Source organism: Herpailurus yagouaroundi, unplaced genomic scaffold (genome assembly GCF_014898765.1).
Source record: "Herpailurus yagouaroundi ecotype Mexico unplaced genomic scaffold, PumYag 187, whole genome shotgun sequence".
Taxonomy (NCBI): domain Eukaryota; kingdom Metazoa; phylum Chordata; class Mammalia; order Carnivora; family Felidae; genus Herpailurus; species Herpailurus yagouaroundi.
In genome coordinates, this window is record NW_024412418.1 from 18153446 (window position 1) to 18282103 (window position 128658).

General features: G+C 42.6%; 2 protein-coding genes and 2 long non-coding RNA genes across 5 annotated transcripts; 3 read left to right on the forward strand and 1 right to left on the reverse strand.

Moving 5' to 3' along the window:
• Positions 1-10501: 10501 nt before the first annotated feature.
• Positions 10502-21272, reverse strand: LOC121043574 (uncharacterized). Its single transcript, XR_005796922.1, has 3 exons — positions 21041-21272; positions 14901-15058; positions 10502-11346 (listed from the first exon to the last, which is right to left on the reverse strand). It is a non-coding gene; the product is annotated as an uncharacterized LOC121043574 (long non-coding RNA).
• Positions 21273-27965: 6693 nt separating this feature from the next.
• Positions 27966-34063, forward strand: LOC121043575 (uncharacterized). The gene is made up of 3 exons (XR_005796923.1): positions 27966-28280; positions 29865-30062; positions 30726-34063. It is a non-coding gene; the product is annotated as an uncharacterized LOC121043575 (long non-coding RNA).
• Positions 34064-41922: 7859 nt separating this feature from the next.
• FBXO3 (F-box protein 3) lies at positions 41923-97602 on the forward strand. The gene is made up of 14 exons (XM_040495484.1): positions 41923-41928; positions 47675-47688; positions 60223-60225; positions 65307-65415; positions 69873-69962; positions 71826-71989; positions 81208-81322; positions 83101-83305; positions 84428-84473; positions 87540-87624; positions 88464-88586; positions 90117-90232; positions 90983-91173; positions 96395-97602. The coding sequence occupies exons 4-14, from the start codon at positions 65312-65314 to the stop codon at positions 96566-96568; spliced, it is 1413 nt and encodes a 470-aa protein (XP_040351418.1). The 5' UTR covers positions 41923-41928; positions 47675-47688; positions 60223-60225; positions 65307-65311; the 3' UTR covers positions 96569-97602.
• A 2960-nt stretch (positions 97603-100562) lies between these two features.
• Positions 100563-121679, forward strand: CD59 (CD59 molecule (CD59 blood group)). Of its 2 annotated transcripts, none has more exons than XM_040495486.1 (4): positions 100563-100695; positions 111751-111832; positions 113366-113470; positions 120152-121679. In XM_040495486.1, exons 2-4 carry the CDS (start codon positions 111760-111762, stop codon positions 120352-120354), a joined length of 381 nt encoding a protein of 126 aa, XP_040351420.1. In that variant the 5' UTR covers positions 100563-100695; positions 111751-111759; the 3' UTR covers positions 120355-121679. The 2 variants fall into 2 exon arrangements, with proteins under 2 accessions (XP_040351420.1, XP_040351421.1); XM_040495487.1 differs by lacking the exon at positions 100563-100695 and adding an exon at positions 103792-103959.
• The last annotated feature ends 6979 nt before the right edge of the window (positions 121680-128658 follow it).

Here is a 128658-nt window from a genome sequence, read left to right on the forward strand (position 1 = left end):
AGGGACAAGACTTAACTATGATAGGATGATCAGCCTTTAGGGAGAGCTTATGGACAGTGGCCACCGCCTATGCATAGTCACTGATAAGATTAGTAAAGGAAAGGAGTGTTGGGCAGGCAGGCGCGTGCCATCATCCTGGAACTTCACACTTACGGAGAGGGACGTGTACAAAGGACCTTGACCCTTGACAATTAGAGATGTGCAATTGATTTCTTTTCTTCCTGGCTTTTATGACAGCCCTGCTCCAATCACTGTCCTCCACACAAGGGAAGGACAGAGAGGAGAGTGGCCATCCTTTCTTCTTGGCCACCTTCCCAAGGCCTTAAGCTTTGGACCCAAGGGAAACTGTGTGGAGACACATTTCAGTTGAGAATGGAAACTGCAACTTTTAACCAAACAATTATTTAAAGCAATGCTAATGAATCACCGTTTTTAGACACCCTGGTTTTGAGGTGAGGAGTTCCACAGATTGTTTCTATACGAATGTAAATCTAAAAACAAAAGTTGTTCAACTATTTTATTATCTTAGATTATATCAAACTATTTGCTGTGTGTAGTTAAAAAAAGAACTCTGCAGACAATAAAAATGACAGACTAAAATGAAGTGTTGTTTACTTGATTATGACTTAGAATTTGGGTTGGCAGGAAAATGACTTTTTATACTGTAAAGGAGAAGTAAATAAGCAATTTACTTTTAGGTCAGATAAAAACTTCCCATTTATTGCTAGGGTTTATATGAGGCAGGCACGTTTCTGTATTACTAGCAATTATATAACAGGTCATCATGTAGCTCAGAGGGATGTAGAATAATTAAATTGTTATTGTAAAATGAGCATTTCACTTCAGCATTGTATAGAATGAACGGAAGGCAAGATCATTGCCTTTGGGAAACCTGTAACCTAGAAAGGACACAAATACATAAAACAGATTCCCTTTGGGAGAGAAGGTAATTACCTAGCTTGAAATGTGGCAAAGATGCTGAGCTTGACACTTCGATTTTCCAAGACGTGTGTCTCAGGGTATTTTATGACAAGTGGTTAAGAGGACCCTTACTTTGAGGATTTAAAGCAGGCCATCTTGCCTTCTGCCTTTGCCTTCCACCCTCCGCAGGCCGCCACGAACTGACTCAGAGCGCCACCTGCTGGCCATCACCTCTCTGCTCACTAGTTCAAATCCATCCTAGTGAGAGACAAACCTAGGTGGATATACTTCTCGGTTGTTTCATAAAAATATTGGCAAGCACCAAGAAGTCTTAATGTGTTTAATTATCAAGACATCAGAAATCTGCATCTAATGCTATAGTTAATTAACTGTGGCATTCCTGTTAAGGTTTGTTTGTTTTTTCTTCTAGAGGAGAAATAAGTAATGGCTCTTGGTATATAAAATGCTAAAGCAGTTAGGAAATTTGACTGCTTTAAGGTGGCCTATTTAAAGGAAGTCTAATTAGGGGCATCTGGGTGGCCCAGTCGGTTAAGTAGCCAACTTTGGCTCAGGTCATGATCTCACAGTTTTGGGTTCGAGTCCCCTATCAGGCTCTGTGCTGATAGCTCAGAGGCTGGAGCCTGCTTCTGTTTCCTGTGTCTCCCTCCCTCTCCGCCCCTTCCCTGCTCACACACTCTCTTTTTCTCTCAAAAATAAACATTAAAAAAATTTTTTTTAATAAAAAAAGGAAGTCTGATTATATTGCATTGCAACTCAGGTGGGGATAACTTGCTGCCAGTGAAGGGAATGTTTGTTCTAAATCGATAGAAGGAATGTAGTTCTTGAATTGTGGTCCCTGAACCAGCAGTATCAGCATCGCTTGAAATGAAGTGATTTGCTAAAAAAATTTTTAATTAAAAGATTAAACTTCACTAAAATTTATTAAAAATGGAGGTTCATGGGTTCTACCCCAGACAGAGTGAATCAGAAACTCGAAATGGGGTTAAGCAATCTGTGCTTTAACAAGCCCTGAAGATGATTTTGACTCACGCTCAGGTTTGAAAATGACTATTCTCAAACATTCCAGAGTTAGGCAGATCATGTGCTCTTAGGTTGTTAATAGTTAATATTTGACATAAAGGTTAAACAGTAGCTTTCCCACATGTGGACAAGCACTGTCTACTCATGGCCCCTAACCTGAAAAGTTATGCATAATTTTGTCACTCGGCTAACAGTTGTGATCTATCAGATCAATCACAATGCAATCTACCATTTTTAACCATATCAACATTAATTATAATGATTATATATATAATATATATACTAGCTATGTAACTATCTTGTGGGTGGCATTAGGGCAAAGTAAAAATGATTCTTGCTTTGAAGTATGAGCTTTATTCTTAATCCCCATTGTAGGACAACACAAGTTTCAAAAACTCAGCCAATAGCTTTGCCATCCTCAATAAAGCAATCATGAATATTTTCCATGTGTCAATGGTTCCATCTTGCACAATGGTGAATGCACAGGTAGAGTCTTTGTGGCAAGTTACCCCAAGGGACCAAATGTCTAACCCACAATGGACTTAAGAGAAAAAAAAAACACATAAAGGGACTTCATGAGGGACCAGCTTCTACCTGTGGTCCTTGCCTGAGTGTGTCGCCTGTGTGCCCTAGACCCAGACTTAGGAGAAAGAGACACCTGCTCCCTTCCCTGGTCTATGACTTAATTCGGCAGTTTGCTGGAACATTTTGCTTCCTTTTATCTCATTAATGTCTTGTGTCCTGAACCAGCTTCATTTTATTGTTGTCTCTAATAGAACCACTGCTTCTCAGGAGTATTGGATTCCTGCAAAGTTAAAATAGAGCCGTGGCTAGGAACTCTAGCATAGGAAGACTTGGATTTGAATTGCAGAGACATGACTTTATTTACTTAACAAACACTTACATACCACTTACCATGTGCCAGGCACTATTCTAGGCGCTTTACAAATATTAACTCTTAATCCACATAACAGCCCTATGTGGCAGTTTCTATTTATTATCATCCACATTTTACTGCCAGGGAAACTGAAGCACAGACAAGTGTAGTAACTTGCCTACAGTCCTACCGGTAATAAATGACATAAGTAAGCTGTCACTGAGGACTTTCGCCCTGTGTTCCGCTGCCTCTTTCTCAGGCTCACCTCTCTGAACCTCAAGTTTCTCATCTGCAAAATAAGGAAAATTAATACCTTTCTCCCCAGGCTATTCAAAAATATTTGAATTCGGTCTGGCCAGAAATGTAACCAAAGCATAATAGCACAAGATTAGCACCATAATAAAGATATGTAAAAAGTGCTATGGAAACATAGATAAGGAAACAATTAAATTGGCCCAGAGGTGGCTACCTGGAGTAAAGAGGAAATCACATTTGAAATGACCTTGGACCAGGAAGGGGGTGACAAGGCAAGAGCAAAGACTCAGAAACCTTGACCTTGCAGAGCAAGTAGTCAGGTAAGCCCAGAGTTTTCATGGTGGTGGTGGGGTTTGGGCTGGAGAGGAGCTGAAGCTGGTGAGAAAATAAATAGAGCAGATAAGTTTTCTGCAATTTGGGGACCAAATGGCAAATCAAAATCAAAACCAAGGAATCTGAGGGTAGGGGTGGGAGGGAGGGAGCAAGATGGGCTTGGAATATCTCATTAGGCCAGTAAGGAAGGAAGTACTAAAAAGGGGGGGGGTGGTAGAGGGGGATATAGGAATGTCACAAGAACAAAGAAGCCAGCTTGAAAGGGCTATCAATGGCCAAATCTGGGACAATTTGACTAACAAAATAATTAAGTACAGTAATGAGTTGTAAACCATGGGTGGGGGGGGGCGGATAAGAGTCTGTGAGTTCACAGGACTAGTAAGTAAATGGAGAAAAGGGGAGACTCTTGCTCACAGCAGAATCTTGAGTATCAGCTGGCAAATGTGAAGACAACAGGGGAGTTGGAAGACCAATTGCAACTATCACAGTAAGATGACTGAATCAAACGAGAATCATCAATAGTTGCTAAATTTCAACAGAAAAGAGCAGGATATTTGGATGGTCTTAAAGTGCCTTCCCATATATCGCTTATTAGTTGCGAGGAGAGAAACCAGTAATTACACCGTGGAGAAATTGGATAACCCCTTGACCAGGTGATCAATGAAGGGAGGACGGACACTGTGTGCCTCCAGATGTGATACTCTGTAAGGGACACAACATCATTCATTTTAGTATTCTGGCCAAGAAGGTATAACCTCAATTTAGTTATGAGACAAATTTTCAGACAAACTCAAAATGACGAACATTGTATTTTTTAAAAAGACAGGGAAGATGGACTCTATCCTCAAAAGTGCCAATGTCATACGAGAAAGGGTGTGGAAATGTCCCAGATGAAAGAAGTCTAAGGACACTTGACAACTAAATCCAATACATGGCCCTTCACTGAATCCAATCCTGGAGGAGAAAAAAATACTATGAAGGACATCATTAGGTCAATTGATAAAACCGGAATATGAAAGAGTAGATTAGTTCAAAGTATTACACAAATACTAAATTTACTGAGGTGACAACTATACTACGGTTATATAAAAGAATATCCCTATTATTAGGAAATACACACTGAAATGTTTAGGAGCAGAGGGTCATGATATATGTAACTTAATCTCAAATGATTGAGAAAAATAGGTGTGTGTGTATGGGAGGGTGTGAATAAATGGTAAAGCAAAGGGGGTAAAATGTTAACAGGCAAATCTAGATAAAAGATATACAAGTATAGTATTTTTATTCTTGCAACTTTTATATAAGTTTGATACTATTTACAAATAGTGTTTTTAAAACTCAGGAATTTAACCTTTATTTGTTTTGGACTTTGGGTTCAACTAGGAGACAAATAGGAGAGAGAAAAAATATAGGTTAAAAGTCAGTGATACACTACTATCCATTTGTCACAATTTTAATGTACTTTTGATCTTAGAAACAAAGGTCATGTGTCTCAAGCAAGCAATCCCCCCCCCCCACACACACACACATAATGTGAATGATGTGCTTAGGAGGATTCACTTAGTGCCCCTTTTTGAAGCAGGTTATTTCTTAACCTTATAAAATGAGCTGACTGCAAATTCTGCATTTCCTTTGTAATTAGGATCAAGATTTAATCATCTGGCTCTGAAGTGTGTGTATTATAGGACTAGGAATCTGAGCTATAATGTTTTGTACATAGATCTAAGCAAGGAGTTAAAACAAGTTTCAAAGCAGTAAGGTCACTTCCGTTCTCTACCAGTGGCTACGCATTAATTCTCCCATAAAATCATCATTTCTCTGAGTTAATAGAATCTTTGAAGCTAAATCAAGTCAATTTCCATTGTCACATTATGAAGCTTTTGAACTGCACTCACTGAATTATCCTATTTGATGGCTACCTTGAAGATGGCTTTGTGGTGATCCTAAGAAAACCCCCAGCAGCAGCTTCTGTGTGCCCAGCCTTTCCGCCCCACCCCATTTATTCTCATTACTTAATGGCAACTTAAGGCAAATGCCCACCTCCTTAGATATATGGTAGGTAAAATAGATAACGAGGCAACATAATGTGATAGAAAGCACACTGGAATGGAAATTAAGAGTCTGATTTTGCCTCAAAGTAAGGGTACATCCTTAAGTAGACCTCAGTTTCCTCATCTGCACAAGGAGGAACTTATTGTAGACGATCTCCAGGAAGTTGCTCCTCTAAATGTGATTTACAGACTGTTAAGGATGGACATCGGGATTAAGGATTTGTAAGAGCCAGTCTCCAAAATGCCCCCCAATGATTCTTGCGTTTGTAATCTCTTTCCATATCAAGTAGGGCTAAACTGCCTAGCCAATAGGATATTGCATAAGTGACAGTGTGACTTCTGAGGTTAGGTCACAAAACACTTTGTGGCTTCCACCATGCAGTCTCTTGGATCAGTTGCTGTGGAGAAAATCAGCTGCCATGACATGAAGATGTTCCAACAGCTGCACAGGAAGGTCCATGTGGTAAAAGGCTGAATATTTTCAATTTACATTTGGGAACAAGTCAAGGATGTCCTACTATCAAACTTCTATTCAACACTGTACTGGAGCTTTTAACCAATGATATAAGGTAAGAGAAAAGAAATAGAAGGGATATGCATCAGAAAAGAAGTAAAACTGTCTTTCATACACAAAACGGTTATGTAGGAAATCTGAAGGAGTCTCCAGAAAAAAAGAAAAAGAAGAAAAGGAAGAAGGAGAAGGAGAAGAGGAAGAAAAAACCAACTAGAACTAGTAAGTTTAGCAAGGTACATAACATAAAATTTAGTTGTATTTACATATACTAGCAAAGAGCAATGAGAAATTGAAAAAAAAAATTTTTATAATAATCCATAGAACTTCAGCTCCACAGTTGTGTTTAAAAATTTTTTTTCAACATTTTTTTATTTATTTTTGGGACAGAGAGAGACAGAGCATGAACGGGGGAGGGGCAGAGAGAGAGACACACACACAGAATCGGAAACAGGCTCCAGGCTCCGAGCCATCAGCCCAGAGCCTGACGCGGGGCTCGAACTCACGGACCGTGAGATCTTGACCTGGCTGAAGCCGGACGCTTAACCGACTGCGCCACCCAGGTGCCCCGAAATTGAAAAAATTTTTAAATGCCATTTAAAATAGTGTAATAATATTAAATACTTAGGGATTGATTTAACAAAATGACGAAAACCTATACTCTGAAAACTGCAAAATACTGCTGAGAATAAGTAAGGGAGACATTAGAAAAATGTAGAGCAGGGGCGCCTGGGTGGCTCAGTCAGTTAAGTGGCTGACTTTAGCTCAGGTCATGATCTCACAGTTTGTGAGTTCGAGCCCTGCGTCAGGCTCTGTGCTGACAACTCAGAACCTAGAGCCTGCTTCGGATTTGGTGTCTCCTTCTCTCTCTGTCCCTCCCTGCTCACACTCTGTCTCTCTCTCTCTCTCTTAAAAATAAATAAACATTAAAAAAAAATGAAGAGCAAAACCATGTTCATGGATCTGAAGATTTAATCCTGTTAAGATGTCAATTCTCCCCAAATTGATCTATAAATTCAACACAATCTACAGGAAGCTTTTTAGAGGATAGAAATTCCAAAGTAATTCTAAAATTTGCATAAAATGCAAAGAATCTAAATGGAAAAACAATTCTGAAAAAAAAAAAAAAAAACTTGGGGACTCACCTACTACCTAATCAAGACAGTGTGATATTGGTGTAAGGATAGACAATGGAATAAAGTAGATAGTCCAGAAATAAACACACATATATGGTCAATTGATTTTTGACAAAATGCTAAGGTGATTCAATAGGGTAATTTTAACGGTGTTGTAATAATTGGAAATCTATACACACAGAGAGAGAGAGATGTCTTGATCCTTCATGCTATGCAAACTCAAAATCAATCATAGACCAAATGTAACCCATAAAAACATACAACTTCTAAAGACAATATAAGAGAAAATGTTGCCATCTTGGGGTAGGCAACAATTTCTTAGGTACAAAATAAACAGCATAAATTGTAAAATAAAAAATTGATAAGGGGCACCTGGATGGTTCAGTCGATTAAGCGTCTGACTCTTCATTTCAGTCCAGGTCATGATCTCACAGTTTGTGGGTTCAAGACCTGCAGTGTAGGGCTCTGTGCTGACAGCACAGAGCCTTCTTGGGATCCTCTGTCTCCCTCTCTCTCTGCTCCTCCCCCACGAGCTCTCTCTATCTCTCTGTCTCTCAAAAATAAATTTTTTTTTAGATTTTTTTTTTTGTTTATTTATTTTTGACAGAGAGAGAGACAGAGACAGAGCATGAGAGGGGGGAGGGGCAGAGAGAGAGGGAGACACAGAATCCAAAGCAGGATCCAGGCTCTGAGCTGTCAGCACAGAGCCCCACGCGGGGCTGGAACTCACAGACCGCGAGATCATGACCTGAGCAGGAGTCCCACACTCAACTGACTGAGCCACCCAGGCACCCCTCAAAAATATTTTTTTAATTGATAAAATGAACTTTGTAAACATTTTAGCATTTTGTTCTTCAAAAATACCATTAAGAGAATGAAAAGGTGGGGCGCCTGGGTAGCTCATTTGGTTAAGCATCCGACTTTGGCTGAGGTCATGATCTCCCAGATGGTTCAAGCCCCACATCAGGCTCTATGCTGACAGCTCAGAGCCTGGAACTACCTTCATATTCTATGTCTCCCCCTCTCTCTCTCTGCCCCTTCCTGGTTCATGCTCGCTCTCTCTCTCTCTCTCTCTCTCAAAAATAAACATTAAAAAATAAAATGAAGGGGCGCCTGAGTGCCTCAGTCGGTTGAGCGTCCGACTTCAGCTCAGGTCATGATCTCACAGTTCGTGGGTTCGAGCCCTGTGTTGGGCTCCGTGCTGACAGCTCAGAGCCTGGAGCCTGTTTCAGATTCTGTGTCTCCCTCTCTCTCTGCCCCTCTCCCATTCGTGCTCTGTCTCTCTCGCTCTCTCTGTCAATAATAAAATTTTTTTTTATAAATAAATAAATAAAATGAAAAGGCAAGGTACAAACTGGGAGAAAATACTTACAAGACATGTATCTGATAAAGGACTTGTATCCTGAATATATAAAGAATTCTCACCACTCAAAAATACAGGACAACTCAACTAAAATGGGAAAAAGATTTGAATAGACACTAGCTAAAGAAGATATATAATGGGAGACAACTCAGCAATAAGTAGTTACTGATATATGCGGTGTAAATGGATCTCAAAAGCATTGCTTTATTTATTTTTTCAAAAACATTGCTTTAAGTGAGAGAAGCCAAACACAACATATTGATAAATTTTTATCCATTCATTATTCCTTTCTGACTGTCTGATGTACTTCTATAGCAGAAACAAGATATATTTAAAATTATTTCTTACAATTATAAAATTGGAATAATTCCCACATACCTACATCACAGGATTTGTTGTAAAAATAAAACAGAACAGTACCTGTCGCATAGTAAATGCTATGTAAATGGTCACAATTATTATTTACATGTTCATATTCTAAGAACTAATTATTGGATTAACAAAAAGTCAAAATGTTCAATTTGCCAAATTTATCTTAAAGGAGTGTGATTTTTGTTTGTTTAAAAAAAATTTTTTTTAATGTTTATTTTTGAGAGAGAGAGAAAGAGCACAAGCAAAGGAGGGGCAGAGAGAGAGGGAGACACAGAATCCAAAGCAGGCTGTTAGCACAGAGTCCAATGCAGGGCTCTAACTCACAAGCCATGAGATCATGAGCCGAGCGGAAGTCAGAGGCTCAAACGACGGAGCCACCCAGGCACCCCTTAAAGGAGTGTGATTTTTGTAGCAAATGTGGAGTCAAGATATCTGGGAACTATCAATCCTACTATTAGTAATAAGTAGTCAAATGAGATAGCAGAATCAGGGAACTGGGGACATGGAAGGAAAGACTTTTCTAGATGGATGAAAGGAAATCCAGAGAAAGAAAGCCACAATGGCAAACCAGAAATCATGACCCATAGCTCACAGTCCCTGTCCGGGGTTCTTTTCCAGAATGCTATGCCATGGATAAAAAGGCTTTTTTTTTTTTTTTAAGTGCTTCAGAAAAGCCAAACACTTTACACACAAGAGGTAGTGTGAGCGCTATATTTGGGCAAATAAAGTCCAAAACTGCTTATCATTTCCCCTGATGGAAATGACAACTGGCAAAAGCCAGATGCCTTGTGATCTGAAAGGTAATGGGACCCGGCTCACTAGATCTCCTGTTATTTCTGATGGAATCCTCCCAGCTATTACACCTTGGAAAAATATTAACGTGTTCAGCCAACAAAGACAAATTCAGAAGAAGCAGCAGCAAGTTCTGCTATACGTTGTACTGCCACCTGATATTCAAATGCGCTCTTCTGAGCTGTGTCTAATGTCAGCATCATTTTTTTAAAGAGACATATCAGTTTCAGTGAAGGTTTTTATTTCACGTTCCCCATTCTTCACTGCCTGGACTAGGGAAAGGAAAAAAAAAGGATTACCAGCTACATTACTTTTTAATTTAATGCCCTTGAGTCAGGGCAATAGCAACAGCAACGAGGCATGATAGAGATTTCAGGGAGGACGGCAAATGGAGAACAGTTGTTAGTACAGCATCTTCCATGAATATTGGTCGCAGCGGCTGTCTCGGCCATCATTCTCTCAAGGTAATGCCTTGCTTCCCATTGTCATTGTATCTCAGAATCAAATTATTTGAATTCCAGACACATCGACAGCACACTGAAGGGCCCCTGCCAATTTTTGCAGCTCGCTTGGAAAAGAGCATCATGAAGCATCACTCATTTATACGACTCCCAGGCTCCTGTTGTAAATTCCGTGCGCAGGACTGCCTCCAGGTGCGGCCCTTCGGCTTAGCTCTCTAATCCTGTAACCCTTTACCACCAACTCCCTCCCATAAACATGTGCGAAAAAATCCCCAGGCCAGGTCTTCTCCCTCTTTGAGCTTCTGTTCCTGCAGATGGGAGTCCGGGCTGCCAGGGCTGGCCTGGACACAGAAGCCAGCTCTGTCACCTCAGTCAGGCCTGGGGGTGAGAGCCCCGAATCACAGCACACTGAACCGTCCCCCACAGCCGCCTTGCCTACATTTTCATACAGAGAAAGTCTGGCTAAAATTAACAACTGTCCTACAATGGCGAAGCAGCCGATGACGGCTCATCTCTTGTTGGAAGATGAGAAAGCCATTAGCAAGGGTGTTTTTGAAGATCTTCTTGTGTGTGTGACTTAGGAAAAATCTTACATCATAAATTTAAAGGAATATAATGTGTATCATTCTAAATCTTGTACATGTTTCATGTATGCATGTAGGTATGCATATATACATGCATATTTAACTCGAAGAAAATACACCAAAATTAAGTGATCATTTTAATTTTTTTCCTCTCCATATTTTCCTTAATTTTCTAAAACAAACAGGTATTGCTTTTATGTTCAGGAAAACAAATGGTGTTTATAGAGGAAATTTTGATCAAGAGTGTTTTTTTAAACAAAAGGACTATTTCCAAAAGGTTCACTACCCAGTCCGCCCATAAGCCTCCTTCATCGGAGAGCGGCCACAAGGGGGCTCTCTAAGCACAAATCTGGGGTTCTAGTTAAGCAGTGCCGCAGGGCCAACAGTGGCCATATTAGTCCAGTCAGATTCTCTCCCCGAATTGACCCATACAGGAAAAAATAGCAAAAGCAGAAGAGAAAGAGGAAGGAGAGAGGGAAAGGATGAGTTACTTGCCTAGCAGAAGTGTGATCTGCTGAAAAGGCAATCAAGAACTTGGTAGGTGGAGCTGCCTTAGGCCCTGGACTAGTTTTGCATTCCAGCGTTCTGCCTTGGAGACTCACAATTTTTGTTTTCCCATGAGATCTTGGTCGTCAGTCTTCCTGGGTATCTGGGAGACAGGCTCATGGTCAAGAATCCTGTTTTCCTAAGTACCTTGGGTTATCCTTATAACAATCTACGTGGGAGCCAGATTATATTTTGATTCTTTTTTTTTTTTTTTTCAACGTTTATTTATTTCTGGGACAGAGAGAGACACAGCATGAACGGGGGAGGGGCAGAGAGAGAGGGAGACACAGAATCGGAAACAGGCTCCAGGCTCTGAGCCATCAGCCCAGAGCCCGACGCGGGGCTCGAACTCACGGACCGTGAGATCGTGACCTGGCTGAAGTCGGACGCTTAACCGACTGCGCCACCCAGGCGCCCCTATTTTGATTCTTTTAATCTCACAAAACAGGAATCTCAGGCTACCAAAACCGTGACACCAAGCAAATGTGTTTCACAGGTCATTTTATTCCTTATTAAGTACACTCTCCAAAGCAGGGCCACCACCAGCTCATACAGCATTTTACACAAATTTGAAAAAGCTACCCCTTCTTCAAGTTAAGAAAAGTTATATTAAGGGGCGCCTGATCAGCTTAGTCGGTAGAGCATGCGACTCTTGCAACTCTTTTTTTTTTTTAAGTTTATTTACTTATTTTTGTGAGAGAGAGTGAGAGAGAGAATCCGAGCAGGCTCCACACTGTCATCGAGGAGCCTGATGCAAGGCTCTATCTCAAGAATAGTGAGATCATGACCTGAGCCAAAACGAAGAGTTGGCCGTTGAGGTGGCCAACTGAGCCACCTGGGCACCCCAAGCAAGTGACTCTTGATCTCAGGGTTGTGAGTTCGAGTCCCATGTTGGGGGTAGAGTTTACGTTTTCTTTTTAAAAAAAATTTTTTTTAATGTTTATTTTATTTTTGACAGAGAGAGACAGAGCATGAGCAGGGGAGGGGCAGAGAGAGAGGGGGACACAGAATCTGAAGCAGGCTCCAGGCTCTGAGCTGTCAGCACAGAGCCCGACACGGGGCTCGAACTCACGGACCGCAAGATCATGACCTGAGCCAAAGTCAGACACAACCGACTGAGCCACCCAGGCGCCCCTAGAGTTTACTTTTTCTAAAAAAGTTATATATTAATTGCTTCTCAACAATAACAATTACTAAAGAAAAAGTTATTCTATATAAATTATACAAGTAAATGATTCATCTTAAAATAATAGAAAATTCAAATGTTTATAATATTAGAAGCGTAAAGTCATTTGGGTCCAATAATTTGTCATGAAATAGACATCTCTCCTTGGTAGAAATAATTGTTCTTGACAGTTTCAATGATTACTTTTTGTATAGCTCATATTTTATAGAAATGATCGTCAGATTGGTAGTTTTTCTTACTGCATTGTGAACTTTACATTGGTTCTAACATACTTAATTTTGAGATGCCACATTATTCACCAATATTGATATTTGGCAAAATTAATTGTACCTTGAAAATTTCACTTATTTGGAAATGGATCAAGTAAGTTATTGCCACAAAAACATTGCAATAGTTTACTGGGAGATAGTAGTTTTTTTTAATGTGTATTTATTTATTTTGAGAGAGAGAGCACGAGCGGGCAGGGGCAGAGAGAGAAGAGAGAGAGAATCCTAGGCAGATTCCACGCTCAGTACAGAGCCTATAGCAAGGCTTGATCTCATGACCCTGAGATCATGACCTGAGCCAAAATAAAGAGTTGGACACTCAACTGACTGAGCCACCCAGAAGCCCCAAAGAGACTGTGTTAAGAGCACAATTTTATTTTATTTATTTTCTTTTTTCTTTTTTTTATTAAAAAATTTTAATTTAAATCCAAGTTTAGTTAACATACAGTATAATAATGTTTTCAGGAATAGAATCTAGTGATTCATCTCTTACATATAACACCCAGTGCTCATCCCAACAAGTGTCCTCCTTAATGCCCATCACCCATTTAGCCCATCCCCCCACAGAACCCCCTGCCAGCAACCCTCAGTTTGTTTTCTGTATTTAAGAGTCTCTTATGGTTTGTCTCCCTCTCTGTTTTTATCTTATTTTTGCTTCCCTTCCCCTGTGTTGATCTGTTTTGTTTCTTATGAGTAAAATCATATGATATTTGTCTTTCTCTGACTTATTTCGTTTAGCATAGTACACTCTAGTTCCATCCACATTGTTGCAAATGGCAAGATGTCATTCTTTTTGATCGCCGAGTAATACTCCATTGTGTATATATACCACATCTTCTTTATCCATTCATCAGTCAATGGACATTTGGGCTCTTTCCATACTTTGGCTATTGTCAGTAGTGCTTCTATAAACGTTGGAGTGCATGTGCCCCTTTGAATCAGCATTTTTGTATCCTTTGGATAAATACCTAGTAGTACAATTGCTGAGTCATAGGGCAGTTCTATTTTTAATTTTTTGAGGAACCTCCACACTGTTTTCTAGAGTGACTGCACCAGTTTGCATTCTAGAAGGACAGTTTTAGATTGCTAGTTCTTCATATGTTGATGAGGAATGTCTAAAATTCCTTAATATGTTCATCAGTCAATTTCAGTTGTACATGTTCACCCAGCTTTGGTACTTCATATTGATAGTAATTCTTCAAATCATATACGATATGTAGAACCTTGCTGCTCTAAACACCCAAGATCAGGGCATCAGGAGCTTGTCGGAAATGCAGAATCTCAGGTCTTACCCCAAAATTACTGAATCAGAATTTGTATGTTCATAAGATCCCCAGGTGCTCTGTATGCACATAAAAATTTGAGAAGTACTAATCTAGCATCCTGAAAAAAAATGACATTCTTCAGCAGTATACGCCTTTCTTTTTAATGTTATTGTTACCAATATAGGAAACAAAAGAGGGGCACCTGGGTGGCTCAGTCAGTTAAGCGTCCAACTTTGGGTCAGGTCATTATCTCACAGTTTGTGGGTTCAAGCCCCGCGTCAGGCTCTGTGCTGACAGCTCAGAGCCTGGAGCCTGCTTTGGATTCAGTGTCTCCTTCTCTCTCTGCCCCTCCCCCGCTCATGTTCTGTCTCTCCCTCTCTCTCAAAAATAAGTAAACATAAAAAAATTAAAAAGAAAAAAAAAGAAACAGATTTTGGACTATAGGTGGATTGATTATGGAAATAACATTTGAAATGAATCTTCCTCCCTTCTCTGATATTTTTACATTGGAGAAATTGGGGTCATTGTGAAGAAACTGCCATCTATTTAACATCAATATCTTTCTGTAATTATCATAAATTAACTTTTCTTGAATGTCCTCTTAGCTTATTATCTGCTTTCAAGGGATTGATATTCACTGACTTTGGGTTCCTGGCTAATTTTGCTTATGTAATAAGTAGTTCCTATTATCCCCAGGGGGATGTGTTCCAAGACCTTCCAGTGGATGCCTGAAGCCACGACAATACTGAACCCTGTATACACTATGTTTTTTCCTTACATACATACTTAAAATAAAGTTTAATTTATTAATTAGGCACAATTAAGAGATTAATAACAATAACTAACAATAAAATAGAACGATTGTAACGATATTCTATACTAAAAGTTATGTGGCTGGTCTCTCTCTCTCTCAATATCTTACTGAATTAACTGTACTTACCCTTCCTTTTGTGATAATATGAGGTGATAAATGCCTAGTGATGAGATTAAGTGAGGTGAATGACGTAGGCGTTGTGATGCAGTGTGAAGCTACTGTTGACCTCATGATGAGTTGGAAGGAGGGTCATATGCTTCCAGGTCACAGCTGACTGTAGGGAACTGAAACACAGAAAGTAAAACCAAGGATAAGGAGGGATTACTGTAACATTAATTTGATCTTCACTCTAAATTAGTCCTGAGTAATGCATCTTAAAGAGGATATTTTCAAAAGTACATTTCTGATTTGTATTTTTAGAATCTACGCTTTTATGCATATCATCAATACGCACTGCATACTCCCCCTAATTAAGTTTTAGTAGCAAGATGGCGTCTACTCAATTTCCCCATCTCCTTTTCAACAATGATTTTAAGTTTTGTGTTCCATAAATGCATTTTCAATATACTCCAACATTTGGTTGAAGCAGAAAGAGTAATTATACGATATCTTGGATGATATAAAAAATCGTGCTGTCAAAATAAATTTTTGCTGCATCATTCAATACCAAATGTAAAGAAGATGCAGAACAAACAATATACAATGCCCTAGAAAATACTGAGGACCTTCTGTAGGAGCCATTATGTTCTCTCTGCATACTTGCGGCATTGCTATATCCAATTTCTCTTTGGAATCAGGCTTTATAAATAGTCTTTGGAAAATACATATATGCTTTCTTTTGTTTTGTCATCTACTGGATAACCCCTTTGTCCAAATATTCGTATATTTACTTTTTGGAAATCCACAAATCTAGCAATATTATCTGTTCTACACAGCTTTTACCAGTTGTACCTAAAATAATCAAGCAATATTTGCATTTCATGCCTTTTTCAAAAGTAACATATTCATTGCATCTACAATAATTTTAATAGTTTAGTTTTATGTTTCCTGCCCTAAAAAACGTGTAACATTATTTGCTTTTTAAAAAATGTTTGTTTATTTCTTTTTGAGAGAGAGCGCAAGCAGGGGAAGGGCAGAGAGAGAGGGGGAGGCAGAGAATCCCAAGCGGGCTCCGCACCGACAAGGCAGAGCCTGACCTGGGGCTCACACTCATGAACCATGTGATCATGACCTGAGCTGAAATCAAGAATCATACCCTTAACCAACTGAGCCACACAGGTGCCCCACGTTATTTGTTAATCAATGTGCCATTGTGTTATGAAATTTTGTATCATTTCTGCCAAAGAAAGACAATTCTCATCAAAGTACTTGTAGTTACCTGGATGATCTCTCTAGATGTTGCCTTACCAAAAGTATGTGCTCCCAGTATGGCTTCTCATTTGAATAGTATCTTTGCTTGCATCTCTCTCAATATACTATCCCTCAAACCATATTTCAACTTTGAATTCTTAGCACTATTGTTGAAATGCATTTTATCTTCCGTTTATTAGTTATATGGGATATGTACCTGCCAATCCTTGTGCACACTTTCATTACTCAGTTGATATTTTTTTCCATCTCTGAAGAATTTGTAATATAAATAAAACACGGAAATCACTGAGATAGAATAATATGGAGTTTTTGATCCTTAGTTAGAATTTATAAGTACATAATTTCCAAAAACTTCCTACCAGTGCTAATTTGTTAAATTTGACAAAATCTGATGAAAACTTGATGAAATTTAATGAAAATAAACAATGAAAAATTAAATTCCTTATGTAAGATAAATTGTAACTACATTATTGTTAATATTCAAAGTTTTAAAATACTCAAATTACATAGCCATGTACCTGGATAGGCAATATCCAGTTTAATGTTTTCTTTTTCTCTTCCATTTTTCTTCAAAACTAACCAGTTAAGCTTGGCATAAATACCGATAGTAAATTCACATTCTAATCCATCAGTCTTTGTCCCCCCTCCCCCCAGTCCATCTTTTCCAAAAATGTATTCAATGATCTAAACTATTCTTTGTGATTTTCTTCTGTTTTCTGATTCCGGAATTAATTTTTAAAACTCTTTCATAGTATCTGAGCAAAAAATCAATAATGAGTTTTATTTTAGAACTTAAATGTATATAACATACAAAATACACAGCTATCAAGTTGCTAAATACTATCAAGTGAATATTCTTACTAACAGGATATCCATAACAATAAGCAATTGCTATTATGTAATTACCAGATCGTTAAATAGTAATCTCTATCTTATGTGTATATCATTTATTTTGTAGATTATTTGAGCATGTGTAGCTTGATGGTGATTCATATAGTTGTGAAAGTCCTCGTAGATTTACGTTGGGAACTCAGCAATGCCTTTTGAGTACAGCAAATAAAACAGCAGATGATGTGATACAAGGTGAAACATTAAATTAGCTGGTGCACTAATATCAATGGGATTTGTCTTTAAATACTCACCTATCAGCCTATCAATTAGAAAAGCAGTTTCTTGTTTAGAAGCAGAAATATTTTTAGATGACATTAGATCTGTTGTTGGTTTTGATTACTGACCCATTTTTTCCTTTGTGCGTGGAAGCTGAACAAAACACATGAACCCTCTTCAAACAAGACACTTGACTGCCATCTGCCGGCAAATTGTAATAAACATACAAGTCACCCATCTTTGCAATAAGCAATATTAATAAACGCACTAAATTTTGCAGAATAATAAAGACATCTGATGTGAATGGAGCCCTCTGGACGAGGAGTGTGGTGCCCAACCGTGGTAATCCTGGGTGGCTACTCCGAACCCAACTCTACCTAGATTTTGTGCTCTTTGCTTTCAAACTTCTGCCAAACGAGGAAAATTCCAATTGTAAAAACATTCTTGGGGCCCAATCTGGTGTTGCTCATTCATACTGCTGGTGGAAAAACACGGGAGGGGGATACAACCTACCATTCAACTTCTACAGAAAGGCCCCTCACTCCAGCAAGTCAGACAAGGAGTTCAGGATTTCCATCACTAGTCCCAGGACAGAGGGCAGAGTTGTACTTGGTCTCCTCACGACTAAGACCACTGGCGCTACAGGGGGGTGAAAGGCGGGGGTGGGAGTGAGGGAGGGGCTGGGCCCAGGCACAACATCAAAGGGGAAAGCCTCTCCCTAAAATTAGGGATGGGCCAGCAGATTCCGTGAACAAAAGAACTTTAAGTGGGGGTTGAGGATGGTGAGGGAGCTTTACAAGTCTTCAGTGCAGTTAAAAGCATCCTGCTAGAAAAGGGTAACAGGACCTCTGGTGTGCTTTGCTTAGAAACAACGGTCATAAATCCATTAATATTTTCTATTCACAGAAGAAGACAAATTGTTAAATGACAAGGTGGAAAGAAACTCCCATTACACAAGCCTATGTTCCTAAAGTAAAATACTGAGTGAGTCTATGTTCTTTGCTGCTCAAACAGAAAAACTAAATATTACCAATAATAAATATAGGGCAGAAAGTAGCCCCCGTACCTGGCTCATAGTGAGCATTTATTTGTTGAATGAGAAAAGTTCTACTCCAAAGTCACTCCCAAACAAGCCAAGTAAGTGCAGAGCATGCAGAATTGGGGAAAGTGGGGAAGGACTTCAGGAGGAGGTGTTCACTGAGCTAGGTCTTAACAAGGAGGCACAACGTTAGCTTAGCGGGCAGAGAAGGAAAGAAAGGACATTCCAGGTAGAGATAAGAGTCACAGCAAGACCCAAAAGCAGAGGAGAAGCAGGAACATCCAGGAGGGAATGTCAGGAGAGCACGGTGACAGTGTCTAGTGAAGAAGCAGGGTCTGGCAGGGACCACTGGACCTGGTGACCTTTGGGGGTGGGCAGGAAAGCCAAGTTGCAAGGGAGGATAATGAGTGAGTAGGAGAGGAGGGAGGGGAGGGAATAGAGGAGGAAGTTAATTAGGCTACCCTCTCTCTCTTTTGTTAACTTTTTACTGTACAAATATATATATGTACAATAAACATATATATACAATAAATATATATACTATATATATATTTATTGTGTGTGTGTATATATATATATACATATATATATACATATATATATATACACATATATATATGTATATATATATATAATATATAATCCCCCCAGCATTTAGGGGGACCTCGGCCTCCAGGGCTTCCCTGCAGTTTTGCACTCACTAGTGGGTGCCACTGGAGGGAGAAGACTACAGAACTCAGTTGGTCCAAAGATAGAACCTACCATCCACATTGAGATAACAAGAGCAGAACATGGCCAGCCGACATATGTTGCCAAACCTCCTTTCCAAGACCCACACTGACTTCTTCTTCCAGGGGTCCATGTTTCCCCACAGAGATAGGATTCGGGAAGGATATATTTGACTTCATTAAATAGTCCCTGAACTCTGACCTCCTGTTGGCCCCCATCTGGCCTGAGAACCTCTCTCCTGGGTGTTCTATGGCTAGGACCGACTCATAGATAAGGCTGGGCACACCTGGGGCTCCAATCCACAAAGAGAGAGAAAACACTGGATAGAAAGTGAATATAAGGAGCCATCTACAACAAAATCAAAGCCAGGCTCTCGACAGTGGGAACTGCAGGACAAACCTGGAGAGGGAAGGCCAGATTGGGAGCGGACCCTGGTGGCCACAGATTCGCCTTTTCTTTGGGTCCCAACCACTCACTGGTTTTCCTGCCACTGACATTCTGACTGCACAAGGGCACTGCCCAGCTTTCCTATTCTCTTAATTCCTTGGAAAGCATCTGAGACAAGACTGGAAAGTTCAAATAGGGGCTTCACAAATGCTAGAGTAAAATAAAAACTTGGGTTTTAACATGAGCAACATGGGTTAGAAATAACACCGTGAAGTTACAGAGACCACAGAATCCAAAGGGGAAGTGAAACTCACTTCAAGATCACTAGAATCCACATGAAGTTTCGGATGCCTTAGATCCAAAAGTGAAAAAAGAAACCCAGCAGAGAAACAGCAAGATGCCGTGGTTAAGGGACCAGACCCAGGAGCCAGATGGCCTGGGTTCATGCTCCAGCTCCAACAGTTGTGTGACTTTTGGCAAAGATCTAGTCCCTGGCAGCCTCAGTTCCCCCGTCTTAAAAACAAAGGTGATACCAGTGCTTACAGCATAGAGTTTGTATGGGGATTAATTAATCTATGTAAAGCATTTATGACAGTCTTTGTCTCACAGCAGGTGTTAAGTAAGCTTGGAATTTTGTTAGGGTGATTTTGGACATGCTCAATGTGACTAAGGGAAGAGAAGAAATGGAGCCCACCAGGGAGATAGGCAAGGAGGCAGGCATGAGATGGGGAGGCAGAAATGAGACACAGGAGACGGCAGCTACCAGGAAGGATGGAGGAATGAGAGAAAAAGGAAATATAGGGTGGGATGGGGGTGGGGCAGAGGAAACATTCAGGTAAGAAAGACTTGAGATGGGAAACCCAGCAAGAGACCCCCACTTTCCAGAGCCTGGCTGTCCACTGGACTCCCCATCCCTCCCACTGGGTAAGAAATCCTGGGACTAAGGGATGTGCTCCCCCACCCTGTGTCTCCCCACCCCACCCCACTTTGGCCGCTTAAGACCCTGGAATTCCCTGTCCAAACTGCAGGAACCCCACTGCCAGGCTCTGGGCTCTTCTAGCCACATCGACCCCGGCCCTCCATACAGACTGCCCCCAGGTAAGCACACCCCTAGGCTCACAGGTGGCCAAGGGGCAGCTATTTACAAGAGGGTGTGGACAGAGAGCTCTAACGCCGGGGCTGAGGTGACCGTAGGTGTGCTTGGGGGGGCCCTCACGGTGCCGGATGGGACTGGGGGCGGGGCGTCCCTGAGGAAGGGAGGGGTCTCCCATTACCGGGAGAATGTCCCTTCCCCTTCCTTTGAGGTCTGATAACCTACGCGCTGACGAAGAGATGATGCTCCTTCCCAGTCAGTGTTCAAGTCAGACCCGTCCTGAATCTCCCCAGTTAACCCAGTGGCGCCCCAAAACAGGGCCGGGGTCTGTGGTAGACTCGGGAAGCTAAGGGAAACGACAGCGGGGAAACCAGAATCCAGGTAACCTGCTTTCCAGGGCGCTGTTTCCCGCTGGGGCTCGGGTTTGCGCGCAGGTGTCCGCGGGCCCGGGCGTCAAGGCCGCCCCCGGTGGAGGCGCCGGGCCCCCGCTGCGGCACCCACCCCACCCCCGGCGCACAAGGCCAGGCTGCCCCCTCCCACCTCATAAAACTCCCGGCTTCGGCCTTTCAGGCGGTGAGCCGAGCTTTTCTGCGAGGACGCCGCGGAGGTAACGCAGCCCGGCTGTTAAACCGATGGGCGACTTTAAGCGCCCGGCTCCTGGGGGGTCGGGGTCGGGGGAGCTCCTGGCCGCGGCCCTGGCGCTGCAGGCTCCCGCCAGCGTGGCGCCGCAGGGGTCCGGGAGGCGCCGGCGCCCGGCGTCCAGGACCGCGGTTTCCCGGGCGGCACTGGGCGGACCGCAGCGCCGGGACGAGCCGAGACGGCGCTGGGTCTCCGAGCGCCGCCAGCGTCACCTGCTGGCCGGCGCCAATCCCTTGGTCCGGGAGAAGTAGGGAAACAAACCGGGACCGGAGGGCGCAGGGCTTTCAGCGACGCGGGAGCCTAGCTTGACATCTGAAAGGGCCCCGGCAGAGGGGTGATGATATCAAACAGTGCCTGGGAGCGGGGACTCAAGCCCGGGGAGAAGCTCATCCAATCTCCCTCTCTTTGCCGCCCGGGGGTTGGTGGGCGGGCGGCTCTCGTACTGCTTTTTAGGCACCTCTCCGGGACCTGGCGGGATCCCAGGGGCGGGGTTGGCCTGGCGGCTGTTTGGGGATCCTCCAACCACAGGGGAGCGCGCCACATCCAGCGAGCCCCGCTGCGCAGCAGGGTACTTGCCTTCCAGATCGAACTCGGGAGGGAGTAGTTCTCTGCAACAGGCAGCGTTTGGAGACCCGCTAAACCCCACCCCCTGCTCCAACCTGAGCCGGAGAACCTAGAAAGAGGCTTTCGGAGCTCTAGGTGCTGCAGGGTGCCCAGGAGCAGGTATCCACTGAGGGGGGGCGGGGCGGCCTCACTCCCTCTTTCTGCCAGAGAGGGGCCTCAGTGTTGAGGTTGTAGCTGGTCTCTGAGCAATAGTTATTAATACTGTTATATAGCAGCTCCACTTTACTGAGCACTTACTGTTAGCAAAGCTCAATGTTAAGCCCTTACCAAACACGGACACTAATTTTCTCACTGAACCCTTGAAATATCCCTGTAAGATTTATTCTGGGACGTTGAGGGTTTTTTATTATATATATAATATTTATATATAATATTACTTATTATAATATATGTATATATAATATATATAATATATATGGTATATATGTTATATATATACCATATATATGTATATTTCATTGGTATTTCATAATGTGTGTGGAAACCCCCTGCTTAGAGCTCAGCTTCCCGTTGTCCCACTCAGGGAGGCAGCAGGCAGCAGGGTAGAGCCGAGAGAACTTTGGAGCAAAGAGACCTAGTTAGTCCCTCTGAGACCAAGTTTCAACACCTATCAAATGTGGTGAGTGTGGCTCCAATCTGAATTGGGGAGCTATTTTTTTTTTAAGTTTATTTCTTTATTTTGAGGGAGAGAGAGAGAGCACGCACAAGCAGGGGAGGGGCAAAGAGAGAGGGGGAGAGAGAGAGAATCTCAACCAGGCTCCTCACTGTCAACGCAGAGCCTGATGCGGTGCTGGAACTCAATAACTGTGAGATCATAAACTGAAATCAAGAGTCCATTGCTGAACTGACTGAGCCACCCAGGCTCCCCGGGGAGCTTTTTTTTTTTTTTTAAACTTCCTTAAGAGTTTGGGTCCTGATGCCAAGAGCGCTCTGGTTAGTGTTTCCTGTCCTTCATCCTCTGGGCCGGACATGGGTACAGCCTCTGTCATCTTGCACGTCCTACTTACTAAACATAGGGCTAACCTACATCCCCTTCTTCCTTTGGCCTTTCCCCCAAATGAAATTATATCAGTTTGGGACCAACCAGGAGAAAGAAGCCACACGGTAATCTGAACAGAGGATGTTTAATGTAAAGAATCACTGACTATTACAGGGGATTAGAGTAACAGAAGATTGGCTAGTAAGAAGTAAAGGGAACTCTGAAATGAAAAATGCAGAGCAGATAGAGGGAGGAGCCACCACCTCTGGGGTTGAGATAGAATGCCCAAGGGCGTCCCCTCTCCCCCACTCCGCCACTGCCCAGGCATGGCGGTGGCTCACTGGATGGCAGAGAAATTGCTGGGGCACCAGGAGAAGCTGTTCATGGGGAGGTGTCTCGCTGGAGGCACTCTTCTATTGAACTGCGTTAAGCGGGTGCCAAGGGAAGCTGCAGGCCATTCCGCACTTCAGGAGCTTGGAATTAGAGATCCTCCGAGTGCCAGCGTAGGAGGCTCCTGCTGGAGAAACCATGCACACCCCAGGAGCCAGGCACCAGAAGAATATATATATATTCTATGGCAGGCTAATAGAGCTGGAATATTTGGAGTCGGCTGGGGAAGCAGAAGTCGTCTCAGGAGAAAAGTGACTGGGAAACAGGATGCTGCAGCAGAAGCTGCCTCCCTTTTGGGAGCGGAAGCCCCGGAGCTGCCTACTGGCCTCTTAGTTACAGACTGGTCTCTTGGCTTAGTCCTGGATGAGACATACCCAGGGACCGGTGGTGTTTGAAGCGTTCAGGAAGATTGGAAGCTGGGAGGAAGAAGATGCTTATATTTATCTTATCTTTTCTTACCTGTGCCTGCAAACCTCTAAGTGTGTGAGCAGCAGCCTCAGGTGACCATCCCCAAATGAGGGGCTATTGCAAGCTATTTTCATGATTTTTTTTTCTCCTGCAAGCATCAGAATAAACCTAGGAGGGACGCGGTGTTATACAGCAGGGGAACCAAAGCATTAGTGGAAAGTACCTTGCCCAAGGTCACCCAGCCTTCTGAGGTACAGCTGGCAAGTGATCCTGGCCTCGGGCTCCCACTCTGGCTGTGCACGGGGACCGGCTGGCTCTGAGTTCCAGCTGCGCCCAGCCCAGCTGCACCCCTTCTCCTGCACAGGGCACATGCTGTCTCACTTCCCCTGCCCTGACAAGGACAGTGACGAGGGGAAACATTAGCTGGCCATGGCAGAGACTGCAACAAATTATCATCTCTCACCCCCCCCTTTTTTTTAATGCTTATTTATTTTTGAGAGAGAGAGGGCGCACACCAGCAGATGCACGTGAGCAGGGGAGGGGCAGAGAGAGAGGGAGACTGAGGATCTGAAGCCAGCTCCATGCTGACAGCAGAGAGCCCGTGTGGGGCTCGAACTCAGGAACCATGAGATCAAAGTCAGACCTGAGCTGAAGTTGGAGGCTTAATGGACTGAGCTACCCAGGCACCCTGGTAGGTAACTTCTCTATTGTAGTTGTTTAAAAATAGTTTTCTTTAAATGGTGACTTATATCAAATAGAGAACAAACAAATAAAAAGTTGGATTTAACGAATGTTGACATTTTGAAATACTGGTGTCAGAATTCTTTCTCTCATAAATAAAGCATTGCAGAGACAGCTACAGCTATGTCTATTCTTTTTTTTTTTTTAATTTTTTTTCAACGTTTATTTATTTTTGGGACAGAGAGAGACAGAGCATGAACGGGGGAGGGGCAGAGAGAGAGGGAGACACAGAATCGGAAACAGGCTCCAGGCTCTGAGCCATCAGCCCAGAGCCCGACGCGGAGCTCAAACTCACGGACCGCGAGATCGTGACCTGGCTGAAGTCGGACGCTTAACTGACTGCGCCACCCAGGCGCCCCCAGCTATGTCTATTCTTAAGAACTATATCTGCTCTTAAGAGGAAACCACTTTAATGGAGTTGGTGACTGACTCCCATGTACTTTTCTATACACATGTGAAGCCAAGAGAAATACATCACATGGCTTTCTGTGTTTTAATTTTCACAAAGGACATCATACTGTACATATCCCCTTCAGAGGTTGTTCTTTTAAGTTTATTTATTTATTGAAAGAGAGAAAATGAGCAGGGGAGGGGTGCAGAGAGAGAGAGGGAGGGAGAGAGATTCCCAGGAAGGCTCCGCACTATTAGTGCAGAGTCCAAAGGAGGGTCTCGAACTCATGAACCACAAAATCATGATCTGAGCCAAAATCAAGAGTTGGACACGTAACCAACTGAACCTCCCAGATGCCCCTTCAGATTTCTTCTTAATGAGCCCTAGAGTCCTTTACTTGTCTGGATACCTATTCCCAAAGTTTTGCAAAGATGGGCATGAGGGAAGGGTACGCTAAATGACAGAGTTGGTGACTTAATGCAGCAAAAAAAAAAAAAATCTTTTTTCCATGATTTTTGCCCCCAAGTGCATTTTTTTGGTGTGTATGAAATTGTTCTTTTTTAAATAAATTTTATTTAAATCCAAGTGAGTTAACATATAGTATAATAGTGGTTTCAGGAGTAGAATTTAGTGATTCATCACTTGCGTGTAACACCCAGTGCTCATCCCAACAAGAGCCTCCTTAGTGCCCATCACCCATTTAGCCCATCCCCCACTCAACACCTCTCCAGCAGCTCTCAGTTTGTGCTCTGTATTTAAGAGTCTCTTATGGTTTGTCTCCCCAACTGCATTTTGAATGGCAGACACCTAGGATCAAACTCTCATTGTCCGTGTCTTTTGTCCACAGTCCAGGTGGATTTTGTGGGCTATGCTGTGCAACTGAGAACAGCCTAGAAGGAACAATCTCATTCTTTTATCAAGAAGGAGCATGCCCCAAGAAGAGAATTTTCTTGCTCAAAGTCACAGATCAGTCAATGGAAAGAAGAGGAACCCTCATCCAATCACTTATTAATTAATTTAACAAATATTTAGAGTGTCAACTGTGTGCCAGGAACACAGCTACCTGGAAAACCCCAGGGAATCAAAAGAAGGACATTCCTATCTTTTCGCACCTCTATTCTAGTGGACAGAAATATATAATAGACTAAAAGTATAAATCACTTAATATTAGAAGGGGTAAGTGTGAAGGAAAAAAGAAAAAGCAGGCCTGGACATGGAGGGGACAGGTTGCAGAATTCAGTAATATGCTCAAGGTAGGCCTTGCTGAGGTGATGAGATCTGAACAAAGACTAAAAGAAGTGAGGGAGAGAGTAGAATATTTCAGGCAGAAGGGGCTCCAGAGCAAAGGCCCAAAGACAGGAATTTGCTGGCAAGTTGTAGGGACAGCAAAGAGACCATTGTGGCTGGAGTGGAATACCTGAGGGACTGAGGGACTAGGAGGAGAAGGGGCCAAAATGTCAACGAGGGGCCAGAGTGTGTAGACCCTTGTAGGCCATGATGAAGACTTCAGGTTTTTTTATTTTGTCTTGTCTTGTAGGCTCCATACCCAGCATTGGAGCCCAATCTGGGGCTTGAACCCATTACCCTGAGATCAAGACCTGAGCTAAGATCAAGAGTTGGACGCTTAATCAACAAAGCCACCCAGGTACCTTGTAGATTTCAGTTTTTATTCTAAATGAAATGAAGAATCCTTATAGAGTTTAAATAGAGCAGTGACTTGTTCTCACTTAGGCTTTATGGCAGGTTTGTTGAGAAGAGACCACAGTAGGGTAAAGCACAAGCTGGAGGTACTTGAGAGGCTGATGTAGCAATTTAGGCCAGACATGAGGTAGCCTGTCCTGAGGATGAGTAAAGGAATGGTAAGAAGTGAGTGGGTACTGAGCCATCATATCTACTGTTCCCTTTGACTTGTGTGCTCTTCCTTGTATATCTGTTTTCTCATCTTCTTAAGGTCTCTGCTCAGAGAGCACTTGTTTAGAGAGGACTCCCTTGACCAACCTGTATAAAATATCAATATCCTGCCTATATATACCCTTCATTCCATCCTTACACTGGTTTTTCTCCATAGTGTTTATCACATTGGGCATATCTCTCTTCCCCCTTGCTATCTCCCTCCCCTGACCAGAGTAAAAGCTCTGTGATAGTAAAGACTTTGTCTACTTTGTTCACTGTTGTATTCCCAGTACTCAGAATAGTACCTGACCTGTAGTAGCAGCTCAAAAGTAATATGTTAAATGATGAAGTGAATGAATGGATCTCATTTCCTGTATTAGTTATCTACTGCTGTGTAACAAATGGCCCCCAGACCCAGGAGCTTACAATAACATTGATTATCTCACACAGTTTCTGAGAGCCAAAAGCTGAGAGCAGCCTAGGGAGTCATTCTGGCTCAGAGCGCCTCATGAGGCTGCAGTCAAGCAGTGCTGCAGTCATCTGGAGGCTCGACTGGGGCTGGAGGATTTGCTTCCAAGATGGATCACTCACAGAATGTGGCTTTTGGCAGAAGGCCTCATTTCCTTGCCTCATGGGTTGTCTGAGTGTCCTTACTTCGTCCAGAGCAAGTTATGAGATGAGATGAGGGAGCGAGCAAGAAGAGAGAGAAGGGAGTCCCAACGGCTTTTGTAACCCAACTTCGAAAGTGACATACCATCACTTCTGCCATATTCTCCAGTCACACAGACCAACCTTGAGACAGTGTGGAAGGAAACTACACAGAGGCATAGATACCAGAAGGCGGTGATTGTGGGGGCCATCTTGGAGGCTAACATAACACTCCTTTTTATCAAGACCTTTCTCCTCCCACCTCCAGCCAATCACCTGTAGCCTGCTGGTAGTAAACTGGTGACCCACAGCTATATCCAGGGCACGTGTGTTTTTTTGTTTGTTTTTAAAACCATTACCGGGGCGCCTGGGTGGCGCAGTCGGTTAAGCGTCCGACTTCAGCCAGGTCACGATCTCGCGGTCCGTGAGTTCGAGCCCCACGTCAGGCTCTGGGCTGATGGCTCAGAGCCTGGAGCCTGTTTCCGATTCTGTGTCTCCCTCTCTCTCTGCCCCTCCCCCATTCATGCTCTGTCTCTCTCTGTTCCCCCAAAAATAAATAAACGTTGAAAAAAAAATTAAAAAAAAAAACCATTGCCATGTTTTAGGTTATTAGAGGCAACATTAAAAAAAGGGAAGGGCAGGGGCACATGGTAAAGGTGGGGTGGGGTGGTGAAGGCCTGTTGCTGGATGACAGTTGGGCGGTTGGAATGAGAAGGCCGTGGAGAATCTGAGACAGTTGGAAGGCAGTCCTGACCAGGGCAGAGAGATGTGGGAGACAGAGGCAAGGGAAAAATTTCAGAGGTGGGAAGAAAGAATAAAGAATAGTTCCCTGCAGAGAGAGAGGGCAATCAGGGTAGGATATGATCTGAGAGAGAGTTTCATCTGCCTTCACTGTACTTGAGGCAGACAGAGGCACCATGAGGACAGGGTTCTGCCTTCTGGGAGCTCACGGCCCCATGAAGGAGGCAGGCACACTCACAAGAAACTAGGCTGCCAGGCTGAGTGAAAGGAATTTGCCAATAAAGCTGCAAAATCAGGTCACTGGATGCCAGAGGAGGGGGTTGAAAGTAAGTCCGGGACTCTCTGATCCTGAGATGAAGGCAGGCCATCCAGAGGAGGTGTCCCGCAAGCTCAGAGGTGGGGGGTAGGATGGGACTGAGATGCAAAGCTTTGTGAGTAAATGAATCAGGGAAAGGGGGCATTGGTCAAGGAGGAATGAGACATCCAGGACCCAGCCGAGACCACCTGGAGAACTGGACACAGAACGGCAGAGGGGTTTAAGCAAGGGGTCTGGAGCCAGACAGCTTGGATTTGAATACTGATTCTGCCCCTGGTTGGTTGTGTCTTCTTGGGTCTCTGTTGTCTTCTCTTTGCTTTAACACCCCCATCTGTTAAATGGGTACCTACGGTGAAAGCTACATGTACTGGTGAGGTTACATAGTAAGGGTTCAGTCGATGGTAGGCAGCCCTAAGGTGGTATAAAATCACTGAAGTTCTGGGGGTAGAAGGCTTTAAGGAGAATTGGGTCAGGACCCCAACAAGGAACATCTATTGAGCACCTGCGTGTGTTATTGCATTAATTTTCATGCAGCAACATATGAGGAACCGTTAATCAGCTCAAGTTTACAGATGAGGAAGTAGGCTCATAGATAGGAAGTGAGTGGCACAGGGTCACAGAGCAAGACAGATGTGGAGATGAGATGTGAAAGCATGTCTATGCAGCCCTACAGCCCACGTGCCCACATTGCCCTTCAGGAGCCCCCAGAAGAACAAGGAGATTGAAGATGTTGGAGGAGCTGCTGAGCATGAGGGGAGGGAGCAAGGTGTGTGGGGCTGCAGCCTGGTGGCATGAGAGGGTCATGTAGCACTGAGCAGGGACATAGGACTTGTCTTCAGGTTAGGAGGTACAGAAGAGGCTATGGGGTGTCACTGATGGAGAAAGGCCCCTCAGGGTGTGGGAAGGGCTGAAATCAGGGTCACAGCTGACGGAGCTTAGTTTTGGAAAAAAGGAAGAGAGGGAGTTGATTGACCAGAAGAGTCAAAGGTGGTGCTGTGCTTGCTCTGGGGGGGGGGGGGGGGGCAGGCAGATCAGCCCTGAGACATTGGTGAGCTGGTAGGACACACCCAACTGGAACCCTCAGCGTTTAGGCAAGGGCTCAGCAGGGCGGGGAGCGGGGAGGCCTGTGGGGAGAGAAAGCCAGCTGGGTGTCAGAGCAGCCTGCAGTCTGTCCATCTACATCCCCATCTGCGTAGGCTTTTTACAGATTGTTAGAATTTACTGGAAGGTCAAGATTTAACAAAACAACACATTCTGTCTTCACCCAGGCAGCTCACCTGTCAGGGGGGCCGACCGGGGGATGATGCTGTAATTGGTGAAGTGCAGGGTACTGTGGGCACCTCAGCAGAGGCCGCAGTGCTGACATGAGTTCTCAGCTAAGAGCCTAAGGAAGGGCGTGGGGAGGGGTGACGTAGGTGAGAGGCTGTAGACTGGGGCATCAGCTTCAGCAAATGTTGGAGGAGAAGACAACACATCGCAGAAACCGAAGTTCACAGCCGCTGGAGTATGTGGGTGTGGGGAGAAGCTTAAGGGCCCGGCAGCACCTTGCACTTTATTTTAATGAGGTTAATGGGGCTGTTAATGTCTTGAGCAGGGACAGCCATGATGGAATTTATCTTGAAAGCTGCCTCTGCTTCCTCTGTGGGATGTGAATTGAGCGCACGCATGACTGAAGGCAGGAAACCAGGAGACTGTGGTGGTCTTGCAGGGGACAGATGACCCGGCCGTGTCAGGAAGCAGAGCGGCACGCTGAAGCAGTCATCCAGGGAAGGACCCAGGAGTCTCAGCAATTGTGAGGACCATGTCTTACACCTCAGTGTGAGGGTCGTGTTGCGGGGAGGGATGGGGTTTGTGCGAGGGGCAGGGGTGGGGGGGAGAGTTCAGTTTTGAAGCTGGGTTTTGATGCACATGTGGGACATCTGTGTGGTCATGTCCAGCAGGAGCCACAGTTGGGGAGCGGTGCTTTACAAGGGCTCTGGAAAGGAGGTGGTGGCTGGGGAGCTGTCAGCACTAAAATGAAGCCCCGAGTCTGGGTACAGTGTGTGCGAATAGGAAGACGGCTCAGCCTGGGAGAAATGAGGTCAAGGTTTGGCTTTGTTTTTGAAGATGGACGAGATGTGAGCTAATTTAGACCTGGGTGGGAAGGAGCCAGTTGAGCAGGGGTGGTGGATCCCCAAAGAAGGGAGGGAACAGGAATGGACAGGTGTTGCTGAGAAGTTCAGAGTAGAGTGTCGAGTGCCAGGATCCACCCTGGGCAGGAGAGGGCAAGGGGCAGGGGCCAAAGGTCTGAGGGAAAGGGAGACAGGTTGATACGGCTGTTCTAAAGGCCAGGAGCGAGAATTGAGCAGAGACACTTGGGAGGAAGCCCCAGTCGGCACCGAGGGCTGCGCTGGGGTTGGAGACCAACACTCCACCTGGGCAGGAGAGGATGATCTTTGACCAATTTTGTCCACAGGACCCTGCGGCTTAGGCGCAGAGGAGGAAATGGACAGGAAACTGAGGTTTGGCTGGCCCCACACAAAGGACAGGCCACGGCCTCCACCCCGAATTCCAAAGGCATGGACAGAGAAGTATATGCTGCAGACATGATAGTGCAGCCAGCAGAGGTCTGCGCCTGGGGCTGAGAGGTTTGGGCAGCCCCCGCGTGGGGGTGTAAGGAGTCTCCTGGGAGAGACTTCTTCCCCCTGAGGGGCAACAAAGCCAGGTTCTGACCACTGGTCCTTCAACTAAAAGAGCGGGAAGCTACCTAGAGGATCCCCACAGGGCAGCAGCCAAGCTCAGCAAGAGAGGGGTTGTTTGTGAGGACATCTGAGATGCTCATGTCCAGGAGGAGGAGATGCTCATGTCCAGGTGCTTGGCTCAGCTTTCGCCCCCCAGCCGGTGCTGCCTGGGGGCTGCTCAGTCAATACCTGTGACCACAAACCGCCCTTCACACACCAGTCATACCCCTGAGCAATACCCACCCCATCCAGGGCTCCTTCCAGACGGGGAACACTTGCCCACAGAGCACATCACTTCACGCACACAACCTCGTGGAAGGGGTGCTTTGATACCGGTTTTGTGAGCGAGAAAAGAGCAGATCGGAGAAGTTGAGTGATTTTTTTTTTTTTTTCCCCTAAGATCGCCCAGCTTGTGTGTGATGGAATCCGATCGCAACACATCCTTTTGTCTTTTGACATCCAGCTGATGTTCCATGGTTGTTCGCTTCCCTGGGCCTATCTGGCAAGTGGCAACCCACCCCCTGGTCAAGGTCACCTCCTAGTTGTCTCCTGCCTGCTGGAACATAGCTGGGGGCAGCTGAGGAAAGCCTCCCCACCCTGATGATGGAGCTTATGATCTTTAACCTCAAGTAGGCATGGCTGGGGGTGCTGTCTAGCCCACTCTTCTGAATGACTATTTCATACCTTCTTCTTCTCTGACCTCACACCTTCTGGGAGCAGCCAAGGCCTTGGCGTGCTCCCTGGTTGACAGTGGGAGACTGAGGCAGGGGCTGTGCTCCAGAACCGTGGCTCCCTCCCACCCTGAGTAAGCGAAGGGCTGGGCCTTTACCTGCACTGCCCCCTCCTCTGCCCTGTCCACAGAGATCCACAAAACAAGCAGATTCCCCACGGTTTGGCAATAGCTACTATTGACCCCAATTAACATTTAATATGCTCTCGGGAGAGAAGGTGTTTTTGAATAGAGGTTCCGTTAATACTGCATTTTTCTCCGAATGTTCAGGGATGTGGGAACCATGACGGAACCAGTCTGTCTGTGTCCTCACAGGGGAGAAAATCTGGAACTGTATAGGCAGGCTCTCGCCTGGCTGCGTCTCACCTGGGAGGGCTGAGCTGACACGTGGAGAGATTCACTGAAACCCCAGCATCTCCCAGAACACACTGGGCCTCACGTACCACCTCTGCCTGAAGAGCACCAGGAACCAAGGAGAAATGTGTCTTTGGGGCAAGATAACCTCTCAGAGCCTCAGGGCTCTGGCCCAACTCTGTCACAGGTCACAGAGCAGAGAGAGTCTGATTAGGCTCTGGTCTGCCCCTGCCCCAGGGCCACAGTGTCTTTGGTTCACAAGCCTCTTTGAGCCAGTAATTACTTAGGGAGCTTTAAGAAACATATTGCAAAAAATTATTTAAAAGCATTCCGTTTCTAATCCTAATTCTAGCTTTGTAACTGTCTAAATGGCTGCTGGAAACAGGCATTTCCTTCTTGGGCTGGAAGTTGAGGTGACCTTCTTTAGTGGCCAATCCTGTCTTCTAAAACCACAAATCTCAGAGTTGACTCTGGCAGGTTGCGTGTCTACAGACACCTGGCCATGCAGATGATATGACTCCCAAAGAGGAGTCCCTTATGGGTAAGACACAACAGCAATCACAACTGAAGAAGTGGCAGAAGTCCATAAAGTCCCCTCAGTGGAGGAGTCAGTTCAAATGGCTGGAGTTGGCATTCTTCTAACAGGGAGACTAGGCTGGGGGTTTTGCTGGAAGTGGACCTGTCAGATTTCCTGGCTCCCCATAGGCTCGGTGGCCCTAGGCCACACAGGCGGGTGGGCAGGAAGGTTCTAGTGCAGGAGCTGGTAGGCCTGGGTGGGGGTGGGTAGAGAGGCAGAGATGTGCAGAAGGACTATGCCCTGAATTGTGTTTCTGAGAGCTAGGAAATAGTACCCAGGTTAGAGTGGGCACCCTCTGCAGAGTCATTGTTGAAGGTGCCAGGAAGAAAGGCCTAGAAGGAGCAGGGGGAGAGCCACGCCTTGGCACCAAGACTTCCCTGTTAGGTCCCAGGCCCTGGCAGCTTGACCTCCTGTCCTGTTCCTGTGAGCCTGATTTCCTGCCTCTTAGTTTCGGTCTCTTAGTTCTAGTCTTGGGGGGATCCTTGCACTTGCCCGTGGCCACTCCTCATCACTCCGTTCCCGGAAGCCTCTCTCTCGGGCTTCCCCAGCACCACCCCCAGGCTGCTTCCCCAGAGCTCCAGAGCTCTCTGGATGCTGTAAGCACTGTGCAGGAGGAGGGGGGTGGGGAGCACCCCCTGCAGACTCCCGGCCCCCTCCCACAAAGCATCATTCTGGCCGCCTGGCCTGGAGTTTCCATAATGATGGTAACGAATTTAAGATTCCAAGCCGAAATTCCACTCTTTCAAGTGGTTCAAATATGGCAATGATGGGGAAGAGGAATGTGGGAACGGAGTCTCAAGGTGAATGGGGTGGGCGTAGGGGTGGCAGGAAGGCCTGAGGTCCATTTTCTCTCTGAAATTTCTTCTATACCCTTTCGTTGCTCCCCATACCTCCAATGCCCCACCTTCCCTCCCTCTCAGCTGCTACACTGCTTCCCATTTAAGCCAGAAAACAGAGAACTACCCCGATTTTATCAGTAGCCAGCAATTCCACTTAAACACTGGACCCTACCCTACTTCCTAGTCAAGGACATCCCTCCTGGAATTGGCCTCCATCCACCTGCACCATTAGTTGTTCCCTCTGTGGGGGATCATTTTCAAGCAAATAAAATCATGCTGGGAGAGTCAACATTTCAAAATCTACTCTATTGAGGTATTATAATTTGGAGATAAAATGCACCCACTGTTAAGTGTGAAGTGAGGTGAATTTTGGCAAATATATATACCTGTGTAACCACCGCCACCACCGTCAAGTTCTAGAAGATTGCTATCAGCACGCCCCAAAAAGTATCCCCTTGCTGAGCACTATTCCCTTGTATGGACACAGTACAATTTGTTCATGTGTTAGCCTGTTGATGTGCAATTGGGCTGTTTCCACTTTTTGGCTATTATGAATAAAAAGTGCAGTGAACATTCACGTGTAAGTCTTTGCATGGAAACATGTTGTCACTTCTCTTGAGTAAATATCAAGTGAAATAGCCTGGCCATATGATAATGTATATTTAGTTTTATTAGAAGCTTCCAAACTGTTTTCTGCAATGGTTGTACCATTTGACATTCCCAAAGCAGTCCATGAAAGTTCCAGATGCTACACTTAGTTCTGCCGGGGAGGAGGGCGGGGGTTCCCCAAAATTTAGCCACTCATGTGTTTGTGTGTGTGTGTGTGTGTGTGTGTGTGTGTGTGTGTGTGTGTGTAGAGGTATGTCCATTTTGTTTGCAATGTGCTTTTCTCTGACAATTACTGATGTGGACCACCTTTTCATGTAACTGCTGGCTATTCACACATCTTTTGTGAAGGGTATGCTCACTTGCCTGATGTATTAGCCTTCTACATATCACCACAAATATGTCAGATAAAACTAGAAAAATAAAGCACATTTATTGTCTCACAGTTTCCGTGGGTCAGGTACAGCTGAGCTGAGTCTTCTGTTCCGGTCTTACGGGCTGCAGGGAAGGTGTTGGGCAGTGCTGGGGTCCCACCCCCGGCCCAGGTCTCCTTCCAAGCACACGTGTTTGTTGGCAGAATTCATTTCCCTGAAGCTATAGAACTCATGGTGCTTTGCTTCAAGGAAAAATTTGCTGCTGCCTCTCGAACCTCACTTAAACATTCACCTGATTAGCTCAGACCCACCCAGGATAATCTATCTCCCTTTTTAAATTTTAAATTTTTATTTTTGAAAGACAGAGAAGAGAGAGAGGAATGAATGGGGGAGGGGCAGAGAGAATCTCTCCTTTGATTAGCTTTAATTACATCTGTCAAAATGCCTTCATATAATATAACTTAATCATGGGAGTGACATCCATAATATTCACAGATCCCACTCATACTCAAGGAGAGATAATTATACAAGGGCATGGGTCGGTCATTGGGGTCATCATAGAATCCTTACCACACCCATTTTTAATTGGTTTGTCTCCTTTTTGAGTTATGTGAGTACTTTATAAATTTGGGGTATGAGTCTTATGTAGATATGTATATTGTAAATATTTTCTCCTAGCCCCTAAGTTTGCCTTCTCATTTTCTTAGTGTTTTTGGTAGAACAGGAATTTTTAATTTTGATGAAGTCCAACTGTCAACTTTTACAGTTCATGCTTTTTATCCCTCCACAAGGAATCTTTGCTTTCCCAAAAGCTGCAGTATTTTCTCCTATGTTTTAGAGCCTTGATGGCTTTAACCCTTACATTTAGTTCTGTGACTCCTCATGAGTCAACTTTTGTGTATGATGTGAGTTAAGAGTTGAGATTCACTTACTTTTCCAAGAAGATACACCATTTTGCCAGCAGTATCTGCTGAAAACACCATTTCCCCCATTAAATTACTTTAATTTTATTTTAATGGTATTTTAACTGAAAATCAATTTTGTGTGTGTATTACATGTATGATATGTATGTATTATATATACAATACAACTCTAGATGATTCTATTGATTTCTCTTTCTATACTTAAATGTACAGTAATCTCTTTGATTACTATGTATTTACAGTAAGTCCTAAAATTGGGCAGATTATGTCCCTCAGCTTTGTTCTTTTCCACAATTTTTTTGGCTATTCTATGACCTTTGAATTTGTAAGTTTCAGCTTGTCAACTTCTAAAAAAAAACAAAACAAAATAAAAATAGGCCTGCTAGGATTTTGATAGGGATTGTATCAAATGTGTAACTCAACTTGGGGAGAAATGCCATCTAACAATATTGAGCCTCCCATCCATAAACCTGGTATTTATCTCCATTTATATTCTTTCCGCATTTTTAGAGTTTTCCACGTACATGTTTTCCATATAATCAAAGATTTCCCTGAGTATATATCATATTGTAGGTTATTATAAATGGTATTTTTACATGTTCATTGCTAGTGTATAGAAGTTGAATTGATTTTTGTATATTGACCCTGTATGTTTTGACTTAGCTAAATTCACTTAATAATGTAGCTGATTTTTTGTTTCCTTAGGATTCTCTATATACATGATCATCTGCAAAAAAAGCTTTGGTCCTTCCTCTCCAGTCTGTGTGCCTCTTTGCACTAGCTGAGCTCTCTAGCACAATGTTAGATAAAGTTGGAGATGCCAGACGTCTTCACCTTGTTTCCATTACTGTGGAGGAGAGTCAGCCTTTCCTGAGGATTATTCAACAGTTGCCAAGTCTCAGCCATAAGTTCTTAATCATTTCCCCTCAGTGAGGCATGCACATGCATATAAAATTTTGTATAAGTTTCATTGGGTTGACCCCCCACCCTTGGAGGCCATATGTGTATTTACTTGATTCCACAGACCCATTTAACAAATCTTATAATAAGAGGAAGATAAAAGATTTTTAGCTGTTTGCAAGAGAAATGGAAAAGGAAGGAGATCCCTCAACAGCTGAAACTCTTTTTTTTTTTTTTTTTTCATTTAAATCCAAGTTCGTTAACATATGGTGTAGTAATGATTTCAGGAATAGAATTTAGTGACTCATCACTTACAACACCCAGTGCTCATCCCAACAAGTACCCTTCTTAATGCCATTGCCTATTTAACCCATACCCCACCCCGATACCCCTCCAGCAACTCTCAGTTTGTTCTCTGTATTTAAGAGTCTCTTATGGTTTGTCTCCCTCTCTGTTTTTTTCTTTTTTAATGTTTATTTATTTTTGAGAGAGAGAGAGCATGAGCAGGGGAGGGAGACACAGAAACTGAAGTAGGGTCCAGGTTCTGAGCTGTCAGCACAGAGCCCAATGAGGGACTCAAGCCCACAAACCATGAGATCATGACCCCAACTGAAGTCTGGCGCTTAACTGACTGAGCCACCCAGGTGCCCCAACTCCCTCTCTGATTTTATATTATTTTTGCTTCCCTTATCATCTGTTCATCTGTTTTGTTTCTTACATTCCACATATGAGTGAAATCATATATTTGTCTTTCTCTGACTGATTTCATTTAGCATGATACACTCTAGTTCCATCCACATCATTGCAAATGGCAAGATTTCGTTCTTTTTGATCACTGAGTAATGTTCCCTTGTATGTAAGTAATGGGGTGTGTGTGTATGTATATATATATGTGTGTGTGTATATATACATATATATATATACATATGTATATATACATATATATTTCATACATATATACATACATATATACATACATCACCTCTTTTAAACATTTTTTTAATGTTTTTATTTTATTTTCTTTTTTGGGAGAGAGAGAGACAGTGCGAGCAGGGAAGGGGCAGAGAGAGAGGGAGACAAAGAATCTGAAAGAGGCTCCAGGCTCCAAACTGTTGGCACAGAGCCTGACACAGGGTTCGAACTCACGGATGGTGAGATCATGACCTGAACCGAAGTTGGATGCTTAACCGACTGAGCCACCCAGGCGCCCCTATACCACATCTTCTTTATCCATTCATCAGTCAATAGACCTCTGGGCTCTTTCCAAACTTTGGCTATTGTCGATAATGTTACTATAAACATTGGGGTGCATGTGCCCCTTCGAAACAGCATACCTGTATCCTTTGGATAAATACCTATTAGTGCAATTTGGGGGTTGTAGGGTAGTTCTATCTTTAATTCTTTGGGGAACCTCCATATTGTTTACCAGAGTGGCTGCACCAGCTTGCATTCCCACCAACAATGCAAAAGAGATCCTCTTTCTCCACATCCTCACCAACATCTGTTGTTGCCTGAATTGTTAATTTTATCCATTCTGACAGGTGTGAGGTAGTATCTCACTGTGGTTTTGATTTGCATTTCCCTGATGATGAGTGATGTTGAGCATTTTTTCATGTGTCTGTTAGCCATCTGGATGTCTTCTTTGGCAAGGTCAACCACTGAGACTTCTCGCCAAACCCCTCGACTGCCGGCTAGCACAGGCAGATGTCCGTACCCATTTCTATGAAGATGGAAGCAATGGACCCCAAGCCAAGTGGAAGACACATATAATTTGGAAGACCAGGGGACCAAATCTTCCTTAAGGAAGGAGTAAGCAATGATGCCATCTTGAGAAGGTGATTTTTTCAACAGCTGCCAAATCTCCCTAATTAATAGAACAGTAGACACCAAAGGGAAATAATCTGGAATCTATGAATGCACAACTGATTATTTATTTACAGCATTCCAGAGTTTCCAAAGATGTCGGCATCAGTAAAGCCTTAAACCTATATAATTATTAAAACCCTTATTGGAATAAGGAACTATTTAATAGTTTTGGTGTTCCTGTCTCATACTGCTGTCCAGTCACAACATGAGGAAACAGCTTACCCTCTGGGCACTTCTTTAGAAAAAGGGACACCCTGCACCGGATTGGCTGAACGGTGCAGATGGGGTCATCCTGGGTAGCAGTTTCCTTAGGAAATGCTTTACTTTGGAAGGCTCCAGTGAACAGTGAAAGGGATGATGTCCTGAAAGGTTTGTCTTGCTTTGCAAATAGAAGATAGTATTATTTGATTCCTCTTCTCCCCCCTCCCCACCACCTCCAACCCCATATAAAAACATGGATGGCTGAGAAGCAAAATAGTACCCACCTATCCCTAAGGAGGCCAAATTGTACAAGGTCTCTTCCCAAAACACCCAGCATCAGGAAAGATGGAGTGTGTACCTATGTGGTGACCAGATGTCATGGAAGAAGGACAAGGGGGCATATCACCAGTGCCATACGGTATAAATACAAAATAGGGTTTACTGGTGAGAAATCTGACAAGCAGAGAAGTGCAATGTACATGATTCCTCAACAGCCCAGAATCCCCAAGAGAGGTAGGCCAGGCTGGGCAGAACTGGGCTGGATACATCATGGAAAACCATGGTAAAGAGGGGCCCTCCTATCATAAAGCTCTAAAGATGTACGAGGATGGGGTGGAAGGTTAATGCTGGACTTCTACAGATTTCTCAAGGTGGAGTTTTTGGGGATCCCCAAGAATATCCTGACTAGAAGAGAAAGAGTAGGGGAGACAGGGGTCCCCTCACCCTGATCACCACTGTCCTACTCCCCTGGGGTGATGGAAGTTCTGACACTGCCATAACTGTCTGAAAAGCCCCTAGACATGAACCCCTGCTACTCTCCAAATGACTCTCTGTTTACTCTGTATCTTCTCTGCCATCCCTGTTCTCGACCACAACCCATCACTGAGGGCATTCTTCTATTTATATTCTATTCAGCAAATACCGCCGGAACATCTTCCAAAAGTCCCATCTTGTCTAAGTTCTGAGGGCCTGGAAAAGGATGATAGTAAGGGAACCCCTGTGTCCATCTTAAAGCCTCTATCCATCCAGCCCCCCGTGGCATCTTTCTGAGGCTCAGCTCACCTGTGACCCTCTTGGGCTCAAACAGTTTCATCCATGTTTCTAGATTGAAATCTAGAACATTTCATGAAAAGCCTTGGTTCCTTGGTTCCTCTATCTGGATGTTGCTGTCTCCGTGAGCTGTGCCTCCATCCTGTTTTATAGCATCAACTCCCACTGGTCTGCAGGCCTCCCCTTTGCCTCACTCATACTGGGCTCATTTGGCCCCAGCAATGCCCATCATTTGTCCTGGACCTCTGGTTTGAAATGTGGCCCCTGCCATCCATGGGTCACTGACATCCAGCCAGTCCTCTACTCGTGCCTCACCTGCAGAAAGTCCTCACTCCCTCTCTCTCAATCCCCTGGTTTCTGGGAGCACGTAAGCTTTGAACCTCAGCCCACACAGAGTTGGGGTTACTCTCCAGTTGATTTCTGTAGCTCTGTCCTGAATGCTTCCATCAACAGGAGCTCCTTGAACCAGGGACCATATAGCCCTAAGATCACAAAGGAGGGAAAGAGCGTTCCTTGGTGCCCCCCGCCCCCCCGCCATGCCCATGCGTCACCAAAACATGGAGGACTATGTGCTGCAGAGGAAACAGAACAGGCAGAATGTCAGAACACTGGGTTCTGTCCTCCAATGAGCCTTAAGGCTATCGTTTCTATCTTTGGGCTTCAGTTTCTACAGCTGTGAAATGGAACTGTGGGGCTGGGCTAAGTGATTCCTAAAAGCCTTTGCAGTTTTCAGGATTCAGTGTTCTCCATTCCTGGGTGTCAACTCTCTTTGCATATCAGAATCACTGGAGAAACTGAAAGACTATCAACACCTGTGCCCCTCTCCCAGGAACATAAGACGCAACTGGCTTGAGATGGAGCCCGGGCCCCCAGGATGTTATAAAAGTTTATCAGATGATTCTAATGTGCAGACATGATTGGGAACCCGAGATCCTGAGTTTGGCTGGGGAGACAGCTGATTAGAAGGACATGGGTAATCCTCCGACAAAGCTATGGTCTCGTGCTGCCCCCTGGTGTCCAGATTTCTCACTACAGACAGATTTCCACAGCATCTAAGTTTTTGAACCTGGGGCAGGAAAAATGTGACTCAGGAGGAGAACAGTAAGAGGAGAGGAGAAAAAGACCTAGAGGTCTCCATGACCCAGAGGTACACAGATTCACAGGCATTTCCCTCCCCGCTTTTCCCTACGACAAAGTGCCCCCAGAGAGTGAGTCCTGGAGACAGTCATATCTGCATTAGTGTGAAACCTGTCCCTGTAGGTCCAGGGGCTGGGTGTAAGGGGATTCAGAAGGAGAAAGGTTCAAGGAGTTCCTGAGACAGCAACGCCAAGCAGGAGACTTGAGATGATAAGAGATTATATGTAGGAGGCAGGCTTGATGTTAGCTCTATCGTTATTTACTGGTAACTGTAACTTCAGGCAAGCCTTGGTGATGACTGCCCACCTCACAGCACTATTCTGAACACCAGCGTGCTCACGGACAAAGTATTCTGTCAAGATCCCTGGAATTTTAATAGACTCCAGACTGTCCAAAGTCCAGGCCCGTTTGAGGTAGGGCTTCCCAAACCTGGTTTGTGAGTCTGAAAAAACTGGGTAAGTGTTCTTTCTTTCGGTCTTTCTTTCTTTCTACCTATCTATTTTGAGAGAGAGAGAGAGAGAGAGAGAGAGAGAGAGAGAGAGAAAACAAGCCAGGGAGGGGCAGAGAGATAGGAAGAGAAAGAGAATCCCAAGCAGGCTCCAAGCTGTCAGCACAGAGCCCAACATGGAGTTCAAACTCACAAACTACGAGATCATGACCTGAGCTGAAACCAAGAGTTTGACCCTTAACCGACTGAGCCGCCCAACCACCCAAGTTTTCTTTTCTTTTCTTTTCTTTTTTCTTTTTTTTTTTTTACCATAAAATAAAAGCATTTGCAAGTATTACTTTATCATCACAATGCAATCTACATTTTATTTACAAGACCAAGAAGTTTTAAAATCTGGTAGTCTTGAAGCCTACAGGTTAATAAGGCTCAGGGGAAGTGGAAGCAAAGGGGTGGGCTGAACAGCTTCCCATTTTGTGGCAGCCCACGGGACCACACTGGGGTGGGTATGTTGCTATGGATGAGACCAGGCTGGGCATGTATATGAAAGCCCTGGGGGTCTTCTCAGCAGCAGCAGGCCCCAGATGGGGGGGAGGCTACGTGTCAACATGTGGATGACCTCACATTTGGGCCAAGCTCCTTCTCCCCAAGGTGTCTCTCCCAGCACCAACCCCTGCACCTAGTACATTCCAATCCATGCTTCAGCTCTCACCTCAAATCTCATCTTCTTAGGGCAGACTTCCTTCACACCCCCAAGTCAAACACCCCAGTTTTCAGTGTTCTCAAAGTATGCTTTATTTGTTCTTCAAGGATCACGAGTTTAGTTCATTTTAAGATGAGCTGTTTGGGGTCAGTATGCTCCCAATGAGTGTGAAATTTTCACAGAGGGACTGAGAACCCAGCACAGCACCTGGCCCATCACAAGGAGTTCAGTACGTTATTGAATGAACGAATGAATCCCATCCTGAAAACCAACACTCTTTTCTCATTGTCATCCCCAATTTTCCTCTCATTAATTCAGGTCAAGGGAATTCATTTCAACGTGGTCAGCATAGCCACTTTTTACTTATATTAAAAAGAAATCATTGGGGCACCTGGGTGGCTCAGTCGGTTAAGCAGCCGACTTCGGCTCAGGTCATGATCTCGCGGTCCGTGAGTTCAAGCCCCTCGTCGGGCTCTGTGCTGACAGCTCAGAGCCTGGAGCCTGTTTCAGATTCTGTGTCTCCCTCTCTCTGACCCACCCCCATTCGTGCTCTGTCTCTCTCTGTCTCAAAAATAAATAAACATTAAAAAAAATTTTTTTAAAGAAATCATTGATTTATTAGGCTAAATTAATAACAGATTATTCATACATTAGATACAGTAACAAAATTAATGCCTCAGCATGCCATTGATCTCTACCTTTTTCTAGAAACACTTGAGTCTAACATCCTTCTTCTTGCTGCCCATGTGCCCATTTGCTGTTTAGCTTTGTTTCTAAGAGAAAATAGAGGCACTTCGGTAGCTCAGTCGGTCAAGGGTCAGATTCTTGATTTCAGCTCAAGTCACGATCTCACGGTTCATGGGATCGAGCCCTGCAGTGGGCTCTGTGCTGACAGCTCAGGAGCCTGCTTCGGATTCTCTGTCTCCTTCTCTCTCTGCTCCTCCCTGACTCACACACGCATGCTCTCTCTCTCTCTCTCAAAATAAAAAATAAAATAAACAACAAAAAAGAGAAAATATATGCATATACCCCCACCACTTCAATTACAGTGCCAAAGTAGCACTACAAAATGATCTCTAGTCAATGTAGAGGCCAAGGGCAGCAATTAACCTCATACCATCCAATGCCTGGCCATAGGCATTCCTGGTCAGGATCACAGGTAAGAATTGTGATCATCTGCTTTCCACAGGTGGGGTAACTATCGGGACCATGCTGCTCAAAATATGGTCCCAAGACCAGCAATACTGGCATCACCTCAGAGCTTGTCAGAAATGCAGAGTCTCAGGGACACCTGGGTGGCTCAGTTGGTTAAGCATCTGACTTTGGCTCAGGTCATGATCTCGCGGTTCACCAGTTCAAGGCCGCATGGGGCTCTGTGCTGATAGCTCAGAGCCTGGAGCCTGCTTCGGATTCTGTGTCTCCCTTTCACTGCCCCTCCTCTGCTCATACTCTGTCTCTCTGTCTCTCTCTCTCTCTCTCTCTCTCAAAAATAAACATTTAAAAAAATTTTTTTAAAAAGAAATGCAGAATCTGTTTTCACCCCAAACCAAAGAATAGAATATGTGTTTTAATAAGCTACCCTGATGATACACTCACATAAAAGCTTGAGAACTGCTCTTGTTGGCTGCAGGATTACCAAACTTCAAAGTTCATGGATCCTCTGAATAACACTGAGTACTAGCAGATCTGGGTGTCGAAACCCTTTCTCCAGGGGCGCCTGGGTGGCGCAGTCGGTTAAGCGTCCGACTTCAGCCAGGTCACCATCTCGCGGTCCAGGAGTTCGAGCCCCGCGTCGGGCTCTGGGCTGATGGCTCAGAGCCTGGAGCCTGTTTCCGATTCTGTGTCTCCCTCTCTCTCTGCCCCTCCCCCGTTCATGCTCTGTCTCTCCCTGTCCCAAAAATAAATAAAAAACGTTGAAAAAAAATTAAAAAAAAAAAAAAAGAAACCCTTTCTCCAACAATTCTTCAAGAAATTAAATCTTAACTAAATCTGAAGAGGCTAAAAAAAATTGTCAATAATTTTCCAAGCTATTTTGACCAACAAAAGCGTACTGCTTACAAATCTTGCATTGCCCTTATTCTTCTGATGATACTCACTTCGCTTTATCTGCTTCGTGTTTAAATCGCCTCAGCAAAGAGACACTGGGTCGGTCAGTGTCCCTGAGCTGTGGCCATGTTTAGAGGCTCATTCCTAGAAAAATCAATTAACTATCTATTGAAATTTAACTTTCACAGCAAAAAATACCTTTAAGCCTTGATGTGTCTGGCTAACACATGACATGAAGCCGTGGGAAACTAGATAGAGGCTAAGGATGGGTAAGCACAAACATACTCTCCAGGTCCACGAAAATGAGTATTCATTCCTTACATGGCCAGTCAGCTCACAAGAGATTCTCATGTGATGAGAGCTGTTGGCTGGAATCAACCCACTTTTGACGTTCTGATTCCTTCCTCCACAAGAAGCCATGTGAATGTTTTAAAACATTTTTATTATTTTTTTAATGTTTATTTATTTTTGACAGAGAGAGAAGGAGGGAGACAGAGGATCCAAAGTGGGCTCTGCTCAGACAGCAGAGAGCCCGATGCAGGGCTCGAACTCATGAGCCATGAGATCATAACCGGAGCAAAAGTTGGACACTTAACCGACTGAGACACCCAGGCACCACACCTGCCCCCCTCTCCCCCCCTCCCCCACCCCCTGCCCCGGCCATGTGAATTTTTTATGGTTGTTGTTAATGGTTTCCTCTTCTAGAGAAAAAGATAAATAACTAAACTGGGTTTCTTTTAATTAACAGTTTCAGGAGCACCTGGCTGGCTCAGCTGGTAGAGCATGCAACTCTTGATCTCAGGGTTGTAGGTTCGAGCCCCATGTTGGGTGTAGAGATTTCTTAAAAAAAAGAAAATATTTTAAAAACAAACAACCACCACCACCAAACATTTTCAGATGAGCTTAGGTGTCAAAAGCCAGGTTTCTGAAGATCTGAACACTACTAAAGAAGGTGAAAAAGACTTTGTAGACGGATCCTGGAATGTAGACTTATAGGCAGAACATGAAGGCTACCCTTTCATACCCAGTCAAGCTAATTGTCCTCTGAACATCAAACAAGGCTCTACGGTTGGCAGAACTCTTTAAAGTATAAAAATCGAGTTTGACTATCATATTCGTTCAGATGATACTAAGACATTTGAATGACTTCCCTGAGATCACGGGAACATCTTGTTCCTATCAAAGCAACAATTAGCATCTGGGTCTTCCGATTTGGAATCGAGTGCTATTACCATCTATACCAGCCTGCTTGTGAAACATAATGCCTCTCTTTATGGCACAAGAAGAGCAATGACAACAAAACAGAAAACTAAAACCACCTAAGGGCAGGGACTGTCTGCTTATCGCTTTACCCAGTGTCTCATAACATCACGTATTCACTAGTACTCAGTAAGTATTTGTTGAACGATTTGCAACAGATTATAATGTAATAAATATTTCTGAGTGACCTACAATTAACTAGGCAGCATAGAGGCAAATTTACATTATTCCCTTCATTTTGCACTACTCTTACCGCCACCATTAGTGTTATTATTAGAGTTGTATACAGTTAATACATAAGGTAAAGACATAAAAATACGGAGGATCACCATTTTCTCTCACTTGGAAGATAAGAAAAGAAGGGTGTCGTGGACGCCTGGGTGGCTTAGTTGATCAAGCGACCGACTTCAGCTCGGGGGTCATGATCTCCGGGGTTGTGAGTTTGAGTCCTGAGCTCTATGCTGACAGCTCAGAGTCTGGAGCCTGCCTCAGATTCTTGGCTCCTTCTCTCTTTGCCCCTCCCCCGTTTGCACTCTATCTCTCTCTCTCTCTCAAAAATAAACAAACATTAAAAAACTTAAAAAAAAAAAAAAGAAAGAAAGGTGGCAGAAATGGGTGAATAGTATTTCTTGGAACCTGTAGAAAGAAGGGTTACCTTAGACATAACTTGAAAATTGGCAAGGTCCAGAATTTATACATAATTATCTTTTTTCACCAAACATATTTTCAGAGGGAATGCTATCCTTGAATTTTGCCCCAGTTTATGCAATTCCCAGAGAAATGTCACTATCACAGGCAAAAAGCAAAGGGACACAGTCCATGAATACTTTGATGGCTAGCTTTTCAGTCTTCGCCAGGAGCTCGTGCTTTGCAGTTCCTTTTCTCCCCCCTCCCTCTTTGCATTGGACAACGTAGAAATTTGTAAACATAGGAATCAATGATTTAGAAGACATAAAAAAAGAATAGCAATTATGTCTAAGGATCTGTGCTAAAGCTACCTGATCAACATCCTTCAAAAATAGCCTCTTTGGGAGAGGATGGTCTTTCCTTGTAGCTCAGGCCTGTCCTAGGGAAGAAATCTAGAAAAAACTCCTACCATGTAAATTGCTTGATTTCTCGTGATATTTCATTTTTACCATTGAAGCCTTCTACCTGCTAAAACCCTAAGTGAAAGAGTGTGTAATACAGAGGGAGACAGAACTCCAGGGCAATTGTGGCCCCGCCCCCTACTGCTGGTTCAGTGGCCCCTGGCAGGTGGCCAACGGTACCTAAAGGCCAGCAATTATCATCACCACTGTTATTATCTCCACGTTACCATTGTGGTTGGTGTTCAAGCCTCCTGCTCCATTTTTGAGGATTTTCCCAGTATCCACGTGGGTCCTCATGGATCACCCATACCGATTGCTTCTCCTGAGGTGTGGAAAAAGTCACTTCTGAACTTCTGCCCTCCAGCACTGAACTTTATCTAGATGATAACGTAGCTGCTTGGTCTTCTCGCTTCTAGTCAGATTACCAAGAATGATTTTCAAAGTTTTCTCCTGAAAAAAAAAAATCAATACAGATACAATGCTAATAAATACAACTAACAATACAATAATACAATATTAATAAATCAACACGGATGTTGGAGGTAAGGGCAAGAGACAGACATGGAGGGAGACAATGAGTGTTCCCAAGTGTGGGATACCGAATAGGGCTGCACTGATATTGACTCCAGTAGGGACCTAAAAGCGAGCCAAACTGGCGCCTGCGTGGCTCAGTCAGTTGAGCGTCCAACTTTGGCTCAGGTCATGCTCTCCTAGTTTGTGGGTTCAATCCCTGCACCGGCCTCTGTGTTGACAGCTGGGAGTCTGGAGCCAGCTTTGGATTCTGTGTCTCCCTCTCTCTCTGCTCCTCCCCTGCTCTCATTCTGTCCCTCTTTGTCGCTTAAAATAATAAAATAAAACGTTAAATATAATTTTTTTAACCAGCAAAACCAACCTTTTCAGAGGAACATTCCTCACTGAGTCTTCTTTTTTTTTTTTTTTTTTTAAGTGTATTTACTTATTTTGAGAGAGAAAGGGAGAGCACGAGCAGGGGTGGGGCAGAGAGATGAAGGGAGAGAGAATCCCAAGAAGGCTCTGAGCTATCTGCACAGAGCCCAACCGGAGCAACCCAAGATCATGATCTGAGCAGAAGTGAAGAGTCAGACCCTTAACCGATTGAGCCACCCAGGCACTCCCCTCCACCCTTTTTAAAAAAAGTTTATTTACTTATTTGGAGAGACAGAGAGACTCAGTTACTGAGTCTAAGCTTGTGGACCGTTTTGAGGTAATCTTTGAAAGTTATTGACCCTCTCTGGAGACTTTGGAGACACTTCTCCAAAGAAGACATCCAGATGGCCAACCGACAACGTGAAAAAATGCTCAACATCACTCATCATCAGGGAAATACAAACCAAAACCACAATGAGATACCACCTCACATCTGTCAGAATGGCTAACATGAACAACTCAGGCAACAACAGATATTGGCCAGGATGCAAAGAAAGAGGATCTCTTTTGCATTGTTGGTGGGAACGCAAGCTGGTGCAGCCACTCTGGTAAACAGTATGGAGGTTCCCCAAAGAATTAAAGATAGAACTACCCTACAACCCAGGAATTGCACTACTAGGCATTTATCCACGGGATACAGGTGTGCTGTTCCGAAGGGACACATGCACCCCCATGTTTATAGCAGCACCATCAACAATAGCCAAAGTATGGAAAGAGCCCAAATGTCCATCAATGGATGAATGGATAAAGAAAATGTGGTGTATATACACAATGGAGTATTACTTGGCAATCAAAAAGAATGAAATCTTGCCATTTGCAACTATGTGGATGGAACTAGAGGGTACTATGTTAAGCAAAATTAGTCAGAGAAAGACAAATATCATATGACTTCACTCATATGAGGACTTTAAGACACAGAACAGATGAACATAAGGGAAGGGAAGCAAAAATAATAATAAAAAAACAGGGAAGGGGACAAAACATAGGAGACTCTTAAATATAGAGACCAAACAGAGGGTTACTGGAGGGGTTGTGGGGGGGGATGGGCTAAATGGGTAAGGGGCATTAAGGAATCTACTCCTGAAATCAGTGTTGCCCTATATGCTAACTAATTTGGATGTAAACTAAAAAAATAAAATAAAATAAAAAGATTTTAAGAACTTGGAAATATAAAAAAAAGAAGTCACCTACAGGAGTCACTATCAGGGACATTCAAGGTCGCAAGATCACACATAACAATTATACAAAGAACAGATCACTATTATTACCACTATTATTAGCCTCATAAGTTCTGGTCTCTACAAAATTCAGGAAATTTGTAGCCCTCTCTTGAGAGAAAGAGAGAGAGAGAGGTCAGGGAGTCAATCTCAGACCTAGCCCTGGTTCCTGCTGGTGCCCTCTCTGTAATTTTCCTAGAGCCATTCCAGGTTTTCCCATTGACCCGGAAGTCTGGGAAGGAGGGGTGGTTTGCAGTGGAGGAATGAAATCCACACCAGGTTTTTCTATCGGTTCATCTGCCTGGCTGCGGGTCTGACCGCCCCCACAGTCTGTCCCCTCCAACCTCACTGTGTTTCTATCCTCTGCTTCAATAACCACCTCCTTTTTTTTTTTTGGCAATAAGCAGCCTCACTACTGGGGTTTTGCCTCTGTAGTCAATCTATCTCTCTTTTAAATGGCACGCTTGCTTTTGAGCTTCAGGGACTGGCAGAGTCCCTGCTACCCTCCACTTCCCTCCCAAACCTCAGAGCACACCCCATGCAGTCTAGGTTTTTAAACTGAGGCCACCTCACCCACACCTGAGGCCCCGGTGCCTAGTCTTCAGCCCTTCCTAAGACCTGGCACAACCCCTAAGAAGCAATAGTTCCCACCCCGAAGGTGGCCCCGCTTGAAATGACCACTTCCAAAAATTAGAGACAAAGTGTGCCTTTGTGGTCAGAATAGTCATGCAAGAGGACAAGGATCCACACGTCACTGGGGCCAGTCACAAGTACAAATATGGTTCCCAGGACACCTAGGAGCAGTGGAGGCAGGACCTCCTCCCCGCCCCTCAGCTCGTAACAGCGCATGTGTCTAAGCTGGGCACAGCTGGCCTGGCCACTGCAGTGGGAGACTGGCGGTGCTGCGCTCTCCCTAAGGGACGTGCAGGAGGCCAATGACAGCACAGTTTTCTTGCCTGGAGAAATGGCCTTGTTAGAAAAGAGGCACCCCTAGACTCCAGCCTGTCCTTCCTCTGAGCTAACTCAGACCTGCTGAACCAGGGCCCCAAGAAGCAATAAAGGCAGAGGACATGAACCTTCAGGTCAACCCGGTTGGTTCCTCCTTAATTAAAGTGTTGCCTTTCTTACCTCTAGGGACTTAAGAGCACAAGCAGCATTGTGTCAATCCTTGTAACCCGCTCAGTGCTGAGGAAGTAAAACACCAGACCTGCCATTCATCGGACTGGGGTAACAGACACAGGCAAAGACAGCTACAAAGTTCACAGCAAACATTACTTCTCCCAGGGACACACTGCAGCTGAAAAGTACCACAGGACCCCCTTCTAAGAGTGACTACCGCTTTCTTGCTCTCAGAAGACTTGTCTTCTAAAATCTGACTGTCAGTAACGTCGCTATTTGAAATTATTTCCATAAGAATGAAATATCCCAGTCATGCCTGAAGGAACTAAGACACTCCGAAGCAGAGAAGCAAACTTGACATAGAACCCAGGTGCAGAGGTTCAGATAAAGGTGTCTGGACACAAGAATCTACATTTACCTTAACTTAGTGGTTTCTGAGGAAATAGGACCTTGTGCCCATTTCACAGTCCAGACCTGGTGAGGAGCCTTTTACACTCACCCTGCATTGCCTAAAGTGCATTGAAACACTACTTCATTTGAATTTCACCCAGATTCCATTCTTCCCCCAAACTCTACAATAACTCTATTTTTCCCTATTTGGAGAAGGTCCAGAGTAACTCTACTGTGTGGTTTTTCTCATTGCAATGAACCAATAAACCTGACTTTGTCAGACTACAGGTTTATCCCTGGTGGTCCTAGCCTGACCAGGCTGTGACGGTAGCAAGTACAGAAACTTACGGACAATGGGAGACACTTCTGAAGAACCACTGAGCAGTCGCTGTGGACTGTAAAACAGACGAAGATATTGTGTAATTATCCAGAGGTAGGCAGTTTTCATTATACTGAGTGGCAGCATATTATCTCTCGAGCATTATCCAACTGTTTTCTCAAGACAATTATGTGAGAAAATGATGACTTTGTTTTTAAAGCGCACAGTTCAGTGGTTTTTAGTATAGTTACAGAATTGTATAATTATAATTCTTTTGCAAGCGTAAGAAAGTATAAGTCCAAAATACTTTCATCACCCCCAAAGAAACCTACTTGTTAGCAATTGGTCTCCACTCCCTGCCTCCCCACATTGTCTGGCAATCACTAATCTGCTTTCTGCCTCCGTGGAAGCAATGGCCTATAGTGGACATTGTAGTATGTGGTCTTTTGTGATTGGCATCTTTCACTTAGCATATTGTTTTCAAGGTTCATCCACCTTACAGAACAGACCTTCATTTCATTTTTTTCTTTTTCTCTTTTCTCTCTCTCTTTTTTTTCTTGCTAAGTAATATTCCATTGTATGGATGTACCACATTTTATTATCCAACAGTTGATGGAAGTTTAGGTTGCTTCTACCTTTTGGCTATTATGTATAATGCCACTATGAACATCCAGGTGTAAGTTTTCGTGTGAACATAGATTTTCAATTCTCTTGGGTATATACTTAGGAGTGGAATCGCTGGGTCACACTGAGATGATAACTCCATATTTAACTTTTGGAGGAATTGCCAAACTGTTTGAGAGGTCTTACAATGGAAGTTGGATCCACTTTTTTTGTTTTTGTTTTTTTTCCTGCAGTGAACTCTTGCTACTATGTCATATAAACCAGTGATTATCTGCTTGGTCCTTAATACTATTTTAATTTGGACAGATTTATTCTAGTTAAGCCTTAAGTGTCAACACGTGTTTTGGTTAAATAATTTCTTTCATCACAAAAAAGTGACTAACAATTTTACATTCCCACTAGCAATATATGGGGTTTTCAATTTCTTTACATATTCATCAACACTTGTGATTATCTATCTTTTTGATCATAGGCATCCTAGTGGACGGAAAGTGATATTATGTTTTGGGTTTTTTTAAGTCATCTCTACACCCAATGTGGAATTTGAACTCACAATCCTGAAATCAAGAGTTGCATGATCTTCCAAATGAGCCAGATACCCCATGACATTGTTTTTGATTTGCATTTTCCTAATGCCTAATGATGTTAAACACCTTTTAATGTGCTAATTGGCCACTTATATATCTTCTTTGGAAAAATGTCTATTTACGTACTTTACTCAGTTTTTACTTGGGCTGTCTTTTTATTATTGACTAAGTGATAGATACATAGATGATAGATAGATAGGTAGATAATATATTTTGCAAATACTTTCTCCCATTATATGGGTTGTCTTTTCACTTTCTGGATAGAATCCATTAAAACACAAAAGCTTTTAATTTTGATGACCTCCAATTTATCTATGTTTTCTTTTGTTGCCCATGGGTTTGATTTCATCTCTGAGAATCCATTGCCAAAGTCATGGTGATTTACCTGTACTTTTTCTTCTAAAAGTTTTATGGTTTTAGCTCTAATATTTAAGTCATTGACCCATTCGGAATTAATTTTTATATAGGGTGTGAAGTAAGGATCCAACTTCTTCTTCTTTTTTTTTTTTTTTTTTTTTTGCATTTTTTTGCATCCGTCCCAGCACTGTTTGTTGAAAATATTATTATTTCTTCATTGAACTGTCTTAACATCCTTGTCAAAACTCAATTGAATTAAATGTATGAGTTTATTTCCAGACTCCCAGTTTTATTCCACTGATCTATATGATTCTCTTGCTAATACTGCACTTTCTTTTTTGCTGTAACTTTCTAGTAAATTTTGAAATCAGGGTATGGGAGTCCTCCAACTTTATTCTCCTTTTTCAAGATTGTGTTGGTATTCTGGATCCCTTTCATTTCATATGAATTTTAGGATCATCCTGCCAATTGCTCCAAAAAGCACTATCCAGGCTTTTGACAGAAATTGAATTGAATCTGTAGATCAGCTTGGGAAATGTTGTCATCTTAACAACAAATCTTCCAATTCATGAATATGGCATGCCTTTCCATTTATAACATCTTTAAAAATATCTATCAATGATGTTTTATAGTTTTCAGGGTACCTATCATGCCCTACTTCTGTTAAATTTATTCCTAAGTGTTTTTATTATTTTTGATGCTCTTTAAATGGAACTATTTTGTTATTTTTCACTTTTTGGGTTGTCCATCGCTAATGCATAGGAATACAGTAGATTTTTGTATATTGCCGTATCCCACCACTTCACTGAACTTGTTTATTAACTCTAATTTTGGGGTGTTTGGATTCCTTAGGATTTTCTATACATAAGAGCATGTCATGTGCAAATATAGTTTTGCTTCTTTTTCTCCAATCCAGATGTCTTATACTCCTTTTCTTGTTTAATTTCCCTGACTGGAATCCCCACTATAATATTGAATAGCAGTGATAAGAGTACTTATCTTTGTCTTGTTCCTGATCCTAGAGATGAAAACTTCCAGTCATTCACTGTTAAGTGTGATTCTAGCTGTGGGATTTTCATTGATGCCCCAGTCTAGTGGTTCAAATGTTAATCTTATCCAGAAACACACTGAACAGACACATTCAGAATAATAACCAAATGTCCGGGCACTTCATGGTCTAGTCAAGTTGATACATACAATTAACCAGCACACCAGTTGTCGCTGTAACAAAACAATACAAATGTATAAATAAAAAGGAACAAACTAATCATCTCCTTTCATTCTTTCCCCTCACTCACCTTTTCCACAATATTCGCCTCTCCATCCCCAGAGAAACTTTATATATATATGTACATGTGTATGTACATGTATATGTATATGTATATGTATATCTATATCTATATCTATATCTATATCTATATCTATATCTATCTTTCCGCACCTTTCTCTATGCTTTAACAAACACTCATCACACACACACACACAAACACACACACACACATGTTAACATTCTTTCCCTCCCAAAAGGAATAATACTAAATTCAGAAGTTTGCATTTTGAAAATACTCATAATAACAAGGACAATAAAAAGTTTCTGGAAATACCTTTCTGGAAAAAGAAGTTCTGCATACCTCATTCTTCCTAGTACATACTTAGTAAATAAGATACTATAACTGAGTCACGGGACATCCAACAGATACATTTCTAAAAGTTTAAAATTAATGAAAAGATTTTCATATGGTTTTACAGACTCTCCTTTCCTTGAACACACATAGATCCATGCCACATATCCTTTCAATAGGATAAAGTAGATTTGGAATTTATCTTTGCATACTAACATCATTAGCTAATTACAGAAAAGAAATAAGACATTTAATTTCTTTGAAGTTCATTTTCTGCCATAATTATTAATAATATAAGGTGGGATCTAAAAATAGTCTACCCGAATCAAAAGAATCCTGCTCTAAAAGAAAACACACAATTAAAAATGATAAGACTGTATAGTTAATAGTCCCGTAGATGTCTAGAACTGATTAGACATGGAAAAAAAAAATACTAGTGCCTTGAAAAACAATCCCCTATACCTAAATTTCACTTTCTCTCTACAAGCATTTTACTTGGCAAAATCCTACCCATTGCAAGATGCTCAATTCAGCTGTCACATTCTGTGGGATGCTTTCCTTCACTGACCCGCCCACCACTAAGTTAGTCATTTCCACATTTGTGCTTTCATGGCACTCTACTGACTCTGACATTATCCCAGTTAATCCTACTGTGAGTGTTGGTTGGGTTTGAGTTTGTCTTTTCTCCCAACCGTCAGCAAAATGTGGGAAGGTTCCATGTGGTCCCTGCTCCTTTGAGCACACATGAATACACACACATACACAAACGCAGACTTACACACACAGAAAGCAAGACAGGGAACTTATTTGTCAATTCTATTTTCTATTTTCTATCTCCTATTCTTTCCATTGTCTTTCCGTTAATTTATATATATCTGGCATCCCCTAAGTGTATTTGTTCTTTTAGAACTTGAGCAGAATGTTTGATATGTCTTTTGGCTTCCTTGTTTAATACAGAAAATGTTTAAGGTTTTAAATTTGCTTCTTGGTAAAGTTTTTGCAGAAAAATAAAACACTTTTTTTGTAAGCCATTCTGACTGGTATTACTGTCAAACAATTCCATAATATCATTGTTCATTTCTTCTTTGACCTAAGAGGTTTTTAGACAGCACTTTTATTTATTTGCTTTTTGAGGTCAGGCTTTTGAGATGATTATTCATTTGTGATTTTACCGTATTTGGGTCAGAGAATGTGGTCTGTACTAGTTCCATGCCTAGAACTCAATGTTTTATCTGTAGCCTATTTTGAGAGCCATTTAGAAATAGGTGACAAGCTAAAAAAAGTTTGCAAATTTGACCCAGCAGTTCCACACCTAAAATTTGTTCTATGAATGTGACTGAAACAATTCACAAAAATGAATGTACATGGGTATTTATCACACTGCTGTTTATTGTAATAAAATTGGAAATTTTCTAAATGTCACACAATAGGAGACTGATTACCTAAAATATGGATGTATTCCTATTAAGGAACACACATGCAGTCATCAATAATGATGATGTAGTTGAGTATTTGCTAAGAAGGAAAAGAGTTTACAAATTCTTTAAAAAGTACCAGTTATACAACAATATAAGCATAACCTTTTAAAAATATTTATACATTTCTTTTTAAGTTGTATTAGCATTTTATTTATTTTATTCTCTCTCTGATTTTAGTTATTTAATTATTTTATTTTTAAAGTAAGCTTCACGCCCAGCACACAGCCCAATGTGGGGCTTGAACTCACGATCCTGAGATCAAGACCTGGGCTAAGATCAAGAATTGGACTCTTAATCGATTGAGCCACCCATGTGCCCCAATTTTTTTTCAGCTTTATTGAGCTATAATTGACAAATAGAATTGTAATATATTTAAAGTGTTCAACATGACAATTTGATGTACATATACATTGTGAAAAGATTCTCACAATCAAGTTCATTAACACATCTGTCACCTCACATATTTGTCTTTTTGTGAGGGCTGAGACCACTTAAGTGGGGGCCGTCTTAGTAAATTCCAAGTATATAATGCAGAATTATCAGTTATAGTTATCATGTTATACATTGGATCCTCAGACCCATTCATTTTATAATTGAAAGTCTGTACTCTTTTGCCAAGCTCTTCCCATCCCCCCCATCCCCAGGCAGCCACTATTCTACTCTGGTTCTATGAATTCAGCTTTTTTTTTTTTTTTTTTTTTTTTTTTAAAGATTCCACATGCGAGTGATACCATGCAGTACTTGTTTTTCTCTGTCTGGATTAGTTCATTTAGCACAATTCCCTCAAGGCTGATCCATGTCTGGTACATATTTATACTAAAAAATTATTCATTCTTTACCTAAAATAAATTATAATTACATAAATTACCAACCTGTTTCTTTAATTATATTTCCTTGGTGATTTGGCCCTGCCTAATGTTTTCTTGTTTTGCATAATTTGCTTACAAAAGTCCTTGCAGAAAGAAAGAAAGAAAGAAACAAAGAAAGAAAGAAAGAAAGAAAAAGGCCTTGCATTTGCAATCTGTTTCATTTACATTGCAACAGTTTCTATAGTGGTCACACCCAACTTGTTTTGTTCTTTTGTCCAATGAACATTTATTAAAAAGAAAACATGCTCAACAATTACATTGTGAGCTAGTATCCTGATTGTACTGGCTGTCACTAACTGGCTCAATTTCAGAAGCTTGGGGCTATCAGACAGTTGAGGACTCAGTGCAAGATGGGACTGACAGGTGGCAGTCATTCAAAAAGAAAAGTCACTTCCTTTCAGTGACATTCTCTTTTCCCAGAACAGGCTAGGTTCAGGCTTGGCCACAGAAGGAAGTCCTTGTAGGCTTAGCTGACAAGAAAATCTCGTTTCCAAATTCTCCAATCTGCTGTGAGACTGAACACTGATGATACCTGTAATTCCGTGGGTCTGAAGGGGATAGGAATTTCCAGGACGAGGTTCGCTTTCCTGTATGACTGGATTGCTGTCAACGCTTCTTGCCTTAGAATTATCAGGGAATACTATGAAAAATTATATGGCAACAAATTGGACAACCTGGAAGAAATGGACAAATTCCTGAACACCCACACTCTTCCAAAACTCATTCAGGAGGAAATAGAAAGCTTGAACAGACCCATCACCAGCGAAGAAATTGAATCGGTTATCAAAAATCTCCCAACAAATAAGAGTCCAGGACCAGATGGCTTCCCAGGGGAGTTCTACCAGACGTTTAAAGCAGAGATAATACCTATCCTTCTCAAGCTATTCCAAGAAATAGAAAGGGAAGGAAAACTTCCAGACTCATTCTATGAAGCCAGTATTACTTTGATTCCTAAACCAGACAGAGACCCAGTAAAAAAAGAGAACTACAGGCCAATATCCCTGATGAATATGGATGCCAAAATTCTCAATAAGATACTAGCAAATCGAATTCAACGGCATATAAAAAGAATTGTTCACCATGATCAAGTGGGATTCATTCCTGGGATGCAGGGCTGGTTCAACATTCGCAAATCAATCAACGTGATACATCACATTAACAAAAAAAAAGAGAAAAACCATATGATCCTGTCAATCGATGCAGAAAAGGCCTTTGACAAAATCCAGCACCCTTTCTTAATAAAAACCCTTGAGAAAGTCGGGATAGAAGGAACATACTTAAAGATCATAAAAGCCATTTATGAAAAGCCCACAGCTAACATCATCCTCAACGGGGAAAAACTGAGAGCTTTTTCCCTGAGATCAGGAACACGACAGGGATGCCCACTCTCACCGCTGTTGTTTAACATAGTGCTGGAAGTTCTAGCATCGGCAATCAGACAACAAAAGGAAATCAAAGGCATCAAAATTGGCAAAGATGAAGTCAAGCTTTCGCTTTTTGCAGATGACATGATATTATACATGGAAAATCCCACAGACTCCACCAAAAGTCTGCTAGAACTGATACATGAATTCAGCAAAGTTGCAGGATACAAAATCAATGTACAGAAATCAGTTGCATTCTTATACACTAACAATGAAGTAACAGAAAGACAAATAAGGAAACTGATCCCATTCACAATTGCACCAAGAAGCATAAAATACCTAGGAATAAATCTAACCAAAGATGTAAAGGATCTGTATGCTGAAAACTATAGAAAGCTTATGAAGGTAATTGAAGAAGATTTAAAGAAATGGAAAGACATTCCCTGCTCATGGATTGGAAGAATAAATATTGTCAAAATGTCAATACTACCCAAAGCTATCTACACATTCAATGCAATCCCAATCAAAATTGCACCAGCATTCTTCTCGAAACTAGAACAAGCAATCCTAAAATTCATATGGAACCACAAAAGGCCCCGAATAGCCAAAGTAATTTTGAAGAAGAAGACCAAAGCAGGAGGCATCACAATCCCAGACTTTAGCCTCTACTACAAAGCTGTCATCATCAAGACAGCATGGTATTGGCACAAAAACAGACACATAGACCAATGGAATAGAAGAGAAACCCCAGAACTAGACCCACAAACGTATGGCCAACTCATCTTTGACAAAGCAGGAAAGAACATCCAATGGAAAAAAGACAGTCTCTTTAACAAATGGTGCTGGGAGAACTGGACAGCAACATGCAGAAGGTTGAAACTAGACCACTTTCTCACACCATTCACAAAAATAAACTCAAAATGGATCAAGGACCTGAATGTGAGACAGGAAACCATCAAAACCTTAGAGGAGAAAGCAGGAAAAGACCTCTCTGACCTCAGCCGTAGCAATCTCTTACTCGACACATCCCCAAAGGCAAGGGAATTAAAAGCAAAAGTGAATTACTGGGACCTTATGAAGATAAAAAGCTTCTGCACAGCAAAGGAAACAACAAACAAAACTAAAAGGCAACCAACGGAATGGGAAAAGATATTTGCAAATGACATATCGGACAAAGGGCTAGTATCCAAAATCTATAAAGAGCTCACCAAACTCCACACCCGAAAAACAAATAACCCAGTGAAGAAATGGGCAGAAAACATGAATAGACACTTCTCTAAAGAAGACATCCGGATGGCCAACAGGCACATGAAAAGATGTTCAGCGTCGCTCCTTATCAGGGAAATACAAATCAAAACCACACTCAGGTATCACCTCACGCCAGTCAGAGTGGCCAAAATGAACAAATCAGGAGACTATAGATGCTGGAGAGGATGTGGAGAAACGGGAACCCTCTTGCACTGTTGGTGGGAATGCAAATTGGTGCAGCCGCTCTGGAAAGCAGTGTGGAGGTTCCTCAGAAAATTAAAAATAGACCTACCCTATGACCCAGCAATAGCACTGCTAGGAATTTATCCAAGGGACACAGGAGTACTGATGCATAGGGGCACTTGTACCCCAATGTTCATAGCAGCACTCTCAACAATAGCCAAATTATGGAAAGAGACTAAATGTCCATCAACTGATGAATGGATAAAGAAATTGTGGTTTATATACACTATGGAATACTACGTGGCAATGAGAAAAAATGAAATATGGCCTTTTGTAGCAACGTGGATGGAACTGGAGAGTGTGATGCTAAGTGAAATAAGCCATACAGAGAAAGACAGATACCATATGGTTTCACTCTTATGTGGATCCTGAGAAACTTAACAGGAACCCATGGGGGAGGGGAAGGAAAAAAAAAAAAAAAAGAGGTTAGAGTGGGAGAGAGCCAAAGCATAAGAGACTGTTGAGAACTGAGAGCAAACTGAGGGTTGATGGGGGGTGGGAGGGAGGAGAGGGTGGGTGATGGGTATTGAGGAGGGCACCTTTTGGGATGAGCACTGGGTGTTGTGTGGAAACCAATTTGACAATAAATTTCATATATAAAAAAAAAAAAAAAAAAGAAGGTGGTCCCTTTTCAAATGCGGATGCTTAGCCTGTATATAAAGGATGTAGTCAGATTCCTAGGTATGAAGAGCCTTATTTCCAAAATAGGCCAACCAGAGGTTGGACCCCCATTGCTATCAGTAGCTGGTAGCTGCACAGGAAGCCCCCAAGGGGTCCCATGAATAACGGAAGCATTTCTTCTCTTATTTTTCTCTTTTACAGCTTTATTGAGGCACAACCGGTACACAAAAATTGCATGTATTTAATGTATGTGTTTTGATGAGTTTGGATATATACACACACTCCTGTGATATCGTCCCCACATTCAAGGTAGCAAACATATGTATACAGCCTTCAAAAGTTTCCAAACCCATCTATCTTTGGTCAGCTTCTCCAAGATGGGACACAACAGAATGCACGCAGTATGTGCAGTGCTGTGCCATCAGTATATTGGCATGTTCGGACCCAAGCAGCAGATCTCATTGTTCTGGCACCGTTCAGCTCACTGATAAGGTTCTCCTGGGGAGCTTATTACAGTACTCTTGCTGGGGTAAGTCAAATGACGTTAGGCGGGGTCCTATAAGGAAACAGACTTTTCAAAATGAAATAACTGAACAGAACTCAATGAGATTACTTGCGGAGATATGAGCAGGATGGAGGAATAAATATAGGGTGGTGAGGTGCCCAGAGATCAGTAAATGGAGGAGAGCTGTTTCCAACCCTGAAAGAGCGATGGGAGGGACCAGGGTTACTGGACAGTATGAAGAGTTGAGAGAGGGCACCACAAGGAGTGTTCTTCACAGAGAAACACAGCTACTGCTAAAACCCCAGCTGGTGGACATTAAATAGCCCTACTTTCTCTTTTCTCCCCTCTTCCCCAATCTCCTACCAATGCCTCCCAATGGCTGAACCCAACCAGAAGCCAGATGACAAGGGAGCCCAGGTGAAGAAGTTCATAGAGATCAGCCTCCAGGGACATAGAACAGAGCTTAGGTCAGAGGCTGATTTTTCCCTTCTTCCTGGGGAATATCCTCCCGCCACCAAAAAAAATTAAAAATTTAAAAAATTTAAAAAAATAAAATAATTTAAAAAAAAGCACTAGCCCATCTAAGCCTACCCACCAAGTGCATACTGGTTCAGCCTCTCTTATGTCTGTCAGGCACTACAGGAACAACAGTGGATAAACTGACCTGGTTAAGCCTCAAAAGGTCACAGTAAGACTCAAATTCTAGTGGCTACTAGTGGCTTCCCCAGCCCCACAAGCTATTAAATTGGTGGATGGTATTATTTGGCACCCTGGCCCATACTGTGTGAGAATACTGCATTTTCTTCGCCCCTGATAGGAGACATTGTTTCAAAGATGCACTCGGGGCAAGCTTTGGGATTACAAACCATTCTTGGTCGCACCTTCAGTGTTCACTAGTTTAGAGTCCAGTACTGGGGACACTTTAAATGTATATAGTCTGCAGGGTTCAGTCACCATGCATCCAGAAGGTTCCTATCAAGTACACAGGCTGCAGGAAAACAAGAAGCATGTACCAGACAAAACAAAAGACATTTATTGAGCAAATTCAGGAACATTTAAAGTCTCACCTAAGGGAGGAGGAAGGGTGACCAGTCCCAGAACGAATTTATATGACTTCTGGAATTGTGCCTTTAAATCTCTTACAACCATTCCAGACTTCTCATTAGCCATCGGTTTGTGTTTTTGCTCCAGAGGAGCAGAGAAATCCATTCCAGATTTTTGCATCAACGCATCAGGCAGGTTGCCTTTCCGAGCTGCAGTGGCGGCCTCTCATTTCCACACATATCTGTAATTTTATCCTTCTCCCTGCTTTCAGCCATAAAGCATAAGCATATTCCTGAATTTTTCTGGGCTCTGCAGAGGCAGGCCTCCTTCTGACCAATCACCAGCTGTCTTTTGGCCCAAGGTTTTTCTTTCGGGTGACGCACTTGTTTGGGGCAGTAGGGGTCTGGCAGTTCCAACCCGGTCCTCCCGCCTCGTCATCCCCTATACTCCCAGATGCCCAGGCTGCCTCACCACAACTAAGAGCGCTGACCCCAGAGGTGGCGGGGTCCACTCCCAGGCCTTCCCTGCTACCTGACAAGACCCCCTGAGAATCACCTGAGAATGTTTCCTGCCCCAGGAGGCCATTCCCAATAACACTTAGCAAGGGACAAAGTGGAGTGTGACCTTCATGCAGCCGTCTTTCAAGGGCCCAGGACACACACACCCCCAATGCCAGGCAGCATAAATGCAGAATGTTGGGGGGAGGGGTACAAGCAGAGAGGGAGGAGAGAGTACAGGATCCCTCTCCCTGTCTCAGCTCTCAGCTTTCATTATCCCACTGAGAGGTACATGAGGCTGGGCAAAGGAAGACTAGACACATCCCAGAAAGTGTTCGATAGAGAGCTCATAGAGACCCTAAACTATGGTGTTTTATATATGGGGGGCAGGGTACGGGTAAGGCCCTGTTTACCAGGAGCCTCTAGAACTCAGTATCTGGTGACTGCGGTCCTGCCTCTCAGCAAACTCACATCCGCTGAGGCAGCTAGTTGCTAAACCATGACAATAAGGGACTATGTGGATTGTCCCCCAAAGAGGAGGGGGTGTATCTCTCACCTTCTGAAGAGTACTGGCATCAAAGCTGGAACAGCACTGTGCTCATCTTAATTCCTTACAGGCCAGAGCCCAGACCCTTGCCCGTGATAAGATATGAATGAACGTCTGAGGGACTTGCTGGAATAGCGGATGGGAACCTGGAAGCTGATGATACTACAACGTAATTATCTCCAGGTAAGGCGTTGTGCTCTAAAAACCATACACCATAGGCCAAAGTGACACTGGGGTTCTCAAGAGAACACGTAAGCGTATTTATTTCTCAAGCATCATCACTCCCTGAGAGAGCAGAGAAACCCTTTTAAAAACTTCCACATAGGAACTCGTTTTTTCAGAACCTTGTGCTTTCTGTGATTTACCACAGGAATATTAATGGCAAGTAAATACTATTTTAGTGAAATCCTTCTGTGCCCTTTAAAGAATAGCATCCAAAACAATTAGCAGACTTGGAAGAACTGTGTCTCCCACCCAGGCACACAGGCTCTGGAGCCCTCGCCCTCAATCTTAGTCCAGGGGACCCAAATAGTCAAGTCCTGCCTCCCTATTCCTACCCCTTCTCCAGCCATTATTGGAGGTATTTGGGAGGGAGGTGGTAACAGAAAGCCACAGCCCAGGAACAGGCTCTCCTGGCCTTGCGCACCTCCACTGCTCCCCCAACCTCCTCTACTGACTTCATACCATGTCGGGGAGGAAATTGGGGCCCGGGTTGAAACCACCTCCCCAGAAGGCATAGGCTGTTGGACAAGAGGGCCGGCAACCTGATGGCGGTCTCCAAGATGCGACAGTGGCACAGCTCTGCAGCCTGAGATAGAGGGTCTAGGGGAGATAGCAGGAGTTCTGAACCCCACCACCTGGGAGAAGCTGGTCCTCCACCTGAGCGCCCCTTCTGACCTTCTGGGGGAAAAATAATCATTTTAAAAAGATATGAAAACATGTATTTAGCTGTACATTTTTTCCTTGCCTTTCACTCCAATATAGCTTGAACAGCACTGTGGGAATCCAGTTTTTACTTAAAATTTTGCTGTTTTGTTCACTATAGATTTTTGCATTCATTTTGGTTTTTTGTTTTTAAAATACTACATTAAAATATGACTTATTTTGATTATTGAGGTGTTTGGGGTTTTTTTTTTTGGCACTCCCTTCAATTTTGTCTCCCAGGTGAGTACCTGTCTCATCTCACCTGAATCCCGACCGTGGTAGTAAGGTAACATCATACTTCTGGTCTTCTCATTTGGTCATAACTGGAGCAAGTCCAAAGGAAAGGAAAGGAAAATACAATAGGGTAGCAGAAGCAAATGCATTGCACTTAAAACTCCCCGTCCCAGCTTTTGGACTTAAAACAAGTTAAATTGCTTATCCGAGGGAGAAATAGAGACAAGCATGAATTTAGAATCAAATCAAAATAAGCATGTACCTGTATCTACACTTAGGTATGGTTCCATGGCAAATAGCAATGATTGCTCTGTCTTCATCTGCTCAACCTAAATTTAAACTTTCTACTTGTTGAATGTCATGCTAGGCCCTGGAGTCACAAGGATGAAAAAGACTGAGAGCTTACAGTCTGGTAAGAGAGACAAATAGGGAACAGCTGGCCAGAATCCAACTCTCGAAATGCCCTAAATATGTGCATAAATAGTTTGGAAGTACAGAGAGGTGAGCAGAGTTTCCTTTGTATTAGTTTTTGTGTTTTCTTCCTAGGTGAGGGTCTCATTTGTATCAGTGGGATTTTAACGTATGGAGGTGAGTGACAACATGGCAAGGCCAATGCCATTGAAAGGTTTTTACTACATTTCACTGGAGAAGGGGGCATACCACATCATGTAGGGCCACAGTGGAAGCATCTGGTTTACTCGGGATGCAGAAGCAGGAGCAAGGGGAAAGGTTAGGCCAGGGACTTTATTGGGGTTTCCAGGAAAGGCAGGGCAAGGAAGAGTAAGCAGCTTAGGACCGGCTAGTCTGAACAATACATGGTGGGCCTGGGCTCTAGTTGCCTGGTACCTGGCCCTCGGATGATTTAGGGCAGGGGAAATATTGGCTTGGTGTGTGAGAGTTAGGTAAAGGAGGGGTTGGCTTGCATATGAGAGGCGTGCTCCCAACCAAGTTATTTGCTCCCTGTAAGAACTAGCTAGCCCTAGGAGGACAATCTGTCCTCTGACAGCAAGATTTTTATGTATGTCATAACATACAGAAAATTAAAAAACATGATTAATACACTGTGGATGGGGGAGAGGAGTTATAAATATTAGAAAATTCATAAATATAAAACATTAATGGTGTGGTGAATTGAGGAAATGGAGTGGTTTGGGTTGGATGGTGGACTTATTTCTACTTTTCCACATAGCTAGGAGGAAACCTCCAGGATATGGAAGAGTTTGGAAAACTTAGTAATGGATGTATGCATAGGCTTCAGAAGTTAACATTTACTGACTATCTAGTCAGGCACTTAACACAAACAAAACTTCACTTCCATCCATAAACCACTTTAGGGGAGGGATAGATTTTAGAGATGAGTCCAGAAACTCACAGAATTTAGGCATGGTTAGCTAGTCCACCAGCTCAATTCTAGTAAAGTAAATGACAGATTCGTGATCCCCAGGTCTCACTGGACTCCTCGAAGTCCCTTACACCATACTGCCTTTGGAAAAGCAAGGGAAAAGAAGGATTCAGGTAAGTGTATATTCACTTCTCCCACCAGCACTTTTGTACCACCTTGGCGAAGCTAACAGTGGGCAACCGCCATGCCTCAATTACGCCCACTAGCGGTTTTGGCTCATCCCTTCACACCCAGGATACTTAACATTGCTGAGATTAAACCTTGGGGGGGGGGGGGAGAGATCCATTTAGTACACACTTTGCATTGCCCTAATAGGCTGAATAACCTTGACGACCAAATTAAGTGAAAGCGTCTGACCTTTAGATCCAGTACCTGTGCACCTTTAACTTGGGGAGGTGGTTAAAATAATGCCCTCAACAATCATTTCCCCAATTCGGGAGGAGCCTGGCACCTCTGGCTAATTTCCCAACTCTGCGCCTACTGAATGGACAAGGCTCAGAGCCGCCCTGTTGTGTGCTAGGGACACGCGGGGCGAGGGAGGCTGACTGGAAAAACGAAGTTTCTAGGTTGGAAAAGTAAGAGGAGCGAAGGATTTGGGGGTCAAGGGCGGAGAGGACTTAGGGTGAGATTTGGGGCCTGTCTCCGAGGATACCGGGTGTAAAATTTCACATACGGGGGCGGGAGGGCTAGAGAGAGCCAGGCAGACAAAAGTCTTTGGGAACAAAGGCTGAAAGGGGTCCGGGGTGGGCAAGTTTAGGGACTGGAGTGGGAGGAGAGAGTGCGGGAGATGTCACGGGGAATAGAAGAACAGCCTGCAGAGCTCGAGCACCGTAGCGGAGCCGGGATCCGCGAAGCAGCGGGTCCTACTGCACTGGCCTGGGGCCCACGGGGCGGGGGTGGAGCCTTACCGGGAGCCGCCCCTTCGATCCGCCCTGTGGGCGGGGCTGTCCTGGCGGTTACATAACAAACCTGTACCAGCGGCTGGGGAGCGGCTCGGGCGGTGGCGGCGGGGGGCGGGGTCTGGGCGGGACCGGGGCGGGGCCAGGCCTGCACCGGGCCAGGCAAGATGGCGGCGATGGAGACCCAGTCGGCACCGCTGACCCTAGAATCGCTGCCGACCGATCCCCTGCTCCTCATCTTATCCTTCTTGGACTACCGGGACCTAATCAAGTAATGGGACGACGCGCATGGCAGGGGTGGGGTCACGGGGCGGGGGAAGGCAGTGAGGCAGGAGGGACGGAGGCCCGGCTAGCCGACCGGACCTGGACTCCCGCGTCAGCCAGAAGGTGACGCCAGGGCAGCCCTGATCCTGCAGAGCCACCCCAGGGCCTGGGCGAGACGGGGGCGGAAAGGGCCCCGCCTTTAGATCTTCCTCCCGTCCAGGGCCCAGGCCTGAGGAGCGACGAGAGTCCTCTCTCCCAGGCCTCGGCGAGGCCCAGTTGTAAGATCGGGGAGGTATTGCTCCCCGCTGCTGCCCCGCCAACCCCAGCGCCCAGTACCCGCCGCCCGCCCCGCTGGTTTCGGCCCGATCTGGCCCAGCCCTGGATGCTTTGGAAAAGCCCCTGTCCAGGCCAAGTGCTCTTTTCTGCTTGGACCAGGGCCTGCGGACTGGGACGCAGTAGTGGGCAGGTGGGGCGCCGGAGGGAAGGAGCCAGGCGACCCTCTGACCCGCCCCCAGGTGCGACTTCCGTGGTACCATAATATCTAGCAGGGCTCACTTTCGGACATCTATGCTTGATAATTGTTTTGCTGCCAGCTTTCCTCCTCACGGTTGCATGTTGGATTTTGTGTTTTGGTAGTGACTTCCGGTGGTGCGATACAGGTGACCGTCTTCTCCCCTGTACGCTTTGGGTTTCCCACATTACCAGCATCCGTTCCAAAAATAAACACCGGTTGCTGGTAAGGGTGGTTAAGTGCCCAGTTCCTTCTGCGCTCGGGACTGTCAGAGATGGTGGAAGAAATGGCGTTGTTTACACCCTTGACAGCTGGTGGCATGGCTCTGTCTTTCTTGTGCCACCATATATATTTGCAGAGGAGGCAAAATCGCCCTCTTAAGGATGGGTAGGCAAGATTCGTTTTGTTTTGTTTTGATTTGTTTTTTTGTATTACCAACTGGATTCTAACCATTTGATTATTGCGCCCTGTGTTATCAGAAATTCTTTTAGAAATACGGCATTCTTGGATTTATTAATAATAATTGTTGGCTTGCCTAGCTATGTGGCGAGAGAGGGATAACTCCAGTTTCTGGCTGCTATCTATATTAGTGCCTGTAACTTTGTTTTTCAAGAAAATAAATTTTTCTCTACCCAGGCTGGTACTTAAAGCAGAGAAATAACGTTTGTCTTTTCTTTGGAAAAGGCTGTTCCAGGAGCAAACTGTTTTCATCTGCAATATTTTGTTGCTATATAGCCTCTTAGAAATCTAAGACACACACACACACATTGCTGCCAGAGTGATTTTTCTAAGACAGATCTGGCTGTCATCCTCCTTAACCTATGATACTTCTTGTTTATTTACAGACTATAACCTAAACTTCTGGGAGCATTTATGGTCCTTATCAATTTGGCACAAACCACTCTAGCCAAATCAGACCTCTGCCAGCATACTGCACACTTGTTGTTTTTTTGTTCAGTGGCTTAAGCTCTTGACCCTGCCTGGAAGGCTTGCTTGCCTTTTCTCAACCTGGCAAGATGGAATTTCTTTAAGACCCTGTCTCCTGATTCCGCTACCTTCTTCTTTCTTTTGCAGAGTTTATTTGCCATACCAGATAGATTGTGTGCTTTTTTTTTAATTTAAATTTTATTTTTTTTAGAAAGAGGGAACGAGTGGGAGGAGGGCCAGAGGGGAAGAAAGAAAGAATCTCAAGCAGGCTCCATGCTCAGCATAGACTTGCCTGTCGTGGGGCTCGATCCCACAACCCTGGGATCATGAGCATGACCTGAGCCGAAATCAAGAGTTGGACGCTCAACCCACTGAGCCCCCCAGGCACCCCTAGATTTGTGCCCTTCTTAAAAGTAAAGACTGTCTTGGGGTGCCTGGGGAGCTCAGTCAGTTAAGCATCTGATTCTTGATTTCCACGCAGGTCATGATCTCACAGCCGTGAGTTCCAGTGGAGTTTGAGCCCAGGGTCAGGCTCTATGCTGACAGCTCCAAGCCCACTTGGGATCCTCTCTGCCCCTCCCTCATGTTCTCTCTCTCTCTCTCTCTCTCTCTCTCTCTCTCACTGTCTCTCCTTAAAATAAATAAATAAACATTTTTAAAAATTCTCAAAAGGTAAAGACTGTTTGTTTATCTTAGTATTCTTCATTTATTCAGTAGATTCTTTTTCAGTGTCTGCTGTGTGCCAGCCAGTTAAATGTTGGGGATATAACAGTGAACAAGACAGAGAGGCCTCTCTTACGAAGTTTTACAGTTGTGTGGGCAAGATGGGAAAACAAAGTGCATAATTACAAGAGATGCTGTTTGCTATGAAGGAAATAAACCAGTTCCTCTGTAAAGGAATGGGAGGGAGGGATGATCAGTTCACATTGCAAGGAGTTGTCGTATATGAAGGATGGCATAGAGCAGTCCTGGCAGAGGGAACCGTGTGTTCAGAAGCTGATTGGACAATAACATAGCCTGTTGGAGGTGCTAGAATGGTGTTGTGGGAGTTAGGGAGTGACTCACAGGCAGAATGGCTTGAGAAGAGACTGGTGAGATCATGCAGGACCCTGTGAGCCAAGATGAGGGGATCAGATTTTATTTTAAATGCTTTAGAGAAGAACCTTTTTGTTCTATTCAGGCCCTCAATGGATTAGATGATGCCCACCCACATTGTCCACCATTTCAAATGCTAATCCTTTCCAGAACACCTACACACACACACACACACACACACACACACACACACACACACACAGAAATGTTTAACCAGCTATCTGGGTATCTATCCCTTGGCGCAGGCAAGTTGACACATAAAGTTAACTGTCACAAACATCACATTTTATTTACAAAAAAGTTTCCAGTGTACTACAACTTCTTTCCTGCACTATACAGTCCCACTTTGCCAAGTGTCTTGCCTATTGCTGAGCTCCAAAGTTTTAGATACATATTTACTGAACTGGATGGTGTTGGATTGGGGTAGTCTGTTGGGATCATTGTGTAATATTAGCTGCACGATGTGGATCTCTTCCCGATGATTTATTGTGTACTATTCATTCTTAACCCTCACTGTGTATCAGAATTATATGTGACACTTTTTTTTAAGTTTATTTTGAGAGAGAGAGAGAGAGTACAAGCAGGGGAGGGGCAGAGAGATAGGGAGAGCGAGAATCCCAAGCAGGCTCCGATGCGGGCTTGATCTCACGTACTGTGAGATGATGAGCTGAGCCTAGATCAAGAGTCTGCTGTTCAATGGACTAAGACACCCAGGGGCCCCAACTTGTGACACTTTTTAAACATACACATGCTTGAGATACAGATCTTACTCCAAGCCAACAGAGTCAGAATGTCTAGAACAGTATTTCTCATCCTTCACATACATCAAAATCACCTTTGGTGCTTATTCCAGAGATTCTTTTATGTTGTTTACCTCTTGGGACAGTAGAGAGAGAAGGATCAAGAAAAGAAGGAATGAACTCCAAATTCACAAAACTGGAGGGATTCCTATGTTTGCAAATATTAGTTTGGGCACCTCCTGAGCTTGGAAGAAAAGGATCAGGATGATGTTTGTGTAAAATCTGAAAATTGAACAAAGGCTATTGTATTATTTACCATCAGTTGGTTTCTCACATGCCCCAGTCATGGCTTTGACAAGCCCCATGTAATTTAAGATTCCCTTAATAGATTACCTATTGCGCAGCTGAGATCTTTGAATATCGGCTTTTCTACAACCTGTGATTCATCTTCTGAAAGGACCGAAATCCATTTTCCTAATCCTAGGTTCATTCTTTTTGCAAATTAATTAAGTAGGGTAGGCTTTATAGGACTGGGGCACTATTGTATTAGAAGTCTCTATACAATAAGAAAATTATTTATCTCTAATATTCCATGTTTTTGAGCAGCTGATACTAACTTGGATCACTATGGATACTGAATCAGAACTATAATGATTCTGACGTATTTTAGAGATGGGCTTTCCAATAGTTGCTATAATTAAAATTGGTTTTGGCTGCAATATTACTTTCCTTTCAGAAAAAATTGGAACAAAAAAGACAAAAGCTTATGTATTTAATATCAAATGTCTTGCAAATCCTAACATTTCTTTTTTGTTTACATCTGAATAACATTTCTTCCTGTATGTAGAAGTACTGTCCCCATAATAAGTGCATGAAAACTCTTTGATTTGAAATTAACAACTCCAAAAGTTTATATGTTTTATAGACTTTCATATGAAAACTATAGTTGTAGAGGTTTGGGGGTTTATTTGTGAACTCAAATAGTTAAGATTTCACCACTCACAAGGTAATTATAGTAGCTAACATGCTGAACAGGTTTTAGAAAATACTGTTTTGCAATTATAAGGGTGGAAAGTGGGAAATAAGAAACGTAAAAGGAATAAAATAAAACAACATTGAGTATTTTTATCTTTATTTCTAAACTGTTTTCTTATTTTCTTTCATACTAACCTTGAATCTGGTTACTGCCAGTTGTTGCTATGTCAGTCGAAGGCTTAGCCAGCTATCAAGTCATGATCCGCTGTGGAGAAGACATTGCAAAAAATACTGGCTGATATCTGAGTGAGTATTCAGGAAATATGTATTTCTGAAATCCGTCCCTTGGCTTCTGTAACACTAGTCTGTCTGCATCTTCCTCTCTAACCCTTCTCTCTTTATCTCCTTTGATTGTTCTCCTTGTGCCTCCCAGTAAATGTTGGTGTTCTCTAAGCTTCTATCCTTGGGCCACTGCTCTTCTCCCTCTATGAATTCTGCATGCATGTTGCCGTTTATAGTGGCTGCCTGTGTGCTCCTAACTCCCAAACCTGAATGTCCATCCCTGACATCCCCACGGAGATCACAACCGCCTGCTGGACCTTTTCCATTGGATGACCCACAAGGGTTTTCTGAGTTCAGTAAATGTTAATAAACTTGACAGAATGAAAGTGTAGTTGACAGAAGGTGGCGTTGGGAAAGACAAAAGAAAAGGTAGGGTTGTCAATATCTATTTCTTAGATTGAGGGAATCAAGTCCTGGCAAGTTGGCAAAGCAAGAAGTAAAGGTCTAAGTATATTATTTAAAGCTGCAAGTTACTCAGTAGAACTAAAAATAATAGGCTATCAAACCCTGGGAGGAGGAAGAATGGGGAAGAGGAAATTTTAAGTATTGTCTGAACTGATCTTTTTCTTTGGGGTATCAGTAGATAGATATAAAATCGATAGATCAAGACTAGAGGCATAAATGTTTAGACTTATAACTTCCAGAAATAACTAAAGTTTCCTTTGAAGGGTTGGACTTAGAATAGGAGACTAGTTTTTCATAAGTTCGTTGGTACTGTATGGTTTTGATAATATGTATGTACATTATTTTCCTTCCAACCCCTGTCTCCCCCCACCCCCCAAACAACACCTGAATCGTTGTTTTCACCATCCCTAAACCCGATTCTCCTGCATTCCTCATCTTCATGGTGGTACCATCCACCTGGGCCTTCCAAGCCAGAAACAGGCATCATCCTAGATCTCCTCTCTTTCTGTTTCTACATTCATTCAATTACCAAGCCCTTTCTGATTTTAGCCTCTCTATATTTCTTGAATCTTTTTTCTCATTTCATCTAGCTACCCGTTTTAGGTCAGTTCATCATCTCTTACCAGAACTCCTCACAACCCTCCTGACTCATCTCTTGTGACTCAAGTTTACACACCTCCCAAACCACAACCACAATTCTCTCTTTCAGCTCCCCTGTTAAAACCCTTCAGTAGCTCTCCGTTCCCTACAGGATAAGGTCCAACCTCGTTAGCATGATACCGGAAGGCCCTTTGTGGCTGCCTTATCCTGTGCCACTTCTGACTCTTAAGTTTACGCTTCATTCTTTCCCCCTGATTAGAATATACATTATTTGAGGGCAGAAAATAAGCCTCATTTTTAATGCCCTCTATGGCTGAGTAGACACTCAATAAATGTATGTGGAATTGTACCAAATGAGAGATTGAATCATGTGATTACTTTGAATGCTACGTGATTTTCTGGGTAACCCAGTGTAGGTAAATTGTATTAGTATCGTTATGTCATTAAATTCTAAATGTTTTCTAAAGTAAAACAACTACATAATATGCTTTAAAACTTTATAATTGTGATGTTTTAAGGAGTAAGTTGAAATTCATACCTTATATACTATTCACATTGTGTTTCATTAAGGACATAGGGGAAAACTTAGGGGAAAGAATAAGTAGAAATAAGACAATAAGTGACTCATAATCCCACCCTGCCAGCAATAACTCCTGTAGAATTTTTTGATGTATGTATCACTTTTGCTATCTAGTCTTCATTTGTAGCTAAAATAAATGAAAAGGAAGGGAGAGGTAAGCACAAATTCCCAATAAAGTATGTTGGTAAGTGTTTAATTTCATTTCAAAAGATTTTTAATCTCATTTTTTAAAATCTGTTTAGGGAAGAGAAAACACAGAAGAATCAGTGTTGGAAATCTCTCTTCATAGATACTTACTCTGATGTAGGAAGATACATTGACCATTATGCTGCTATTAAAAAGGCCTGGGATGATCTCAAGAAATATTTGGAGCCCAGATGTCCTCGGATGGTTTTGTCTCTGAAAGGTACTGGGAATGCAGGGTCTCCCTTCTTCATCTAGTAACTGTAGTATAAATAGGTTAAATAACTTTGGTTTTCTTATCATCTATGCTACTCTGTAATTCACCAACATTATCTGTAATTCACCATTCATATTTGGCCAAGAAAATAGGAAGCCTATATTACTAAAAGGACTCTTGCTTTACTGCTTGTCCCATTTTTGAGTGCCTGGGGACCCATGTGATTATTTATTAGAAGGGAAAGCTGAACTCCTTGTATCCTTATATTTTATAATAAACTCACTAATAGGAAGATTGCTTGAGGATAACTATTGTGATTTCTTTCAAAGGATTTGCTTTTTAATTGAAAAACTGCCTGCTGTATCAACCCTCTTTCTTATTTTTAGTGCAAGTAAATTGTTGTTTGATAGTCTAATGATTTAGAAAGATCAGGTATTAAAGACCTGGGTCTTTAAGAGTGTGAGAGGAGCACACTAAAATAAGGAAACCTTTCATCCCTATTTTGACATTTACAGAACAGTTAAAACTAAGATTTGAACTGAGGTCTATTTGACCCCAGAATTTGTGCTCTTTCTATTATTGTCCATCTCTGGGAAGAGATATTAACAAGCTCTTTCCCATTCATTTGATTTGCTAATTTATGCCCAGGAAAGTATATAAATAGGTTGCAGATATATTGCTACTTACCTGCTTTAGTCTCCAAGTTTTTTCAGATTTCTCCACTGAAAGGAATATAAAACATGTTTTGGCTTTGCTGAGCTGAGCTGAGCTGTAATTGGAATCAGTTCTTCTCACATGTATTCCTTTTGAACTAAGGTCTCTTTAGAAACAGCCTTCCTTTTACATTCCGTATTTCCACTGTAACTTCCCATGCAAACATGAATTTCATACAAACCATGATTGTATGACCAGGTACTTCAAACTGAGTTGCTAGGAGCTAGAGGAAAGATTGATTTGGCAGGGAGAGTAGAGCTTTGAAGGAAAGTATCCTTGATTAATATCTTCAGTGGCTTTTTGGTCTTGGAAGAAAAGAACAATATGACCAATATCTACTTGGTATGTGGGGTTAAATAATTTCAAGAGGAAGGTCATTCCGAAAATAGGTATTTCAGAATATAAGTAAAATAGGTAAGGGTTTGTAATAGCTATTATTTTGTATTAAACACAAATCAAGGCACTAAGCTAATTGTTTTATATTATTCCATTTAATGTACCCAAATCTTATGAGATAGATAATTATTATATAGGTGAACTACCTAAGATATAAAAAGCCAAGTAAGTTGTTTGCTGTCACAAAACAAAAGGCCGCAGAACCAGGATTTGAATATATAGAGCTGACCCCAGAGCTATGGTCTCAATAACTGATGGGAGAGAGGACCTATTCTATTTTGTCCAGAGTGTCTTAGGACTCTTAGAGAGCAAGTCCAATACTAACATGTTCGGAACATGAGAATATAAGCATGGTTCTCCTTTTAGTCACAGAGCTACCAAGAAACGAAGAAACTAAAGATATAGAGCAGCTTCTTTTTTTGTTTTTCTTTTTTTTTTCTTCCTTCCTTTTTTTGGGGGGTTGGGAGGACTCCCCTTTGGCATTCCCAGGTTCGCTGCTCACTGCTCTGTACCTAATGGTTAGAGGTGAGGTTGTCAGAGACTTCCTTGATGGCCCCTGTTTCACTCCCAGGTGCCAGTTGTCTGGGGGTTTTGCCCTGAGGAATGGGGTAAAAGCTGTTTGATATCTGGAATGCTGGAGATTCTAGGGGTGCCAGGCCTATGAGTTGTAGGACTGAATCAGGAAGTAGCTACTCACCTCAGCGGCGACAGTCCCTGACTCAATCTCAAGGTTATGGAGATGGCAGATAGAAAGGAAACTTGGAAAGCAAATAGGCATCGGGCTTGGGGAAAGTTTTACAGAGTACCTTGAAATTATGGTATATTAATATATCTTGTACCAGTCTATCTAATGGTATATAACATGTGTCTTCAGATTCCATATTTACTTACATGTGGGCTTAGAACTTCAGATTTGAAAGGGGCCTTTGAGACCATTTAGACCAGAGGTTGGCAAACTTTTTCTTTAAATGACCAGATAGTAAATATTTTAGTCTTTGAGAGATAGATGGTCTCTGTCACAACTATTCAAGTCTACTGTTATTGTGGGGAAGCAACCATAGATAATACATAGACAAAGGGGCGAGGCAGTGTTCCAAGAAAACTTCATTTACAGAAACAGGCTGCAGGCTGGGATTTGGGCTGCAGGTTGTAATTTGTCAGTCCCCGATTTATACCAGTTCCCTTGTTTTACAGGTGCAGGGACAGGCTCAGAGAGTTTAGGTGATTTACACAAGGTCCCATAACTAGTAAGTGACAGAGGTAGAATTTCAGTGGAGGTTTCTTGGCTCCCGGTAACCTTTTCCCTGCATTTTCATACAAGTAGTCTAAGGAGCAACGGAAGTACATGAACATTTATTGAGTGCCAGGAAAGCACTATATTAAACACAGGAAGCTTATTTAATCCTCACTATAATTCTCTCAGGCAGGTAGTATTATTCCCCATTTGGCAGATGAAATGGATTAAAGAGATGAAATTACTTGCCAGAGATCACACAGCTCGTGGGTGGTAGAGCTGAGATTTGAACCTGGTCTGGTTGTGGCCCAAATTCTACTATAGGAAGATGTCCCTCTCAACCTTGATTTTACTATATTGTAAACATGTATTTCCTTATTTTTCTCTCTTGTTGTCATTGTTTTACTTTTTTCCGTCCAGCTATCTCTTCTTCAAGAAATTCTTATTTTCTTAAGGTTATATGTTAAATGTCCAACATGTAGCACTAACTATACCAATATTAGTTAACTTCCTCTCAATTTCTGGTTCAGGCAACTATTCATGTTTTCTTCTGTACTAAACTTTTTTTTTTTTTTTAAATAAACTTTTTATTTTTGCAGTAAGTTGCAAAGCTAGTACAGAGAGTTCTTGTACACACTTCACCCAGTTTCAGTTTCCCCTAGTGTATCTCCCTACGGGACATTTGTCAAAACTAAAGTCTTCATTGGTATGTAACTATTAACTAAACTCCAGGTTTCATTCGGATTTCACCACAGTTCCCATTAATATGGAATTTGATTCTGGAATTCAATCCAGAATACCACATTGCCTCTAATTGTCATGTCTCCTTAGTGTCTTCTGGTCTGTGGCAATTTCTCTGTCTTTCCTTGTCTTTCATGATCTTGATAGTCTGAAGGAGTATTGGTCAGGTATTTTGTAGAATGTTTCTCAAAACAGCTTTGTCTGAAGAATTACTTATGATTAGATTGGGGTAATGGGTGTTTAGAAAGATTATCATCCACACGCCATCACTGGTAATGTTTACTAACATACAGAAATGCATGTGGATCATAAGTGTACAACTTGATAAATTATCACAACATAAACATGACCATTGTAATACCCTCCAGGTCAAGAAGTAGAGTGATTTTCTGTACCTAGAGCCCCGCCCCCACCCCATCTTTCTCAGAGGTAATTGCTATCCTGATTGCTAGTGCCGCTGAATAGTTTTCTCTTTTTGAACTTTATATAAATTGCATGATTAAGTCTATATTTTATGTGAATTATTTCTATTTTGTCTCTGAGATTCAACTGTGTTGTAACAGTAGCTTATTCCTTTTTGTTGCACATAGTCTGCCATTACATGGGTAGGCTCTAATTTATAGGTTCATTCTACTGTCGATGGATATTGGGTTATTTCTAGTTTGGGGCTATTATAAATAATGTTACAGATAATTTTTGGTGTACATATGAGCATATTTCTATCAAGTAAATATCGAGGATTGAGTTTCCTGGCTTGTGGAGTATGCTTATGTTAAACTTTAGAAGATACTATTAATTTTCCAAAGTGGTTCTAAAACTTTACAGTCCTACCAACACTTTAACATTGTCATTCTTTTTTTTTTTTTTTTTTTTTTTTTTTGCCTTTCTAGTGGGTATGTAGTGGTGATTTTAATTTACATTTCCCTAAGGATATTGAATAATGACACTTTTACTTCTAGCTTTCCAGTCTTCACGTCATTCATTTCTTTTTCCTGTTTTACTGCACTGGCTAAGGCCTTCGGTGTGATGTTGGATAGAAATGCTGAGAGTGAGCATCCTTATCTTTCTGATCACAGAGGGAAAGCTTTCAACATTTCTCCTTTAAAGATGATGTTTGCTGTAGGTTTTTTTGTAGCTATTCTTTATCACATTGAAGAAAGTCTCTTCTGATCCTAGTTTGTGGAGAGATTTTTTTTTTTTTTACTATTGTCTTTGTGTTTTATTTTTTATTTTAAAGTTTATTTGTTTTTGAGGGGTGCCTGGGTGGCTCAGTTGGTTAAGTGTCTGACTTCAGCTCAGGTCATGATCTCACGGTTTGTGAGTTCAAGGCCCACAACGGGCTCTGTGCTGACAGCTCAGAGCCTGGAGCCTTCTTGGGATTCTGTGTCTCCCTCTCTCTCTGTCCCTCCCCCACTCTCACTCTGTCTCTCTCTCCCTCTCAAAAATAAATAAACTTTAAAAAATGTTTTTTAAAGTTTATTTATTTTTGAGAGAAAGAGAGAGGGAGACAGAGAATCCCAAGCAGACTCCACACTGTCAGTGTAGATCCTGATGTGGGGCTTGAACTCACAAATCTTGAGATCATGACTTGAACCAAAATGAAGGGTCAGATGCTTAACCAAATGAGCCACCTAGGTGCCCCTATTTTTGTCTTCCTGCTTAAAAATTTTTTTTAATGTTTATTCATTTTTGAGAGAGAGGACAGACAGACAGACAGACAGACAGAGGATGAGCGGGGGAGAGGCAGAGAGAGAGACACACACAGAATACCAAGCTGGCTCCAGGCTCTGAGCTCTCAGCACAGAGCCCCATGTGGGGCTCGAACCCACGAACTGTGAGATCATGACCTGAGCCAAAGGCAGCTGCTTAACCAACCCAGGCCCCCCTGTCTTTGTGTGGATACTTGAGTTTTTGTCAAATGACTTTCCAGCCTTCTGATTATCACATGATTTTCCTACTTCATTCTGTTAATATGATGAATTGCATTCATTGATTTTCTGAATATTAAACCGACTTTGTATTTCTGGAATAAACATACTTTGGCTGTAATATCCTTTTCATATGTTGGATTTGATTTGCTAGTATTTGATTGGGGTTTTTACATCCATGTTCATGAGAGACTTTGGCCTGTAATTTTTCCTTCTTGCAATGTTCTTGTCAGGTTTTGGTATCAAGATGATGCTGGCCTTATAAAAGGCCAGCCAAGTTGGAAAGTGTTGCTTCTTTTTCTGTTCTCTGGAAAAGTTTATATAAGCTTGGTAGTCTGTCTTGCTTAAATTGTTAGTGGAATGCACCAGCGAAGCCATTCAGTCCTGGAGTTTTCACTGTGGGAAGGTTTTAAGTTACAGATGCAATTTCTTTATTAGATAGAGTACTATTCAGATTTTCTACTTATTCTTATGTCAGTTTTGAGTATATTTCTAGGAAATTGTCCACTTCATTTACATGTTCTAATTTACTGCTGGAAAGTTTTTTATAATATCCTTTTACCTGTATGATGCTTGCTGTTGTATCTGTAGTGATTTCACCTTTCCGTTTCTGACATTATTTGTGCTTTTTCTGTTATTCTTGATCAGAGTTAACCTTAATAGTTTTTTCGAAGAACTGACTTTAGCCTTTGTCAATCCTCTCTATATTCATTTTCTATTATTTCATTAATTTCTCTGATTTCTTTCTGAGTTTACTGTGGCTTTTTCCTTTACCTGAGGTGATTAGATCATAAATTTTTAGGCTTTCTTGTTTTCTTCAGATGCATTTGCTACAGATTTCCCTTTAAGCATGGCTTTAGCTTCATCTCATAAGTTTTAATATGTTGTATTTTAATTTACATGAGATTCAAAATATTTTCTGATTTCTTTTGATTTCTTCTTTGAGCCACAGATTAGATAGAAACGTATTGCTTGATTTCCAAATATTTGAGTTTTTTTTAAAAGTAATCTTCTTAATATAATTTATATTTTAATTCCACTGGATCAGAGAATATACTCTGATTTCAGTCATTTGAAATTTGTTGTGCTTTGTTCTCTGGTCCAGCATATACTCTGTCTTGGTAAATGTTCCATGGACTCTTGAAAAGAATGTATATTTTGCGATTGTTGGATTCAGTACTGTATATATAATTAGGCAAAAATTGTTAATTTTGTTTAAATCTTTTGCACTCTTACTGATTTTATTTTCTTTTTTCTTTTTGTCTACTTGTTCTATTAGTTACTGAGAGGGGTATGTTAAAATTTCTCAGTGTGGTAGGCAGAATTCTGAGAGAGCTCCAAAGATTCACCCCTGCTGTACATGCCTGGTATGATAATAGCGTCCCTTTGAGTGTGAGTGGTGCTGGAGATAATTGATTTCAGTCCTGTTTTTAGGTAATATGTGACAAAGGTGAATGGGCTTTGCAGATTTAATTAAGGTCCCAAATTAGTCGAATTTGAGTTAATTGTTAATCAAAATTAAAATTATCCGGAGCAGGCCTTACCTAAACAGGTGAGCCCTTAAAAGGAACCGGGCCCTTCCAGAAGGCAGAGAGATTTGAAGCATGGGTATTTCGTATTGGCTTTGAATAAGTAAACCAGCATGTTGTGATGAGGGCCATGTGATAGGGAATGGCAGGTGGCTTCTGGGAGCTGAGGGCCACAGTCCTGCAACTGCAAGGAAATGAATTCTGACCATAACCAGTGAAGTTGGAAGAGGACTTCAAGCATAAGATGTATAACCTAAGATGCATAGCAGCCGGAGTTGACACAGTGATTTCAGCCAGTGGGACCTGTGCGGAGGATCCAATTTAGTCATGCCCAGACTTCTTACCTACAGAAATTGTGGGACAGTAAATGAATGCGGTTTCAGCTGCTAATAGCACAGCAATAGAAAACTAATAACTGTGGTTGTGGATATATCTTTTTTCAATTTTAGTTCTGTTATTTTAAAAAATACATTTTGAAGCTGTGTTATTAGTTACACAAAATTAGCATTATAATATTTGTGTAGTGAATTTAACCTTTTTGCCATTACAAAAAGCCTTCTGTTACTTCTGATAATGCTGTGTGCCTGAAAGTCTATTTTGTGTGATTTTGGTAGAGCTATTTTAACTTTCTTTTCTGTATCTACATCTCTAAGATGTTTCTCTTGTATATGATTGTGTTTTGTTTTGTTTCTGTCACTCTTTTATTTATTAGATTATTTAGTTTATTTATATTTAATGTAATTATTACTGTATTTGGATTTAAATATATGCCATGTTCCTAATTGTTTTTTATTTGTGCTCCTGAACAGATGTTCCTTTTTTTCTATTCTTCTTAATTATGTTTTATTCTGTACGTCCTTTTCTTATATAACTTTTTTAGCAATTACCCTAGAGATTAAAGTATGCACCTCTGATTTAATTAAAATCTATTGTAAATTAGTATTTTTACCACTTCCTGGACAATACAAGAACCTTAGACTACTTTAACTCCAATTATCTCCCTCCTGCCTCTTGTGTTACAGTTTTTGTGATTTTAATTTTGAACATATTTTCTATCCCTGAAAAGATTATTATTATTATTTTATATATTCAGTTCAATTTCATTTTAGACTTACCTCCATATCTACCTTTTCTCATTGCTCTTCATTTCTTCCTGCATCTTCATGCTTTCATTTGGGATCATTTGTCTTCTACCTGAAGAATTCCTTTTAGTATTTTGTTTTAATTTTTAAAAATTTCTGTTTATTTATTTTAATATTTTTTTATTTTTGAGAGACAGAGCCACGGAGCATGAATGGGGGAGGGGCAGAGAGAGAGGGAGGCACAGCTCTACGCTGAGCTATCAGCTCCAGGGCTCAAACTCATGAACTGACCAATTGTAAGATCGTGACCTGAGCCACAGTCAGATGCCCAACTGACTGAGCCACCCAGGCACCCCATTTTTAGTAATTTTTTAAAGGAGAGACCCCTACTCCTGAATTTTTCAGATTGGTTTTCATCTAAAAATGTATTTCTTTCACCTACACTTTTGAAATATATATATTCAGTGGGTATAGAATTTTAGTCAACAGTTATTTTTTTCAGCACTTTGAAGATACCATTCTTCTGGCTTCTATTGTTTCTGTTGAGAATGTAGCTGTCAGTCTGATTGTTATACCTTTGAAGGGGACTGTCTGACTTTCCCCCTTTGGCTGCTTTTTAAGATTTCTCTTTGTCTCTGATTTTCAGCTGTTTCCCAATAATGAGTCTAGATATGATTTTCTTTACAACTGTTCTCCACTGGCTGAAGCGCTTCTTGAATCTGTGGTTTGGTGTTTTCATCAATTTTGGAAAATTCTCTCAGTGTTGCTGCCAAAAGCCTTGCTCAGCTTCTCAGCCACATGTTTGCTTTTAGACTTGGCACTTGCCTCTAAGACAAGGTTGCTCCAAAGACCCTGCTGAGCTCTCAGTTTCCCTGTTCTTCTGACTCTCCTCTCCCCCGTCCTCACTGTCTTTGAGGTTCTGCAAAAGCCCTGAAACCAATTTTCAGTTGCATTTTCCTGGTTCTCAGCAAGAAGTTTGCTCCAACAACCTGGTGAGCCATTGCTGGAAGTGAATCCTTTCTCTTGGTATTGGTAATCACTTCCGGCTTTTTGAAGCTGGAATATATGGCAAGCTTACAAACATGCAAAATTGGGTTTAAGTTAATGGCTTCCCCACAGCATGAACTTATACCCACCTATGCCCTATATTTCTCATTGAGAGACTATGTTAAGACTCTTGAACAACATCAGTTTGGAGAACTGGAGAGGTTCTCCAAACTGGAGAGGCTTTTTTTAGTAGAGAAGAGTGAGTGTGTTAGATTAAGAAAAATGAGATATATCCTAAAGTTTGCAGCATAATGCAAAAAAAATTACTGTGGATCCCCCTGCTGCCTACCTTTCCATATTTTACGGAGTGCCAGTGTTTTCCCTGTTGAGGGGAAACTGAGGAGTTTCTTTCTCAGTGCTTCAAATGTCAGTCAATCCAAAGTGATATATTGTTGTTCTGAATTTTCCATCTAATTTCCCTATATTTCAGCAGTACAATTTGGACAGAATTCACTTGCTCTACGATTGTCCCACTGGCTAGAGGAAGGTTGTATTTGTCCTTAGATATAAGGATTATTGTTTCTTCATAATTTGCTTTTTTGTGTATTTGCAGAGGGCGCTCGAGAGGAAGACCTAGATGCAGTGGAAGCTCAGATTGGTTGCAAGCTTCCTGATGATTATCGATGTTCGTATCGTATCCACAATGGGCAGAAGTTAGTGGTTCCTGGGTAAGATGTTTGCCATTTGGATTATTTTTAATGACACAAATTATTTCCCAGAATGAAAATAAAAACAATTTGTACTTGCTCTTGACAGATTAAAGGTGTACAGAAATTCCCTCTTCTTCTTTGTAAGAATCCAAAAGACAAAATCTCGGGGCCCCTGGGTGGCTCAGTCGGTTACGCATCCGACTTCGGTTCAGGTCATGATCTCACAATTCGTGGGTTCAAGCCCCAAGTCCAGGTCTGTGCTGACAGCTCAGAGCCCAGAGCTTGCTTCAGATTCTGTGTCTCGCTCACAGACACATGCTCTCTCTCTCAAAAATAAATAAACCTTAAAAAAAATCTTAAAAAAAAACAAAACCCTATAGCTTGAATTTGATTTTACTAAAGTAAATATGTCTCATGCAAGCAATATTTCTATCAATGCATCTTTATGCTTCTAAAACAAAGTCTGATTGGGGTTGGGGTGGGTACTGTAGTACATAGGGTGGATGTGTGTGTGTGAGTATATTTTAACTAAAACTGTTCAGAACCCTTAAAGTCTCTGTCCCAGGTAAATTGTTTTGAAGAGCTTGATATAAATTCTGAGTCCCATATATATAAAACGCAATAATTTGTTCAGAGCTACATACACCAAAGAAAGTATAGTTTTGTCCTATTCAGGCATAGCATATAATTAAACGGCCTATTTTTAAGAGGAAGTATTCATTATGGAACCTTTGGCAAAAGCAGGCCATGTAGTAGTAGCTGCCGAATTCATTCACAGTATTAAAAACTATATACTTTGGGTCTAATCTTTTTGTTCTTTTGTGAAAATTAAGCTATTTCAGAGACATTGCATTTAATGAAATGCTCCTAAGAGTTTAGGGAGAACTTTACATTGTTCTTAGTGGAAGGTGATGTGTCTTTGTGTGTGAAGAATCATATGAGACTCTGTTACCATTTAGATCAGGGTTGAGTGAGTACAGGGTGATCATACTGAGATTACAAGGTAGTATTCAGAAATCAAATATTGGGCAATTAGGACTAAATAAGTGTAAATTACTGGCTGGTTTTTTCCTAGTCTTTTTTCCCTACTGAACCGAAACTTGACAAAAATTTAAAAATTGTCATAATTTAAGAGCAAATAGGAGAGAACTTTAATAAAAGAGTTTCCCAGAATTGACACGACAAACAGGTCATAATTTCTACACAGGGATTTATATCTATCCTCAGTGCAAATAGTGAAACTTAGGATGGGAATCCTATCATCAAGGATTCCTTCCATCAAGGTTCTATCAAGGACCAATACCTATGTTCTCATGTATATGCAGTGAGATCAGTTTAGACCCCATGCATCCAAAGTTTATGAAAATTTGGGCAAGGCTTAGGTTGGTTTACGTTGATATTGTCTGGTAGGTTAGGGTAAGCTAAAGGTTGTAGTAAGATAAAACTATCAGAATTTACACCTTCAAACATTAAAATAGTCATACACGCATATATAGCAAAACACTAGCATGTCAGTATATTATGGCAAGATGGTCTTGAAAGCAATAAAATGATTTTTCTTTTAAAAAGGTCTTTAAGACATTTTAGACGCTTAAGCTTTTAATTTAGATCAGAATCTTTCCACTCAAGTGTTTGAATGTAAAGAAATTGTGGTGTTTTTGGTGTTCCCGCTTTAGAATGGACATATTCGTCAGTTCTAATAAAGCTGTTGATGTAAACATCGTTCATCAAAAGGATGAAGCACAGCTGTTTGTTTGGCACTGCAATTGATTACATTTTTGAGTCTCTGTTCTTAGGTTGTTGGGAAGTATGGCGCTGTCCAATCACTATCGTTCTGAGGATTTGTTAGACGTCGATACGGCTGCTGGAGGCTTCCAGCAGAGACAGGGACTGAAATACTGTCTCCCTTTAACTTTTTGCATACATACTGGTTTGAGTCAGTACATAGCAGTGGAAGCTGCCGAGGGCCGAAACAAAAATGAAGTTTTCTACCAATGTCCAGTAAGTAGAGAGTGTTTTTAAATATGGCTGTAAGATGTGTTCTGATAAGTGTATAAATGTGTGCCTTAGGAATTTTCAGGACTGTAGAATGGCATAGAGCATTATACAACTTAATTATAGACCCATCTAATCAGAGGGCTAATATCTGGCCGTAATATTCTGACATAATGAAATGCCAGAAGACATTGGATAAACAATGCAAACCACTGTGCACAGAGGGAGGGCTGTGATATGTGTTAAGGTAATTCAAATTTAAGGAAAACGAATGAGATTTTGTTGAAGTAATTGTAATATACATTTCCAACTTAAAAAATTTAGCTTTTGAACATCAATCGATTCAAGTTCTGAGTGCAATAGAAACTTTTTAAACACTTCATTAGATAGCTTGAGTTGTTGAAAAATAATGACTTTTTGGGGGAGGCTTTTGTTATGATTTTAGTATAAACACAGACAGTGTGGTGTTTGGTTTCATTCTTACTTCTTCAGTTCTTTGTAATTTTGTAGTTGTAGATCTTCTGGCTTCATTTTTGCTAAGATGTGAACTTTTAACTTAGAAGAATTTAAAGTAGAAAATCATAGGTTTCTCAGAGACGTGACTCCATATAACATTTAAAATATTTAAAGAGCTTTCATAGCTTTTATTTCTTCCTAAGCATTTTCATGTCTTTTATCTCGTTTTTGACTTGCTACCTCTGTAAGGTTGTAGGATGATGGCTTGGTCTCTCCATTTACTAAGAGAAGTGACCAGTCTAGAATTGTTCAGGTCTCTTGACTCTGAATCCAGAGCCCCGTCTTAGTAGCCTGTATATCATCTTACCTTAACTTCTTAACTTAAAGGATAATTTTTTTAGTTCACTGTAACAGTAATAGCAGTACATAAGTGGTTTAACTGTTATTGAGAAGTGCCTGGCACTCTTTTAAGGACTTTCTAGAAAGGGCCTAAATATAGAAATCCTAATAAGAGCAGGACTGAAAAGTGTAAGGAATGTCCGAGTGTTGGGTAGAGCACTTGTTATTTTTATCAATTTTGCCTTGTCTCCAGGGAAAGATGCAGGTAACAAACAATGAGAAATTAAGTAAAACGTTATTTTTCTCGATTATAATATTCTTTTTCTTGCCTAGGACCAAATGGCTCGGAATCCAGCTGCTATTGACATGTTTATCATAGGTAGGACAAAAAACAGTCTTCCTTTTCCTTTCTCCTTCCTTGTCAAAAAAATGAAGTCGGTAAAAACTTTTCCAATTACTTGATCAGCTGGCAGTTTACACTTGTCCTTCTTACTGCTTGCTGGTTTAGAAAGTACTGCATCTAGGCTCTCATTCGAGTAGCCCTTGTACTTTGAATTTCTTTTCTATTTGGGAAAAAGCCATGCCCTGTATAATCTTGTACTCCTGGGACTCTGCTGTAGAACAATGAAATGAATAGAATTACTATGAGTATGTGTGTATGTATACACGCATGCACTTTCCATCAATCATATTAATACATAATTAGAGATATCGATAGATAAAACAACTTTATACCTATAAAGTCTGTGGGGCCAATTACAGTAAAATACTGGTGAGTCACACTAGAGATCTCCCAACAGCAGTCTTCAGAAACCAATGTAAACTCTGCTCGATGAACTCCTTGGCACAACTAGTTTTCCTTGGCCTTCAAAGGTATTTCTCACAGGATTTTGAGAACAATACAGTTTGTATGCAGTTGCGGCTCACCTCTTTGCTATTCATCCAATCTTGTTTTGCTTAGATTTTCCTCCCTTAAGAGATGCTTCCTGACTATCCACTCTGCTTTTTAAAGGCACATATTACACATCCCCATATATTAATAGTAAAGGGGCCTTGGAGGCTAAGGTGTCTGCATTTAATTATATCTCCTAATTGGAACCTCAAACAACAGAGTATTAGTCTCCATTTGTTCCACACTGTGACACATTACGGATTTGTGGTATATGCTTCACAATATCAAGAAACTCTCACCCCTACGTGGTAAGTTACAAAAAAACTATTTAACTTAGCCTCTAGCTTTTAGCTCCCCCTGATTCCTGTAGTCTGTTGTTTCCAAGTTAAGTGCCCTCTGGGGAGTATGCCCCTTCTCACTGCCCTCTTTGGCATCTTTGCATAGCACATACCTTCAGAGGTGATCACCATGGCTCTAGAACGTGGTGCTACTAATTTATAAACTAAAGACTTCCTGAACTCTAAGGTAAGCTACCAGCTGAGCTCTGTGAGTTTCTTATTCTTAGTTTGGTGCTGGTCTGACATGGTGTGGAAGGCCCCACCGCTACAGCAGAGTGCTAAGGTCTGATGAATAGTATTCTAGTAGCTGGGATTTCTCCTGGAATAAGAGAGCAGCAAAGCAAAAGATTTGAGATGCAGTGAGGGAGGAGAGATGGGGTGAGAAGTTAGTGCTGGGAGGAGAGATAAGAAAGTGGCTTCCTTTAAGCTGCCTTGATAAAACCCCAGTGTTATCAAAGAGACGCCAAGATATAGGCTTACTTTAAAAAGTAAACTACCGGGGCGCCTGGGTGGCGCAGTCGGTTAAGCGTCCGACTTCAGCCAGGTCACGATCTCGCGGTCCGTGAGTTCGAGCCCCGCGTCAGGCTCTGGGCTGATGGCTCAGAGCCTGGAGCCTGTTTCCGATTCTGAGTCTCCCTCTCTCTCTGCCCGTCGCCCGTTCATGCTCTGTCTCTCTCTGTCCCAAAAGTAAATAAACGTTTGGAAAAAAAAAACTTTTAAAAAATAAAAAAAAAAAAAGTAAACTACCTTGGAATATATAAATTACATCTTGATTCAACTAAGTTTGACTTTCTTGGAATTTTTGGTAAAACACAAGATGGAATCTCTTGGTGCTTGGTAAATTATTAACTGATATTTAAGAAAACTAGAAGCTGTTCAAATAAGTTGAGTAATGAAGACTACTTAGGAAATTTTGTCCTTATTTTAAAGAACGCACTTGGGTGTGTATTGTAATAAATTAAGATATATTAAAATACAACACCAATTTCTTTTTTAGGTAAACCATGAACAATTTGTGGTTTTCTCACCGTAACAGTTTATTCCATGAATTATACAAAATGATGTTTTAAACTTTACAGGGAAATTACTAGTTCTAAAAACAAAATTGCAACTTCTTTGAATTTTAATGACATTATTCATGTGGCTCCTTAATATCTTGTTCAGAGTGGATAGATGGTAGGTGATCATTTGAATACAATAACATTCAATAAATAAAGGGTCAGAATAGGTCATTTATTAGTAGACACTGAGAAAAGAGCCTACTATTGTGGTTTCCCTTCTCTCAGTTGATGCCCTTAAAATTTTAAAGCTAGACACAAGACCCAAGCTTAAATTGTATCTTCTATTATTCTCTGAATAGGAGAATAGTAAGTAAATGCTATAAATTTAGCTCCAGTGTTCAGCATGGCAGAATGTAAGAACTGGGTTACTAGAAACAAGATTACAGAGAAATACAGAAACACATTGATTAAGGGACTAATATTGCCAGGCACTGAGTTGTATTAATAATAGATAATGGGGGTCTGAGAAAGTTATGTTATATTACCTAGAAGGGGCAAACATAATTCATGTAAATACTTGTCATTGATCCACTCAGTAGATCACGGATGTGTAGTTTGGTCTAGACTAGAATATGGAGGTCGTTGAATATGGAGGACTGTAATGCATTTGAATCTGTAGAGGTGCAACTAGACTACTTTGGGATTGGTCTGATGCCCAGAACTCCACAGTGCCCTACCCTTGTTAGATGCCCGGACGGAGCCTGGCTTCTGCCAGAATTTCGTGCATGAGTCAGGACGTTCCTGGGCCAAGGGTATACCCTGATCATCTGAGGATAGGTGCTGATATTTTTCCTGTAGTTTCTTCTAAACATAGCTGTATCTCTTTTGTTCCATATGTTCTAGAAATTATAGACAGAAGAAGGCTTTTTATTCTTGTGCCAGCACAAAATAAATCTTAAAAATTTATTACTGAATTATAAGCATAAAAATAGTTTGAAGGTAGATGGAAGATTCCCTAGCAGGGTAGTTGAGAATGAGATGAGAATTGGGAATGGAAATTGATCTATGAACGGTAAGTAGAAGTGTATCTGTGTTTCTCGTTTTGACCTCATATCTTAAGCATAGAAAAATTACCATTGTTTACTTGTTTCCTGTACAGATTTTGCAAAAATTATTTGTCCTTTTCTTCCTCCCCACCCCTTCCTGGTTTATAGGTGCTACTTTTACTGACTGGTTTACTTCTTATGTCAACAATGTTGTATCGGGTGGCTTCCCTATCATCAGAGACCAGATTTTCAGGTATTTCGCTCAAGACTTTTTGAATAAAAATATTTGTAAATCAGAAAAAAACATTAGTTACAGATCTTGAGATGAAGTTTGGAAGAAGGTTAATAATAGAACCTCTCGTTTTCTTAAATGCCACTACTTTATTCTCACTTTAAAGCCACATTCAGACACTTGGAGAGGCAACCTTTTTCTTCTCTTGAAGGATCAAGAGAAAAAACTGATTTTGATTTAGAAGTTAGGGCTTTATAGTATAGTTTCTTTTTATACAGAGTTTCCTTTGGGGTGGCGGAAGCTGTTTGCCAGTTAATGGATTTATTTTGAATAGGAAGTCAGTAACTACTAACTCCTGGCAAATACTATTTATTGTTGCTAAATGAACCCTCCAGATGTGACAGATAGTAGTAGAGGTAATATTGGTTCACAGTAGCCTGGTTGGCGGAAATGACAAATTAGTTAGAAATTAGAGGTCTCTAGAATAACTTGCTAACACATTTTATTGTCAGAGCCACTGTTGGTAGGACTTTCAGGTGTCCCAAAAGTTTCCTGGCTCTGAAAACTGAGATAAGCTCTTTTCAGTTTCCAGTTTAATCAGTGAATCATTACTGGAACCACTGCTCATTGAGCCTTGGCTGCTGTCCTTACAGATCTAAAGTCTTCAAGGTTTTCTAGTTCATAATGTATAGTTTTCTTCTAAGCTTAAAGGGACTATACCTTTACGTTCCCAAATATGGTTTAAATTTTTTGATCCTAAAATGAAATAAAAGCCATTTCACACTGTATCTTGAGATCTTTCATCTTAGAGACTTGAAGTTAGTTGATTAAAAAATGTTTAATGTTTTAAAATTATCTAGATATGTTCATGATCCAGAGTGTGTAGCAACAACTGGGGACATTACAGTGTCAGTTTCCACGTCGTTTCTGCCAGAACTTAGCTCTGTACATCCACCCCACTACTTCTTCACATACCGAATCAGGTAAGGACTGTAAATGGGTCGCCTTTCAGTTAATGGTGGGCTATATCCTGTGGTTGTGTTGTTCTCTCCCCTTTGACATGATACATGAAACACATTTTGAAAGACAGGTTCTTGCTGAGGTGTGGAGGAACGTGGATAACAAAATTTTTTATAAGCTAGTGTCCGTAAGGGACTTGAGTTTCCAGTAACCTCCAAGTTACTTAAGTTATTTCTTGCAGATGTACTGTGTTTAAAGAATTGTGCCAGGTTCCTTGAGGTGGACACTAAGTTGTAATCATCATGAAAGCTCTCTGTGAGAGTTGTAATGCATTCCAGAAGCTATCAAATTGCCCAGGATGAAACCGTGCATTTTAAATTTCAGTTAGCTTGCCTATATTCAGTTAAAAATCAAATATTTATTAGGTGCTGCCTAGTATCAGACACGGCGTTAAGCACTGGATTTGGTTAAATAAACAAATATTAAATTTGCTTTAATTAGAAGTACTCTGTGCTGTGACATAAAGATAGCTCATTGCTCTAAGGGATTAAGGATACTTTGTTTTTAGATTTATTTTTATATTTATTTTTTATGGTGTGTTATATATATTTTAAAAGTACATATACATGCATATATACACACTGGAAATATTTTTGCTACCATATACTAACCAGGGAGCATCATAGGATTTTGGTATTATATGCAGCCTTTGATATGTCCAGTTACATATGTGCAGATGTTTGTGTTTTGGATTTTTTTTTAAGTGTATTTATTTTTGAGAGAGAGCCTGCAAGTGTGAGCAAGAGAGGGGCAGAGAGAGAGGAGAGAGAATCCCAAGCAGGCTCCGCGCTGTCAGCACAGAGCCCAATGTGGGGCTCAATCTCAAGGACTATGGGATCATGACCTGAGCTGAAATCAAAAGTTGGATGCTTAACTGACTGAGCCAGCCAGGCGCCCTGATGTTTGTTATTTTAATTGTTTAATTCAAATCCTGCCTCGGCTTGAAACGTGCTTAAAATTATAATACCGACACTTGCTTATAGGGTACTCAAAATAAGGGACAGCAGATTCCTAGAAAAAAGGGGGAAATAATAGTATTGGGAAACAGTCAAGGTGTAATCCTAGTAACTGACTAGTGACATTTTGCTTTGAGCTTTCTAGAAGTAAAAGGGAAACGTCCTGTGAAAAAGAAACAAATTTTTCATTGCACTGAATTCTAGTAAGCATTTCATACATTCATCTTTACTTGAACAGCAAAAGATTATTATCACCCAGTGTGTTTATAAATTTTTATGTTGCCCTTTCTATTGTTGATTCTTACGGAAAGTCAAGTGAGCAAATTGAGTGAAAGCATTTCTGTGGGAGAGTCAAGCTAATCAAGCCATTATCTTTGAGAACTTACAGAAATAGATGGTTAACACAGACATTGGGTTGGGTTTCTTAATTTCCTTTGGGAACTTTTTCATAGTCTTAGTCCAAATATTATAGCTCTTAAACAAAAGAAACAAAGTCAGGCCAGATTTGTGTCTCTACCACCCCATTCCCTTCTCCAGAATTGAAATGTCAAAGGATGCACTTCCTGAGAAGGCTTGTCAGTTGGACAGTCGCTATTGGAGAATAACGAATGCTAAAGGTGATGTAGAAGAAGTTCAAGGACCTGGAGTAGTTGGTATGTAACTCAAGATTTGGGTTTACATATCAGTTGCCTCTAAGACATTTTGGAGAGCATCTATGTTGCATACAGCTTGGAAAATGCATGATGCAGTCAGTGGATAAGACTGATCTTTTAATAGCTGTGTTTACAATGTGAAAGATATCATAGACTTTGGGCTTTCTTTGACTCCAATATTTGCTTCATAAATATAATGTGTAAAGATCATTATTCTATTAGATTAGTACCTTAAACATGAACTTTTCTAAAATTATAGCAAACAATTATTCAGGGATTGATTTTCCGTTCTGTAGATCACCCGAGTTCTTTATTTGCTTCTTAAGTTCTTTATTTATTTATTTTTTTCGGTGGGATAATTATTTGTTATCGTATTCTGTGGTTACTGGGCATAGAGCAGAAGGAGAAAATAAATTTCATATTGGTCATCTCTTTGAAATTTGGGGAAAATGTTAAAATCAGTAGCTCAGGTTTTTATTTGTGGATTTCAATCATCTTTAACTCTGATTGTCATTGACATTCAGCTTTTTAAAAGATTATGATTATCTTAAGTTTCTGAACCCTAATACCATCACTGTTAACATTTTGCTATGTTTCCTTTTAGTTGTTTTTTTTTTTTCTAATCGTGCATTTACTTTAACATAGTTTGCATAATCCCACAGAGGGCATTATTTTATTTGCTGTGATGAAGAACTGAATTATAAAATTCAAGGTATAAACCTTGGTTTCTTATTACTGTCTTCTCTGCAGGTGAATTTCCAATCATCAGCCCAGGTCGGGTATATGAATACACAAGTTGTACCACATTTTCTACAACATCAGGATATATGGAAGGATATTATACCTTCCATTTTCTTTACTTTAAAGACAAGATCTTTAATGTTGCTATTCCCCGATTCCATATGGCTTGTCCAACATTCAGGGTGTCTATAGCCCGATTGGTGAGTTAAATTTTCCTCTGGGACTGATTTATGTGACTTTGTAGAATTAACTCCACAGAGGGATTTTGTTGATTAGCCAGACAAATGGTTTACAAATGGTGTTCCCAGAGAACCCTAGAGATTCTGAGGAAATATCATGGGGGGGCCATGTGAATATGTAGGGGTGGTGGATAATAAGTAAGCTAGACTGCATACACTTCAATCAGAGTAACTCTACTGTTAGCTGTTTTTTTGTTTTGTTTTTTGTTTTTCATAGACGTCACTTTTTTTGAGCAGTTTTAGATTCATAGAAAATTGAGCAGAAGGTACAGAAATTTCCCAAATACCCCCTGCCCCCATGCATGCACAGACTTCCCCATTATCAGTAGCTCCCACCAGAGTGGTATTTTTGTTAACAGTTGATGAACCTACATTAGCATATCAAAATCACCCAAAATCCATAGTCTACATTCGGGTTCACTCTTGGTGTTAGATATTCTGTGGGTTTGGTCAAATGTATAATGACACGTATCCACCATCATAGTATCATGTAAAATAGTTACTGGTTTTAAAGGTTCAGTCTCTTTTCCACTGTTTCCAAAAACAATTCTGTGGCCTAATGAGAAACACCACACTAGACCAGTTAGAACAGGCTTTATTTTATTTCATTAAGATTAGGAAAACAATTTCTTGCAGTGTTTTTGCTAAAAATCCCAATTTTGTAAAGTAATACAAATATCCTATAGAGAGACTACTAAAAGTACAAGTCTACCCATTAAACCCTCTTTGTAATCGTCTCTCTTTGGGATCGTTTCCTAAATCAACTGGGTATAATTTTAAAATCTCATCTTTAGGATTACCTTATGATTGTGGCAGTACCCCAATCTTATGGATTATAAAAGATTATGGATTAAAGAGAATTATGAGGCTCCAGCTATATAATAGGAATAAAATAAAATATGACTTGTATACCCAGAATGTAACTGAGTCATAGGCGTTGAATGTTCAGAGAGGGCCCTCCGGCTCCTGGGATGACCCTGATGGGCGAGTCCAAGATAAGTGTGGGAAGATGGACATGATATTAATCAGGCCTAGAGCTGACACATTCCCCGTTTGGAAAGAGAAGGATAATGTGGAGACTGTAGGCCATTACGCTTGCATGTCTGGTGAAAAGGATCTACAGTCTGGGTTTGGAAGTGAAGTTTAGCTTCCCTCCCAGTGGAAGAATGCTTTCTACTGTATATTTCCAGCACCAGGAATTTGTTACTTCCTATAACATTCTCCTGTTTTTGACCAGTCCAGTGTCTGTATGAGATTGGTATCACCTATGAATGTTTGATACAGCTCATTAGTGAAGCCATCTGGCACTAGAGTTCTCTTGGTGGGAAAGTTTGAAATAGGAATTTAATTTCTCTAATGTATTTTCTATTGCTTCTTGTTTCACTCTTGGTAATTTGTGTCTTTCAAGGAATTTGTCCATTTTGTCTAAATGTTGAACTTACTGGCATAAAATTATTTACAATATTCCCTTGATATCCTTTTAATGCCCACAAGAACTGTAGTAATATGCCCTTTTTTGCTCTTAATATTGGTAATTTATATCTTTTGTTGATCAGTTCACCTAAGGGGTTATCCCTTTTACTAGTCATTTGAAAGAACAACTTTGGGTTTCACTGGTTTTCTCTATTGTTTGCTCATTTTCTATTTCATTGATTTCTGCAATTATATTTATTTATCTCCTCCTACCACTTTGGGGTTCATTTGTTTTTTTACCAGCTTCTTAAGGTAGAAGTTTAGATTATTGGCTTTAGGCCTTTCTTTTCGCTAAAGCACTGTTTTGGCTGTGTTTCATAAATTTCGATATTTTGTTTTCAATAACATTTAATTCGAAATATTCTCAAATTTCCCTTGTAATTTAATTTTGGTCTGTAACTTTTCTAAAAATGTGTTAATTTTCAAACATTTGGAGGTTTTCCAGTTAACTCTTGTTTAATAATTTCTAATTTTGTTATGGTTAGAGAACTCACTGTGTGTAGTTTCAACCCTTTTAAATGTTTTATGTCCCAGCATTATGGTCTATTTTGGTAACTAATCCCTGTGTATTTGAAAAGAATGTATATTCTGCTGTTCGTGGGAATATTATACTATAAATGATAGTTTAGATTGGTTGACTGTTTTTCAAATCTTCTATATATTAACTGATTTTTTTTTTGTCCTTGTTCTCTGAAAGATGATTGTTGAAATCTCCAACCACAATTAGTTTCGTCCATTTCTCTTTTTAATTCTATCAGATATGCTTCATGTATTTTGAAGCTCTATAATTATATGCAAATATGCTTGGGATTCTTATGTTTTTTTAATGAAGTGCTTTCTTTTATTATTATGAAATCTCTCTCTCTGATAATATTTCTTGTCCTAAAGTTGCTAATATTCCAGACGTAAAGTGTAAAGAATGTTGAGGTTTGTTTGGGCAGGCAGTTAAGTTACTGTGGGGTCAGCTTGCTCCTGTTGAGACTTGTTTTTAATGTTTGTTAGGGTGGGGTATAAAGTAGTCTTTAATTTAGGACAGTAGTTCTCAAACTTTTCGGTCTCATGGCTCCCTTAAACTTTTAAAAATTATTGAGGACTTCAAAGAACTCTTGTTTATATGGGTTATATCAATATTTATCATGTTAGAAATGAAAACTGAGAAGTTTTATAATATTTACATACTCTTTTTTTAAAGTTTACAATTTTTAAATTTATAATTTTAAATTATAATAATAAACTCATTACATGTTCAACCCTCTTAACCATGTTCTTACTTATTTAGAGTTTTAATTTCCTCCCAACCACAAATAAGCATATAAAATTTTGACATGCCTTGTGGAAAATGTTTCTCTCAAGGATGAGAAATCAATAAAAGAAATGAGAATTCTGGACTTACTTCTAACCAACATGAAAGAGGCAGTGGGGATTGTATTTGTATTGTGTTGTACTTGTATTGTACCTTCCCTGTGGAAATACTCGTTTTCTTGATATGGAAATGGAAATGTTCTCCTTTTTTGTGCCCTGACCATATGATAATTATTGTACTTAATACTTGGCTTTTGCTTTATACTTTGAATGTCACTATGAAATATACTTTTGGTTGATCTTAAGCCTTTTCTTGCTCTAGGTGGGTTTGTTGTTTGCTTTTGGACACTTGAGAGGTTCCCGCTGCTTATTTATTTCCATCTTACCCTTGTGCGCCTCTTTCCATCTGCTGCTTCTGTGTGTACACTTTTATCAGAGACCATCAGCAATCTCCCTCTTTAGCCGCGTTGATTTCTTTAACAGTTTTTTCTGTTCTCTTCTTCATTAAGATGGCTAATGATCATGCTACCTGAATTTAATGTTTTAGAATTTCCTAAGCCTTCCCCATCGCCCCTTTGGAACCTTCTACTGAATTTTAAAGTCTTCATTCCCTAGATTGAGAAAATAAAAAAATAAAAATAATGGAATATCATGTCATATTTATGTATATTTTCTCTGATTGTTGTTAATGTTGTTGTTATTAGTGTTATAATAAATCCTAAGTGACAATCCTTTGACAGCTCCTAAAGAACAATTTCTTTCTCCCACATTAATTAATTTGCTTGCTCAACAAATATTATTGAGTACCTACTAGGTGCTGGGGGAAATGCAGTGAACAACACAGCCAAAATCTGCCTTCGGGGATGTAATGTACAGCACGGTGACCATAGTTAATGCTGTATTGCCTATTTGAAAGTTGCTAAGAGAATAAATCTTAAAAGTTCTCATCACAAGAAAACATTCTGTAACTATGTATGGTGACGGATGTTAACTAGACTTACTGTGGTGATCATTTTGTAATATATACAAATATCAACTCATTATGTTGTACACCTGGAACTCATGTAATGTTGTATGTCAATTATACCTCAATAAAAAAAAAAAAAAAGAAAGTTGAGGAAATTAAAAACAAAACAAAACAAAAAAACTTCTGCCTTGGAATTTACATTCTAGCTGGAAGAGACAAGGGGAGCAAATAAACACTATCTAGTTATACCAAGTAGTAAAAAGTGCTCTGGAGGAAAATCAGAGTAAAGGATATAAGGAGTGTCTGTTGGGTTGTTCTCATATAAAGATATGTTGGGGAATGCCTCGGTGACATTTGATTTGAGACTTGAAAGAAGTAGAGGGAGCCAGGTGGATTTATGTGGGAGAATGGTGTTCCAAACAAAAGAACAGCAAGTGCAAAGGCCCTGAAGCACTCATGTTACATAAACATAATACTAATGCTTGGTATGTTTGAAGAATTGCAAGAAGGCCGATGTAGCTGGAGTGCAGTGACTGGGGGAGAGTGGTCAGAGATGAGATCAGAGGGGTAGTGAGTGCTGGATATGAAATGCCATAAAGGCCTCGGGGGAAGGGCTTTTGCTGACATCACATCCCACGTTTCCCAGTACTTCCTACATCACCACCTAGGTGCTCCCTGCTGTTCAGAACTCTGTCCCATATAGCAACTCCTCTCATTGAGTCTTCAAATGTATGAAAGAGAAAAACTGACAGCAGAGTAAATCAAGACCTGATTAGAGACACTATTTAAGCAGAATTGAAGTTTCCATGAGATGATCAGATATTGCGTGTTCAACCTCACTATTGCCCTATTCAGAGAGCCTTCAGTGAGTTAATTTCAAAGTAGAGGCTACCCATGGTGGTTGAATTGAATCGATGTGTCTTTATAGTAGGAGCTCCATAGAAATCTAGTAAACCTCGTGACAGTACATAAAAGTTACCAGTAGAGGTCATACCTTATTAATATTTTTGCATCCTCTTTTCTACAAGCATATAGATTAATAAAGAATTGTTACTTAATCCACTGAAATAAATTCAGTAAAATTTTATCTTGGGTTGTTAGGAGTGGTCTGTTGGCTACCTTGTACAAATTATCAACTACCAGGTAAAAAATAAATACTGTATTAATGAAATATATCTACCATTAAAACCACATTGAGCATTCTAAAACGTGTATATAGATAGATAGATAGATAGATATATTCTTGCATCAGCATACATATATGTATCTATACATATATAGATTCTTGCATCAGCATATGCATTATGAAAATACATTGTTCAAGTCTATAGAAATTCATATATGGCATGTCCAGTTGTTTATAGATAAGTGAGAACTTACATAAAATAAGTATAAAACACTGATGGAAGTTCTTATCAAAAGATTGTCTTCTCTTTCAAGGAAATGGGTCCTGACGAATATGAAGAGATGGAAGAGGAAGAAGAAGAGGAGGAGGAGGAAGACGATGACGATTCGGCAGATATGGACGAATCTGATGAAGATGACGAGGAAGAGAGACGAAGGAGAGTCTTTGATGTTCCCATTCGCAGGCGCCGCTGCTCTCGCCTTTTCTAGCAAGGATCTGCAGGCGGGAAGCACTGGCATGAATCCAGTTTGTTAAGTAGATTTCTCAATAATGTAAATAACTAAACTGTTCTCAGCACATAGCAGGAAAACTAGCATGAAATGTTGTTCCAGGCCCTGGGTTCTCTGCGACACTGCATTAGGAATTGGATTGTTTTGGTTTGCTTTGTGTTTCTGAGGTAGAGGAGGAAATGGGAATCTTTTTTTTCTTCTTCTTTTTTTCCCCCTCTTTTAGAAGTCCATGGGTGAATAGTTCTCTAGCTAAAGAACAGACATTGCTTTGCTTTAAAAGATTTTATACTTCTACAGATAGGGAAATGGGAGGGAACTGTTTTGAATAAGGATTTTTAAATGTAGCAGAAATACCTACACAGGGATAGAGAGAAACTATGTGACTGAATGATTCTGTGAAAAGACTTCTTGCAGTTGTGAATTATTTAGAAATGAACAGAATTTGTAATTAGGCTAATCCATTTAGTGATTCCTATATATTTTGTACTCCCGGGGAACTAATTGACCTAATAGTTTGAATGCTAGTTGTTTGTCCTTTCTTAGACAATCTGTCCTTAAATTTAAAGTTTTCATCACTACAACCTCGAACTTAAAGTCTTTATCACTATGACATTGGCCTTGCATTCAGTCTTCAACTCTACCAACCTTGAATTTAATTTAAAACCTTCAACATGACAACCTTGAATTTAAAGTCTTTAGTGCAATGACCTTTTTTCATATTGTTCACAGATGCATCGTTTTCGAAATGTGTGTAAAACTATGTGTTGTGTGGTTTATTAACAGAAGAATCTTCACGATGTCTCATGTAGTCTAAATCTGTAAATACTGCTTCTGTTTTGTTTCTCCTTTATACACTTGACTGTCTAACTTTGTGATAAGTGACATGAATTTTTTGTTAAGTATAAACATGAATTTTTTTGTAATTATACAAATTATAATTAAGAGTTTGGAATGACATCCTCCAAGTGGCAAAAACTCACATTTTAAAAACGAATTTTGGTTCTGATCCTGTATTTTGTGTAATTGCCTATTTTCCATAAATTAATATTAATCAGCCTTTGCACCTTTCCATCTTAAGATGGGAAATGAAATTGAAATTCATTGTCCTGTTGCCAGAGGCCCATTCAAAGTCATTTCCTGGCTTTGACTCTACCCTGTCATATGCTCTACTTTCTGTTTTCTGCAAGAATAGTTCTTTTGTAGGGAAAACTGTAGGAAAAGGGAAGTATATGCCGGTTAAGCAGCTGCCCCCAGGGACTATGAAGACCCTTTCATATTGTCTCGTGTCAAAATGTTCTGAAATGGAGTAAGTAGTTTTTCCTGCTTATTTTTTAATTTTATCATCAGTCTACCAAATCCTATTATGCCTATCTCTCCCTTTAAAAAAAAAAAAAAAAGCCAACCTACTGAGCTTTAAAAAGAGAAAGTTTCCCAGTAAAGCAATAATTTAAAACTAGTTAATGTGGAAAGTTAAAGCTGGTCCCAGCATCCCTTGCCATTTTTGCTTCTTTGTCTTTTCTGGCTGACCTCTCCTCTCTATTCACAGAATACTCAGGATGCCCCACATCTCCCCTGCAACCCCATTCAATTCTTGCTTCTCAGAATACTTCAGGCTTATTTATCCTCTCATTTAAATTCACTTTCTCTTAGCATGTTGAATGAATGCCCTCTCATTCATACCAAGGTATGATTGATTGGTTGACAACATGCTCAAGTGTTGTATTTCATTGGCAAGAATGTGCATTCACACATAAAAGGGATCTAATGGTTGACCAGCCTAAGCTTTTGTAGAGCGAAGCCCAGGTATAGTGAAGGCGGAGGTCCCTTGAGACCACTATCTATCTTTCACTCATTTGTCTAAAGCTTGATGTATCAGTTAGGATGAGACAGATACCTAAATGAACAGCAGCAAATAGTTTAGGGGTTATTTTTCTCTTGTGAAAAGTCAGGGGTGACTAGTTGAGGACTGATACAGTGGCCCAGTGGTGTCATCATTTGCAGATTCCTTCCAGGTTTCTGTTCTGCCATCCTTTCACAAGGCTTTAATCATAAAGGTCACCTCGTGGTTGCAAGATGGCAGCTGCAGTCCTATTATAACCCAGGAAGGGTGATGAGAAAAGGGACCAATTAAATGGAAAGTAAAGTCAAACATAAGGCTGGAGAGGTAAGCCAACCAGGTTTCCAACCGTCCTGTGAACAGGTAGAAAAGTGGGGGAGGGGGTACACGTAAGGACAGTGATGCAGAAATTAACACGGGCAGCATGGAGACCTGGTGTGAAGGACTTGTAATACTCCAAGTAAGACATGCTACCGGCTTGAATTAGAGCATTAGCAGTGGGAGCGGACTGAAAAGACAAAACCGATATCTACATGATTATGTAGGAGTTGGTGATTAGATGTGAAAGAGTGGAAGAAATCAAAGTTGATTCCCAGGTTTCTGGCTTCATTTATGAAAAACAAAGTTTGCAGGAAATGCAGTTGGACACTGGAGATGAAATTTGGACACATTTTGAATTCAAGAAGCCTGTAGGACACACTAGTTCCGGCTGTCAGGTATGAATATGAAAACTGAGGGAGAGTGGTCAGGAATGGAGAATATAGATTTGCAAATTACCTGCAAATGCACATCCCCAAGGTAAAACCAAGCAGATGCAGTGTTCTCACCCAATGAGCACAGAGCAGTGGTTCTCAGTCCAACCTGGCAACACCAGATTTATGAGAGGTAGTGGAAAAGGCTCAAGACTGAAAGGACGGGGCACCTGGATGGCTCAATGGGTAAAGTTTCTGACTCTTGATTTCTGCTCAGGTCATGATGTCACAGTTTGTGAGACTGAGCCCTGCATTGGGCCCTGTGTGACAGCGAAGAGCCTGCTTGGGATTCTCTCTCCCTGCCTCTCCCCCACTCATTCTCTCTCTCTCTCTCTCTCTCTCTCTCTCTCTCTCTCAAAATAAATAAATAAATAAATGTTTAAAAAAAGAAGCCTGAAAGATCAAGAAACTGGAAGCAAAACCAGGAGAGGGTGGCATCTCAGAATCCAAGAGTTACAAGGAGGCAATAGCTAATAGGATGCCTATGAGATAATGCATGTGAAAGAGTTTAGTAAACAAGGAAATACATGTATTTGCTGTCTTTTTTTAAGGTCTTTATTTATTTTGAAAGAGAGTGCAAGTGGGGGAGGGGCAGAGAAAGAGAGAGACACAGAGAGAGATTCAGAATCTGAAGCAGGCTCCAGGTTCAGAGCTGTCAAGACAGAGCTGGACCAGGGCCCAAACTCACGAACCGCGAAATCATAACCCTAGCTGATGTCAGACGCTTAACTGACTGAGCCACTCAGGCGCCCCTGTATTTGCTGTTTTCAGCAGACACATTTTAAATATCAAAGCAAGTCTTGGTTTGAGACTCCCATTTCTAGAGAGGAAAACCAAGATTTGGGCACCACCAACTGAAACTCATTCCCTGACATCCAAAAGCCATCAGGATCGTGGTAGAAAGCACATGTCATAATCAGTTATATGATTTCCCTACTTAAATGGTATCTCATGCACTTACGAAAAAAAAGGAGACTCAGGCTGCAGCAGGGTTGGAGAACCTGACAGCCAGGCCAAGTGGGGGCTTGGCATGGGCACAATAAAGTTTTTTGAAACATTTTATTTTTTTTAACGAACGGAAAATCTGAAGTCATGGACTTTTCATATATTTGTTTCCTAAAACAAATCAGAGGAGGACATAAACTTTCCGTTTCTGGGGTTTTAAAGATCTTAATCTATTCGTGGCCACGGTCTTTTTTCTGAATCTGGGCGGGTGGCCTGAGTCACCCTGCGCGCAGTGGCTGCCCCGTTGCCTGGCCAGGGCTGGTTGCGCGGCCGTCGCTCAGGTGGTCTGGGCGCGCGCGGTGAGCTCCAAGCGTCTACAGATCGCTCTAGGACCTGGGTGACCTTGGGCTCCCAGACTGCGGCGCGCGAGTGCCAGACCTAGCGGCCGCGGGGGTAGGGCCAGCGGGAGGGGGCGGAGCTTCCGGGCTTTCAGCGACCCAGGCTGAAAAGACCTGCGGGGCCAGAGCACACGGGCCGCGCGGCGCTGGAACAGACACCCTGGTTGCTGGCAGGTAAGGCCGGAGGCTGGGCTGGGCTGGGTCCGAGCCGCACCCGGAACCTGAGGCTGCAGTGAGCTAGATTCGGTGCGTGCCCTCACCTGTGGCGGGATCGGGGCGGGCGGAGACCCCAGGAGGAGTGGCGACTCTCGGCATCCTCCCCCAGGCCCTTCTGCCCGCGGCCCGAGGCTTCCCGGCACCGGAGGCCCCTGGTGGCCTGCCTGGGGCTGCCCAGGAGAGCCCTGCACAACTCCTCCCTCCCTTCTCTTCTTTTTGTTAACAAAAAGAAGAGAGGGGGGGAGGAGTGGGCGCCCTTTCTGAAACACCCCAAATCCTGCGCGCTGTGCCCTCCGTTGCCTAGGGAATATCTTCCTGGAACCCCGACCACCTGCCCTCGGCTCGCTCTGAAGGGAAGCTCTTGCACCTTAGGGAAGAGAAATCATGCCTCGAAAGGAGGTTAAACCCGCTCCGTGCCAGGTGGTAACAGACCTTCTCTAGCTGTACAAATTTGGAATTGGAAAAAGGGCGGGACCGAAACGTAGACATTTTGTTTTGAGGGGGCTACCCCCTTCCTGGAGTCTGGCAGCGGACTTGCAAAGCAATGTTAAATCGAGGTTTGTGTTGTTATTTAACGAGAAGCAGGTTCTCCATGGATCCTGGAAATGCGCCGCGTCACATATGCCATCTCTCGGCTAGCTAACTAACACACGTGGGCGGCGGCCGGGCAATGGAAATGGCTTCTGGAAGCTAGCCTGGAACGCACCCACAATGAGAGGAGCTGGAGTTAGTGACTCACCTTGGCAGAGACTTCTGAGATCAGGTTTCCTGCTTCTGTCCTGGGCAGGCCCGGGTTGTGAAATAGTGCGTTCATCTTGCACCTTGTGAAGGCGCTAGCCCAGAGACTTTCTCACGCTTTCCTTTTGACGGTGCTTTTCCTACTCTCTATAACCGGCTGTGGCCATGGTACCTCCTGTTGTGACCAGCTGATGCCTTTTTTTTTTTTTAATGTTATTTATTTTGAGAGCGAGAGAGCACGCGCACGAGCGGAGACAGGGCAGAGAGAAAGGGAGAGAGAGAACCCCTAGCAGGCTTAGCCAGGAGCCGATCTGGGACTCAGTCCACATGAGATCATGACCTGAGCCAAAATCAAATGCTTACCCACTGAGTCACCCAAGCGCCCACCAGCTGGTGCTTTTAAAAATCATGTTCTGGGGCGCCTGGGTGGCGCAGTCGGTTAAGCGTCCGACTTCAGCCAGGTCACGATCTCGCGGTCCGTGAGTTCGAGCCCCGCGTCAGGCTCTGGGCTGATGGCTCAGAGCCTGGAGCCTGTTTCCGATTCTGTGTCTCCCTCTCTCTCTGCCCCTCCCCCGTTCATGCTCTGTCTCTCTCTGTCCCAAAAATAAAATAAACGTTGAAAAAAAAAAATTTAAAAATCATGTTCTTACTTGGTGGTGACTTTCTTCAAGAGGTTAAGGGGCCCCAGTGGAGACCTGGCTGCCCACCTCTCTCAACTGCAATACTTCTACCTAATTCTAAACAAATCAGCCCGTACATTTTACAGATTTAGAGACATAGCCTACATAGGGCCCCTGTCAAGGTTAGCTTGTGATAATAAACAATTTGTGAAATGGAGGTAAAGACTTCAAACGTAGGAGACTTAACCCAGAGATGACTCTGTGTTCGATTCTCAGGAAAACACCTCTTTTCTACCACTTTTGCCCTACCTTACCTAGCTTAATCTGTCTCTTGGTGACCGTGGCTCTGGAATCCACCTGGAATCAGGTAGAGTTTGAAGCTTGGTGTGCATGAATAGAAATGGTGAATTCACAACCACCAAGTTCATGTGTCACGGTGTAGTGGTCAAGGGCCTGGGCAGCACACCCGGGTTTGAATCTTGGCTCTGCTGTTTACTGGCTGGGTAATCTTGAGCGAGCTGTTTAACCTCACATTATTATCAGTAAAATAATAGGCTTTACTTCATAGGGTGTTAAAAGGACTGAGGTAATTTGTGGAAATCAGTTTGGCACCTGTTTGTGAGGCACAAATGGTGGCTATTAGTATTTTGGGTGTCCCCACAGCAATTGTTCCTGTTCCCCATAAGGGCATTTTACGCCCACTTCTCCAAGGAAGATACATACAGCTCAGAATGTTCATTGTTAGGGGTGTTAACATTTCTCAAAATGTGGTCATTTATGGGGCGCCTGGGTGGCTCAGTCGGCTAAGGATCTGACATCAGCTCAGGTCATGATCTCACGGTTCCTGAGTTGGAGCCCCGAGCAGGCTCTCTGCTGATAGCTTGGAGCCCGCTTTGGATTCTCTCTCTCCCATTCTCTCTGCCCCTCCCCTGCTCATATTCTCTCTCTTTCTCCCTCAAAAATAAACATTAAAAAACACTTTTTTAAATGTGGTTATTTACTCTGGCGGTAGATTTGTAACCCCAAGGAAGATAAAGACTTGCCTCGCAGAGAACCAAAAATGCCTACAAGTTGTCACTTCTGTATTTTTAAAGCAGAAACAGGAAACCATTTGCTGAACCTTGATATAAGGAAAACAGCCCGTTATTACTGAGTGATTTGGAAAATCAAAGCCCAAAGAAAGTGGGTTTTACAATGAGGAGAGCAGCTGTGTAATGGAATTCACCTTGACAGCTGCAGGTACCAGCTCCTGAAAAGAAGCAAATTACAAATTCTGGGTCAGCTCTTAAACTTCGGGCAGAATGCCAAAAAACAAAACCAAGCCCAGAGGTGCTTGAGGTTTTCCTCAAGGGGAATATGTACTTTTTATCTAAGCTCTGTATCTTTGTGAAATATCTTCACTAAACCATTGGCTATGCATGTATAACCTCAAAGGGCAGGGCCATGAGTTGGCTCTCTAATAAGAGGCCCTCTTCGGAGACCTCTAACTCTTGCAGTCCTGGAACAAATGGCAGAGAAGGCCCTTGTAGGGAAAGCTGCAGATTTATGTGGTTTAGAGAGTTTTGGGGGGGTTGTCCCTGGCAGTGGGACCTCCCAGGTGGCTGGGAGGGGCTGTTCATTATGATGGTGGCTTTCTGTTTGTCTCTACCTTCTGATGTAATTACTTCTGTGAACTGGGTAACTGATTTTTGTCTAGGGGTGTCTGTATACGTGGCTGCAGCAGGCACTATATGTGTCCCAAGGTGATAAGGAGGCAAAGCTCCAAGCCTCTGACACTAAGCCACTTGTGAGTTACCAGCCCCTGGTGAATGGAAGCAGGACCCACCCAGTGTGGCTCTGCAACTAACATGTTGCCTCAGGACAGGTAACTTCATTCCCTGGGGTTCCAATAATTTTCTAGAACATGAGAACCCTAGATTTCATTTTTGAGGACACTTCTGGCCTTAAAGTTCATCAGCCTCTGAGGTGCCACGCTCCCAGGAGCAGAAACTAAACTGATGGGTATCTGTGAATCTCTTGGAACCAGCATCGATATAAAAGTCTCTTCTCTGGTGGCCCCAGCTTAATAATTTACTTCAGAAGCTGAATTCACGAGAAGTCTCCTCTCCAGAGAGTTTAACTGTGGGTAAAAGCTCAGAGCTGAGTTTAAATGCTGCTTTAACTATTTACCAGCTCTGGGGTTGGTGCATCCGTTTTCTATTGCTGCTAAAACAGATCATCACAAGTTTAGGGGCTTAACACAACACAGATTAATTAAATCTGTGGTTCCGTATGTCAGAAGTCTTGCTGTGGGCATCACCAGGTTCATGTCAATGTGTTGGTAGTACTGTGTTCCTTTCTGGAGGCTCTGTGGGAAAAGCCATTCCTTGCTCATTCAGGTTATTGGCACAATAGAGTCCATTTGGTTAGAGGACTGAGGTCCCGTTTCCTGGTCAAGTGTCAGTTGAGGACTATTCTGGAGGCCACCTGTATGCCTCATCTGTGGCCCCCCCACCCCGCTTCATCCGTTCACAAAATCAGCAGTAGTAAGAGAGCTCCATCCTCCTCCTTGAATCTCTTGCCTCTTCTTCTTCCTCTTTTTTTTTTTTTTAAGATTTTATTTTTAAGTAGTCTGTAACGTGGGGCTCAAACTTACAACACTGATATCAAGAGTCACATGCTCTACCAGCTGTCAATGAGGCTCCCCCACTTGCTTCATTTTCTTTTCTTTTTTTTAATGTTTATTTATTTTTGAGGTGGGGGGAGAGAGAGAAGGAATGAGTGGGGGAAGGGCAGAAAGAAAGAGAGACAGAAGATCCGAAGAGAGCCCGATGTGGGGCTCGAACTCCCAAACCCTGATATCAGGACCTGAGCTGAAGTTGGACACTTAACCAACTGAGCCACCCAGGCGTCCCGCTTCTGTTTTCACATCTCTGACAGATCCTACTGCCTTCCTGTCCTCTTCAATGTAATCGCCCACATGATTATGGATAATCCAGAACAGGCTGTAACCTTAATCTCATCTACAAAGTCACTTGCCATCTAAGGTTGCCAGTATTCACAGGTACCGGGAATTAGGACGCGGACACCTTTGGGGAAGAGAGGTGTTATTTATTCTGCCTACCACAGTTGCCTAAATTCATTCCCCTCCTTGATCCAGTTTCCTCTTTTGATAAATGGAGGCAGATTAAATTTACTTTACAACATTGTGTGAGGATTAAATACAGTTAATGCATTCAGTAACATTGGACCCAGTGTAATCACACAGGCCCTTAAAAGGAGAAGAAGCCTTTAATTATTTAATTAGAACTAACAGCTTCTCTCACAACATTGTTGGGAGAGACGCTTCCAGCCCTATCTAAACTAGCCTCACCCTTGTCCCTGGTCACCCTCTAACCCAGTGGTTTTCGGTGTGTTCCTGGTTAGAAATGCAAATTCTTGTCCCCCACACCCCAGACCCAAGACCCAGAACCTCTAGAGATGGGGCTCTGCATCTGTGCTTAATGGCCTTCCAGGTGACTCTTATGCCACTTGCGTTTCAGAACCGGTGCTGCTTCCTTATTTTGTTTTCTTTCTAGTCTTTAGCACTAGGTGATGTCTACCTCCACTAGATTATAAAGTTCTAGGCGGGGCCTTGCCTGGTTCACTGGTCACTAACACAGCGCCTAACACAGTACCTGCTCACAGGGGGCTCATAAATAATTGTTGTGGGATGAATGGGGTGTAGGTGTTGAGAGTGAACCTACTTAACGGCAGTAAATATGCCCACTCACCAGTGAATTCCTTTCATTTGCTTAAGCTGTGTCATTAAATAGTGATGTGTTAAATGCTTCATGTTCAAGTTCTATGAATTGTTTAGATAGTTATTTGGAAGGACTGGTTGGAGTTTCTGGATGGACCGTAACATCCCTTTGTTTTCCTTTTACAATAATGGAATATGGGGGGTGGGGTGGAATGTGGGCTCACACTATCCATAAATTTGCTACCTAAAGCATTTTCAGGAACTTGATCAGGGATGTCTGTATTTGTAAATCGCCTTGCAACGTTTCAGCTTCCTCTTCCATCTCAGGTGGATGCAAATGAATAAATAATTATCAGGTTGGTTTTACTGTAAAATGAATCTTTTGTACTTCTGAGAGCTTTGGTTTTAACCCCTTGCTGCCTTCTGCAGGAACCTTTTCTGCAATGTCTGTGATCCTTGATCTCTGCTCTCTGCTTGAACATTGTCAAGTGATGAGAAGTTTTTTTCCATTTTACCAAGGGAATTGCTTTCCAGATGTGCTGATACTCTGCACATTGCCTCACACACAGCAGGAAGGTAGGAGGGATGGGGTGGAGGCAAATAGTTGTTCCTTAGGAAGTCCTGATGCTGCCTTTGGAAATTACACAGGATAACCTCTCCCTCCCTTTCTCAGTGACCCTCAGCATATCTGAAGACAGTAATTGTCTCTGACTATATTTTTTCAAATAGAAGAGTCCTGGTTTCTTCCTTCAACTATTTCTCCTGGGTTCTACACCTGTTTATTTTACTATCCTGATAAACGGGAAAGAATTCAGAAATTGGCCGCTAGGAAGTAAAAATACTATTTCCAGGTCAGGTCTGACTGAGCCCAAGACAGAGTAACTCCAGGATTGCATGTACATTTGTCTGCTTGTTTGTTCCTTAAACTGCTACTTTTTAGTCCATATTAAACTTTAAAACCCTCACATATTAATCTTATATTTTTTTCATTATATAGAATAATCATTATCCCTTCACAAATGAGGAACACGTCAGTTCTCATTTGACCGCTTTAAGGTTCTATGAATCGGCAGCAAAGTGGGATTAGAATATAGCTCTCTCTTGCAGGACTGCAAGAGAATCACCCAAGCCTCATATTTTACCAATACAGAGTGTGACTAAAATAATTGTCACCAGATAGACATAGGAGAGGATATGTACACAAAACATTTTTTTACCTCAAGCCAATTTTGAAAAGTGGTATATATTTTTATACCTAATCAGGTTGAGTAGTAGGAAAAAAACTGAAGCTGCAAGTAAAATGATTTGTAAGTACATTAACATATCCTGCTATCACGTTCAGAACTCTTTCTATAAAAATGTTTATTGTTAAGAAAATATATTTAAGCATGAACAAGCTGCTCATAATTCTACTGTTCTATCAACCACATGTTCCAAAACTGTTCAGGAAAGTTGATATAGTATTCCAAGCATCACTTTCAACAAAAAGTAATAAGATTATAGCTATTTTTAAACTGGCTTTTTCCTTAATACATTGTGAACAGCCTTCCCTGTTTGTCCCTCTTCATGGCTGTGCAGTTCCCCACCGTAGAACCTAATTTACTCATAGCCATGTATGTTGCCAAATGTTTACTGTTTTAGACAGCGCTTATCTATCTTCTAGTGTTTACTTATTCCTGCAGATGAAAAGCCTATTTGGAGCACCCCTGAAGGAATCAGCTTCAGAGTCACCCAGGAAAACCTGTCCATACTTCCTAAGACTGGCTTCAAGTGTGTATTACAACTCCAAAATGGTATTTTCCAGGAGGCTTACCCATCTTTAGTCTTTGGACTTTATTCAGAATGACTTTAGTCTGTTTCCAATAATTAAATCCACGGTTTAAAAATTTTTTTTAATTTTTTAATTTGTTTTTTTATTTTTGAGAGAGAGAAAGAGACACACACACACACAGAGCGTGAGTAGGGGACAGGCAGGGAGAGAGGAAGACACAGAATCTGAAGCAGGCTCCAGGCTCTGAGTTGTCAGCACAGAGCCTGATGCAGGGCGGGGCTCAAACCCTGGAACCATGAGATTGTGACCTGAGCTGAAGTTGGACGCTTAACCGACTGAGCCACCCAGGTGCCCCTTAAATCCGCTGTTTAAATGAGTTAATGTGCTTAGCAAAGAAGAGTGTTGGGGCCCTCTGGGTGCATTTTGCATGGAAGTGTTTGGCTTGGGTGGAGTGGGAAAGTCATGGCAGAGCATCTGATGTACACTTAACTTATGGGCATCATTTTAAAGTTTAAAGCAGGGGCACCTGGGTGGCTCAGTCGGTTAAGCGTCTGACTTCAGCTCAGGTCACGATCTCGCGGTCCGTGTGTTCGAACCCCGCGTCAGGCTCTGGGCTAATGGCTCAGAGCCTGGAGCCTGCTTCCGATTCTGTGTCTCCCTCTCTTCCTGCCCCTCCCCCGTTTATGCTCTGTCTCTCTCTGTCCCAAAAATACATAAACGTTAAAAAATAAATAAATAAAGTTTAAAGCAGAGGGTGTTTTAGACTAGGGGGTAAGAGTTTGAAATTATGAGGTTCAGTTTGTTTTTGTTTTAATTCTGAAGAAAGGGGCGCCTGGGTGGCGCAGTCGGTTAAGTGTCCGACTTCAGCCAGGTCACGATCTTGCGGTCCGTGAGTTCGAGCCCCGCGTCAGACTCTGGGCTGATGGCTCAGAGCCTGGAGCCTGTTTCCGATTCTGTGTCTCCCTCTCTCTCTGCCCCTCCCCCATTCATGCTCTGTCTCTCTCTGTCCCAAAAATAAATAAACGTTGAAAAAAAAAAATTTAATTCTGAAGAAAGATTTGCCAAAAGATGGGTGATATTATGTGACCACCAAAAGGGAAACATTTGTTATGTGTGGATTTTCCCAATATCTCTGATTATAAAAGTAATACCTGGTCCATTATAGAATAGCTGGGGAAAGTATGGCAAAAAGTAAAGGAAGAGAAATAAGAAATCATAAATAATCCGTCTTAGCATTAACTACTGTCAACATGTTGGGGGCATTTATAAAACAGCTTTAAAGCAATCAGGTGTTTTCTTTCCTCCCTCTCCTGCCATGACAACATTTTGCCCTTGGAAATTGATATTTTAGTAGTGGTTAACGAAGGCTTGGTCTCATTTCGATTTGAACACCTTAACCTTGGTATCAGCACACTGGCCACTTCTTCCTCTGCCATCTTTGCCCTCCCCTCCCACAGCCATGTCACGGAAGCGGCCACGGTGACTACCAGCCAGCAAAGTGATGTGTTGAAACCAAGCCTTGACACTCTCCATCCAACCCCAAAATCTGGGGGCTGCCTTAACGTCTGGTGCCCTAGATGTCCCCGGCTCATCCATTCCAGGGCGTTTGTCTGGCTTCCTCACCTAATGCTACCTTCTGTCTACCCTCCACACCCCTCCCTCTTATCACCCCCTCCCTCCCCAGTTTCTTCCTCCTGGTAACCTCACAACTCTTCAGTAATACTATAGTGGCGACTGCTTTCGGAGTGCCTTCTTGAGTGCCGGGTGTTGTACCATGCAGTATGTGTACTTATCCCCATGCTAATGAATGGAGAGTGGAGTTCAGAGGTTGAGTTCACAGCACGTAGGTGGCAGAGCCAGACCTGTTCAAGGCCTTGTTCAGACTCTCCAGACCAGACAGGAAAGCCTGTCCCTTAAGCAGCTCATTGTTTCTTCCCTGCTTTTGTTAAGAGATGAGCGTTTCTTAGGAGGCAGGTTCTTTCCGATGCACTTCATCAGGGGACACCTCTGTGTATGGCCCCGTTTGTCATGCTGCTGTCACCATTCCAGGGGAAGCCTGGAAGTTCCTGCCAGCCTGACACCTTCCCAGTTCCTGACCCTGGCCTGGAGCTCCCTCCCTCCTCCTCCTCCAGGGGGGACACCTGACGTGGCAGCCGTTCTTATTTTGTAGCCCCTGCCCTGCTGTGGGGGACCTCAGATTAATACCTTCCTCTCCTTGTTCTTCACAGACCTGAGCCCTGTCTAACTTGAACGTGTCAGTTATCCTTTCTGCCCAGAAACTGGTGAACGTGAGAAGCCAGGCGGGGAGCTGGCAGTGTGCCCAGGCCCAGGTCACTCACTAGCAAGGGGAGAGTAGAAGGGGTTCTCACTCCTCTGGCTCCAGGCAGAGGGCATTGCAGGGCAGTCAGGATGCCAGCAGGAAGGGCTGACGCCTCTTCCTCTTCACTTAGAGTACGGAGGCCTCAGGGCCCCCACCTCTCAGGGGGAGGGTCCAGGAAGAAAGATCCCAGTACTCAGGTACTCAGAACAGGAGGTGTAGTAGACATGCCTGTCTGAGTTAGGGCAAGAAGTCGGTGTGCATCCACACATCCACCACTTGTGTGTGCCTGGCTGTGTCAAGCACATACTCATTTAACTTGTTTTACCTCCATAAATCCTCACGGTGTTGGATCGCACCTCTGTACCCGCCGCTTGTTGTAGATGAAGTGAATGAGGCCTGGTTGCAGCCGCATAACCTGCCCTACATCCAGATCTCTGCCACTCCGACATCTGAGCTCTAACCTCTGCCCTTGGGCACCTCCAATCCTCACTGTATGGGGTTGCTGTGGGTAGCTAACCCCCAGGAGGCTCAGCATGGGGGTGGGGGGGGTGGCCATTAGTAGGTTGTTGCAGATTTTGAAGAGGCCAGAAGGAGGTAGAAGTTATTCAACTTGTAAAGAAAGGCCAGGCCCTGTTTGGTTTTCTTCCTAGTTCCCCACACATCAGGAAAGCAACGTGTCTCTTTGATCCAGGCATGACTTACTCAGTGTTTTCTTTGAGCAATGCCAGAATCTGTTCTTTCTGGTTCTCACCCCTCCCCTGACCATCTTCAGCCCATTTCTGAGCAGAGGATGACCTTCAGAGGTGTGGAGATGATGTTCCTAACTTAAAGAGGGGTGGGGGGCTCACCTACCAGGAGACCCTGGGCCTGTCAGGCAGAAGTCCTGACCTGTGGGGCTGAGGCGCCTAGATTGTGGGGCATCTTGGTTTAGAGGCACTGTTGCCTCCTTGTTTCAGGAGGGGGGCGGGAAGGTAGGGGTGGGATTGGGAGACTTCTTAGAGCTGACTTATACTTACTCAGTTAGAAATCTCTCTGTGCTTTGCCTTCCTTATCGGGTGAAAAGGGTTTGAGCTATCTCAACCCTTCCGTCTCCTCCCCTGATGCTCACTGTACCCACGTAGGCATTACTGTAGTGGGACTGGTCGTCAAAGTCACCCAGACCCCTCTTTACCTCCCCAGAGGGGGGGAGGTGAACAAGGCGGTGTCTCCATCACACTTGCTAAGGTGGGGAGCTTCTGTGCATGCTAAACCTTTGCCTCCTGTTCTGCCGCAGCAGGCACCGGCATCTGGAGGGCACCAGTGTCACCTGTCTGGCCTGACACACTTAGTGACATGGCCCGGAAAGGTGACCCTTGCTAGGCCCCGGCTCAGCCAGCGGCTTCGGGTGGGGCCAGCAGAGTGGGAATTGTAGTTGCTGAATTAAGTATTTTTCTCGTATTCCCGTTTGACTAAACAACACTTATGGGGAAGAGAGTGCTATCCCCACTGCGTGATCGTGACGACTGTGGCTTGGAGTGGACGTTTATTCACGGCCACTGTAGGTGAGAGCTGGGGTTGGGGCCCGGGCACTGCTGACTCTCGGCCAGGTGCACTTTGACTCCCACAGCCACCCTTCTCCCAGGACCGGCAGCGTTTCTTTAGTAACCTGAGGTTTGGGGGCAAGAGGAGGGACCAGGAGAGCACCTTGGTTCATGGCACCCCAGACCATTTCTAGACCATTTCTCGATCTGCTAACTCCTTCCCCATGCTACCTGAAGGCTCCAGGCCCTCCAGCTGTTGGTCTCTGAGATAACCAGCACCCATTTGTTGGTTTGTGACCACCCTTTGTGTCCCTTCCTTGCAGAGTCTGTGGATGATCACGATGGGAAGCCAAGGATTCATCCTGCTGGTGCTCCTGCTCATCCTGGCCGTCCTCTGCCATTCAGGTGAGCGGTCCCCGGGGACATGGATCTGAACCATGAGGTCATGCGCTCACTTTTTCGTCGACCTCAGCAAGACTGACCCAATGCTTAGCATGTGGGTACGTGGATATTTGCACACTGAATGAACATGGTAGCTATGAATATTTCTGCCCAACAGAATTTCCAAAGGTGAACTTTGGTTCCACTGTTTAAAGGTTTGTCAAGAAGCCACATGAAGGGGCGCGTGGGTGACGCGGTTGGGCATCTGACTCTGATTGCCGCTCAGGTCAGGACCTCATGGTTCACGGGTTTGAGCCCTGTGTCGGGCTCCGCGCTGGGAGCGGGGAGTCTACTTAGGATTCTCTGTCTCCCCCCTCTCTCTGCCCCTCCCCTGCTCACTGCTTTCTCTCTTCCTCTCTCAAAATAAATAAACATTTAAAAAAAAGAGAAGAAGAAGAAACCAAATGAACTCTGGCTCTAGCCAGGAGAAGATTCAGTCCTAGGAACAACCTTTCAAACGGCCGTCTCCAGGATCCGAGCCAGAATTCACCCTCCCTCTTACATTCTCCCCTCTCATGCGTGTGTACGCTCATCCGGAACAGGAGGGGACTGCAGAAACATTGCGTCTCTGTCCCTTCCGATTGTGGCTCCCCTCCCACACGGGCCACCAACGCCCTCAGGAAGGAAGAGGCAGAGTGGGCTAACCCCCCCCCCACCACCACCACCACCACCTTCACCCTATGGGAGGGCGCCTGGCTCCAGGCATCTGTCTCGTCATCTGCAAACAAAGTGGTAGGAGGGAGTTATTTGGACTGACCTTTCAAAGGTTAATCTGGAACCTTCACAGATGGAGAGTCGTCTGCTAGGTGGGATTTCACACCAGGGAAGGCGAACATGGCCATTTAAGATGCTCTAGAGAGCTTGGCTCCTATATGCTCAGATAGTGAGGAGCCACTTTCTTCTGGCCTTCTGGAAAATTCCCTCCCCCCTGGGGATGGATATATGCTTTGGCCTTACAACTGCAAGTTAGCTCTTGGGTTCTAAAACCCACACTTGGTCTGAGTTTCACCATGACATTCTTCTATGAGATTTTACATATTTCATTTTCAAAAATGTCCTTTCACACAGACAGATACTGCCACATAACTGATTATCGATCTATGAGAATGTGATCAGAGTATTCGTTGCCTGGAAGGCATTTATAGAATTCTGTTAGTTTATTCTCTTGATAGTTACCTTTTAATACATCGCTACAAATTAATCACTTTTTAAAAATCACTTCTAGTTGAGGGTAAGAGGAAGCTTCTCATTTGCACAGTTCTAGGGATTTTGACACATGGAAATTCTTTTTGTACTTGTATCAGGGTCCAAAAATTGCTGCTGGGACTGCAGTTTGAGGTTGGAAAAATAGATCTGCTATGGATCTGTGTGGGAATGGAAGCGCGCTGTGAGCTGTGAGCCCCCGTCCCACCGAGTGCAGATGGTGGGCCTCCTTCCGCCAGGACGGCAAGTTAGTGTTGCTCTAACAAGTCCTGACGGGTTTCTTTCTGATTCTAGGTCATAGCCTGACATGCTACAGCTGTGTGTCACCAGTGAGTGGTAACTGCACTAAGACCTCCGTTTGTTCATCGAATTTTGACTCGTGTCTCTACATTGAAGCCGGTAAGAGCCTGCCCCTTCCCTGCCTCCTAACTGTAAGGGGATGAGGAGGGCCTGGGAAAAAATGAGCGCCACATTCATTCTCATCAGGCTTGTATTCAACAAGCAGTAACTGTCATCTAAGAGAGAAAAATAAAAACACCCTTCAAGGTTATTCTCTTCTTCTGTACTCTACCACAAAGCCTTTCCAGAGTCAGCCACAAAGAATACTGAACATATCAGGTGAACTAAAAGGCTCGGGAGACCCACAGGTTCAGAAAAACCCAATAGAAAGGAGAAGAAGATTAATTTGCCTAGAAAGAAGAAATCCTTCAATAAGTAAGGACAAATCAGAATTATCCTATCTGACTGGAGTATCTGATAATTTTGATATAAATTCCTGGAATGTGGCTAAAATTCCAAGCCCTACAATGCAAGGTCCTTGATTGTGTAGGACAGGTCCTCTACCTCGATAGAGAGGCCCATAATAATTCATTGTTAATGTAGAAAGCACAATAAGGCCCCTGGAGAGAACATGGCCACTCACTCCACAAATATTTGAACACAGTTATGTATGAGCACATGCATCAAGTTAACCTTGATCATCTGTGTCTCTTCAGCCACATCTCTCCCACCTCCCTCCACAAAAGTGTCATTTCCAAATAAGAGAATAGAGGCAATATTTTTTTTATATTTAATTTAATTTTTTATTTTTTTAAATTTGTATCCAAATTAGTTAGCATATAGTGAAACAATGATTTCGGGAGTAGATTCCTTAATTCCCCTTACCCATTTAGCCCATCCCCCCTCCCACAACCCCTCCAGTAACCCTCAGTTTGTTCTCCATATTTATGAGTCTCTTCTGTTTTGTCCCCCTCTCTGTTTTTATATTATTTTTGTTTCCCTTTCCTTATGTTAATGTGTTTTGTCTCTTAAAGTCTTCATATGAGTGAAGTCATGATTTTTGTCTTTCTCTGACTAATTTCACTTAGCATAATAACCTCCAGTTCCATCCACATAGTTGCAAATGGCAAGATTTCATTCTTTTTGATTGCCGAGTAATACTCCATTATATACATACATATATATACATATATATATATATACATATATATATATACATATATATACACACACACACACACACACACACACACACCACATTTTCTTTATCCATTCATCCATTGATGGACATTTGGGCTCTTTCCATACTTTGGCTATTGTTGATAGTGCTGCTATAAACTTGGGGGTACATGTGTCCCTTCAAAACAGCACACCTGTATCCCGTGGATAAATGCTTAGTAGTGCAATTGCTGGGTCGTGGGGTAGTTCTATTTTTAGTTTTTTGAGGAACCTCCATACTGTTTTCCAGAGTGGCTGCACCAGCTTGCATTGCCACCAACAATGCAAAAGGGTTCCTCTTTCTCCGCATCCTTGCCAACATCTGTTGTTGCCTGAGTTGTTAATGCAAGCCATTCTGACAGGTGTAAGGTGATATCTCCTTATGGTTTTGATTTGTATTTCCCTGATGATGAGTGATGTTGAGCATTTTTTCATGTGTCGGTAGGCCATCTGGATGTCTTCCTTGGAGAAGTGTCTATTCATGTCTTTTGCCCATTTCTTCAGTGGATTATTTGTTTTTTGGGTGTTGAGTTTGAGAAGTTCTTTATAGATTTTGGATACTAACAGAATAAAGGCAATATTATGTGTAGAGTAAGAATTAGATTAGCAGTTAGGAGCTCCCATCTCCCATCTCTGTCCTGCCTCCATCCAGTAAGTTCCTTCTGCCTGTATTTTTTCATTTATGAAATGTAATATGTGTATTGGATGGTAGAGGTGAAGAGGAGAGGGAAGGAGGGAAGTAGAGCCAAATCTTTTTTCCAGCTCTCAAATCCCATTGTTTCTGATTGTTAAACTTCTTTGAAAAATTTTCCAACTTTACTGAACAACAATTGATAGAGAAAAATTGCGTATGCTTGAGGTACACAGTGTAATGATTTGATATTTGTATGCATTGTGAAATGATTACCACAGTGATCTAAGTAACACATCCAGCACCTCACAGTTGCCTTTTTTGTGTGTGATGAGAACACTAAGATCTATCCTCTTAGCAAATTTCAAGCATACAATGCAATATTAGTAACTATTCTCACCATGCTATATGTGAGACATCCAAAACTTATCTATCTTATAATGAATTGTTCCACTTTTAAAAGTGGTTTGTGTAGGGGCGCCTGGGTGGTTCAGTGAGTTAAACATCCGACTCTTGAATTCAGCTTAGGTCATGATCTCACTGTTTGTGAGTTCGAGCCCCACATCTGGCTCTGCTCTGACAGCATGGAGCCTGCTTGGGATTCTGTCTCCTCCTCTCTCTGCCCCTCCCCCTCTTGCTCTCTCTCTCTGTCTGTCTCTCTCTCAAAATAAATAAAAATAAACTTTGGGGCAGAAAAAGTGGTTCGTATAAATAACAAGACCCACCTATTAATAGTGGCCAAAATCCAAAATGCTGACACCAAATGCTGACAAGGGTTCAGAGCAAAAGGAACTGTCATTCGCTGCTCGTGGGAATGCAAAATTGCGGCTTGGCAGTTTCTTAAATAAGCTAAATATGCTCTCACTGTGTGATTCAGCACTCACTGAATATATACCCAAAGGGGTTGAAAACTTCTGTCCACACAAAAACCTGCACACAGATGTTTCTAGCAGCTTTATTCATGGTTGCCAAGATTTGGAAACAACCAGATGCCCTTCAGTAAGTGAATGGGTAAATGAACTGTGCATTGTAGTACATCCAGACAATGGACTAAAAAGAAATGAGCTATCAAGCCATGAAAAGACATGAAGGAAAATTAAATGCCTATTACTGAGGGAAACAAGCCAATACGAAAAGGCTACGTAATGTATCATTCCATGGTAGGACATTTTGGAAAAGGCAAAAGGAGACCATAAAGAGGTCATTGGTTGCCAGGGGTTAGCAGGAAGGAGGGAGGGATGAAAAGGTGGAGCACAGGATTTTAGGGCAACAAAACTACTCTGTGTGATACTATATTGGTGGACATGTGCCACGTGTATGTCAAATTGCATGCAACACCCAGAGCGAACCGAAACGTAAATGATGGATTTTGGATGGTAATGATAAATCCATGTGGGTTCCTCAGTTGTTACCAAGTGTCCCACTGGGGGGGGGGGCGGGGGGGGAGATGCTGATAACGGGGAGGTTCTTTAGGGTGGGCACAGAGGTGTCAGGGGGCTGAGAACTCTACATCTGCTCAATTTTGCTGTGAATCTAAAGGTCCTCTAAAGAATAAAATCTATTTTTTAAAAAGGGATAACATGAATCTTAAATATTTTTCTTCTTATGTACAGAAGTCCCCAAATTCGGCCAGACATGTAATAGCAGTTCTTGAACTAGAGCTGTTTTGACCTTGCAGTAAGACAGATACTAACAGAGCACCTAAATCCCCCTGCAGCTCGGATTGACGTCTCCTGGGAGAGGCAGGGCACACTGTCAAAAACATGAGTCAAAGGTCAGGTACTCCTTGGAGAGATCATTCAACTACTCTAGCCACATTTTCCCCAACTAGAAAGTGGGCATACTTCTCTTCTGGGGTCAGGGGGGCAGTTTGAAGAGAAAACGCACATGATGGTGCTGTACAGAGTGAGTCTAGAAGAGAAGTAGGCGTTGAGTGTGAATTCAGCTGATACTTCCTGGCATCCTGGCCATGTCCCAGCATTACAAACCACGTGCTTAGACTCTGGCAGAAGCCTCGTGACTGCGCCAAGCCATCATTGCCCTTATGACCTTCTGAACAAGGGGCACACTTAGAGGTGCCGAGGACAATTAGGGACTGTTGCTTGGTGACGTTAGACGCAAACTAAATCTTCAAAGAGAGCCGGGATGATGCGTCAAGCAGAGAGAGAACCTCTAACATTCCAGTGACTCTGATATAATCTGCTTTATTTGGGTGGTTCTGACGGAGGCTTTGGTGAGCTCACCACATCAGAGGTTGTTATGCAAATAAGATCATTGAAGTAGAGGGGCGCCTGGGTGGTTCGGTTGGTTAAGCATCTGACCTCAGCTCAAGTCGTGATCTCACAGTTCATGAGTTTGAGCCTGGTGTCAGGCTCCGTGCTGAAAGGCTCCGAGCCTGGAACCTGCTTCAGACTCTGTCTCCCTCTCTCTCCCTGCCCCTCCCCCGCTCATGCTCTGTCTCTCTTTCCTTCAAAAATAAACATTAAAAAAAATTAAAAAGACCATTGAAGCAGATGCTTGGCTCACTGCAGGACACATAGTAAATGATTAATTGGTAGCAATTATTAATAAATTGCTATCTGCTCACTCCAGGCTGTTAGGTTCCCCTAATTAAAATTCTGGTAGCTTTAATGTTTTTCCAGTTCCACTGCCTGGTTAGTATTATGGAAAGCAGTAACTTGCCCTGTTCTACAGCATCCTCTATTGGAGGCATCTTCTTAAATACCGATGACCAAGAAAGTAAAGTCACTAGAACACTCTGGCCTCTGCCACTTGACCAAACTTCATTAAAATTCAGTCCAAACACACATTCCCTCTGAGGGGGAGGTGGGACAGTTACATTTGCAATTATGAATGTAGTTTTGAGGGCGTCTGGGTGGCTGAGTCAGTTAAATGTCCGACTCTTGATTTCGGCTCAGGTCATGATCTCAAGGTCGTGAGATCAAGCCCCAAGTTGGGCTCTGTGCTGATGGTGCGGAGCCTGCATGGGATTCTCTCTCTCCCTCTCTCCCTGACCCTCCCCTGCTTCTGTGCACCTGTTATCTCTTTCTCTCTCAAAATAAATAAAACTTTTTTAAAAATGTAGTTTTGTTCCCAGCCATGAATGAAATTTAGTTACAAGCCTTTAATAAGGAAATAGGTATCTGCATTTTTTTTTCTTTTTTCCCAGCACAGAAGATAAGAAAGGGATTCCAGGGCAAGGCCCATACCTCCTATGTCTGTATATCCCCAGTTTGTAGCACACAGTCTTGGCACATAGACAGTTATTTCGGAGAGGAAAATCTACCATAATTCCTCTCAACTAACACATTGTTTTTCCCTTCATTTTTCTGAATACTAAAAAAAACCATGGGATAGTTGGCATATATGCTTTTGGCTTTTATTTTTCTATGTGTGCAAAGATTGGGACCATAGTGGCATGTTTTCTTGGAAACTCTTCCTATATTACTGAATAGTCTAATGATTTTTAAATGAAGTTTAAAATATTTTAAAAAGTTATCCAATTACTTAAAAAAAAAAAAAATCTAGGGGCGCCTGGGTGGCGCAGTCGGTTAAGCGTCCGACTTCAGCCAGGTCATGATCTCACGGTCCGTGAGTTCGAGCCCCGTGTCAGGCTCTGGGCTGACGGCTCAGAGCCTGGAGCCTGTTTCCGATTCTGTGTCTCCCTCTCTCTCTGCCCCTCCCCCGTTCATGCTCTGTCTCTCTCTGTCCCATAAATAAATTAAAACGTTGAAAAAAAAAATAATAAAAAAAATAAAAAAAAATCTCGGTTCATAAGCAATATATAAATGAAGGATAGTCTTCTGGGAAGGTAACACTGTTAAATTCCTTGGGGATTTTTCCAGAAAAAAATTAATGCATTTACCTCCACACATACACTTTATTTACACAGATGGCTCTCATTCTACATATTGTCCTGCATCCATTCTATTGAGATATAATTCACATACAATTTAAAATAATACAATGCAGTGACTTTTAGTGTATTCACAAGGTTGCACGTCTGTCATCACTAACTCCAGAATATTTTTATCCCGAAAAGAAAATCCTTACCCATTAAGTAGCCATTTCCCATTCCTCCCTGCCACATAACCCAGAAGTTACTAATCTACCTGCTGTCCCCATGGATTTGCCTGTTCTGGACATTTCATATAAACGGAATTCTACAGTATTTGTGGCCTTTGTGACTGGCTTCTTTCACCAAACATAATGTGTTTAAGGTTCACCCGTGTTATCACACGTTATCAATACTTCCATTCATTTTTATGGCTGAATAATATTCCAGTGTATGGATAGACCACATTTTGTTTATGTATTCACCAATTAATGGACATGTGGGTTTCCACTTCTTAGGGATTTTTTTAAATGTTTATTTATTTTTGAGAGAGACAAAGTACGAGCAGGGAAGGGGCAGAGAGAGAGGGAGACACAGAATCTGAAACAGGCTCCAGGCTCTGAGCTGTCAGCACAGAGTCCGACGCGGGGCTCGAACCCACAAACCGTGAGATCATGACCTGAGCTGGAGTCGGATGCTTAGCCCACTGAGCCACCCAGGCGCCCCCTGCAGTAACCATTCTTGAGGATCTCTCCTAATCTTTTTCACAAGGAACTTCATAGAGCAAATTCTAGAAGTAAGGTTGTTGGATCAATGGGAGTATGTGTTTAAAAATCTTAGCAAACCCCTAAAACCTCAGCACGATCCCCTGTGGGCTCCCACCACACACAGCTGTGCGGGTTCTCACGAGACTTTGGTTTTAGGGAAAAGTTCCTTTTCGAGCCGCATCATCAGTCGCTCAATCGTTCCCCTTTATAGCCCGACTAGGATACGTATTCTTGCCCGGATGTCTCTACTTCCCTTCGGAGCTAGGTTCTAAGAAGTAGGATCAGGAGTTCGAAGGCAGGCACAGAACATTGCCCACTTGCTCACCCTTGTGTGTGTGTCTCCCCCACAGAGCCCAAATCCTATTACTACCAGTGCTGGAAGTTGGCGGACTGCAGTTTCGAGCGCATCTCGGCTTCCTTGGGGCTTCAGAAGCTCCAGTACCGCTGCTGCCAGCAGGACCTGTGTAACAGGAGCTTTGGCACCACTGTCTCCGGGAAGATGGCTCTGCTGGTGACCCCGCTGCTGGCAGCAGCCTGGCACCTTTGTCTCTAACTCAACACTGGGAGGCCCTTCTCCTAAACTTTCTGCTTCTGTATATTCCTTGTTTCCCCTGCTGCTGCATTCCCAAGGCTATTTTCACCTGGATCCTATTGGGAAGGATTAAAACTAGCTTGAGCCACTTGGAAAAAAAAGAGACTCAGCGCCTTTGAAGACCGGTCGTGTTGGCAGCAAAGACCCGTCGGAGGGAAGAAACTGAAGAGGGAGGTGCGGGCGATTTGAGCTAGGTCACGTGCTTGTTGCAAGACCGGCTTTGCGGTGGCCGCTGGAGTACATTAGACTCTGCGTGTCTCCGTTCTTTCCCGTCTCATTCCTTGAATGTAGTTAAAGAGTATCATGAGTGCTTTTGGGGGCAGACCGGGGCAGGGGGTTCTTTTCAGCAGTCTCTCGGGGAATGCTTTCATCCTCTCCCTTTACGGGCCCTGTGCTGCCACGCAGGCACAAAGAACCTTCCACGTGTGGGCTGTCAGGGGCAGTGAAATTCCTAATGCAGAGCAATTGGAATGACCTTGGTCTTCGCAACTAGCAGGTGTCTGGCAAGGAAGAAGGTAAGCCCTCCACATGGCGGGGCACGGAAACCCCAGGTCTTCCGAGATCTGAGTTTTCCTCTGTCCCTAGATTGTGTATGGGCTACTCTGTCTTCCCTAGAAAAACTTAATAGGACATATTAATGATATGTTAAAACTACCCCTCCCACTTTTTTATTGGAATGGTGGGATATCTTGGCTTTGTCTCACATAGTTAAAAGTCTGAACATTTGGACATCCTGTGTTAAAAATGACTTGCGGTATTAAGTGTGCTTGTTTTGCATAGTACTGGTAGCAAGTCTCTTCATACGTGTACTTATACTGTATGAACACAATGGGAAGAGCCTCTGAGTTGCAGGTGGGGACCTCCAAGTGTCCTCACGAACAGCAGCAACAGCAAGGGTGTGATTTGCCTGCCAACTTCCGGCCTGTTGACTCCTAGCTGACTTAGCACAGATTGCGTAAAATGTAAAATGCATGTGTAAGGGTTATTAACATAATCACAATTGTTAAGGCTTTGGGAAACTCTTCTGGTTTCCTGAAAAGTGATCCACCTTTTCAGGAGGGCAACGTTTTGCCTTTTTCTAGTGGGTGATGGTGAATATTTCTTAAGGTCCGGTAGACTTAAGGACATTTGTGTTCTTATAATCTTGATTGTACTTAGCAGCATAGCCTGATTTTTGCAGATGATGCTAGGCTTTCATGATTAACATTTTTTTAAGACCCCTTGATTATGTAATCTCAACAAACCGGGAGGAATGCCCTTCCAAAAATAAAATTTAATCAAATGCACGAGCGTGGTTATTGGCCCGGAAGGAAAACAACATGCGGGACACCCAGTGGTAGCAACTGAAAGAGAAGAGCGTGACCAGTGTCAGCTGTCTCGTGTTGATGCCCTTACTTGAACAGAGACGACTAGGACCTTCCTCAACAAAACCTAGCATTGCCTTGGTGGTCTGGGTTACTTACTGGCTCCGTGTTTTTCCTTACAGCGTCTTTAATTCCCTTGTCCAAGACAAAATACTACGTGTACCTCTTTCCTCACTAGGATCTTTCCCGCCCAGAGAAGTACTGAAGTGCGCACAGCTGCTGGCTGAGCAAAAAACAGTTCCTTTCACACAGGCCTTTAGGAAACAGAACCAATTTTGACTCACTTACGTAGAAAATTAATCTAGGGGAACTTTGGAGGGAGAATTCAACCAGACTACAAAAAGCCAAAATTTGGGCAGTTCCAAAATGTTCTCTCTAAAGATTCAGATTCTAGGGTGTGACTGTCTGCTGTCTTGTGTCACGTGCCCACTTTGGGGCCAGAGTGCGTCGAGAAAGGGATAATTGTCTAAAGCAGACTCTGAGTGCTGCTAAATAGGGAGATGGGGAGAGGGCTCCTGGGAGTTGAAATGACCAAGGGTCATAATAAACGGCCTTAAGCTTTGGGGTTTTTTTCTGCAAAAAGTTCCGACTCACACCATGGACTGGAGCATTGGGCGTCTTGACCCAAAGGCAATAGGCCAGATGAGTGGAGAGTCAATAGCCTTTGCATGGTTTTTATAGGAATTTCCATACTGGGTTTAATATTGGGGGGTGATAACCCCATTGGATCCTCTCTCTTGGGGAGTGAGCTATGGATGCAAGATACACCCATTGCGTAGATAGTGGAACTCCTAGTATATCCCAAAGGACACTAACCCATTGTCCAACTTCGTCCTGAAAGGACTGAGCCTCAAGATATGAGTATATTCCCCTTGGGTCCTATGAGTATATTCCCCTTGGGCCCCATGACTTAACATGTAGGGTGTGTCCTGATAAGATAAGAGCCTGCCTCACCCACATTTTTGGACTTGGAACTCCCTGAGCATGAACCATGCTTTATATGTTTGTGTCCTCTGGGGCCAGATGATTCATCTTGCACATTGTAAGTTCCTCATCAGTGTTCAACATCTGCTAGTTTACATTGGGTTTGTTTTCCTTGCAAACAGTCTGAACTAATGCTAACATTTCTAAGAGATTCTTGTGCTGAGAAGGCACAGCACTGGCTGGAAGCAGTACTTACCTGTTATCCCCTCTAATGAGGGGAACTTGATGGTGCGGGGTTCTGTGCTCTGTTTTACATGTATTTTTTTCTGTACCATCATCATCTCACTGATTAAGAAGAAGACTACGTTTGAAGAAATTTGAATTGTTGACTGTCACCAAGGTTAATATATCGTCAAGTCTAGGGTTCACACTCAGCTGCCCAGTCGGCCACTGTGCTGCCTTATGTCCTTTGCACCTGCCTTCAATGCATGCCAATTTGACTTTGGGACAAAGCCTGGAGGAGATCTGGGTGCTTTTTTGCTTTGAAGAAATTGATTCCTGCCTCTTTTTAGAAATAAAAACATTTAGTACAGTTGTTTTTTCACTGAAAGTTTAGGTTATCCAACCGGGTGAGCTTTATAGAACCCACTTAGGACTTTTAGGAAACATGATATAATTTCAAAACACTGTGTTTGCCACAGTCTGTTTCCAAGACCCACTGCCTCTCATCATTATTTCATTTCAGGATAACAGCAGTTCAGTGCATGGATTTGGTAGTTGGGGGCCTGGGTTCAGATCCTGTCTCTTCCACTAATTGGCTCTCTGGACAAGTTTTCTGGCCCCCTCTGAAGTCCGGCTTCCTGCACCTACCTCAAAAAAAAATTGTGTGAGGCTTGTGGTCTCACATTTGCAAAGTGTCTGGCAGATAGGAAGTGGGCTGTAATAAAGACGCAGGTTACACGGAGTCCAGGGTTGTTAAAACTAAAGGGATCGGAGAATCGACAGTGAAACACTTTGTATTCACTCCACTGGCTTTGTAGAAATTGACCAGAGATCTATTCATATTGCCTATTATGGGATTGTTCACCACAAGATTTTTACTTGGGCTAAAACTTCCTGTTTATATATACATTATTTTGGAGTAGATGGGTGCCTGCAAGGCTCTGTCGTAAGTAAGGATGTCTGTCTGTCCTTTTCCCCAGCAGTCATGTAGGGCCACAGCCTCTGGGAGGCAAAGTGGTGAGACACCACACACCCTGCAGGGGGCAAGGGCACTGAACTGGGAAACAAGTCCTACACTGTGGAGTGAGGACCTTCATTTCCGTGATGGGCTTCCCGAAGGGTGCTTCTCTCTCCAGCCTCACTATTGTTGGCTCCACGCAAACCAGCCGACCACACCGTGTCACTCCTATATACAATCCGTGCCCACGCTGGCTCAGTTAACACCACCCCGTCTGGCTGTCAGTTTTATAGAAATCAGGCAAAACGTTGATGCTGATAAGATGGAGGCCTTATGGGAATGTAAAGAGCGTTGTTTACCTTCTCATGTGTTTTCGTGACATGGTGTTATGGCCAGAACTGGAACTTAGTGTTTCAGTTCATAAACTCTCCTGATGTAGACAAAATGGGGCCTGACCCTGAATGTTAAACCCTGGAGTATACTGGTCCCAACTTGGGGGCTTACCGTGTGCCAGGCACTATTCCAAACACTATAAATGTAGGGCTCCACTTAATTTTTCTCAGTAATCATGAATAGTATTTATCATCTATACCCAAATCCATCAGAGTGCTTACAAATTACAGTTTCCTGTCCATTTCTGCCCTTGGATTCAGTCAGGTCTAATCATACTGTAACTCCTCCTGCCCTTTCCTGGTGCTTGAATGAGTGAGAAAGGTTGTGTTCTTTGCAACCAAACATCTCTAACCAAGACATCTAGTGAAAAGGGTTAACTGACAGTTGCTAACTAAACCACCCTCCTTCCCGAGCTATGGGAAGCAGTTAAAAGAACACTCAAGATTGGGATGGAAATAACGTGTATATGATATGAATAATGTAGCTTTGAGAATATTTTTTTAAGATTTGGGTTTACAATGAAATCCCATGCCAGTAATCCTTTACTTAAATGCAATACACTTGCAGCAAAGTAAAGTGCCAGGCCCCGGGTGTGCCCATGCCTCAGAGGCTTTGGGCATACTATGTCACCACCCTGAGACTCTGCGTCAGCCTCACGGCTGTAACCGTGACACCCATCTTAACGGACATTTGACTTTCAGCCTCTTGGCCTCTGTTCCCCCCACCTCTGGCAACAAGAGCATACTCACCTTTTGAGGAACTCCCCCCACCCTTTAAGTGCGGTATCAGTGGAACTGTTAACAAAGGTGGCCTACCCTCCTCCAGCCGAGAAAGCTGGGCATGTTCTTCCCCAGAATTTAAGTCTTCGGTGGAGTTCTGCAAGGACCGGGGGGAAAAAAAAAAAACGGTTTTGGTTGAAGGGGTGAGCCTCTCAGGAAGCCTGCAAGTAACAGACAACCCAACTCAGAGTAGCTTAATCAGACAAAGTCTGATTCTCTCGCATAAACACTCTGCAGGTAAGCAGCTGCTGGCATTGGTTCAACTGCTCCACAATGTCTGTGCTGGTGTGTCTGTTGGTGATAGTCTTGGTCTTTCCCTCCTGATCACAAAGGGACTGCAGAAGTTCCAGCATTGCAAGTTTCAAGGCAGAAAGCGATGAAGGGAAAGCTTCAGTTTTCATCACTCTTATCAGGAAAGTACAATCTTTCCCAGAAATTCCCAGCTATCCTCTGGTCATATCTTCTGACCGCAACTGTGTCCCATGGCCACCCCTACCTTAAAGGGGGACTGGAAAAGCTAGTATTTAATTTTTCCAACCTCTGTAAGGGGAAGGTGGCAAGGGTAAAAGGATAAGGGAATAGTCATTAAGAATATCCAGCCAATGAGGCGCCTGGGTGGCTCAGTCGGTTGAGCGGCCGGCTTCGGCTCAGGTCATGATCTCACAGTTCGTGGGTTCCAGCCCCACGTCGGGCTCTGTGCTGACAGCTTGGAGCCTGGAGCCTGTTTCAGATTCTGTGTCTCCCTCTCTCTGCCCCTCCCCTGTTCATGCTCTGTCTCTGTCTCAAGAATAAATAAACATTAAAAAAAAAAAGAAAGAAAGAATAGCCAACCAACAGCTGGCTACCACCCCCGGGATGAAACTGAACAGGTTATTGACTCCTTCCTGCTACCTGGATCCTGAAGCTACTCCGGTTTTTGTACCTCCTCCACCTAACTCTTAAGCTTTCACACCCATGAGCGGTCTCCTAGCCCTCTGTGTAAATTCTCAGTATCAATTTCTGTTGCTTGTGCCCAGAAAATTCTGACAGATGTATACACTGTGAGTGTTGCTGTCCAGGTAACATGAGAACGCACAATCGTAAGCCGCCAGGAGGGGTTCGCTGCAATTATTTTTACCCAAAGGCCGTACAGCTGGCTGATGCCGGTGGAGCTTCCGAGGCCTGTTCGCTCCATTGCGCTCAACTGCCTCTCAGGCTTCCATTTATTAAAGGATTTGCTGACCCTGCCAGTACAGAGGAACACCCACTGAGGGAAATGAGAATAAGGACTGAACTGTACTTCTCAGAAACTTTTATAAATGGAGGGTGTTGTGAAGTGTGAACGTCCCCTGGATCTGGTCCCCTAGATCCAGACCAACACAATGATTAATTCAGATGAGTGATCAAGAAAAAGGCTGTTCCCAGAATAGCTGGGCACAAACAACTTCCAAGTAGAGCCAGCCCCCTGCCGGGAAGAGGACAGGAGGCCAAGTGCCCAGCTGTGGGCCTGCCCTGAGGGCTGGGGGGCCTGTGGGGGGGGCCAGAGGAGGGGCGGTGGAGCTCATCCACCTGTTAGGAATGCCAGCTCTGATGCTAACCAGTCACAGGACCTCTGGCAAGTTGCTTCACTTCACGTGCCTCAGTTTTCTCATCTGGAAAATTCGGATAATAACACCCGAGACCAGGGTTGTTAGGAAGATTAGTGGAGTTAAGACAAGTGCGTGGCACACGGTAGGTAGCCTTTCTTCACGTGTTTACTATCACTGTCCTCAGCACTACAGCAAGGAAGCAGTTTCCAGGGTATAGGGCTTGCTAAATTATCTGGAGTGGGTTTGGTCTTCTAGAAGTGACACCCCCCCCTTCCCCACTCCATTTTCCTAGTCAACTCACCTAGTCAACTTCATGGTGGACTAAGGAATCCACCTAAGACTGTATAATCATCACAGTCACACTTTATTGAGCACCCACTGTGTGTCCCAGGTACTGCTTGTACATATTTTCATCAACTACATCAACCCTGTGAAGTAGATATTGTCTTCATTTTATAGAAGATTGAAGTTCAGAGAGGTGATGTGATTTTCCCCCAGTCGCAGACTCCTGGGTTCAAACGTGCATTCAGGCTACTATAACTAAATGCCACAGACTTGGTGGCTTAAGCAACAAACATTTATTTCTCACAGACCTGGAGGCTGGGAAGTACAAGAGCAAGACTCTGGCATATCTTGTGTCTGGTGAAAACCCCTTCCTGGCTCACAGGCATCCATCATCTGGCTGTTTCCTCACATGGTGGAAAGAGCAAAGGAGCTCTCTGACCTCTCTTTTCTTCTTCTTCTTCTATTAATGTTTATTTATGAGAGAGACAGAGCGTGAGTGGGGGAGGGGCAGAGAGAGAGGGAGACGTAGAATCCAAAGCAGGCTCCAGGCTCCGAGTTGTCAGCACAGAACCTAATTTGGGGCTGGAACTCAGGAACCCTGAGATCATGACTGTTAGGATGTCCTTGGAACCACAGTAGAGGGGACGGCCATCTCGCCAGCACAACCCAACAAAAAGCCCCTAGTAGCTGCCAGAACGAATTGGAGGTCAACCAATCACGGAGCGACAGCACGACCTGACGAGAAAAAGGCCCACCCGGACCTAAACCCGGAACCGCTGCAGCTTAAAAACCCCACCCCACCCCCACCACACCTGGGTGCGACTCTCCCTCTCCCTCCCCCTCCCTCCCTGAGTCACAGAACCTCACCGGAGACCTTAGTTCCCAAATAAAGCCTTTGAGTGCTAAAATTTTTTAGCTTCTGACTCCTATCTTTACCCTGCCTTACGCCTGACCCTAACATTTGGTGCCGAAACCCGGGGGGAGGTAGTAGCTCGCCTCCCTTGGCTGAGCTCCCTCCTTGCCAAGCCAGAGGCCAACCACCTACTCTCAAGCGCCTACAGGAGCCGGTAAGTAGGACAGACCCCTCCTTTCCTCCTCCAACTACGGCATGACACCCATGAGAGACGTCTCGCAAGTCAGCCTCCTTTCCTCCACACGCCGCAAGGCCCACACGCCAATAGGCCCCTTATTGCAGCGCGAGGGACCCCTCGCCCTGCCATGCCAATGGGGAGCAAGGAGTCTAAACCACCTCGATCTCTTACCCCCCTCCAATGTCTGTTAAAACTTCCGGCTCCTGGGCTTACAAGGCGAACTTCGTCGTAACCAACTCATCTGCCTTTGCGCTGTAGTCTGGCCTCAGTACAAATTAGATAATGATCCTCAATGGCCACCCGAGGGGTCTTTACAATACCAAATCTTAACTGATCTGGGCAATTTCTGCCATCGGCTGGGAAAACGGGGAGAAATACCCTACGTCGTGGCCTTTTGGGACTGAAAGGAACAATCCAAATGACAGCCCTGCCTTAGTTTAAAGCTAGGTTCTCTTTTCTGCTTATTATGGATCTTTGATAAGAAATACAATTGCTGAGAAGTCTGTTTTGCTTGCTGTTTGCTACGAGCATTGTGAAGCCTTTCCTGAATGTAACCCGCTGTGTGGTAGAATGGGTTGTAAACCTTCCTAAATGTAGTCTGATAGGTAATGGAATGAGTAATTGTACATAAACTAACCGGCATTTCTCGCTTCTGTAAACCTGCTTGCTTAAGCACATTCC

Bases quoted from the DNA above. Each gene is read 5' to 3' on its own strand.
- FBXO3 (XM_040495484.1), top strand. From the start codon at position 65,312: ATGGCGGCGATGGAGACCCAGTCGGCACCGCTGACCCTAGAATCGCTG. The intron at 87,625-88,463 runs GTATTTCGCTCA...AAAATTATCTAG, and splicing joins ATCAGAGACCAGATTTTCAG to ATATGTTCATGATCCAGAGT. The intron at 91,174-96,394 runs GTGAGTTAAATT...TTCTCTTTCAAG, and splicing joins GGGTGTCTATAGCCCGATTG to GAAATGGGTCCTGACGAATA.
- CD59 (XM_040495486.1), top strand. From the start codon at position 111,760: ATGATCACGATGGGAAGCCAAGGATTCATCCTGCTGGTGCTCCTGCTC. The intron at 111,833-113,365 runs GTGAGCGGTCCC...TTCTGATTCTAG, and splicing joins GGCCGTCCTCTGCCATTCAG to GTCATAGCCTGACATGCTAC. The intron at 113,471-120,151 runs GTAAGAGCCTGC...TCTCCCCCACAG, and splicing joins GTGTCTCTACATTGAAGCCG to AGCCCAAATCCTATTACTAC.